A 142,288-nucleotide genomic window follows, 5' to 3' on the forward strand; every position below is an offset into this window, starting at 1 on the left:
CAGAACAACATATAAACCCTCCCCTTAGGAATCCACAGGGCGGTTCTCATTTTCTAAGGCCATCGATGCACACATTGGTACATATTCTCTCTGCACAATAAAGTTTTATTATTTGTATATTTGTCAATCTGTCTCCCTTTTTCTTTCACTGAGCATTACCCAGGACCAATCGAAATCCACAACATGGATTTTCATAGAAAGCAGTAGAACTCCTTAGCTGCATTAAAACAATCTTTTATTAAGGGTGGTGTAGCCTCTGCTCCTCAGATCAAGAGTCCTCAACTCAAGTAGAAATGCAAAATATGTATCTCCCACAAGGTAAGTGTGTCAAAATTAAAACCAAAGGCCCAAAGCCGGAGTCCATGGAAACTCCAATATTTGAGTCAGGCAGAAGAGCTGAGATGAAGAAAACCCAGAAAGAGGTCCTACATAGTCTAAGGAGAAAGCTTCAAAGAAGGAGTTCTTAATATTGTCGAGAAGTCATATAAGGTACGAATTGAAGAGCATCAGCCTTATTTGGCTATAGTACAAGCTAAAATGACTTTTCTAGGCCGGTCTGGGAGTGGTATAAAAGAAAGATAACAAAGGGGTAAACAGCACAGGGGCTGGCTGGTTAGCTCACTCAGTACAGCTGCAGTGTGGTGCTGATAATGGCAAGGTCAAGGATTCAGATCCCCGTACCATCTAGCCGCAAAAAAAAAAAGAGTATATGGGGAGGGGGGAGGGGGGAGGGGGGAGTGGAGGTGGCTGAGAGGAGACAGTTCTTTCCAGAAGCTCTGTTGACACAACTGGAAGATTATCTTGCTGTACTACTTTGTGGTATAATAAACTTTTCATGCATCCTTTGGGGAAGATTTAGTAGGGATTAATAAGTTTACTTACCCCTAAAATAGACCCAGGAAACTTAGCATATAAGGCGAAAAGGAACATAAGGTTAAGTCATTTAAAATTTTTAAGGATGAAATACATGTACTTATGAGTAGGATTATAAGATTTTCACAGTTGGCAAAACAAAAAAAAGTGTTATCACACTGTTAAGGTGCTGTTCAACATGATGCAGAGACTTAACATCTCCGGACAACAAAAATATTACCAATAACGTGACAACTGACCAGATACACAGCCCCAAACCTATTACTTAGTTGGGAAATTAGATAGTAAATAAGCCAAAATCCTCACTCAGGAAGGAAACTTAGGCTTCCTTAAGAGGAAATGTTTGCGGAAACCACAACTTTCAACAGAAGAATAATACTGTGATTTTAAAAACTGCATTGAATTGTTGTACTTTGAAATAATTTCGACCTTATTAAAGCAATACCATTATCCATATTAATATTTTTTCAAGTAACAAAAGGAATATTTTAACTTTTCTATTATTGCTTTCATCTAACCAATACTGTTTGGATAAAAAGACTACTAAGGGGTAACTAAAAAAATCTTAAAAAGTGACCAACGTTTTGAATCAATTTCAATTTAAATGTCAACTGCTAGTTATAAAAACGTGAAAGCAAACCCATAGGAAAATATTCATTATTTGAAGAAGAGCTGTCCTAAGATAATGCACACAAACCAACATAGTCTATTTAATAAAAATATTTAATGCTGCCAAAAAGTATAAAAATACAGTAGGAATGGCAGTACAATACAAAGTAGTTTCCTAATTTATTTCTTTTACATCTTTCTACATTTCATACACACATTAAAAAACACTTAACAATACATCATAAAGTGTCCTGCAAAGTCTTCTGCTGGTGGGTGCTCTTCATTCCCTGGATGTAAAGTTTACTCTGTAAACAGACAACAGTGAGGCAATCTACAGGTTTAGGAAGCCTCACGTTAGTTTCCGGAGTGGGCTTCAGTCTTGCTCTGCACATCAATGGTTCAAAATTTATAGCTGCAGAATATTCTCAAGTCATGAATATTTAGGTGTCTGTCAATCTTGGCCTAAAACATAAAATAAGAAGTCATCTATTCAATTCATATTTACCAAACACACAGACGTACACAGATATACACAAACAAAAAAGGACCAAGAATGAACTAAAAAGGCAACCAAAAATCACTCCAACATATCACATTCAACCACACTAAGTGCTTCAGTTATCTTAGTAAATAAAATTCCTGAAGTGCTTGATTTTCAAACAATTGGTGGTGTGCGGTAGACTCATGTTAAAGCACCATAGCTCACATTCTTCTTCAAAACTTACTATGAATTTTGTAGGTCACCTGTTTAACTCAAAAAATTACTTCTATGTGGGATACTGACAGATGGATGGGTTTTTAAAAAGTACCTGCACATCGCTTCTCGGCCTTTTGGCTAAGATCAAGTGTAAAAAGTACCTGCACAATCTAGCAGGTTTATACTGTATAAGCTAGACTTACCATACTTTGGAATTCAACGCAAAAGTCCAATCCAATTTGGACTTCCACTGCATAATACTGCTAAAAATATTATCAACATAATGTCTGAACATAAAGTTGGCTTATATTTTTAAATCACAGACTGTTAGCAGATGCTTTTTGTCCTAAAGTATAATACTAATGATTATAGCTACAGAACAGAAGTGATAGGATACTTAAGTTACTATTAATATAAAAGAAAACACAGACATAAAGTGACAGATTTAATGTATTTTAATGCCAACAAGTAAAAATAAATGAGAGTTTAAACAAGCAATAGACAGATGAAATGACTACCGCAAGGGCGGTTGACTTTTTGATGTTACTTCACGGTACTTGCAAATAACTGAACTTTTTGGGAGGTCAATGGTGTTTCCATCCTTTCCCCAATTCTTCTCACTACCACAAAAATAACCCAAACCTAAATACTTGTCATCACTGTATCTCCCTCTCCCTCTCTCTCTCTCTCTATATATAAAACAGGAAATATAAACCACATCCATACATCTGGCCAAGACATTATTTAGTCCAAAACTCCAACAGGATGAGAATTAGGCTTCTTCCTGCCTACTGGTTCCTTTCTCTAAAGGAAGGCATAAAATTGTATCAAGCACCTTGGTATTCTAAATAGTCCTTTATTTTTCTGATTTTCTAACACTGATGGAGAACTGTCAAGTCACCAAGAAAATATTTTCATTAGACGTCTGTGAGTTACAAAAACTACTGTGGATGCTCATTACAGGGATCTCCAGAAGCCTGAACCAAAGTGGCTGAAGTAAGGGAAGGTACTTCTTGATTCTGACTGCTGCAAAACATATAGTTATTTCCCACGCATTTGGAAGTCTGCTCTGCAAAACAAAGGAACTTAATTCAATCAATCAGAGTGAATGAAATAATGGTTTAGTTTAGAGAATATGCTGATGTTCCAGTATTTGCTTCAGTAGTAGTTCAAACCATTTCACAAAGCTTTTTGATTTGCTCCACTTAAAAAATAAAGAGGACTACTTTGGATTTTAGCAGGTGAAGAGTGGTTGTTTATTACGTTCCTATTTAAGTATTTGGTTTAAATACTCCATAAAAACAGAGTCAGTCAGTGTAACATAATGGAGAAAGTATAAGGTTTGGAGTTACTGGAATTCTACCAATTGGAGTTTGAATCTCCGTTCTGTCACGTGCTAGTTGTGTAACTGTGGGCAAGTTACTTATTCTTTGACTCAATTTTCTTATCTGAAAATAGAGATAATGCCATCTACCTAGATGAGATGTTATGTGGGTTAAATTTAGATTTTAAATTTAAACAGGTTAGCAGAATTGTAGATGTTCAACATACACTGTTCACCTTCCCCAGTAGTTTAAGATACATTTACCAAGAATGAACTGTTATTTATAACAACTTAAAGACAGTGTTTTCAAAAATTCACTTATTACTTCTTTGTTAACAGTGTATTATGGGCTGGGGTGAGAAAATAAGATGAAATCATTGGGAGGATTAACTGTTTTCAGATTACTTATTTGTAAGACTGAAAAGACAAATGGGCTTTACTTTAGAAAATTCTTTCTTTCTTTCTTTTTAAAAAGATGACCAGTAAGGGGATCTTAACCCTTGACTTGGTGATGTCAGCACCACGCTCACCCAGTGAGCTAACTGACCATCCCTATATGGGGGCCTTGGTGTTATCAGCACCCGTGGCCTTGGTGTTATCAGCACCGCACTCTCCCGACTGAGCCAGGGGCTGGCCCAGAAAATTCTAATATATTCACTTGAATTCATTTTTGCTATTTTCTTTAACAAGGCAAAAGTAAAATGGGTTCAAACCAATCAAATGGAGTTAGCCATGCTTGGTGCTTCCCTTGAGGGTGGTGGCCCTGGCAAACCCCAAACCATCTTTATGCTGGGACTGTGCAAGTGCTGCTACACGGGCCCAGCGTGCTCCGCCAGGCCAGCCCCACACCCAAGGGAACAGAAGACCAAACTGCACCAAAAGTAGTTTTTGCTACCAGATATTCACAAAAATATTCTACTAAAATGAAATCAAGGCTAACCACAAATTTCTGTAAGGTGAGCAAAGCACTACTTACCTAAGTTTCTGCTCCTGACTTCACCAAACTCAAAACTAGTTTTTTTCAACATAGTAATTTGAAATATCAACAGCATTATGTGTCAAAAATCTACACTGAATTCACGCAACAATAAAGAATAACTTGATGCATCTTAAAAAAGGTCTCTAAAAGAAAAAACTGTGTTCTCCTGGCAGCTCCCCCAGACATACTATGCAGCATAAATCAAACAGCACTGAAGTAGACTGTAAGTAACATCCTCACTAAATTCTGTAATTCTCCTATTCTACTCTAAATTAAAAAAATAATAATAAGGTTCAAAAGACTGAACTTTTCATTCTTCCAACAGACTGCTGAGACAATCAGGGCTCTTCAAAATGTGTTCACTGTCAGATTGTTACTGATAAAGACAAAGCCTTTTAAACCAAGTAAAAACTTCTCATACCAGTCACTGATCACACTTGGCAATGGCTCTGTACTGTGCATACAACTGCAGAAAAAAATCAGCAATGGCAGTGAGGAAAAATGCTCCCCAAAGGACAATGAATCTTTCTAGAATCCAGAAGCCAAAGGAGATAACCACTTCTCGGAAGAGTATTGAGATAAAGGACTTGTGCAGAAATGCTCAATACTGTTCTCGGAGCAATCTGAATATGTTAAATATTGAAAAAATTCCTCCTACTGAAGAAAAAAATAAGATAAACAAACTCATATCTTTTTCTTAGAAGTTTTTACTTTAGAATACTACCCAAAGAAGAGTGAAAAGGCTTAAATTCCTGAATCTGGCTGAACAATACAACGGCTGTATCAGGACCGGGCACACGGACGGATACAGCCAGTATGTGTGGATGCAGTATCTGAACTGGGGATTCCTCGGTAGAGCAGGGAGGAGGAGTTTACACAACCTGAATTGCTTTCCACCCAGGCATGTTACCATTTATACATACTCAATGAACAAGAGACAGCTGTTATTTCTAGTATATCCACTGTTGCAGGGGCTCTTTGGTGCTATTGTCCCATAAACACTGCTTTTAAGATAAGCATAAAGAAAAGTGAAATTAAATCCAAGCAAACTGGGGAAAAAGATGAATGAAAACGTCAACTCAAAGAGTAAATCATCCAAGGGCCGGCCCGTGGCTCACTTGGGAGAGTGTGGTGCTGATAACACCAAGGCTGCAGGTTCAGATCGCTGTATAGGGATGGCTGGTTAGCTCACTTGGGAGAGCGTGGTGCTGACAACACCAAGTCAAGGGTTAAGATCCCCTTACTGGTCTTCTAAGCAAAAAAAAAAAAAAAAAAAAAAAAGGAGTAAATCATCCAGGCAATACCCAAAACCTGTATTTTAAGTTATCAGAAGACAATTCTATTATGTGGGAAAATATTACAATTCTATTTTTCAAAATGTTATTTGTAAGATTCCATGCCCTAATCTAAATCAGTCAAAGCCAAGTAAGTGCTTCTTAAAAGTAAAAGAGACTTTAACATCTGTAGGTGTATGCATGAGAATGCAGAACAGGCACCTCTGCTACACACTTAGTTGCAAACTGTGGATGGATATGGCAAGTACACCCAGATGAAGGATAACCTCAGACACTCTCCCCGTGACTAGTACACAACAGACAGAGAAGTCTATGCCTAGCTACATATCCTTGACTCACTGAGAATTCATGTATGGACCTGCTAGAAGAAAAAAATAAACCAATGTTTACAGAAGGTTTGAACTCTGGCCTGAACACAGAAAGAATGGACTTAATGACATCTGGCTTATAAACAGACTAGATTTTTTAAAAATCTCTTTAACATTTGTTACCTGAAAGTAAAAATCAAGGCAGACTAGATTTTAGAATCTGTACTATAACCATGCAAGTAATCTGGAAATGTAGGTACTCATTAAAAAACATTTGTAATTCTATAAGGTTCTGGTCTGTCTTTATAAAATCTAGTCAGATATATTTTTTTGAGAGAGAAATGAGTTGCAGTCTTTCTTGGAGAATTATCTAATTCTAAAATATATTACAAATCTGAGACTTTCTCAATGATAGTACCATAAAAAGATGTAGAAATGTCAAGTCTCAGGCTGATTATGGCTGAAAAATAACAGCTACCTCATAAACTTGTTGTGAGGATTAAATAGGATATTATATGAAAAGTGCTTAGCAGTGCCTGGCACATAGTAAATGATCAATAAACGGAAGCCATCATCACTTTGAATTGATGCTGAAAGCAAAGGAACTGATATAAAAACTGGAGGACAGTTCCATGTAATTACTTTTAAAACCAATACATATTTTTTATTTACACCATCAATTTTAGTTCGGTTAAGACAAGGGGGACAAGCATAAGGGTACACAGAATGACTTAGAGTTACAACCCCTCCTCTGAGATGGCCGCAACACAGAGCTATTTTGAAAGAAAATAATTAAAAAGTTTTTTTTACTTCCTTTCTCTTTTCTTATTCAAATATTAAAACATAGTGAAATGGACCAAAAAGATAGAAGAGGAAAAGGACTGAGACATAGAAAACTTAGCAATATATAAAATCTCCTCTAAATATGAGAAACGGTCTTTATATTGTTCTTAAAGTTCTCTATGCACTTATTACACGCTATTTGTTTCAACCCTTTAAGAACACAGAATGGGTATTTTCATTTTATATATGAATTAAACATGGAGAATCATATTTTTACATTTTAGGTATGTGCAAGAATTGACAAAAATCAATAATAGGCTGACATAAAATAATATTTAGCTAAACTTGGAAAAGAATATATAACCAGTTGGTATAGCCAGAGAACATGGCATTAAACCAAAGACTGCTATCAGTTTATTAGCAGGGATAGATATGAATTAAAGATTTTTTCCTGAGAATAACAAAGCCTGCTTTTTCTTAAATTTTTTTCTTCCTCGACCTATTCAAAAGGCCAACAAGGGGCTGGCCAGTTAGCTCAGCTGGTTAGAGCACGGTGTTATAACACCAAGGACAAGGGTTCAAATCCCCAAACTGGCAAGCCACCAAAAACAAAACAAAAAGTCAATAGTACCTGATTAAAGTCAAACTACAGAACTTTTAAAATTGGTTAAAATTAGAAAATATTATGAAAACCTAAGGATACACAAGTTTTTCTTCAAATGTAGAACCCACGAAGGATTGCTAACTTTTCCTCTGGCTGTTAGCAGAGAAGGCAGGAGCTCCGTCCATCCATCTCTCTGACCAGCAAGCATCATCTAATAAAGGGTCAGGACGATGACCATGGGTGCCATAACACGCTGCCATGTGTGTTCAATAATTTGTACATAGCACCCACCAAAAATATTATTACTAGTAAAAACTTAACACTATGTAAAGCTTTCGCCGTCAACACCATCCTCCAGATCTTCTTGGAGGAAAATGACTAACCTTTGAAGTTCATCAATAAGTGTTCACTACATTGAATGTGATTTTAAAAACACATTACAATAAACACCAACCCAGAAGGACAAAGCAGACAAAAAGCAAAGCTGAAATGCTGAACCCAATGGAGAACATTCACCCAGCAAAGGCGTGATGTACATCCTCATCAGGATTTGTTTCCCATGAGATGTCTTTACCTTTTGGCATAAAGCAAGGCTATCTTCAACTGGAAATTTAGTAAGACCTACCCATATTTGACCTGCAGTGTAACATAGTGTATTTTAGCAAAGATAAACCAACGCAAATGGGAAAGAAATATTTTAAACCAGTGACGACTTAAAACACAAGGGTCTTAATGCCTGAACACAGGTTTAACACAGACAGACATAAGAAAATGTCCCTCTTACCTCCTTTCCATTTCAAAGTTACAGGACACAGTAATACTGAATTAGGACACAGGCACACATTATATAAATCTTATTTAATATATAGTACCACCTACATCCTGATTTCATACTTTCAGTATAATTTAACACATTCAAGAAGGTTACTCAAATCAATTCAAAATATCTATGTATACCAGTGGTTTTCAAACTTTTAAAATTAGAATTGCCCCTTTAAATAATTAAGCCTCGTGCAGAAATCTTGATGTGGTATATATAAAAAGAGACAAAGCAGAGATGCTGTGGTTGAAAGTACAAGTTGGTAGCTGGGAGTCCTTCCTGCCACCTTTTGGTGACCCTTCTGGAAATCCAACAAGCAGAGTTTGAAAACCAATGAAGTAATGTGTACTACCTATGCCTCCTAGCAATTAAATTTATAGTAACTATTTAAAGTTTAAGTCAAACAAGTTGAACACTGAATGGAATGTTGGGAACTGAAGAAAGCTAGCACTCAAATGAGCAGTTAAATTCATTAAACAATATGCTTTAAAAACACTCATTAAGAAGTTTAAGGGACAATATATTTGCACATCATTGTACTATTTATTGAAGTAGAAAGAATGTGAAAAAATTTTTACTTCAAAACTTCAGTCTAATAAACTGAAATCATGGATCATAAAATGCTACTTTTACTTTTACTTCCTAAATCATGGCTTATCCCAGTTATAAATTAGGGTAATTACATTGCAATTTTCATGAATAACAAACATAATACTGTGTATTAGTAATGGGTTTTACAGAAACCAATTTCTTTACAAAGTCTTGACCAACTGTTACCTGACTATCTCAGTAAGGAGAGTTTTCCATCAAAGGTATTTTTAGGAAAAAATTTTTGTTTCTTTGCTTTTCTTTTTTAAATGGGGAATACCGTAAAACATAAAAGAATGCAAATATATAGTAGAAATTGCTTATTTCAGAGTTCCAACTGCTCATGTCAAACTCTTTCAGAAAATGTATTCGGTACAATTGAATGAACATACAATTAATTTTTTTAATGTTAACAGATCTTTCAAATTGGGCTTTTAAAAAGTACACTTAACTACAAAAGTAAGATTAAATAGTTACTTATAAAATATATTTACCCTGAAATGGTTAAGAATATAAAGTGTTGATGCCCATGTCAATAGTACGTTTTACATTACACACATTATTTAAAGATCAGTTTCCTTCTATTAATAATGTAGGTAAAACCACAATATTTATTGCTTATATCAAGTGCAGGTTAAAATCCAGATAGCTTCCAAAAACAAATCCTTGCAATAAAGGATTTCCCAGTGTTGGTTGGTCAGGTGAAATACTACGTTAGACACGTATGAATACAGTTGCAAAATGTACCAGTTCTTAACAAACATGAATGTCTTTATTTTAGAAAGCCGTTTACAGTTTCGGTTTCAGAGGAACCTGCTGTGAAGAGTCCTGAGATGTTGGGCTTGTGATTATAAATACCACTTATATGGCTGATGTCTATTCTACTGCACCATTTTGGGGGGCATGAGGCATTTGCTGCTAACAGACAAACCCTTGTGATTAATGCAGCACTGTCAGCTACTACTGCAGAAGCTTGCTGGGCAAAACTAATTGTTTCTTTATAGGACACTTTGCTGAAAAAACAGTGTCCAGCCAAAAAAAGCTCCAACCAAAATGACTGACACAAACCCCAGCTTAGTGAGAATAGGTTGCCAATATAACCACCTTTTTCTTTTTCGTTCAGTCTCATTTAGCCTCTGTTTCATCTGCTGTACTTTCTGAGCCGTGGTAGCTTTTCTGTCTTCTCGGATACGTTTCCGTAGAATACTGTGAATAAATCAAAACAAATAAAAGTAAATGCGTGCACAGCGAGATTTACTTACTCTAACATTAAGGACCTAAGCTCACATAAAAACACACAGCTCCATATATTTTTCATCTCATTCAAACAATGGGAAAAAAAGGGGGGGAAAGCCTCAATATTCTAAATGGTCCAGAGATATGCTCTAATAATTCAGCAACAATTTCTGATATAGTTTTATATTCATAAATACTTTTAGTAGGACCTGAAAATGAGCAAGGTACTTTCTTTCTCAAAACATGAACTGGTGACTGTTAAGGCCCTTGATAAAAACTGTTCAATATTTCCACTAAAATTCTGTTGTGGGACTGCCTATTCCATTTGCCCGCACATATTTCTAGCACTCATTTTCCTGTTCAATACAGAATTTTTGATTAAATGGAAACTCTCTGACTTCCAAGACACTTGGTCCTAAGACTACATTAAGAAGAATGGCCAATGGCAACATGTAACTTACTATCTCTTCCCTTTAAAGAAGTCTGTATTAGCAAAAGCCTAACTCGTCTCCCTGCCTCCAAATTAAACATTATTGCCAGAGTAATTTTTCTAAAGAATACCTCTGAACATGTAGCTTGATTAAAAATCTTGAATGCCTCTTCAATGTCTATCACATTAACAGAAAACAAACATTTTTTTCTGGCCAAATGTTAAGCCTGAATTTAAAAATGAGAAATTATGATTACAGAAATCCAGATTGTGGGACACTCTAAAAGACAATTGGTCTAGAAGCTTCAAAAATACTAATGTTAAGCAAGGTGGGGAACAGTTCCAGATTATAGGAGACCAAAGAATTACATCAACCAAATACAATGCATGATCCATGATTAGTTCCTGAATTATTTATTAAACAGCTATAGACGATGGGATCTTGAAAACGTTTTAAAATCAGATTATAGTGACAGCCACACAAACTCTGTAGACATATTAAAATCCATTAAATTGTACACTTTAAAAGAGTTAACGTTATGGTATGTAAGTTATATCTCTATAAAGCTATTTTTTATTTATATTTATTTATTTAATTTAATTTAATTTTATCAGTATACAATGTACTTGATTTTCATGTTCCTTTACCGAATCCTTCCTCCCCACTCCCTCTATAAGGCTGTTTTCTTTTTTTTTCTTTTCTTTTTTTTTTTTTTTTTGTCTTTTTGTGACCGGCGTACCGGGCTCAGCCAGTGAGTGCACTGGCCATCCTTATATAGGATCCGAACCCGCGGCAGGAGCACTGCTGCGCTCCCAGCGCCGCACTCTCCCGAGTGCGCCACAGGGTCAGCCCTATAAGGCTGTTTTCTAAAAAAAGCTATAAGGCAGACTTTTTAGATAACTAGAGAAATTTGAATATGGACTATAAGAATATTTTATTTTTTCAATGTTATATTTCTTTGATACATCGGGACACTCAGATACTGTTCATGGGAATATAAAATGGTGCAGCTGCTGTAGAAAAATTGTTTGATAGTTCCTCAAAATGTTAAACATAGTTACCATATGACCCAGCAACTGAACTCCTAGGTAAATACTCAAGAGAAATGAAAACATATGTTCATGCAAAAACTTTTCAGTATTCTCTGCTTATGCCTAACTTTGTTCTTGCCAAAAGATATTTTGCTGTTCTCTAAATTTGTTCCCCACTAAAATAGAATCTTTCTATCTCTCTGGTCCTCTCATTTCAATTCTGTTCTTTAATTCTCATTCCCTATGGCATTTCTATTCTTATCTTACGAAATTTAATTTATAATTTACTAATAATTTGTTTTACCCTTATAATATATTAGAAACTTGAGGACTACATTTTGCTTATCTTTGTATGGCCTATCATGGTGATTTCTCATGGCTTTTTCACTTTCATCATATACACAGGTAATACTGTCTGATCTCTATCTGAATATTTTCTACAATGGATTGCAAAAATTATTACCCAAAATCCACTCTCTGAATTGAAAATTCACTATAACAAATATGCACATACCTACTAGTGACAATAGTTAAGTCGCAGAGGCAAGAGAAAACGCCAAAAACACCTCTTAAGCGCAGGTGGCCAACCACAGCTGCTGCCACGAAAGCAGCCACAGCCACCATGCAAGTGGCCCACCAGACACTCAACTGCACTGACACAAGGAGAGTCACCAGTGGAGACCAGAAAAAGAAGAGGACAGCTCTCTCCTTAAAGCCCACTCCAGGGTAAAAGAAGCAACTGCTCTACCAAATGAGCAGACATCAATGCAGTGATACTAGAAATATGAAAAATCCAAGAAAATATGACACCACCAAAAGAATACAGTGTTCTCAAATACCAGACCATATAGAGCAGGAATCCCTAAAATGACTAAAAAGGAATTCCAAGCAACCAAGCAACAATCTTAAGGAAACTTACTGAGATACAAGAAGACTCATACAACATAATGAAACGAGGAAAGAAAAAAAAAAAAAAATCTAGGTTATGAAGGAGACATTTTACAAAGAGATCAATACCTTAAAAAAGAATGAAGCAGAACTCATGGAACTGAAAGATTCACTCAGTGAAGTAAAAAAACCAACCAATAACTTAAGCAGCAGGCTAGAACAAGCAGAGGAGAGAATTTCTTTTTTTCTTTTTTTTTTTTTGTGACGGGCACTCAGCCAGTGAGTGCACCAGTCATTCCTATATAGGATCCGAACCCGCGGCGGGAGCGTTGCTGCGCTCCTAGCGCAGCACGCTACCGAGTGCGCCACGGGCTCGGCCCGAGAGAATTTCTTTTTTTTCTTTTTTCTTTTTTTTTTTTAGAGGAGAGAATTTCTTTTTTTTTTTTTTTGTCTTTTTTCGTGACCGGTACTCAGCCAGTGAGCGCACCGGCCATTCCTATATAGGATCCGAACCCGCGGCGGGAGCGTCGCCCCGCTCCCAGCGCCGCACTCTCCCGAGTGCGCCACGGGCTCGGCCCCTAGAGGAGAGAATTTCTGATCTCCAAGATAATCTTTTCAAAATAATCCAGGTGGACAAAAAAAAGGAAAAAAGAATTTTAAAAAATGAAGAAAATCTAAGAGAGCTAGCAGATATGCTTAAGTACACAAACATTAGAATCACAGATGTTCCAAAAGGGGAGGAGAAAGGAAAAGGCATGGAAAACCCATTCAACAAAATAATAATGGAAAACTTTCCAGGTATAGGGAGAGACTTGGATCTTCAGATCCAGGAGGCTCAAAGATCTCCAAACAGATTCAACCCAAAAAGATCCTCTCCAACACACACAGTCAAACTGGTAAAGCTCAAAGACAAAGAGAGAATCTTAAAAGAAGCAAGAGAAAAACATCAAGTCACCCATAGGGAGCCCCTATCAGATTCATAGCAGACTTCTCAACAGAAACTCTACAGGACAGAAGAAAATGGGATTATATATTCAGATTACTAAAAGGAAAAAACTGTCAGCTAAGAATACTATACCCAGCAAGGCTATCCTCAAGAAATGAGGGGAAAATACTGTTTTCCAGACAAACAAAAACTGCCACAGTTCGCTACAATATGACCAGCCCTACAAGAAATCCTCAAGGAAGTGCTGCATCTGGAATCTGAAAAATGATAATCACTACCATGAATACCCAAGAAAGAACAAAATCCACTGGTAGAACAAAAATGCAAACGAGAAAGAGAAAGAAACTAAATCTCGACACCACAAAAAAAATATGACAATGTAATAATGCCCCTGCTTTATTTCAAATTTCAGTCTTCTCTCTTTTCTTGGTCAATCTAGATAAAGGTTTGCAAAATTTGTTGATCTTTTTAAAGAATCAACTTTTGGCTTTGTTGATTTTCTCTATTGTTTTTTAATTCCTTATCATATATTTCTGTTGTAATCTTTGTTATTTCCTATTTATATTTGCTTTTGGTTTAGTTTGCTCTTCTTTTTCTATTAAGGTAGAAGTTTACATTACTGATTTGAGATTTTTCTTATTTTTAATACAGGTGTTTACAAGTATAATTTTTCCTCTAAGTACTGCATGAGCCCTGCATCCTATAAATTTTGATATGTTGTGCTTTGATTTTTATCTCAAAGTTCTAATTTCCCTGTGATATTTCTTTTTATCCATTGTTTATTTAGGAGAATGTTGTTTAATTTCCACATATTTGTGAATTTTCTAAATTTCCTTCTGTTATTGTTAGTTGGAGAACATATTTCTATGATCTTAGTCTTTTTGAAAGTATTTTTTTTTTTTGTCGTTTTCTTTTTTTTTTTTTTTTCGTGACCGGCACTCAGCCAGTGAGTGCACCAGTCAGTCCTATATAGGAGCCGAACCCGCGGCGGGAGCGTCACCGCGCTCCCAGCGCAGCACTCTACCAAGTGCGCCACGGGCTCGGCCCTTTTTTGAAAGTATTAAGACTTGTTTTATGGCCAAAAATAAAAATAAAACTTATTCCCTGATGGGGGAAAAAAAAAATACACACACACACACACATACACACATATGTATTTAACTTGTGTTCAAGTGCAGGCAAAACATGTACAAAATATATAAAAGTATGTATGTAACTTGTGTTCAAGTGCAGGCAAAACATGTACAAAATATATAAAAGTATATAGAGGGGGTTAGCCTTCCATGGGTCCCTGTAATCACATTTGCATTTGCCAGGAGTCTGGGTGCACCGTCAACAATGTTCCAATTTAGACAGAATTTTTAACATATTATTTCTCTCTCTCTTTTAACTTTCATTGTATTATAGAAGGCAATTATAATTTGTATCTAGTATTTTATAGTACTGTCATTTACCATGTAAATCCAATAATGAGTTCATTAAGTGTTACATGATATGATTAGCCCTTTAATGCTAATTAGGAGTTTAAAAGGGTGTTTATGATGTTTGGAGAAACTAGTTATGGTTTTTGGTTGGGCTGGGAACCCATAATTTTTCTCATTTAAAATAATGGAACAGAGGTGTTCTTACTGTCCCAAAATGCCCCATGCAATTCAGGCATGGACTATATACAATATCAAGGCATGCCTTTATTTAGTTTATGAACACAATTTCAGAGAAGGACTAACTATTCTCAATTTGTGATTAAAAAAAAAAAAAAAAAAAATCTTTTTTTTTTTTTTTTTATGTATTTAGGCCCAACCTGCCAAGTGGGAACTGCCCAGGTTTTTTCATACATTTATGCAATTTAGGCCATAAACTAACAGGGAGAGTGCCTCCTGTGAACTCTTGCCCACAAAAGATCATGTGGAATTCCTCACGTAGCACACAAAGCAGGCTACTGCCAATACATGCTTTGGCAGGCATACTTTACATATGTTCTCCATAGTATAAGTACACTACTGTTCTCCACTCTCAGTGATGTGGGTTCATGCATTGCATTATAATTGAGAACACTGGTGTTCAAACTCAGATTGTGTAACCTACACTAAGAAATACATTATCATCACAACACAGTGACCACACACACATATTTATATATGTACACAATAGCTATAAATATATAGAATTTATACATAATATTTACATGCAGGTTAAAATAATTACTATTTGTGATATACAGATAATTTCTATTTTACTCTATTCTGATTTCTTTTAAGAATGCTTTTTATATCCCCGTAAACTGATATCATGACCACGGGATTTGAACCTAAATTTGATAAACCCTGCTTTGGGGAATATTTAATGATGAAAATGAAGAAAAGAAAGCATTATTTCTTTGAAAGCTGAAATTCTTTTGACAACATTTTTATTTTATTAGGATATCTAATGCAAAGCTATTTATCAGTATTAAAACTTTTAAAGGCAATTTTATTTCATGTTCCTGGTCACCCTCTTTTACATTTCCATAACTTTGCCCTCACAATCAGCCCTCTCTGCTAGGAACCCTTACTTTTCTATTGGGACCCTCTCTCTGCTATCTAACATGCACCGATCTCATCTATCTCAAAGAAAAAAAGAGAAAGAAGAAAACGACAACAACATATGTTAACATGTGTGTTTGAACCCCCCCGCCACCAATAAAACAACCTTCTGCAATCACTGTAGAACTTCTGAGTAATTTTACTAATCTCCTTTGTGTTGCCAAACTTGGACACAAGGAGTGGTTTAATTCATTGAGACTGTTTTTAAAGATTAAAATCCAACACTTCTGAAATACTATGGACACCAACTCCGTCATCAAGCCTGTTTTTCATTTAATTCTGCACACAGTACTAGCCAAAAGTGGTGGGGGGAACCCAACAATACCAGGAATCTGAAAATCTTATTACTGAAAAAGATAAGATAATTTAAAACAATATAACTACCTGACTTAAAAGTGTTATAACTTAAAAAAATGATAAGCAAACAACTTTATACTTTTACTTGTAGCCTAAAACTACTGAAGCCATATATAAGGAGTAACATTGTTAAGTCATAATAAAATCTTTGAATATAATATATAACAACACAATGTATTATATATCATAGAATGTTAGCTTTTATGATATTTCAAGTATTTAGTTTTTATATTAGGAAAATACAGAAATGAAGTTACATGGGAGACCCTTGACTATGTTCGTGGTACATCCCAAGATCACAATCTAACAAATATGACCACAACATAAAATTTCCCACAATAAAAAGTATATTTGACAAAAAGAAAAGGAAAAAACAGTCATTCAGAGACACAGCAGAGAAGAAGAGTTCATTCACTTTGCTACATGACTCACCTCAGGAAGCCACTTCCTAACGGATGTGAGATAATTAGAGCCTTAGAAATGTAGTTTTTTAATTTAAACATCTGAATACTTTACATATTCATATGGATTCAAAACTCAAAAGGTATAAAGGACATTTTATGTAATTTTTTGGGAAAAAGACTTTTTTCTTCCTTCTATAATGGAATATTTAAATATTTTATAATTTTATTAAAGACATTATCAATTACATTATAACTATAGTACAAACACTCTATAACTGTACAAATGACAGGTATTCATACCCTTTGTTTTTGGTACCATACTACATATTTTAGCACCTAACTATATTAACTTTTGCACTCAATTAGTGTTGCTTTAAATGATTTTTCAACTGGTTTCTATTTGTAAGTATCGGCTTTTTAACAGGACTGAAAGTGCTCTGAGAACAGCTGTGTTATCATAGATTACCTAAATACCTCAGCTAATAAATAAGTAGTTATATTAATTCAATAAACAAAGGGCCTGTATTATTTTGCATCCATTGAATTTATTAAAATAAAAAAGCCTCATCTTTTTGAGAATGTGACTATAGAAAGCTTACCTGTCACTGTTCTCCTCCACAGTATCTTGCATTTTAGAGGAAAGTCCTGAACATCGGTCACCTGTCAATTTTTCTTCTTCTAGACCTATTCTGTTCCCATTGTATTTTTCAGTTATTATTTTGTTTGGTGAATGATCAAAAGCAGGAGATAAATCTTCCTTAGAAAGTTCTTTCCACCGTTTCTACATAGAGAAGAGAAAAGATAAACACAAACACTTAGGAAAATTTAGGTTTCATTAAATAAAAAATATTTATAAATTGAATGTCTATACTCCAGTTAAAGCCCTGTGATGTTAACAGATGAATGAAAAGAATCATTTTACCCTATGCACAGCACTATGCTCATTTTAAATTCAAAATTCAAAAATAATAAAGCATTTAATAATTATATATATCAGTATGTAGTTGAATACAGTAATCTTACTAAAATCTAGTGGACTTTTACCTATTTGAGACACCGTATACTAGGATCTCACTAAAATGTCACAGTAAGAAGATTTTAGCCAAGGTTAGATTTTGCTTGACTCCTAATCCAGTTGTAATTCATAGGTAGATAACACTGGAGTAGTGACCAAAATGGCACTTGAATGTGACCTGGTACATTCCTGCTTCCCGCCACTGTCCAGTTTAAGGAAGAACCAACAGGTTCTCATGATGCCAAAGGATTTTAATTTGGTCACCCTACCAGGTACACTGGCAGCTCTAAGTAGCTAATCAAGCACTGTGCTAGTGAAACGTCCTCTAGCGTGCCCAGACTTCAGAGTAGATGATGACAAGCAGGATTCAGACCAAGACGAAGAGAAATCTCAGTTCCTTCGTCTATGAAAGAGAATGCCATCACCTGCCTTGGGAGACTGTGGTGGTCATTAATGAGATGGCAGTGAAGAGCCTGCATCATGCCTAGCAAGTGTTAAGTGTCCTGTGCCCTCACTGCCACCACTCCTAGGGACATAGGTAGAGAAAGAAGAGCTGCAAAGTATATCTGGGCTGCTGGAGATTAAAGCAGTGACAACTGTACAGGCCAGTGACGGAAAGGCATGCGTAACTTGGGCACCACAATCACAGTCTCCCAAGTGCTTCAAGGGCTGGGAATATGACCACTATCTATCTCCCTGCCAGTAACGATAGTGGTTCAGGCAGCGGCAGTGGGAGCCAACAGTTTTGATTATTATGACTTTGACTTGGTCTGGACAAGGGCAGCTCCTTTTGAAGAACCTCTCATGGAAGCAAGGAGTCTTGGATCTAGCTAATAAGGAACATTCTACTTACTGCCTGAGGAGATTACTGATTTTGAACAGAGACGAAACACTGCAACTTATACTTAACCTTTGTGCAAAATAGTACTGTTAAAAGCAATGCTTGTATATTTAGAGCCCTGAAAAATCCATTCATACAGTGGATAAACTAGTTTCTAACTTGTCTCATTGCTATATAACAGAGAAATTAAAAAGAAAAAAGCATTTTACCACACTCTACCCTTACAAGATATAGCTATTTTACTCAGTTGCATAATTAATGTATCTCTTTCTTTTTTCTAACAGTTGATTTACAGAATGAAAAGGTGTGGGTGGAATTGAACAATTCTGAACCCTGATAGATCTCAATCCACGTCCAGGAAGAATATTGTGCCAACAGTGAAGAAACTGCCATATAAGGGAACATAAGAGTAAGATGTTTTCACTTTAGATGACTGTGTCAATTTTCTTTCTTCCCTTGTTCTAAATTTTTGTTTCTCAGTCCAAAGAGCATTTTTTGCAGGTGGGGACCTGGAGTAAATAAGACACTTATTAAGCACTTGCTATATACCCTCCGCTGTGTTATAATGCTTCAAATGTACTAGGTTTTAATCCTCACAGTAACCTTAGGAGACAGGCACTACTTTTACTACTATTACACCACTTTTTCAGATAACATGGGTCAAAAGAGTTTAGGCAGCTTGCCCAAGGCTATGCAGCTAATAAACAGTAGAGTGAGAATTTTAACCCAGTCTGGGCTGACTATACTGTGTGTCTCTGAAAAGCTCACCAATTTCGGACACTGGATAGCTTAAGAAAGCACCCCATAAAAATGTTAAATTGTCTCCAGAATTACTGTTGGTCAGTTTTAGAAGTTCTCATTCTTAACTGAGACCTAGTTACATAACTTGGCCGTATACTTGGACAACACTCAACAATGTCAATACACAAAACAATGACAAAAATCAAGGCTTACTTATACTACTTCCCAGAATATGCAACAGATTCCTTTTTTTTTTTTTTGTCCTTTTGTGACCGGTAAGGGGATCGCAACCCTTGGCGTGGTTTCGCCCGCACCGCGCTCTGCCAGTGAGTGCACCGGCCATTCCTATACAGGATCCGAACCCGTGGCGGGAGCGTCGCTGCGCTCCCAAGCGCTGCACTCTCCCGAGTGTGCCATGGGGCTGGCCCAGAATATGCAACAGATTCTAAATCTGTCAACAAGGAAAGCACTCAGCAGAGGAATCAGGGTTAGGGGCAGATACTTAATGCTAGTGAAAAATAACCCAACAATGTTATTTTGCCATGTCTTTGCAAGGCAAACTAACTCATCTTTGCCCTTCCTATGATTCCTGAGGCACCTGCTGATTGGTGCAGCCAAGGAATTACACCTTGCTAAACTGCAACTTCACCCGAGCTCTCATTCTGAGGCCTGGTACAATTTCATCTTTCTGACTCTATACTCATGTTGAGCCACACTCCCACATGCCACATGCTGCTAGGAGCAATGCTCCCCACACCATCTGGAACCCCAACCATATCCATTCCTCTCACTGAAGAAAGTACCTCAAAATGCAGTAAAGTGATGCAATTAAACTTAAAACCTGCTGTAGTTTGTTAACAGTTTATCATTTACATTTAATCTTTATTAGTAGTATCAAATTACCAGTTAGAGATCTTACATCAGTTGTGAAATGCCAAACTAGATTATTTACTCTGGGATGTTTACTGTCATCACTGATACTGGGAGTTTGCTCATAGGTATGTGGTAATATCAGCAACTACCTTATGTATTTATGCCTGACCTTGTGTCAAGAGGCAACAAGAATTATCTATATTTATCTAGGTAGGCTGAGGTCATTGAAAATTTTTTGTAAATGTATACATGCTATGATTATAATACTGATATATATACACACACACACACACACACACACAGATTTAAGATACAATTACTTTGGATGTATAACTGTACACAATAATGAAAACACCACTCACATTATATACGCCTAAAATAAGATTGAGGGTGAAAACAGATGTCCCTTTCAGGGAAAAGTACCACAGACGGAGAAGAATTATATGGGTTGAGTACTACTGAGCAGAAAGACAGCTTCCCTAAGAAAGGAGAGAAAATGGAACAATGCAAAATGTTGTTCAATTAAACCACAAAAGGCAGAAAAAGAGTAAAAGACAAAAACAGAAACACAGAAAAGGGCAAGAAAGAGAAAATAGTAACAAATATGGTAGGTATCAGTGCAACTTTATCAGTAACCATTTTGAATGCTGATGGTCTAAATGCACCAATTAAAAGACAGAGATTCTCAGAGTGGATCAAAAAACAAGACCTGACTATATATTGTCTATAAGAAACCCACTTTAAAAACACACATACAGATTAAAAGTAAATGGAGAAAAATATACCATGCTAACACTATCAAAAGATAGCATTAATAGCTATAATAATTTCAGAAAGAACAGACTTCAAACAGAAAAAGAAGAGCATTATATAATGACAAATGAATCAATTCCCCAAGAAGATATAACAATCCTTAACATGTAAGTGCCTACTAACAGAGCAGCAAACTACGTGAAGCAAACACTGATACAACTGCAAGGAGAGATAGGTGAAGCCACTTTCATAACTGGAGACTTCAACACCCCTCTATCAGAAATGGACAGATCCAAAAGGAAGAAATTTGGTAAGCATATAGTTGAACTCAACATCATCAATCAACTGGATCTAATTGACATCTATAGAAATTTCATCTAACAACACCAGAATACACATCTGCCCTCTGTAGTGAAAAAGATCCTCGGACTAAGTGAGTATACATATTCCAAAACTAAAGAAACAAAACTTTAAGTGGAGGGAAAGATATTATTTAAAGGATAACACATTTCTCCTACAATTACTCATCTAGTTAGAACCAGAAAATAAGCAATGAAAAGCAACAAGCAAGCTACCAAGGTGTGCGAAAAGTTTGACTCAACTATTTAACTCTCTCTTTAAGCTCCAGATTTAAGTTGGTGAAAGCTCAGTGAAATAAAGAGAAATTTTCCTAATCTTAAACATGTGAGATAACTTTTACTTCAACTAAATCACTGTTCACTGTCAAAATGATCCCAGCAAGGTTCCCGAAGCCTAGCTTATGAAGTTGGATTTAGTGTTTGGTGGGCTTAGTTTTCTCATACTGAGTATTCTGACACTGAGTAAACCAATGTTTCTCTTCATTAAAATTTTTCTTCAATGTTGTTTAAAGATCTGAAAAAAATCTTTAAAATAAAACTTTAAAATATTGTTGATAAGTAGAATAAAGTTTGACTTTAATAGTTAAATAATATTAATCAGAACAAAAATGTTAGCTATTAATAAATGGAATAGCTTAAGGATACAATTAATACATCTCTGAAATCCATACAACTCAACTACTTATATTTATTCCATTAAGACACTGATGGTCTGATATAAGTTATAAAAGAAGGCTCATTCTGAATATTCCTATATTGGCTAGTAATTACAGAAATTAAAGAGATACATATGAAAAACAAAACAGAGAGAGCCCATCTACTCATATTACCTATCTACTTATAGTATCTATTTATGTCCAAATACCATGTGCTAAGACCAGACAAGAAATGGGTGTCTGTTGTTATTTCCTTCTATTTTACATTTTACATAACACAGATTTCTGATAATCAGTGTTTAAACATAACTCCTGTGAACGTGCAATACAAACACCTTCATGAGAATAAAGCTATCAATCAGAAAAACACATCTTACTGGTATTTCTCATTATGTCTGCCATAAATACTCAAGTTGCTTATTGTTATAAAGCAAAATATTTTTTATATAAACTATTCTATAATCCTTTGTCAAGTTTTTAATGGGGCAAAAGTATCTAAATTTTCCAGTTTATTTTAATATTTAAATGCTTAAACCCCCCTTACAAGAACATTTCAGTTTCTTTAATGAAATCTTATTCCCACTAGGGCTTTCAAAGTAACACAAAGGATTTAACCTGAAGTTGAGTATATAAGAGAAAGTGAGTTTAAATTTTACAATTTTAAGACAGCTCGCTGGATTTACCACATTAATTCCAATATGCTTTTTGGAAGGAAGAACATATGGGATTAAGTGGAGTACAGTTATTTGATGCTAACTGTATTTAACGAACAGGCATTATTCTTCCCAAAGAAAAGTTTACCTGTATATTTGAATCTCCCTTTATATACTTTGCTCCTTCTATTATAGCCATATATGAGAATCTGAGTTGATCTGGTGTCTGAATAAGTCCCATTCGATATTTTCTCATATTCAATAACACTTGTTTAATGTTAATATCATCTCCTTTTTCCATCTGCAAGAATGGTAAAAACAAGTCAAGCCTTTTGTTGTCACAATACAGCAAACAGAAGCAAAGGGTATCATTGCTAAGATTTTTGCCATGCATTTGGTCCTCCTTAAGAACAATGATAATTTAACAATAATTTAATTAAAACTGTAGCTATAACTGATGTGTACACAACAACTATCCCAATACACCCACCTCTCCATACCTCCATTGTTCAAGTAATAAATGTAGTTTTGATTCTTTAGCTGATTCACAATTGACTACAAACTAATCATAGTAATCTCATTCATTTTGGCCAGTCATTGTGCAAAGGAAAGATTTATGACTAGTTTCAGCTAACATAAGAGTAAATCTGTTGGGATTATTATTATTTTCTTTTTTTAAAGGTCTTGGCATCAGTAAATCTTTTTGCCGTTCTGCCTTCTTCATGTCTGGACTACAGACAAGATGTAGAAAATGAAGTCAGAGAATTCTTAGATCCACAGTAGCACTGCAGAGCTACTACACCAGTTCTCAACTACTGATCTGGTGAACAGAAAGTACACCCCAGGTAAGAAAAAATGAATGCCCTAAAATGAGAAGAAAAGGCCTGGGCCTGTATCCAGAGTGGGGGTGGGAATGATTAGTGGAGAAAGAATACTGTCCTTGGGGGCACGAACAGGAATCTCAGGGAAATAAGAACAATGCAGGTACTAACATTTATCTAGTGCTTAGAGAAGACCAGGGACTCTTCTAAGTGTTCTAAGTGTACTAATTCATTGAATTCTCACAGCAACACTGTAAGGTAAGTACTACCATTATTCCTAGTTTTTAAATAAGGAAAAAGAGATGAAGTTCTTATCTGAGGAGAAAAGAATTCAATATTATATATGAATTTATATTTGAAAAAAAAGGGCAGGGTTAGGGGACCTATTATTTTTGTAATACAAAGCTATCAAGAAGAAAAAAGTTTTTTGGGGGACCTCTAGAATCATCTTGGACACATCCCTACCAGTCAAGAATAAGTGGCAGATGCAAGGGTAGAAATGAGATTTTCAGATTTTTCCAAAAGAAGGCAGATATTCCAGTTCTGGGATATGACATCAAAGCTTACTCCTGCCAGCAGAAACAATAAGAACATCAAAATGAGATCAGAAGCACTTACCAGAACAAGACACGTATCTACCAGAGAGAAGGTGCCAGACCGCCCAATGCCTGCACTACAGTGGATCACCGCAGGCCCGTGGTCAGGGTTCAAGGAGCCAGATTCTCTCACTTTAAACAAGAAATTGAGAAATGAAGCTGGTGATTCAGGGACTCCAAAATCTGGCCAGGTAGTATAATGAAAGTGAGATATTGTTCTGGTTTCACCATTCTAAAAAGTAAAAATCAAGGGAGGAGAAGTTAGTCCTAATTTTTTTCTTTTAAAAAACTACTTCAGAAAGATCATGTGTTTTGTGTGATGCTTTTAATCATTATGGACTGTTTTCACCATGAATTTTCCTCTTGGTTTTTGAAAGTCACATATACAAATTAGGGAAGATTTTCTTTAGGGGAATTTGCAATATATTAATGATAGCCAACACATTTAATACTTACTATTTTGGAGACCTGTTCTAAGCTCTTTACTTATTAATCCACACAACAATCCTATTAAAATCCTTTTCCAGATGAGAAAATGGAGGCAAAGGGTAAGTCATTTGCCCAATGTCATGTAGCTAGAAAATGGCAGGATGTGAAGCAGCAGTCTAGTGCAGGATTTGGGTTCTTAACTACTAACGTGTACCATACAACACACGTGTTACCAGTATTTTCTTTAATTCATGCATCGAGTGGACTCTTTTTTCTACTTTTAAAAACTTCTATCAGCGTAATTTTACATTCCTTAATGTTTCTCTTTTTAAGAATTCCAAACTTTTTTTTTAGAATATAATCTTCCCTTTATACAATATCTTTTAGATTCTGCTACACATATACATAGAGGAGCAAAGAATTAATTTAAAGAACAATACTTACATGTTTAATTGAAATTGCTCCTCTAATTGCAGCCTTTCCCCATGGTAATAATTTCCAGTCCTAAAGCTGTTTATGTTCCTTTGCTGATGTGCTAAAATGGTTTACCAACATGCTAAATGTTTCCTGTCTCTGAAGCCTGCCTGGCATTCACTATCACTTCCTGGATATTCCTGATCTTTATTTCTGACTAAACTCATTATGAAAATGTTCCCTAGCTTTTTGCCAATTGCCTCTTGCCCCAAGGAGCACTTCTCTGCTTTATACTCTTCATTTCTTTAAATGAAGCACTGGTATTCTAATATATCTTTTGCACAATTTTTCAGTTTTACTATAGAACTTTTTTGGAGAGAAGAGGAATAGAAGTGATATAAAAAAACTTTGATATGGTTAATGATTAACAGATAATTATTGTAACATCCTGCTCCCAATAAAAATTTTCAAAATTAGGAGTTAGCTTTCATTTTAAAAAAATTACTTCTATTTTTCAGTAGAAATTAAGGCTCCTAAGTCCTAGGCTTAGTAATATAAGGTGTAACATTGATAAAATGCAATGCAGAAATTAAATTTAAAATGTAACTATATACTTTTAGTGATCATATTTTTTAACAACCAGGTTTAATATTTCCAAATACATATGATACACAGGTTCTCAATATACTGAAGGCACTAGAAGATTTCTCCATTACTAATTCAATGATTTCTTAATTTCAAAACATTTCCTTTTAAGTTATAAATTAAATATACTACGTGAAAAAAGCCAGACTCCAGAGGATATATAGTATATGATTCCATTTATATGACATTCTAGAAAAGGCAAAATTATAGGAGGGGCTGGGGATGGGGGATAGGGTTGCCTATACACAGGCAGCACAGGAAAATTTTGGGGGGTGATAGAATGGTTCTGTAGGGGTGGCTATACAACTGAATGTACTGTCAGAAGTCAGACAACTTGTATGCCAGAAAGAGTCAGTCTTACTTTAGGTAAAAGTGGATTAAATTTCTTGTATTAGAAAGAGGAATTCAAAACATTCCAAATGTTTTGGAGGGCTAAACTGTAGTTTCCTTTTACAAAACTGTATGTAAGTGGACAGTTAACAAGGCAACACCCACAAGGGAATGAGCTAAAGAGGTTGGTCCTTGGTTAGCCCAGGGATACTGTTAATTCAGTCATGTTTTCTTTTAAACAAGGTGTTAAGATTCTAGTGGGTGTTTTTAATACTATTTTTTCCCTCACTGACCACTGTACTAGTATGGCCATCAGCCCCCATGCAGCGCTGACCAAGCACAAGCAGGGCTGAACTAAGTTCACGTGCGCCTAAGCCAGGTCCAGCGAGGTCCAGCATGGACCTGCTGCGTCCCCAGGACCCTGCTCGTGGACCTGGTACAAGGCTGAGCTCAGCAGGCTGTGGCCAGCATTCCTATGACGCTCCATTACTGCATCATGTCCTGGCTCAAAATGTATGGTTACCCCACAATCCCGGGCAACTGCTTGCTTTTTCTTTGCTTGTATGATTTTGACTCAAGACTAGTGGTCTCCTCATTTTTGTCAAATTAAGGTCATGCTGTCTGGATACTTGAAGCCAGTTCCCAGAAATGCTCATGATTATTTGTATAATATAGTTTTCCATACTAACAGATTTTTGAAAATCAGTGTTCTTCTTCCCTTACAGACTAAACTAAAGGAATTTTTGAGAAGTTAATTTTGTTTAATTTACGCTTACTGAAAAAAAAAGTCAAAAAGCACAGCTCACAAAATCATATAATTCAGCGTTACAAAGGACCACATGAAGGAATAAGACCCATATATGTTTACTACTCTGGGTTCACAGGCATGACTGGACCCCTTTCCCTGTCTTTAATGCTGGAAAAAGAATGAGAGGGGGGAAGAAAGGGTTTACAAAGACTAGATGGGTAAAACAAAATTCATCTTTATTCTAAACAAGCTCTACACGTAGACTTTACAATTTCTGACACATTATTTCAGAACTGTGGAAGCACCCTTTTCTTCTCTTCAGTTGCCAGGCCACACCAGTTTTCCTTCTCTGCTCCCCAATCAGTCCCTCCCATCCCTTTCCCTTGCTCCCCATGCCACCCAGGTTGCATCCACAATTACGTGGCTGTCACCATCTGTAGCCGTTCCACATATCTGACAAGTTTTCTTTGTAAAATTTTGCATTATGTATACCACATTTGGCAGAAAAATGTCAGTGGCCTGCTGTTCTTTTTAAAGCAAAATCCCATTTATATTTTTTGAAGGAGAATTCCAAATTTAAAGTCTCTGAATTATGTCAAACTTATTACATACAGAGGCCAGGAAGACAATCTCTAAGTTGAGTGGGTATAAGACAATGGAGAGCTGTTAGGCCTATGGTAATTTAAGTGTACGCCCTGTCTAAAGCCATCAAAATTCGAGTTAATAATTATTATAAATATACAATAAGATTATAAATTTTCTAAGTATTATAATAAATCTATATAGCTCTACGGCTCCAGACCCTGTTATTTTTGTACTTTTTTGCTGGACCTTGCTGGACCTGGCTTAGGCACACGTGGACTTAGTTCAGCCCTGCTGTGCTTGGTCAGCGCTGCATGGGGGCTGATGGCCATACTAGTACAGTGGTCAGTGAGGGAAAAAGTACAAAATGTGGCAGGTACCAACATTACGTTTCTAAAAGACTTCCACTAAGCTCCAGTTTTGTCAACTGTAAATAGGGTTAGTAGCAGTGCTTAATTTGTAAGGCTGTGGCGAGGAGTAAATGCCACAATGACTGTAAAGAGCCTGACATGCGCCTGCACATGGTAAATACTTAACAGATACTGGCGATGTCTAAGACAATTTTATTTACTAATGCCTTTATTGTAGCCCCTAAAAAGCTCCAATCAATTGTAAAACTTGCCAAATTTTCACCCTCTTCACTGAAGAGGCTCCTCTGTACCCAAAGAGCGACAAAGTTTGTCAATCCTATCTCGTAACCAGATGTCAAATCTATACCCTTACTGTCGCTGCCTTAGTTCAGTCTCTCATCAATATCTTCCAGGATCACTATACTGTCAATGATAAATCCTTATTGACTGCAACTCATCTTTCAAGATGAATAGAACTCAGCAGGCTAGAGGAGGGGCAGGGACAGAAGGCAGAGGTTTGCATTCTAAGCAAAGAAAGCAATATGAAAAGGCCCCTAGGAATTGACCCATTTGACAAGTCTAGGTCTTCCAGCATGAACAGATCCTGGGTGCCTGAAGGAGAGGAAGGTAAACAAGGAGGCAAGGACCAGGCCAGGCTGGGTCACAGACTTCTGCACTGGACACTAACTTTCTTTTTTAACTGATGGGAGGCACAGAAGATTTTTAGAGCACGGTGGAAGGATCACACCTGTGTTTTAGATCAATCTCAGATATAGTGGCTTAACAATGTACTTGGTGCAATGGCAGAGGGGAGAACAGAGGCAGAACATAAGGACCCTGCCCATGGGGAGTTAACAACCTTGTTATGGAGTCAAAATACATACATATATGAATACTGAACCAGCCAGTAAAAGGGTAAAATTTAAATTATGGAAAGAAGTGTAAGAAGAATCACAACTGTTAGGAATAAATGCATCATAGATATGTTACGAAAGACCTAAGTAAGAAATGGGCCACAAAGGGGTACTGAAGGACGTGTAGGGTATAAATAGAGAGGAGAGGAGGACATTTTAGGTGGGATAAACTACTTAAACTATTTTGAATCAAATCCCAGGTGAGCATCATAATTATTAGACACTCACCCTGTTTTGGGTAAATCTACAGGGAGAGGGAAATAGAACACACAGTCATTGTAACAGTGTTCCTGGAACTTGCTATACATAAAGCTGGCCAATAATATTATGGAAAATAGTGAAGGTCGACTAAAAAGAAAAACCTTAACGATAAACAAGTACTGCAGATGACCTTATATTTTAAAAGCCCCTCAAAACTTATCTCCATAGCTTGAGCTACAGGCCACTTTGAAAGCAGAGATGGAATCTCTTCACTCAGGGGCGAAAGTTCAAACTAAAAAGACACTGTGACGGCTCCTGGTATGCAGACTTGCTAGAGGTTGCTAAAAGAGCAGGGCATGTTTAGATGACAGCTTTGGTTCTGGACTTGTTAACAGATACAAGTAAGACAAATGGCAGAAGCAAAGTGGTTCTTTGCACCCCTGGCACCTAGACAAAGATCTGCAGATTGAGAATGACTCTCATTCCCCTACTTCATCATTCCCCCCCCCCCCTTATCTTCTTTCCCCCTCAACTTATTCTTTTCAATTGCCCTTGCTCCTTAGTCATTCCCAGTTATTACCATTACAAAGGAAACAGATAAGCATAATAAAAGCTAATAATTGTGGCTCCTGCAATGTCTCAGGCACTGCCATGATATTAACTTGCTTGATTCTTATAGCAACCCTATAAAGCAGATAAATTATTATCCTCATTTTATAAACGATAAAACTGAGGCACAGAAGTGAAGTAATGTGACCCAAGTCACTCAGCCAGGCGTGGCAGAGTCAGTATTTAAACTCAGGCAATCTGGTTCTAGAGTCTATGTACTTAACCAAGTGTAATTCTGCCTCCCATACTGAAATGCTGCTTTATTCTTCTAACATTTCTAGTTCTTACTAAAAATTATAAAGTAGAACATAAACAAATTGTTGCTATCTTGTTATGGTAGATTCTAAACCCAGGCCAGTAAGAAATCCAGCAGTCACTGTACCATGTAGTTGCTAGCAACTACAACATGGTGGTTAGCCAACTTACATGATGGCCTCAACCTCAGAAAGATGCTTCAGAATCAAGACTCTTCTCCTTTACAACAATTAGCATTTTTAAAAGGGCTTATCCCAATGTCAGAAGTTAGGAGACCTGGGTTTGAATTCAGTCTTTCACTTATTAGCTGAGTGATCTATGTCCAGGGGGAAAAAAAAATCCTATAACCCAAAGGATTTTAAGGTCATTATGTTTTTAAATATGAAATAGGAAGGAAATATTTACTCTATCCACACTAAAGGAAGACTGTGGGTCAAATAATATATATGTGAAAGTGCTTTGTAACCTGATAATAAAAAAATAGAATGACTTTTGTATTTTGTTTATTTCAGGTGTGATGGGTGACCATCCCGGCTCCACTTAGATATAAGAGCAATTTTACGTTTTGCTTTAGCTATAAGAGCCATTTTATGTATTGGCAGCATAACTCGTTTGAATTGGCTTTTGTAAACTATGTTTTTTTAAAGAAATAGACAACCCTTAACCTTTTTCTAATTGTTAAACCTGCCCCCTTCTGCCTGAGGAATTGTTTTAGAAATTTTACGCTTGACAGTCTCAATCGTGAACTCTGGCTTCTGTAACCTAGCTTGCTTGGTGCACCAGTGTGCTAATGAAAGATAACAGCAGCTTTGTGTCACCCTAAGGGCCAGATGTAAGTTTGGCTCCAGAACTGACCAATGAGCTATGTCACATAGCCAACCAATCCGAATTAACAAACTTGCATCCCTCATTTGCATAAGAGGGCCTGAGTGAGAACTTGATTGGTTTTGGCGGGAAGTTTTGGCTATATATGGCTGCTCATTTTCTTCATTCGGGGAGAAAGTAGCCTAATGCTGGTGCTCTCCTTGCTTGCAAGCAATAAAGAGCTATAACACCAAAAAGAGCTGTCAATTATTAAAAGAGCTACAAAACCAATGTTGGTCTTGGATTCCTCTGTGCAAGTGCCCCACTACACAGGTATAATCAATTCTCAATTAGGATTGTTTCAGAAACAGGGAAACACATCTATGCCCTTCATCTAAATACAATTTAATGCCATAAGCAGATGAGTTACCTGGGATAAATACCAAGAGAAGATGATTCAGAGAACTGTGAGAAGCTTGTGGAAATATAGTACTGTTTCTGGGAATGAACACTGTGCAATCCAGTATCAAATAGTTATATCTCAATGCAGTTTATGATATGTAAATGGAATAGTTGGTACAAAATAAATACAGTGATGGGAATTTATACATAAATCTAAGCATTATAATTCTTAATCTTGAGCGTTTTTAGGTGACCAAAGAGAACACATAAGCAGCTTATTTATGGATGTCACGGGAAGCAAGACAAAAGGAAAACCAGAACTTGGGCAATACACACATAGCACACACCTGTGCTTACTCTATGCTGTAAAAAAGAGGTGTTCCAGCAGATTAACCATGAAAGGTAATTCCACACATCTAAAAATTTCTTATACAGATCCCTTTTCTTTTCTATAAAGCTTTTCTGTTGTTGTTAGTGACCATGTGTTAATCATTTAATTCACTTAATGGTTAACTACAACAGTATTTTGCTTATAGACTAGATATATTTCTCAAGTCATTTTTGGCCAACCCCTTTCCTATTTTCTAGTTATCCTAGTTTCTATTAGCATAATCACTCTCATTTCATATTTTCAAGCTCATTCTAATCACAGCACAAAGAAGTCAAAAGAGATAAATGAGAAAATGGGGAAAACTGCCTTGAACCCTAGCTTGGGAAAAAGCAGGTTCACAACCCACCACATGTATGTGTCTCAACCAAGTACCAAGGAACGATTCATGTATTTCTGGAAAGAACTCAAGTAAATGTTCTTGAGACCACATGCTATACTTATTTAACCATTTTTTCCAACTCAATAAGGACAAGTTTCTGTGTGGTTAATCACCTGAGTTAATAGTTCAGGGAGTTATTTTTTCTTGACTATTTCACCACTCTCAACAACAATTACAAGGAGCTACTGTTTACTGGGTGTCTAATCTGCATCAGGGCTTTGCATACATGTCTTCATTTGACTTCCATGACAGCCCTGGAAGGGAGGTACAATAATCTCCATTGCACAGATGAGGAAGGGCTTAGGGAGGCCGAGGAAAAAGTCCAAAGTACACCTCCTATAAGGAGCACACCTGGAACACGAATCCAGGTCTGCCTGATTCTAAAGCCCTCTCCCTGTATTTTTAATTTTTAACTTTCAATCCTCAAATATCAACCTGAACTTTGAAATTCTTAATTTCTAGGGTTTCTTGAGAGTCCTCAGAGAGCCACAACATATACGAACACAATCTAAAAACAAACGGTTATGACTAGATACTTTTACAGATATCATCCAAATGTATGTGTAACACCACAACTTCATAACTAATAACAAAGAATAATTCTTCCAATCATTATATAAAGTACAAACTTTGGGGCAAGAGAAGTCTTACACTGATATTTTCTAATTGTAGTAGATGAACTGTATAATATGACTTCACATCTTCTGACATGAGCTTCACACTGAATCCTGTTTCTTTAAACAGCATCTCTCGGTCATCTGTTGGCCAGTACTGTGCACATTTAACCTAAATTTTAAAATATGTATATGAGTTTTTTTATTTTATAGACATTATGACACCAATAAAAAGTTGAAGAAGGAAAACAAACCACACATATATGCTATAGTTTTTTCAAATACCCAAACCTAAGAACAGTCATCACTATACTTGTTGTTTAATGTATTTTAATGATTGACATTTTATAAATTGACATTTGTAAAATGTTCCTATAACTTACAAACTAAAAAAGGTATGAGCAAATATATTCATAAAAAAATAAATTTGTCCTTTTTAAAAGCATGATAACCTATACTTTACCATCATATAGCATTCACTGTTTCTAAAAGTATCAAACTCTTGCAAAAATCTTTTCTCCAGAGTACTGAAAAGGCTTTATTTTACAGATATTTTCTACAAATACCCACAAATCTCCCACTAAATACTCCATCTCTAGAAATAATGCTGCATATTTACTTAATAAAAATAAATCAGGAGAGAGAATCAGAAGACAGGATCCCTTTACCTAGAGTTGTTACATTTGGCAGAACTAATACAGAATTCAAATTTGTGACAATAAAAGCATCTTCTCAAAAGCCAAATTATGAAGCCAACAGACTGAGGCAAGGTGAAATAAAGAGTTATTTCACTAGGATAAAATACCAGAACATCTTTTTTTAAATGGCCATCTTCCCTTTTCCAAATCACAAATAGGTATAAGTAAACAAGTAAAATGCCTCCAAAAGAAATGAATACCATTAGCTACTACCTCAAAAGGTGCTAAAAGACATTTTATAAATGATGTAAGATGTAAGAGTATAAAGTAAAAATCAGAACTCAGAAACAAGGTGACAAGAAACAGAAAAGAATGATAAATAATGGAACACATTTCAGAAATGAAGATTAAACAAGAAGGAAAAGAAAAGAGAATAAACACAACACATAATGCCCTAAGAAAAAGAGTAAAATTTTAAAGTAAAAAAGAAATAGAGGGAGAGAAATAAGATTAGAGGGAATGTGACAAATAGAAAAGATAGGCAAAGAAAATCCAACATATGTATAATAGGAGGACCCAAAGAACACTGAAGCAAGCAAGGGAACAGAAGAAATACTAACAAGTGTAACTCAATAAATATTCCTTCAAAAAAGAAAAAGCATTTGAAACTACATATTGAAAGAGCACACCATGAGCCTGGGAAAACTGGCCCAGTATAACCAATACTAAGACATATTTTGGTAATTAATGGTATCTAAAGTAAAAGAAAAAAAAAATCCTTTGGATAATATAGATAAAAAGAACAAGAGACTTATAAAGGAAATAAAATAAGATGTACATTTAACTTTGACAGTAATTTACAATGCCAGAAGGAAATGGAGAAATACATTTAAGTTGCTCAAAGAAAAGCAAATGTGAGCCAAGAATTCCATATCCTGCCCAACTGACTTTTAAGTATTAAGACAGCAGATAAACCATCACTGATGTGTAAGAAGTGAGAGACTAGAATGTCCAAGAGTTCTTCCTTAGGATCCACTAGAGAATAAATTTAGTCAGAACAACTGGAGAAACATGAGCGAAGACTGGTTATAAATTATAAATACATATTTACATGTAGAACTAAGATTTAAAAAGGGATGTAAGAAAGAGACTATAATATGTTATATCCTCTGACTATGGGTAAAGTATAACTAAAACAACAACAACAACAACAACAAAAAACCAGGAAGAGAATAGGAAAAACAGATTAAAAAATATAAACTATTTTCAGTAATTATTTTGGTGGTAAAGTTGATATCATTATTATGACTGTTTTGTTTATGATATGGGATAAAGTAAATGAGTCATTATAAGATATTCTACACCCCCGATGTCTTTGAGAATGAGGATTCTTAGTATTGAAAAAGACAAAAACAGATATTAGATAAAAGGGGTTAAACCAACCTCTGTAGTCCAAAATTTGAATTGAAAATATCACTCTGAACTCCTCAGAAACATTCTCTGAACACACGTACTCTGTCACTGAAAAGCCCTAAAAACAATGACCAACCCAGTAGCGATAAATATTAATAAATATTAATAGTAGCAATAAATATTAATAAATAAATACCCCTAATATATTGCTGTGATCTTGAAATACTATCACCCATTAAAAGAAACAAAGGCTCCTTAGAGAAATGGCTGGTTCCACATTGGGGCAGCAAGAGTTTAAGATCAGCCTGCATATGTAGTCATACCAATAGCAAGAAAGTTATGAAAGACCCTTACACTTGTGTTAAAAGGACTCAGGGCCAAACCTAAAGAGATTCCTGCAAGCCAATGTTAAGATATAATCTGACCACCAATACAGACAACAACTTAAAAGAAGAAATTAATCAAATATGCTTAAATCCATCATAATTCATCCCCTCCTAACACTCCCCACCAAAACAAAACAAAACAACAATAAAAAACCCTAATTGGTCATCTTTTGAGTACGCTGGGGAATCAGCTCTATTTTGAAAACTGCTTTTCCTCCAACATAAAAGTGGTCAACTAACTCGAATAGGAAGTTTCTTTTTAGCGAAGTATTTCAACAAAAATTGAATAAGGATGATAGAACTGAAATATCACCATTTGTAACCTTCAATGAATTAAGGAGCTAAGCATTTACTAATAATGGCTGCTAATATCTGAAAAAGAAAGATAATCAAACATTATGCTCTCTTAAATGAATAACATACCACCAACACCAAGGTTAAGGATTCAAATTCCCCTACTGGCCAGCCACCGGAAAACAAAACAAAACAAAAACCCCAAAATAATTAAACCTGAATCTTATTAAGCATCTAGACCCAACCACCATAAATATGATTCTGATTTGAAGATTCTAGTGGCAGTCTTATCCTATTAATACAGTAATTGTACTCCACAACGAGAGGGATGAAACGTACAAATCATCTGGTTTGAGATGCTGCTCAAACTGATAATGTCATCATCACTTAATTTTTAAAAGATATTGGAGACCATGAAAAGCCACTGTAAATGACTACGCTGACAGCTGGAAATTCCAGTATGTCAATGTTATGTCAGATTAGAAATATGTTAGAAAATTTTCACAGTCATTGAAAACCAGCAACTATGAACTTACAAAAAAGTAATAGTCAGGCATCTGAAGAAGTAGAACAATACAAGATCATGAAGCTGGAAGAGACATAGTTGATAATACTTTCCAATTTGCTTGTCGGACAGAAAAATCTAAAGCTACAGAAGTTATACCACTAATTAGCACTGTGCTTAGAGTGTAACTTAAAATTTCAATAAATTTATACTTGCCCATATTTATCATCTTATGACTTAAGAGTTAACTATAATTTATAAATATGGAAAAAAGACTATCGTTTAAAAATTTTTTGAAAATTTCCAATATTTTGATAATAATAAATTGCAAAGAGTCTTATAAAGCCTAGGGACTCCTAAGATCTATGTATCACTTACTAGTCAGTATTTGTTCTCTTATATTTATTGTCTTTGAGATTAATGGTCTGCAATTGTTCTATAAATATTTAAGGTAAAAAAGGAAAAGGATACATTAGCTTTTCTGGTCAGTAACACCCTGACCACTAGCCTTTGGGCAATTAAGGACCAACATTAACGAATGAATATCCTCCAAAATATGAAAACCTTTATAAGCTAATGACTATATTCTATACAATAAACTGTAAATATTAAATATTACTCACCGATTCTTTCTCCACGATTCGGTTTAGCATGACAACTGCTTTGGTCTTTTGCTGCCAAACCATGAGCCAGAAATGGCAGCACGTATTAGGAAGTGGGCCCTGTGAGAAAAGAGGAGAGTAGTTGAGGGAAGGGGATGGGAAAGAGCCAGGCTCCAGGCAAAGCCTCATCAAAGCTGCTCTGGGAAGCTGCAATATAATGGACTGGCTCTTAAGAAGTAAGCCAAGACTTTAAACCCACTTGAATTCAAAAATAGGTATGTACTCATTAGGATTTCTGGTTATGAATGATCAAAATTGACTCAGAAAAGGAATTGTTTAGGATATAAGGTGGCTTTCAGAGTTGAAGGCTAGAGAACCAGGCCTGGGTAGGAACCAAGAGTTAAAGCACAGGCAAGATTCTGGTCCAACAAGTCAGTCTGGGACGTGATACGGTCAATACAATCAGCCTGCTTTTGCTGGTACTGCCATACAAAGCTGGCTGTAGCATTCATGCATGACCTATAAGCAAACCAGAGTCAAAATCATGAGTGGGAGTATCTGACTGGTCAAGCTCTAGCTGCAAAAGAGGTAGGCAAAGGAAATTTCTGTCCCCTTCACCTTCTATGGCAGAAAGAAAGGCCCCGCGTCCTGTGGATCATGGAAGATTCACGGAAAAAGAGTAAGTCTGTGCCATCACTGGCCAGCCAGCCAATCCAAGTCAACTACGAAAAGATTTCCAGAAAAAATGGAAATCACAAAAGTACCTGAACCACTATGAAAGTCTTAATCTACGAAAGTGCAATATGTGTGGCCTCAATGGCAGAGTATCTGGCAGAGTTAAAAGGGGTAATAGTCCACATTACAATAATGCCATGGAGGTAAAAATGAAATCATATTACGTACTTCCAAGGACCTTCAAATTTTGCTTAATGATAGCATAGGGCAAAAGAAAAGAAAAATAACAGATGGAGAAGCCACCCCCAAATGCTAACTAAACTTAAATGAGTGATGGTTAAAATGAATGAAGTTTTACTGTATCTAAAGAAACACTGAACATGCATTCAACTCATAGAGCAGTGTGGGAGAATGTTGAGTTAGGGGCAGAGCCAGGAAGCTAAGGGCCAAGTCTGCCCAGAGCTTCAGCCCCAGCGTAACAAGGGGATTCAAGTGGTTCTAGACTGAAAGCATCTCCAAAGCACATGTACTCTTTGGTATGTAGCAGATGCTGAATAATATTACTGAAATGAATAAATTCTAAGGTTAACTTGTAAAAATGCTAGAAATCTATTGAGAATCCTGAGAAACTAACTGCAACCTAATGTCTGAGGATGCTGTTCTCCTTACTTAACACATGTATCTACTGCTTGATCTACTTCAAAACAAAACATAGTCTAAAGGTAAGAAGAACAGAGTGCCGCTTTCTTTAATCCAGAAAAAAACAGGATGTAGCAATTTGCCAATGAAGTTGCTCTTTAGTGTATGTATACATACCACCCCCAATTCCATTAGTGGTTCTAAGGACTAAATAGTAAGTAGAAAAACAATTGCTATAGTATAAAGAACACAGGTTTTTAAAACAGGGGGACAGGTATTCATCTCTTGGGTCTTCCCCTTACTTGTAACGCTACCAATTTTCTGCATCTGCAAAATGGACATAATATACCAAGGGGCTGATTTAAAGAAGAAAAAAAAAAAAAAAACTAATTCATAAAACTCAAAGGAAAAAGATGATTTAAATAATAAGCAGCAAAGAAGAATCAGAATAGCTAAGGTAATGAACATTTAGTATCTCTAGTTTTTTGTACTCTCTGAAATATTTTCTGTGTGCGTACTCTGTCCCAAACAATGCGCTAGGCACAAGGGCAAAGGCACGATGGAGATGTAGATTCAGCCCTGAGAGAGCTTGCAAAGGAGGTGAGAAGTACCCACATGAACAACTGAACACACCAAATGACATAACAGCAAAGGTAAGCCACCAGGTCTTGGGGAGCAGAAAGGACTAGGAAAGAAACTATAGCAGAACCTTAAAAGAGAGGACTGTCCTGATAACAGAGCGGGAATAGGATGGGAAGGACTTAGGATCCATTCCAGGCATTCCAAGCATAAGGCAAGCACATCAAAGTCTAGGGCATATTTGGGAAAAGACAAATTGATCAGTGAGGTGGAAGTAGGGTATACAATAGGAAACCACACCTGTAGACTGGTAGAAACTGGTGGCAAGGAGATACTTTAAAAAGCTGCTGCACAGTACTGGTGAAATTTAAGAGAGCTCTGGAAAAGGGCAGGGGCAGCAGAAGATCAGAAAGGATTTGGTAGATAACAAGGACAGCTTTAACCTGCAAGAAAAAAATTGAAAGGGAGCTGGCTTGGCCAAAAAAAAAAGAGGGGCTGGCTGGTTAGCTTGGATGGTGAGAACATGGTCCTGATAACTGAAAACACCAAGGTCCAGGGTTCTATCCCTGTACAGGCCAGGCACCAAAAAAAAAAAAAAGATATAAAATGTGCAGAATTTGAGATCTAGGAAAATATAACAGGGGGAATTCAGGAGAGAAGAAAAAGCTGGAGAACAGGCTTCTGAGTTCTCACACTCTAAACTTAGAGTGGGACTCTGTCATGACACACAAAAATGGTCCGACAGGGACGAGAGGTGAAGAACAATCACTAGGGCATTTAACCAGGCATTTTCCTTATTTTGACAGAATTTAAGGTGCTTTATAAAAGGATTACTATTACCATTATTACTACAAGTAATAAAAAGCAATAACAAATGACACAACAAATAACACATGAAGTGCCAGGCACTACAGGAGTTTCTCACAATATAACTTGATAAGAAAGAAAGAAAAGAAGGAAAGGGAAGGAAAGGGAAGGGGACGGAGGATAGGGGGGAAGGGGGACAGGAGGGAAGAAAAAAATATATACATACATAGGCTTGGGGAGTTAAGAAAATTGTCTAGGATCACAGAGCAATTATAAGGTAGTAAAAAAAGAATGATTAAGAGCAGGAACCACAGGCCTATGTGGCTTCAAATTTTGACTTCATCTTACTTGCTGCATGACCTTAGTAAAGTTATTTAACGTCTTTGGGTTTCATTAGATTCCTCGTGTATAAAACAAGGGTAATGGTATTTACCATGGAGGGTTGTCCTGAGGTTGAAATTATACAGTGCATGTAAAATAGAGAACAATATTACAAAATTGTTATCAGTTATTAATTTTACTTCTTATCAGAATGTACAGATCATAATGGCAGGGTTAAAGTTTGTTTTATTCCAACAATGCCCCACAAAATAGGTCTCAGTAAAGCTTTGCTGGATGAACAGCCAGTGAAGTGCTGGCACCAGTCTTGAGCACAGACACTGTGACAGCAGCGTCAACTCTCTCTGAGGTTAAAAAGGTTGAAAACCATGGTCCAGACAGCTGAAGTGTAGACTGAAGAGTGGGGGACAAGCTAAATTAGCATCTTAAGAAAGACCTATGTTTTTAAGGACTAAGAAGAGAAAGAAGAACCAGTAAGGATACTGAGGAAAAATGGTAGAGAGTAACAAAGGGTGTGGTAAGGGAGCTGGGGTGGCCGTTCTTTTCTATTTTTTAACATTATAATTGTTTCAAATAGAAAGTAAAATTTTAAACTCTAAATACTAGTTTTATTTAAAAACCTCACGAATTCGCAAAAGAAAAACTTCAAATATTATAGAAAGTCAGAAAATGGCAAATTAAAGTCTCTATTCCCAATCCCCAGAAATAAACACTACTATTGGTATATACATATGATTATTTAATCAGTCCCTTACAGATTTCAGTCCTATGCTGTTAAAATAAGGTTGCAATAAACACGCTCACATCTATATCTTTATCGTCTGTCTGTATTTCTCTAGGTAAGATTTTCTCGATCATGGTATTTGACCACTGAGTATTACACACTTTTAAATCTCTGCTGTTTTGACAGGTTGAAAAGTAGTAGCTGACTGTTAATTTAGATTTACTTCCCCTAATTACTAAATGAATGGAGTGGATTCCATATGTATATTGTCTACCTTTGTTTTGTTCTTTGAACTGTGAATTTATCTCCTTTGCCAGCTTCCCCATAAACTGTTACTCTTTTTCTTTTTCATTTACAGGAGCTGTTTTGTCCCAAGTAAAATGAAGCAATTGATTTTAGTTTCCTGTGAATTAGAAAGTCTAATAGCTCATAGTTACACTGATTTGAATATCTTTTACTATATTAAACTTTTTTCTCTTTCAAATAATAGGTCATTCTGATCCCAGTTAGGTTTCTAAAAATCTCAAATACTATGGTTTATCTTTAGAATATTTAAAAATCTTTAATTGGAGGAAATGATAATGCAGTTAATTAAGTCTCCATTATTTGATAAACAGAGAACAGCTGGTATGGATAAACAGAATGGAAGAAAAGCAGTGCTTGCACATGGGCGTGGCCAATATGCCAAGAAGCAATCAGGCAGAATGGAAGAAAAGCAGTGCTTGCACATGGGCGTGGCCAATATGCCAAGAAGCGATCAGGCAGAATGCCAAAAGGAGCCAGGCAAGCACTCGGCTTTCCTGGCCTGTCCTCTGTGGCGCCTGGTCTTAGCACCCTCACTGGACCCTGAAGATGGCCAGACACATCCAAGGAATGGCCACACTCTCTGAAAATATATACCAGACATGGGGGTAGAGAGCAGCTTTCCAGGGCCTCTGGTTACACTACAGGTATGTGAAGAGAAACAGAAGAAGCTAACAAAGTCTTAGCAAAAGCTTTGTGTCAGATATAAAAGACATAAAGGAAGGAAGATAATTTGCCTGAAAAGAACTGGCCTAAAGCATTTCATAAAAATTTTCCTTCACAGAACATATAACATTAAAAATAACTTTACTTTTACCTTAAATATTCAAAGCTTCAAAACTTTATAATGTGTATAATTCATTACATAACCAGAAAAAACTGAAATAGCATTTCATTTCCATAAAGTGAAAATATACTTTTAGCTATGTTTTAAAGTAGAACCACCACAAAAATTTCATTTTCAGGCAACTTCTTGATATCACACTACTTGCCTGTGTTAAGATGTAACTCCTCTGTGCCTCTTCTATGTCAACTAAGCTGGCATTAATATAATCATTTTCAGTATTTTGTAGTTTAACACGACTGTGATCATCTGAAAATAGAGAATGATAAACCATAACTGTCATTTCAAATTTGTCATTTTCCTTAACATTAATGTGCTAGGTATTTATAAAAGGATAGAAAAAACAAAACAAAGAAAAAATGACACCATAGGAGAGTTGAGACAAATCCTAAATTATTCCCTATTTTTTTTTAGTAAGAACAAAATGTAAAATCTTGTTGGTTACTGTGACACTGGAAGAGAAGTGCTTCTGTCTATAGTACATTAGTTGCTTTAACTTGACAAATCAACCAAAAAGTGAGACACAGTAAAACGAACAATGCACTTACCTTCCTGAAAGTAAAAGGATCATTTAGATTCTCAGTGCCTAAGAACTGACTAGTGTACCTACAAAAAGATAAATGGCCTCAAATGGATGAGGCTAGATTTCCAGGGAAACTGTATTTTCTTCATTTCTTAATAGATATGCTTTCAACTAGTGCTAAAAACTGCTTCAATATAGTTGGAATATTCTGACTGTATCCTTTAAAAGACGACTAAAGATGCTTCATTACTTAGACTGTGTTAACAGCTATTTTTTAAAAGTAAAAATCTCATAGATTTAGAATTTATGCTAATTTAAATATGTGAAATACAAAATTTGACCTTATATAGTTTAGATGGGAAAGGAACAGAAGCATGACTCAAGGAGGAAAAGCACATACAAACAACAGAATTAATATTAACTCAGAATCCTAAACATACAACTGCTGGAAGCATACAACTGAATTATAAATTGAAAACATGACATCTGATATTTAGCTCTAGAGAATACATTCTATTATATGCTGTTCCGTTCAAGGAAACCTATACTAAATATCCACTCTCTATCCACTTTTAAACTAAAAAACTGTTTATATTATCTCCATAGAAAAGAAAATGTTAAATGGCTTTAGTTTCACACATCAATTTATCTGAGATGTTTCTGCTGGACTGAACCCAAGACCTCTGTAAATATTACATGTCATTTGCCAACAGGAAAAACTAAGATCTTGTTATAGTAAATCACATATACCAGTGGTTCTCGGAAAGATGACGTCAGCAAGCACTTTTTTAACAGTCACTTTTTTTTTTTTTTTAAACAGTTTAATCACCCTTTAACTGTTATGTGAGACGGTAAAAAGGTCAGCTACCTAACTAACAAAATAAAGACCATATGTATACTTCCTAGATAACATACCAACAGAAAAATGCATGAACGTCACACAATCTCTAAAATTCAAGTTCCACCAAAATATCACACCAACGGAATGTATTTCCTCATGTTGTAATCACAGAAAGAACACAAACCCAAGGCCACTCATATCTATTGCACAACTGAAAACAGCCATTTGAGCAACGTGCACTAAAACCCATAAAGACCGGAAGGCGCATCTCACAGGCCCTGGGAATTCGTTATCCTACATGGTGCCCATGCCAGATCCTTGCACAGCTATGAAGGAAATAAGCCTGGAGAAAGACCTTCCAACAGTTTGGTTTTAAGAGTACAGTATTTGTTACTTGTTCTCAAGACTTTGAACTAAAAGAATTCACTGTTATTTTCTCTCAATCTTTAAAATCTACACCAGGTGTTACTCCAATATAAACACAGTAATCATAAGCCAGGATAAAAGCGCAGACCCACTCCTGGAGCCTTGGGGAACAGGGTATTATCTAAAAGGCACTTGGTGTCCTGCAGGTCCCAGCTCCAGGCAGGACTTTGTTTCCTATCTAACATTAATTTATACAGGGTAAGCAAAAGCAGAGGAACACTGTGAATTTTCTGAGGAAAATTATTTTTTAATTTTGCTAGCAGATAAAACTAAAAAGGCAAGGTAGTCCTTGGAAAATTCTACAGCTTCTTAGAACTGGCTACAAATGTTTAGTTGAACTTGTATTTTCTTCTCTAAACTGATTTAAAACAAAGCTCTCAAATATATACCTACCTCACGAGCTGTTTAATTCTCCTGTTTTATCAAAAATCTTAACAAAAATTAACATATATAACTTTTTGATTCAGAAGAGACTGTAGAGAAAAAAAACAAGAGTGTCTGTGTTAACTAAAACACATCACCTTAAAATAGCTATCTAAAAAGATAATATACACAGTTTGCTTAGTGAAACTATCTTATAACTTATATTCTTTAGCAAACACAGCAGAGGAGGACACAGCCTCTTCTCCAATCAAGAGTCCCTTAACGTGTGGTTATAGAGGCTGTGAGAACGACTGTCTCATGCCTCACTCCAGCACCTTCAGCCAGCCCAAACTCTGTCAACTGTCTATTCTGAACCAAACTTTTGACTTCTGAATTAGAAAAGAACAGAAAGTTACTTGCTTTCTCCTCTTTCACAGTTTATTCTCCCCAGGAACCTCTGACATGAGATTATGATTATCAAAATGTCAGTATCCCATAACCTTTGGGCTAGGTAAGTCCCAAAGCCCACAGTCCTTTGTCGTCATTTTAAGTCTATGGTTATCTCCTTCTTTCCTACCTTTTAAAGGATCCAGTACGGGGAGAAGAATAAAGGTAGTTCAAATTGTATTGCATGATATACCACAAAAGCAAACAAACCACACTTTCATAGGAAATCTTATTTCTCAACATCTAATGATAACAGTAGCAGAACTATAAAGAACATATTCTTTTTTCTAAATGGCATCATCTGCTCTTAATCCTTTTCACTGAGTGAATGAAGAAATGCAATACTGAAATAGAGCTGTGGTTTATAAGTTGGATAAAAATTAAACCAACTTCTGATGACGAGTCACTTCACCTCCCACCCACAAACAGTATGTTTTCTGAGAAATGACTTCATCTCTCAAGAAATGACTAGCTCTAGCTGTGGCCTGAGCTGACAATACAATTAACTTCCTCTTTCAGTAGTGTCATAATAAACTTTTTTTTTTAAAAAACCCCTACTTTACCTAATTCATCATTATTGTAAGGACATCTCATTTTAGAAAGTTTTCCAGGGCAAATAGGAAAGAGGGTTCACATTCATCATAACTATGCTCAACAGGTTACAACTAAGGCAGAGATCAAGAATACTTAACTTAAGGCCGAGCCCGTGGCGCACTCAGGAGAGTGCGGCACTGGGAGTGCAGCAACGCTCCCGCTGCGGGTTCGGATCCCATATAGGAATGGCCGGTGCACTCACTGGCTGAGTACCGGTCGCGAAAAAGACAAAAAAAATACTTAACTTATAAATTGAGCAAGGAGAAGACCAATTCTAATAGTACAGCATTAACAGTTGAATTTTCCCCTTAAATTCTCCTTTTCTCAATCAAGGGTAAATAGTAAGTTTTCCAATAGTAACGGCTATACTTATATGGTATTTCCCTGAAAAGAACTTAAAGCATTTTACAGACATCAAACTCTCTTCAACCTTAAAAGTAAAATAGTTGAGGAAGAAATATTATGAATTTTCTTTCATGAACTGAGCAATGAGCCAAAAGCGAAGCTAGAACTAAAACTGTGGTCACCATAAACTCTATTACATTAATGTAGAAGCATCACAAACTTTAGTATACATAGAGTATTAACATTTCAATTGCTTCCCCTGCAAAGAAACTGCTATTTGATGAATGGTTTCTCATTGGCCACATAACCAACTAGAACTACTGTAGAGGATAATTTAGTGCCGATGACGTGTTAAGTATTATATGACACATCTTATTGGATTATGTCTCTTGATCCTCACAACCCTATGAAGTGGACATTATCAGGCTCATTTTACTGAAGTTAAGTCATCAGTCTATGCTAACACACTCGAGAAGCACAAAGGGTGATTCAAACCTAGGTCGGTGCAATTTAAGAGACCGCATACTTTCCACACTACATTGTCTTTATCTGATGCATCCAAGTTGGTGTCTTTATTATCCTTTCCACATACCGTAAATTCTTCCTGGCATCACCTTTCAGACTGTTCTTCACCTCGGCTCTGATTTCTATCTCATCTCTCACAGAAACCCCACTTCCTTGAGGATGCAGCCTATGGTGTATCTTCTCCACACAGTCGCTCTGATGGAACCCCCTCCACCATGGTCTGTTCTGTTCTTTACACTGAATACCTTCAGAACCCATACACAATTTTTAGTCATATTTTAACATATTTTAAGAGTCAGGCAACAGGGACATAAAGCTATTATTTGTTTAAAGCTTTTTAAAAGGAAAAAAACCCAAAACTCTATTATGTAGTAACTCTGAGTATAATACTTTATTACATTATTGTTGGAAGAAGCTTGACCAAATTATGCCCAAGAAGGCCTAGTGAGATGAACAGGCTTTGCTACATAGGTGAGGAAGGAAAAGGGAAATTTCAGCAGAAGGAGTGCACATAAAGAGGAATAAAGGAAACAGCATATCATGAAGGAGTGGCAAATTTGGAAAGAATGAAGAGCTAGGTAAATGACAGACAGGTCCCGCAATATCTTGAGGGTAGACTCTGAAGGGCCTTGTAAGCTGTCTTACAGGCACGAGCAACCAACGGACCCCAATGAATTTCTTTAAAGGATAGGTACACACATTTGATTTCCAGGAAAGTAATTCCTAGTGTCACAGAGGGTGGACTGGAACAAAGAGGAAGACAATTCCATTCATTGATATACTGAGAGGTTAATCGAGAGGTGACGAGGCCTTAACCAAGTAGTGGCAGTAAAATGGAAAGAGTTACTCATCGAATATTTCCAAGGTGCCTTGCTAATAAAGTTTATGTTGTTTTGGAAACATCCAGTAGGTTCAACTACTTCCACACACTAGGTTGACTGTCTTGAAGTCTTCAATCTCTTTCAGTCCATCATGATTTCAAGTTCCCAAACTTGACAGGACAATGTTACTTATTAAATTCTGATTCCACGTATCTCCAATTGAAAAAGGCCTCTTTAGCCTGTCCCCAAGAGTCTCTGCAATCAAAAAGAATACTTGGGAAGTATCTTTACGAAATGAGTAAAGTTCATTAATGTAGTTTGGAAAATGGGCATCTTTCCTCTTTGATAGCCTGTATAAAATAAGACAAAAACTTCACTTTAAAATAACCAGTAAGCATCCATCATTTTCCCTGATACTCAGAATCTCTGCTTTTAGGAGAGGTAGAGCTTTTAAAGATTGAGAGTAGAGGGTAGTGGGGAAAAGAATGTTACTTTCCTTACATCCAAAAGTCTGTGAGACACCATACAAACACCTTCTATGTTCTAGGCACTTATGACCCATCCACACTCTCATGTACCTAACTTTTGCAGAAAGGGAGAGGGCGATAAGCAAAACAACTAAGTGTGTGTTGCGCAGTAATACATGCTGTGAGAAAGACCAGAGAGGGAACTAGCAATGCTGGGGAGAGGCGCAGGCTGCAATTCTCAACAGGCTGGCCAAGGTGGGCCTCATTGAGACAGTGACATTTAAGCAGAGACTTGGAGGGTGTCAGTCATAGGGATATTTTGGTTAAGAGTGTTCCCCGCACAGAGAAAAGCGAATGCCTAAGGTGGGGACATTCCTAGCATATCTGAGGGACACGTGGAATGTGGCTTTGAGCACTGAGGAGCAGTATGCGGTTTAGTTCAGAAAGTCCAGAAATCCTGGACTGATTTGTTCATCGAGGAAAAGGTCTCTACTTCCATTTTCCCATAGTGCCTACCTGTGCAGTGTTATAACAATTTAAGTTGGCAGGTTTTCAAACACTGTTTATATAATAATTGAGATGATTTTCACATTTCTAAATTGTTAAATGGTGGTAGATTTTTTTAGCATGACAAATCACTATTAACCCATTTTGAAACATAAGCAGGAAATTATTAACAATGTTAACTGATTTTCTCAAGAATAAACTAATTCAGCAAAAAAAAAAAAAAGCGCAGAAACTTCAGAACTTGTTAGTACAGGTATCTGGAATTTTGTGCTGTAGGTGAAAGAAAATGGGGGAGGAGAGATTAGAGGGGTCCAAAGATGTGGACTCTGATACCTGTTCAGGCTCTGCCAACCTACATGATTTTGGACACAACTGTGACTTACACAGAAAAGGGTAACCTTTTGAGAAACACTGCTGGTATCCGAGTTACTCAGACACTAGAACCCTATGATAACATCCTAGTCTTGAGTTTTCTGGGGTCTGTTTTCTTGTCTGTAAGATGGAACAGTTGTCTGGACCAGTCCTTCTTTATTATTTTCAGACCGATACTCCATAATACACTAAGAGAGTCAAGTACAAAATTCCTTGGTAATTCCTACTTCACCTTAAAATTTTACAGGAATTACAAAATTCTACTTCATCATCTATCTGTATTTAATACATAAACAACCATGCCCTTGCCCAATTCTGAGTATAGCTGATGGTCCTGAAGACGTGCCATGTCTCCTGTGACTCAGCACCTTCCCTGCTGCACACTTCCGCTCCTCCCTCCTGCCCCAGCAGAAGCGCTCTGGGGCAGAGCTGTGGCTTATGCTGGGGGCCTCAGTTACGAGGCTACCACTTGGCAAGGTTCTGATGCCCTCAGCCTACAGAGTGGTGGCAGCACCCAGGCTTTGGGCCATTAAAAGTCTTCTTCTTAAAGCTAGCTCTGTGCAGCCAGGGACCCTGCCATGTTCACCATGGAGTTCCACTCCCAGCACAGTGAGCTTCCCAGGACCCAGTTCAAGAAGGTCATCAAATTCAGAAGCATGAAACAACACTGGTACAATCCACAGACCTTATTCTGATTTTCCCAGTTTTACAGGCACTCACTTGTGTGTGTACAGTTCTATGTGATTTTATCATACGTAGATTCCTGCAGCCACTACCACAGTCAAGATGCAGAACTATTCCATCACCAGGAAGGTTTTCTGTGCTACCGGTTTATAGTCACACTCTTTCCCACCTTTATCCCTAACCCTTTAATCTGTTCTCCATCTCTAAAATTTTATTATTTCAAGAATGTTACATAAATGGAATCACACAGTAGGTAACCTTTTGATATTGGATTTTTTTTTCCCCTCAGCATAAGTCCTTTGAGATCCATCCAGCTTGTATATGTCAATAATTTGTTCCTTTTTATTGCTAAGTAGCATTCCACTGTATGAATATACCAGTTTGTTAATTACCTGCCCAATGAAGGATATTTGGGCTGTTTCCAATTTGGGGCTATTACAAACAAAGCTGCTATGATCATTCATATGTATACATTTTAGTGTAGACACAAGGTTGCAATTCTCTGGGATAAATGCCCAGGAGAGCAATTGCTATGTCAGAGAAGCTAAGTGTACATTTAGTTTTTTAAGAAACGGCCAATCTATTTTCCAGAGTGGCTATAACACATTACATTCCCACCAGCCATGTATGAAGGAAGGGTCTTCAAAAAGTTCACAGAAATATTTGCATGATCTTTTACCTCCATTTTTCTATGAACTTTTTGAAGTCCTCTCATATGAGACCTAGTTTCTCTATAAGAAAGAGGAAATTGTGGCCTCTTTATTTTAGCTGTTCTAGTAGGTGTGTAGTGATCTCTCACCACCATGGTTTTCCTTTGTGTTTTCCTAAAGGCTAATGATGATTTTCATGTGCTCATGTGCTTATCCGTCTTCTATGTTCGTATCTTTTGCCCACTTTCTAAATGGGCTGTTTCTTGGTGGTACTATACACATAAATGACTCCATCTTGAGCCCTTACCACTTGTTATGTCTTTTGTGAAAGCTTTACCCATAAAGTTATACAGTAACTAGGAGTAAGGTAGTTAAAACAATAGATAGGAACAACCTGCTGACTATAAAGAAGGAATTGATTAAATAACCAGTGTGGGGATAAGATGGCCTGGCCACCTGCATCAACATCTGAGTTAGTTACCTTAAGCTTGTTTAAGAACTGCTTATACAAACCTGAGCTCAGCCAGGAGATGGTATGGAGGAGCTCTGCATATGCCTCTGGGTTGCCGTCCACCCAACCCAGCACACTGTATGTTAGTTACTGTAATAAGACCACATGGAATGGTTTATCCCGTTGTTTGGTCTCAAGACAACATTCCAGTTTGGTGGACATTCTGTCTTTGCTTCATTTTCAGACATTCTTCCTTTTCACTCTTGAATTTTGAGAGTTCTATATATATTCCAGATATGAGTTCTTTGTCATACATGTGGTTTACAAATATTTTCTCCAGGGTTGGCTGGTTAGCTTAGTTGGTTAGAGCATGATGTTACAACACCAAGGTCACAAATATTTTCTCCTAATCTATACTCATCTTTTCATCTTCTTAACAGGGTTTTTTGCAGAACAAAAGTTTTTTATTTAGTCCAATTTATTGATTTTTTTTAATATTATGGGTATCATTTCTAAAAACTCTTCATATACCCTTAGAGCCTGAATTTTCTCCCATTTTGTACTAAAAGTGTTTAAGTTTATAATCCATCTTAACTTAACTTTTGGATAAGGTGTGAGGTTTAGCTTGAGATTCCTTTTTTTATGCCTGTGGATGCCTAATTGCTCCATCACTGACTGTTGAAAAGATTATCCTTCTTCCATTAAATTGCTTTGTACCTTTCTCAAAAATTGGTTCACCATATTTGTGAGTCTCTTTCTGGATTTTGTATTGTTTCCACTGATTTATGCATCTGTCCCTCTGCCAATACCACACTATCTGGATTACTGTAGTTATACAGTAAGTATTAAAATCAGGCAGAATGACTCCTCCGCTTTGTTTTTCTCTTTCAAAATCGTTTTAGCTATTTTACTTGTCTCTGCCTTTTCACATAAATTTTGGTACATAATTCATTAGTAAAGTAAATTCACAGAAAACCTCAGAATACTCCAATGTCATACGGGTGGTGAATAAACTACTTACATCCTTATATGAAGACTAAAGGACAAAACTAACAAGACAACAACAAATATAACAACCATATATGAGATTGGCAATACTGAAAGATGTACCTAGAAACAACAAATTGTCAAAAAGGTGGTGGTGGGGGGATGATACCAAAGTACAGAGTTGGCTTTAGTTTTTTTCTTTTTTGTTTTTTTTCTTTTTTATTAGATATGAAAGTTAAATTAGTCTAAAATTGTATTAGTCCGATTTTGTTGCTTAATAACAAAGTACACTGACCTGGGTGATTTATAAAGAAAATGAAATTTATTGCTTAGTTTCTGAGGTTGGGAAGTCCAAAGTCCATCTGATGGTGGCGACAGTGACCCAGGGGTCTCACATTGCAAGACGGTGGAAGCAGATAGAGCACGAGAGAGAACGACACTCTCCTCTTCTTTTAAAACCCTCAGAACCATGCCCCTGACCACCATTTTTAATTCATTCATTACTGCACAGGTCCTGCAACCCAATCACCTCTTCAAGGCCCCACCTTACAATTACCATAATAGGAGTTCCCACCCTGTTAACAGTCACAGTGGGGGCTATGTTTCTAATACATAAAACTTGGGGGATACAATTCAAGCTTCTTTGAGTTTTGCGGGGGCAATAATTCAATCCACTACAAAAATAATCTAAATATGTTTTTTGTAAACTTCACGGTAACCATAACACAAAAATGTGTGAGAGACATACTAAAAATAAATAGCAAGAAATCAAAATACACTGCTAGAAAAAAACCATTCATCACAAAGGAAAACAGTAAGATTGGAAAAAAGGATCAATAAAACAACTAGAAAAAAAGGAAAAAAATGACAGTAACAAGTCCCTGTATATCAATAATAACTCTAAATGTAAATGGATTAAATGCCCCCAATTAAAAGACACAGAAATGGCTCAATGGATTATAAAACAAGAACCAACAAAGAAGGAACTCACTTCACCTATAAAAACATACCAGCTGAAAGTGAAGGTACGGAAAAAGACATTTCATGCAAATGGGAACCAAAAAAGAACAGGAACAGTTATACTTATATCAGATAAAACAGACTTCAAGCCAAGGAAAGTTTAAAAAGATAAGGAAGGAGGGCCGACCCTGTGGCGCACTCGGGAGAGTGCGGCGCTGGGAGTGTAGCAGTGCTCCTGCCACGGGTTCGGATCCTATATAAGGATGGCCGGTGTGTTCACTGGCTGAGCGCAGTGCGGCCGGTCACAAAAATACAAAAAAAAAAAAAAAAAAAAAGATAAGGAAGGTCATTATATAATGATAAAGGGATCAATCCAACAAGAGGATATAGCAATCCTAAATATATACACACCCAAGACTGGAGCACCCAGTTATATAAAGCAAATACTGCTAGACCTAAAGGGAGAACTAGATTACAACATAATAGTGAGGGACTTTAATGCTCCACTTTTAGCAAAGGACAGATCGCACAGACAGAAAATTAACCAAGAAACATCAGAATAAATCTCTACTCTAGGCTGAGTGGACTTAGCAGAAATATACAGAACATTTCATCCATCAGCTGCAGATATATACATTCTTCTCAGCAGCACATGGAACATTCTCTACAACAGACCATATGTTAGTTCACAAAACAAGTCTCCACAAATTTTAAAAAGGTAAAATCATATCAACTACCTTGTCTGACCATAATGGAATAAAACTAGAAATCAACAACAAAAGGGACACTAGAAACCATAAAAACATTAGGCCGGCCCGTGGCTCACTCGGTAGAGTGCGGTGCTGATAACACCAAGGCCATGGGTTCGGATCCTATATAGGGATGGCCGGTTAGCTCACTGGCTGAGCGTGGTGCTGACAACACCAAGCCAAGGGTTGAGATCCCCTTACCAGTCATCTTAAAAAAAAAAAAAAAAAAAAAAAAAGAAACCATAAAAAACACATGGGAATTAATGAGCTCCAAAACAATGAATAGATCAAAGAAGAAATCAAAAAGGAAATTAATAATTTCCTGGAGACAAAGTTAAATGAAAACACAACATACCAGAAATGGGATATAGCAAAAGCACTTCTAAGAGGGAAATTTATAGCAATAAATGCCTGTATTAAAAAAGACGACTCCAAATAAACAACCTAAAACTACACTTCAAGGAGCTGGAAAAACAAGAACAAACCAAACCCAAAGTCAGTAGAAGGAGAGAAATAACAAAGATCAGAACAGAAATAAATGAATTGGAGATTTAAAAAATATATACATGAAAGATTGACAAAACAAAGAGTTGGTTTTTCAAAAAGACAAACCAAATTGATAACCTATTAGCTAGACTCATGAAGAAAAAAAGAGAGAAGACTCAAATAAATCAGAAATGAAAAAGGAGACATTACAACACATGCCACAGAAATACAAACGATTATGAGACTGCTAGGACCAATTATATGCAAATGAACTGGAAAACCTAGAAATAGATAAATTCCTGGCTGGACACATACAACTTACCAAGGTTGAACCACGCAGAACTACAAAACCTAAACAGACCAATAACAAGTAATGAGACTGAAGCAGTAATAAAAAGTCTCCCAACAAAGCAAACCCCAGGACCAAATGGCTTCACTGCCAAATTCTACCAAATATTTAGAGAAGAACTAACATAAATTCTTCTCAAACTTGCAAAAAATTGAGAGGAGGGAATACATCCAAACTCATTCTATAAGGCAAACATTCACCTTATACCAAAACCAGAAAAAGACACAACAAAAAAAGAAAACTACAGACCAATATCCCTAATGAACACAGATGTGAAGATTCTCAACAAAACACTAGCAAACAGAATCCAACAACACATTAAAAAGATCATTCACCACAACCAAGTGCAATTCATCCCAGGGATACAAGAACGGTTCAACATATGCAAATCAATAACCATGATACATCACATCAACAGAATGAAGGAAAAAACCATGTGATCATTTCAACAGACACAGAAAAAACATTTGATAAAATCCAACATCGCTTCATGATAAAAACATTCAGCAAACTAGGTATAGAAGAAATGTACCTCAACACAATAAAGGCCATCTACAACAAATTGACAGCTCATATCATACAGAATGGACAAAAATTGGAGGCTTTTCCACTAAGACCTGGAACAAGACAAGGATGCATACTGTCCCTATCAAAATATCAATGACATTTTTCAGAGAAACAGAAAAACAATCTTAAAATTTGTATGGAACCACAAATGACCCCGTATAGCTAAAGCAATCTTGAACAAAAAGAACAAAGTTTGAGGCACCACATTTCCTGACTTCAAAATATACTATAAAGCTATACTAACCAAAACAGCATGGTACTGCCATAAAAACAGACAACCAATGGAACATAATAGAGAGCCCCAAAATAAACCCACCCACTTGTAGCCAAATGATTTTCAACAAAGGTGCCAAGAATATACAGTAGGGAAAGGACAGCCTCTTCAATAAATGGTGCTGGGAAAACTGGATATCCACATGCAGAAGACTGAAACTGGACCCGTCTCTCACCACAGACAAAAATTAACTCAAAATGTATTAAAGAACTAAATTTAATACAGAACTGAAACTATGAAACTACTAGAAGAAAAAATACCAGAAAGGCAACACAAAATGGGAGTGGACAGTGTTTTTTTTAAGCAAGACAAAAAGGCACAGGCAACTAAAGCAAAAATACACAAATGGAACTACATCAAACAGGAAAGCTTCTGCACAGCAAAAGACACTATCAACAAAGTGAAAAGACAACCTACAGAATGGGAGAAAGTATTTGCACACTACACATCAGATGAGTGGCTAATATCCAGAATATATAAGGAACTCAAGTCAACAGCAAAAACAAATAAGCCAATTAAAAAATGGGCAAAGGACCTGAAAAGACATGTCCCAAAAGAAGACATACGAACAGCCAACAAGGACATTAAAAAATGCTCAAAATCACTAATCATCAGGGAAATGCAAATTGAAACCACAATGAGATATCATCTCACTCCACATTAGAATGGCTATTATCAACAAGACAGAAAATAACAAATGCTAGCGAGAATGCAGAGAAAAGGGAACCCTCCTACCTTGTTGGTGGGAGTTTAAATTGATACAGCCATTGTGGAAAACAGTATGGAGATTCCTCCATAAATTAAAAATAGACCCACCTTATGACCCAGCTATCCCAGTACCAGGTCTACACCCAAAGGAAATGAAATCAACATATCAAAAACACACCTGCAATCCCATATTCATTACAACACCATTCACAATAGTCTAGAGATGGAATCAACCTGAATGCCCACCAACAGATGAACAGATTTAAAAAACTGTGGTATATATACACAATGGAATACTATTCAGCTACAAAAATAAATGATATCCTATCATTTGCAGCACCATAGATGGAACTGGAAACCATCATATTAAGTGAAGTAAGTCAGGCACAGAAAGACAAATACCACATAATTTCACTCACATATGGAATCTTATAGAAAAAAAGAAAAAGTGCTTCTCATAGGAGTAGAGAGTACAGTAATGGTTACCAGAGGCCAGGATGGGATGGGGGTTGGGAGGAGGAAGTGGTGGACTAATAGGTACAAAACTATGCTTTCTATCCTAGGTGAATCATTGTACAGTACATGCCTGTATTGAAACACACTGTACCCCACAATTATGTGCAAGTAAATGTTAAAATAAAAATTTAAAAATCTTCCTGATATTTTGATAGAAATTGTGTTAAACCTATAGAACAATTTGGGGACAACTGACATCTTCACTATTTTGAGTCTTCCAATCCATAAACATGGTAGCGCTCTCTATTTACATCATCTTCTGATTTCTTTTACTAGTGTTTTGGTATTTTTAATATAAATGTCCTGTACATGTTTTGTTAGTTCCCAAAATATTCATTTTCTTATGGCAACTGTAAACAATATTGTTTTTAATCTTCATTTCCATGTGTCGATTGCTAATATACAGAAATACAATTGACATTTGTAGGCTGATCTTGAATCCAGCAACCTGGCTTTAACTCACTTATTAGTTCTAGGAGGTGTTTTTGTAGACTTTTTGGGATTTTCTATATAGTCTATCATGTCATCTGCAAATAGGAACAGTTTTATTTCTTCCTTTCCAATCTGTATGCCTTTTATTTCTTTTTCTTGCCTTGTGTGTTGGTTAGGCCTCAGTACCCCAAGTTAATACATTTTTTAAAAATTCCAAGAAAATCACAAAGAACATTCTTCCTGAATCATGTGGCAAGTTGTAAACATGATACCCTATTACATCTGAGTATTTTGTGTGTGTATTTTCTACAAAAAAATGACACAATCCTACTTACCTATAGCACAGCCATCAAAATCATAAAATTAACAGTGATACTTTACTAATCCAGACCCCATTCAAGTTTCACCAACTGTCCCAATAGTGTCCTTTAAACAAAAGAATCCAACCAGAATCACGTGTTGTGTTTAGATGTCACAGTTTGATGGAGTTTGGATGTGTTGTCCTCTCCAAAACTCATGTGGAAATTTGATCTCCAATGTGACAGTGTTGCAAACTGATTGAGTCATGGGGGCGGATCCCTCATGAATGGATTAATGCCCTCCCTGGGGAGGAGGGGTATTGAGTGAGTTCTTGCTCTATTAGTTCCCATGAGAGCTGATTGTTTGAAGGACCCTGCACCTCCTCTCTCTCTCTCTCTTGCTTCCTCTCGCCATGTGATCTGCTTGTACCCGCCACTGCCTGTCACTTTTCTGCCATGAGTAGAAGAAGCCTGAGGCCCACACAAGACACAGCTATCCCAGAATTGTAAGCCAAATAAACCTCTATTCTTTATAAACTATCCAATCTCAGGTATTTCTGTTATTGCAACACAAAAGGACTAAAACACAGTTCTTCAGTTCCCTTCATTTTGGAACCATTCCTCAGTTTTTCCTGATCATATTTAGCCTTTTGAAGACTCTTGCAAATCAGCTGTTTATTACAGAGTATCCCTACATTTGAGCTGTCTGTGCATTTTGGGCAGGTTCATCACAGAGTTATGCTCTTTGCTCACTGCATCCCATCAGGTGATTCAGGATCTCAATGTGAGGTGTCAAAATCAGTGATTATTGGTCATGATCACCTCTTTAAGGTTGGTGTCTGCCATACTTGTCCACTGTACAGTTATAATACCCCTCTTATAGCTAATAAATATTTTGCAGAAGGATACTTTAAGACTATGTAAATATCTTGTTCCTCATCAAATTTTCACCCATGAAGTTTAGTATCCATTTCAACATTTATTAGTTGTCATCCTATACGGAGGTAGGAATTTCCCTATTCCCCATCGATTTATTCATTTGTTTCTTAGATATCAGTATAGACTCCTGGATTCTTCTTTTATTTTGAAGCTCGAATTATCCCAGATCTGGCCAGTGGGCTTCAAGCTGGCTTCTGTGTCCTTCTGACATGTCCTCATCATTTTCTGAGCATGTCCTTACTTTCTGGCACTACAAGACATTCCAGTGTATTCTCATACTTTCCCTGCCCCAACCCTGGAATCATCCATTTCTCCAAGGAGCCTTGTCTCCTCTCAGTGGAGAATGAAATTTAGATATCAAAAGCTAAGCATGCCCAATGCTAACAGGCTGTCACTGCTCCCAAACTTCTCAGTGGACAAGGCCAGGATGAGTACACGTATGTATGTGCACATCTACATTCATATCTGTGTTCTGTATTCACTGAAAACCATGCATTTGCACACCAATACACTAATGCTAATCCAGCCTCACAGTGCTGACTCTGCACTTCCCCTGCTCTTCGCACACGGGCCTCCCTTCAAGGACATCACCACCCTTACTTACATGCCTTCCACATGTGGTCTCCCAATCCTGAGGCTTTTTAAATTGAATTGTTCAGGGAGAGAGAATAGGATGCTCGATAGTATTTTTAATATCCTCTTTACCATCTTACTATTCAGAGATAACAGAAACTACACACAATTTTTTTTGAATATTAGTAATGTCCTAACTGTAAAATTAAAGAAAAAAATGGAAAGTGATGTCCCCCTAGGGGTGGGTAAACACCCCTGTTGAGAATCACTGTTCTAGAAAATAAACACAAGTAACTAAAATTAGAAGGCAGCAAGATTAGTACCAGAATACATGGATAAAGTGCTACAGAATCAAAATATTAACTTCTAGAAGGCACACAGCGAGGACTTCTCAGAGTAGTGATTCCTAAAATATGTCTTAAAGACTGAATAGGACTTTACTGGACTGTCAGGCAGTCCAGTCAGAAAAAAGAGCTGCACCTGTTAAGGAAATCAATAGCATAAGAAGAAAGAAGAGAGAATGGAGGAAGAAGGGGAGAAAGAGACAAACCAGCAAGAAATGAAGCTTACAAGAGATATTTCAAAGTCATTTGATGCAACTCTCTATAATTCCTTCACAAATGTTCTCTAGCAGATCTTTGATTATGAGAAAGCCACACTCTGCATGAATACCTAAATAACGAGTGTACTAGTTCAGTAGGTTCATTTGTATGTTTAAACATCTTTTAAGAGTAAGAAAGATCCTGCTTATGCTGATCTAAAATTCACCAATGGTGTTATTCATTCATGAATCCTAGTTCTACATTTTGGGCTTAACACAGGATAACGAATTCCTTGTTCCCTATGAAAGTTCAAGTACTTGAAGTCAGCTATCATGCTGCTCCGTTTAGGTTTTATCTTTCCCTATCTAATTAATTCTAGCTTCTTCATTAAGAGTTCTAGTGCTTATTCCTTGGACCACTCCAGTACATCAATGGCCTATGAAAATAAATTATTAAAAGCACAAATAGCTTTGGTTCAGCCTTTAAGTAAAAGGTTAAAAACAAACAAAAAAAGTGATGACAGAACAAAGAATCAAGGTCCTAACAGTTAACGAGAAAACTTTTAAGTAGAAAAGCTGTTGACAATGGATTCTGAGATGTAAAGCACTAAACTGACATTTGGTCTTTATTTTTAACTTTAGATGGGATAACGAAAACTGCTAAATATTTCCATAATAGTTACCATGAAATTTAAATCTATACTTATTCTGATTACTACTATGTCTAAAGGTTTGTTTTAATAATCTGGTCTACTGTCTTACAATTGACACTATAAAAATAATTAATAACCCTTGATTTGCCTGTACATGGGGAAGTTATCTATGAAGAAAATCATACCATCTATGATTGTGGTGGTTTTAAAATATGTGCACAATTCTTTAAAACTTCTTCCATCAAACAGTAGAGTTTTAATCCACTCCTTCTGAATATGTATGTGGGGGGTTGAGGGAGGCTGGCCATTTAGCTCAGCTGGTTAGAGCGCAGCCTTGTAACACCAAGGTCAAGAGTTCAGATCGCCCCCCAAAAACCAAAAACAAACTGAATATGTATGGCCTTAGTGACTCACTCCTAGTGAATAGAATGTGGAAGTCATGTATTACTCTAAGGCTAGGTCAGAAAAGGCAATACGGCCTCTGTCTGGCTGTCTAAGAACACACGCTCTTGGAACTCAGCTGCCATGTTGTGAGATGTTCAAGTCATGCAGAGATGCCAAGTGTAGGTGTTCTGGCTGATAGCGCCGGTTGAGATCACAGCCAACCAATGAGTGAGGAAGACTTCAAAGTGACCACCACAGCCCCAGCCACTATCTGAACTACAACCGCACGAAAGATCCTGAACAAGAACCACCTATCCGAGTCCAGTCAAACCCCCAATTTATGACCATAATAAATGACTATTATTCAAAGCCCCTGTTTTTGCGGTGGCTTTTTATAACAGATAAAATAGCAGCTTACTTTCCTTCCAATCCTTACGCCTTTTATTTCTTATTCTTGCTTACTTTACTGGCTAGGACCAAAAGTATTATGTTAAGCAGAAGTGGTAATAGTCTCATCCTAATCTTGTTCTCAATTTTTTTTAACTGTTTTTATCATGTTATTGTATCTCTTAGACATCTTATTTTATTTTATTTATCTATTTTTTACAAGATGACCGGTAAGGGGATCTTAACCCTTGAGTTGGCGTTAGCAGCATCACACTCTCCCAAGTGAGCCACGGCCTGGCCCTTAGACATCTTATTTTAGGTTACAGAAATTCCCTTCTGTTTCTGGCTTGCTACAATGTTTTGTTCGTAAGCAAGAATTAACTTTAAATAATATTTCTTCAACTATCAAGATAATCATATGGCTTTTTCTCCTTTACTTTGTTACTGTGGTAAATTATTCATAAAATAAACTATTCATAAAATAAACTCAATTATGGACATGATGCATTATTCTTCTTATACAATGCTATATTTAAATTTGCTAATCTTTTGCTAGGGTTTTCACATCCATATTCTTGAGGAAGACAGGCTTGTAATTTTTATTCCTCTAACTGAATTTTTCTGGTTTTGGCTATCAAAGTTCCATAATGGACTCAAAAAAAATTAGTGTGTTCTCTCTTTTCTATTATCTGGGAGAATTTGTGTTATTATAAAACACACCTGTAAAACCAGTTTTCTTTGTGGAAAGATTTTTATTCATTAACTTCTTTAACTGTTATAGGACTCCTCAGACTCTCTACTTCTGCTTGAGTCAGTTGCGTAAGTTATACATTTTCTAGGATCTGTTCCATTTCTTCCAAATGACCACATTTACTGCCATAAAATTGTTTGCAGTATTAGATTCACTTTTTACTTCCTTTTACAACGATATTTATGTTCCCCTTTTTTCTCCTAATATTGTTTATGTGTGCTTTCTTCTTTCTCTTTTTGGTTTGATTTTTCTGGACCAATCTTGCTAGAGTTTATTAGTATTATCAAAGAACCAACATTTGGTTTTGTTGGTCCTTTATATTGTATCTTTGATTTCTAGTTCTGCTCATACATTTTTTTATTTCCTTTCTGTCATTTTTGTTTATCCCATTATTTCCACTCTGAACTAAGTTAGACAGTACATACATTTTCAACCTTCATTTTTAATATAAACATTTAATATATTTTCTTTGCAGTACTGTTTTTATGGCTTTACACAACTTTTGATAAGCAAAATGTTATGTATTGTTCAATTAAGTATTTTAAAATTTCCATTATGATTTCATCTTGACCCATGATCAATTTAGAAGTATTTAAATTTCCAAATTTATGGGAATTTTTATCTTTCTATTAATAATTTATAATTTAATTGCATTATAATCAGAGAATATGGACTGTAAGGTACCAATTCTTAAATTAAGATTTACCGTATAGCCTAGTGGATGGTCCACTTTCTTTAAATAGTCCATGTAAGTCCCAGAACATGCATTCTCTGATTATTGAATATAGGGTTCTATGTATTTTTTAAAATTATATTAAGCTTAGTAGTGTTGTCCAAATCTTCTATTTCTTTATAAATATTTTGTCTTATTAAGAAATCCATGAACATGGACTTGTCAATTTCTCCTTGTAATTCAATTCATCTCAGAGCTGATACAGACATTTGCATTCAAAGTAGCTAATATGTACAATTATTGTGTGTCAAAGATTTTAAACATTTAAAAAATTTCAAACAAACAAGATACAGAATCAACCTAAGCATCCATCAACAGATGAAGAGATAAGGAAAATGGTATATATGTACAATGGAATGCTTGCTATTCAGCCATAAAAAAAGAATGAAATCCTGTCATTCTCAGCAACATGGATGAGCTTGAAGGACTTTATGTTAAGTGACTAAACCAGGAACAGAAAGAAAAATTCCATATGTTCTCACTCACATGTGGGAGCTAAGAAAGGTGACTGCACAAAGAAGTAGAGAGTACTTCTATGTAGTGGCTATCAGAGGTTGGGAAGGGTGCAGGGAAGGGGGATAGTAAGAGGGTGGTTAACAGATAAAAAGTTACAGCTAGATAGGAGAAATAAGATCTAGTGTTCTATAGCACTGTGGGGTGATTATACTGTATACTTTCAATCCAGCTAAAAGAGAGAATTTTGAATGTTCCCAACACAAAGAGGTTATAAGTGTTTGAGGTGATGAATATGTTGATTAACCAGATTTGATTATTACACATTAAAAAGATGTATCGAAATATAACATAGTACCCCTGTAGTGGATTGAATTATGTCCCCACAAAACTCCCTGAAGCTTGAATTGTGTCCCCCAAGTTTTATGTATTAGAAACGTAGCCCCCACTGTGACTGTTAACAGGGTGGGAAATCCTATTATGGTAATTGAAAGGTGGAGCCTTGAAGGAGTGATTAGATTGTAGGACCTTGCAGTACTGAATGGATTAAAAATGGTGGTCAGGGGCATGGTTCTGAGGGCTTTAAAAGAAGAGGAGAGTCTGTCTTTCTCTCTCTCTCTGCTCTTTCTGCTTCCACCATCTTGCAATGTGAGACCCCTGGGTCACTGTTGCCTCCACCAGATGGACTTTGGATTTCTCAGCTTCAGAAACTGTAAGCAAATAAACGACATTTTCTTTATAAATCAGCCAGTTCTATATATTCTGTTATAGCAACACAAAGCGGACTAATACAACCCTATAAATACATATTTATTGTGTGTTAATAAAAATGTTTTTAAAAATTCAATGTAGCTATGCCATTTTCTGAGATCATGGTGGTGGTGGGGGGACGGGGGGCATGAAGCCTAGAAGTTTTCCTTAATTCTTCCCTACTCAGCAACTCATTAAAAAAGTATGCTTACTGAGAATCTTCTTGTTTTATAGCACCAATGAACTATAGACTACATAACCTGCCATACTATCAGAATCATAGGTCTCTATAATTTTCTTTAAAATCTGTTTCACATGGATGAGAACCTTGAGGCTATCATGTCAAATGAAATAAGCCAATCACAAAATGACAAATACTGCACAATTCCACTTATATATCTAATATCTAAAGTAATCAAATTCATAGAAACAAAGTAGAACGGTGGTTGTCAAGGGCTGGGAGAAGAAAAAAATGGGGAGTAGTTAGTTGTTCAGTTGTTCAAGTGGTATAGAGTAATGCAAGATGGAAAAGTACTAGAAATATGTCATACAACAACATGCATATAGTTAACAACACTGTAATGAGGGTAAATTTATGTTATATGGTTTTTTAACACACACACAAACTCTTCCATGGCTGGTGAAAAAAGGTAACGGTTCACTAAACAACTGCTGACACTTCCTTTGAGACCAAATAGTAGACTGGGATTTCTACTTGTACAGCAAATAGTAAGGAAGATTTCAAAATGCGGCAGTAGTCTCTAGTAGTATAAAGACATTTCTTCTCTCTTTTCAACCAGCCAAGTTCTTGCCCATCTCTTCCACACTGTCTCATAGTTAAATGAGACAACACAGGCATCTTTGGGTCATGGCAGTAACAGGAAGACTGTGGACTTCTTCAAATTCTTTCTATTTCAAAATATCCCCTTTTCCTTTATGTTTCTCATACTCAGACCTCTAAATGTAGTTTTTATATGAAACCAGTCTGAGAACTGGTGCCAAGATGGGCATGTAAGAATCATGAAAGGAGATTGTTTAGAATAACAGGCTATCAGACCTGCTAACTCCAAATCTAGAAAAGAAGGATCTGGAACCGTAAATGTTTTAAAAAATTATTTTCCTGCTTCCCTTTATCTACCTAGCTGGCTACTATTCATCCACTGAAAAGCCATCCCTGAGAGAGACGGGTCAAGATGGCAGAATAGAGAGTCCCCAGCATCACTCTTTCCCACAAATCAACGAATTTACAACTAATAAAAATATAACATCAGCCAAGCTGGGGCCACTGGAGCTCAGGTGAAGAGGAAGAGAGACCTGTGCAACTCATGAAGGCGGGAGAAACCACAAAGAGAGAGAAAAAACTGCTCTCAGCATTTTGGGCGGTGGCTGCTTTAATGCTGGAGCACATGGAACAGGAACCAGCAGAAGCCGCAGTTGTGCCCTTTAGATGGAATTACTTGGAGGTGGAAAGGGAGAAGAGGACTTTGATGGCCCCCAGGACAGCAAGACCACTAACAGGGTTCCCATGGATGCACGCAGGAGCGAGGAGCCAGAACAGCTGAAAAAGGGGAGCCACTCAGAGGCTGGTGAGTCAGCACAAGGGACCAGCGCATGTCCTGTCCCATGGGAAGTGTTTGGAGCACGGGCAGTGGGGGAGACAGGCCCACCAGAACACTGGGGCAAAGCAAGGAAAGCCAATCCACCCCCCAATCAGCACAAGACTACTCAGAGGAGACTGGTCGGGAATGCAGAATTGCATGGGGTGCAGTTCCATGAAAAAACTCAGGCCCAGATCAGAGTTTCTACACAACCCAGGCACACTGGATCTCTGGAGAGCCGGAAGTGCCTATAAGGTCAACCATTAAGACCTGAGCTGCACAAAAAGCCTTCTCTAGGGAAACAGCAGCAAAGCAGCAATTTAGGTAAACTACACAGCAGCTCAAGTACTGATTCCCACAGGAAGTTCCCCCAGGTTAGAAGCAAGCAAAGGACAAAAACTTAGTTCCAGCCCAGGCACACCACAAATGCTTTGGGGCCCTGAGGCATGGAGCCAGGGGCAGGACCCCTGCCTACAACCACTCACACCACCAGCCCCTTGGGGCCCCACCCAGGAACCTGAGGACTGGAGCCAAGGACCGGACCCCACTCTCACATACAGGCACACCACCAATTCCTAGGGGCCCGCCCAAGGACCCGGGGTTAGCAGCCAGGGACCGGACCCCCTTCCCACAACCAGGCACACCACGCAAGCACCTCAAGGCCTGCCCAGGGACCCAGGATAAGGAGTTGAGACTGGACCCACACTCCCACAACCAGGCACACCATGCCAGCACCTTGGAGCCCACCAGGAGACCCGGGGCATGGAGAAGGGGACTGGACCCCCCCCCCCCCGAACCAGGCTCACCACACCAGCACCTCAGGGCCTGCCCAGGGACCCAGAGAAGGAGTTGGGACTGGACCCACCCTCCCAAGAGGCATGCCAGGACAGCGCATCAGGGCCCGCTCAGGGGCCCAGGCAATGTAAAAGGGGACTGGACCCCCCTCCCACAACCAGGCACACCGCGTCAGTGCCTTGGGGCCCGCCAGGGGACCCAGGACATAGAGAAGGGGACTGGACCACCCTCCCACAACCAGACACCCTGCACCAGCGCCCGGGGCCTGTCCTGGAACCCAGGGCATGGAGAAGGGGACCAGACCCACCTCCCACAACCAGGCACACCGTGCCAGCACCTCAGGGCCCATGCTGAGACCCGGGGCATGGAGCCAGGGACCGGACCTCCCTCCCACAACCAGGCACACTGTGCCAGTTCCTCAGGGCCCACCCAAGGGCACAAGGCATGGAGAAGGGGACCGAACCTCCCTCCCTCAATCAGGCATACCTCTCCAGCACCTTGGGTCCTGCCCGGGGAACTGGGGAGTGGAGAAGGGGACCAGACCCCCCTTCCACAACCAAGCACACCACACCAGCACTTCGGAGCCTGTGCTGGGACCCGGGGCATGGAGAAGGGGACAGGACCCACCTTCCACAACCAGGAACCCCAGTCTAGCACCTTGGGGCCTGCCGTGGACCCGAGGCATGGAGAAGGTGACTGAAAACCCCTCCAACAACCAGGCACACTGCGCCAGTGCCTTGGGGTGTGCCTAGGGACACAAGGACTGGACCCCCCCCATCCCACAACTAGGCACACTGTGCCAGCACCTTGGGACCCACTCAGGGACCTGGGGCATGGAACTGGGGATCGGACACTCTCCACAACCAGGCACACTGCCAGCACCACGGAGCAGGCCAAAAAAATCTCCATGTGGGTGGCCCACCACAGCCACCATGATAACCATGGCTGCCATGAAGGTGGCTAGATGCCACAACCACCATGCAGGTGGTCCACCAGCCACTGGGGTGCACTGATACAAGGAGAATCACCAGCAGAGATAAAGAGAGGAGGACGATGTCTGTCTCTACAGAATCCATTTCATAGTGACGGAAGAGACATCTGCTCTATGATAGTATTGGGGGACCTGATCACACCTCTCAGCATTGGACAGATCACTTTGGCAGCAAATCAACAGAGTAACCATTATTCTTTCAGAAGGAGAGAAGAAATCTAGGGTGATTAGAGGTGGAGGGGAGAGGAAGAGGAATGGGGTGGGATTGGACAAGGGGTATAAAGAATAATTATAATTTGTAACAATATATATGCAAGTAATATTGATTTGATCAACATATCTCAATGTTGAACCCCCAAAATATGTATAATCAGTTTTGATTTGATAAAAAAATTTTTTAAATTTTAAAAATTAAAAAGCCACCCCTGACACCTTAGGCAGAGTTGAGCACCTCTCCTAAGGCCTACCAAATACACTGTAGTATCTCACGATATCTATAACACAATTATGTATTTACCTCCCTAACTATACTGTAAATTATTAGAGGACAGGGTGCATATATTCATCATTGTATTCTTAGCATATAACATAGTGTTAGACATTTTCAACAAATGTTTTTTGAACCAAACCAACAATTGTAAAGTATCTACTAGGTTAGAAACACATTTTAAGATGATATAATGACTATCAGTAAAGAAAGGTATATCAGCATCATCTCAGGAGCTTTTAAAAAAATACATGTTCCAGTCTGATGCATCTCAGTGATGAAAATCTCTCTGTGGTTCTGAGATTTCTCTGAAATAAGTATGTTTTTCAAATCAGATTTCAAACAAGGGTTGGCAGCTATATAAATAAAGAAGGTTTATGCAAAAACAAACAAACAAACAAACAAAAAACACATTGTTGGGCCCAGTGAAAGAGAACCAGCACCTCCATGACCTCCTGTATTGGATGAGAATACCACCATGGCTGGAAAGTGGTTGTTGAGTTGATATCTGTAGAAAGAGAACTCTGACTGAAGTGGGTCAGAGATAGGAGGGAAAGGATATTTTGAGAAGGGAATGACATATTTGAAGATGCTGAGGTGTTAAAAACCAGTCACACTGGGAGAACTCCAAGTGATTCAATTTTACTGAAATGAATATTTGTAAGAAAATGGCTAGAAAAAATCTAGAAAGGTGTGTAAAGAGTAAGAACCTGAAAGACCTAGTAGGACAATGCTAAAAAACTTTAACTTTTTCATAAAAACTGTGAAGCACTATTGGAGAAAGTAGTGGAAAATAGACTTCCTTTATATACAAAGATTACTCTGAACACTATGAGAATGGATTGAAGTGAGAAGAGAATGGACACAAGGGGACTAGCTTAGAGACTATTGAAATAAGCCAGGAAAAGAGTACTAAGAGCCTGAATCAAGCCAGTTCGAACAGAGAAGAAAACAGATTTGAAGAAAATAGATACATTATAGAAATGGAAATCATAATTAGTTACTAACTAGATGTGAGAGCTGAATAAGAAAGGTGTGTAAGCTCCTGGCTTTAGCAGATATGTGAATAGTGGTACCACTTATGATTATGGGGAATAAAGCAGAAAAAGCAGGTTTAGGGTTGGGACCAATGGACTGTTTTGAGAAAAACGCTAACTCAGTGTTGAAACATTCTGAGTTTGAGATGGCTGTAGGACATCCAGAGATGGAAGACTTGCATAAATGGGTTTGTAGCTGAGAGAGACCTAGACTGCAGATGAGATTTGGGGTCATAAGCACAGAAATGGTAATTTAACCCACAAAAGATGAAATCATTCAGACAAGTGTTAGTGAGGAGAGAGTCAGTGACACACCCTAAAGAAACAAAGGCAAACTGAAGAAGAGAATCCTGAAAAATGGGTGAGTGGCTAGAGAGGTAAGAGGGAAATCAGAAAAAATACGGTGTTAGAAAGGAAGGCATGGTCTACTGTCAAAAGCCACAGAGGGGTAAGAAAAGAAACCAACGGGAAGTCCCTCACTGCATTTGAAAACTAGAAAGCCAACAGTATTTTAGAATGAAAGTTTCAGTGGGGAGGCTGGGGTAGAAGCATGGGCTGAAGAATGAATGGGCTGAGGCAAGCATGGTGAGAGTCTGTGTGTGCATGTGCACACGTGCACGCATCTGTGTAGGTAATAAAGAAAGTGGGGGCTGGGGTGGAATATAAGGGTTGAGAATGGAGAGACTGGAGCACATTGATATAATAAGGGGGAAAAGTTTCTAGACATAAGGAAGCTGAAGACATAAGGAAGGAAGCGTTGGTGATGACAAAGAGTGAGGTCCACGAATAGGAAGGAGAGATAGCATACAAGGCACTCACTCAGGAGAGGAGAAGGGAAGGCTTTTCTCTTGGTACTTCAGGAAAGGATGATGCGACATCATGACATCTATGTGATCGTTTTCATCCATGGTTCCTGGCTCATGCTACTCTCTGACCTCCTGCTCTCCTTTCACCTGCTCCTTTTTCTTCCCAATGCAGCAAATGCTCTGATCTATTTTAGCTGATCATAAGTCATAAGACCCCCATTTCAGCAGGAGTTCTGCCACATGCCCAGGAGGAAGGAATGCTGCACAGAGAGGCCAAGAAGAATCTGAACAACTGGGCCTTGCTGGGTTTCCCCACTTCGTCTTAAATCATACCCTTTTTATCCAATCATATTTCTGCACAGTTGTCCATGCTTCAATCATGAATATGTAATGAAGCTTACAGAAAACCCCATAAAAGCACAGGGTTTGGAGAGCTTCTAGATAGCTGAACACATGGAAGATCCTGGAGGGTGGCTCCAAGGAAGGGCACACAGGCTCTGCACCCCCTCCACCATACCTTGTCCTACGCATCTCTTCACCTGTATCCTTTGTTAACATCCTTTATGATAAACCAGTAAACTTAAGTACATGCTCCTCTGAGTTCTATGAGCCAACTGAGCAAACTAATCGAACCCAAGGAAGGAGGTGTGGGAACCCTGATTCACTGGTCAGTAAGAAGTTCCAGAGGACTGGACTTCCAGCTGGCTTAAGAAGTGGGGGCAGTCTCAGGGAGCCTCACACTGTGGGACCTGACACATCTCCAAGTAGATAGTGGCATCAAATTGGAGGACTCCCCACTGGTGTCCGCTGAAGAACTGCTGGCTTGCTTGCTAGTGGAAAGAAATCCCCAAACATGTGGTCACAGAAATCAGTCTTCTAGGCTGATGATTGTGCTGTGAGACAGCAGAGGAAAAACACTCACTTTGGTTTTTTTCATATATATTCAGATGAGAACAAAGGGAAATAAGGCACCAGGTGGTACAATATGAACTTGAAGAGTTATTTCCTGATTTAAAAAATGTTTCTCTGTAGAATTGAAGGCAAGATGGTATTCTGAGAGTGTTGAAAGAGGCTGGCAGGGTCTGAGAGACAGTTTACTCACAGAAGAGTCAGAACATGGTGGTAATGAGGAAGGCATGCAGAAAGTCAGCAAGGCAACACCAGGCACAGTGCCACTGGAGCCCACCCAAGTCACATGCTCATCAGCCCAAAGGTCAGAGAAGATGAATGAATGACTGTTCCAAGGTTGGGGTTTCACAGGGTGGGTAGAATTAAAGGTCCATAGAAATTATTTTTAAAATGACAAAAGAACAAGAAAGTATTAATAGGTAGGTTAGGGAAGGAAGTCATACTACAATAAATAAAAAAGTCAAAGAACTAAAGATCCTGATGAAGTCAAAGAGCAGGTACACTGGGAGTAATGGTGAAAGAGGTGGAACAACAGAAAGTAGCTCTCAAGGGAGCAGAGTTCAAGATTTCAGGGGTGAAAGTGACTGAAGGTCAAAGTCATTAGCACTGAAGAGGTCTAGGAACTCTACATCTAGTGTATTAGTTCTTTTTTTTTTTTTTTTCCTATAGTTCTTTCACAGAGACTTGAAGTCATCCAGGATCAAAAATGTACTAGGGAGAGAAAGGTGGTGAGTGATTATGAAGTCAGAAGAGGACAGACAGATGCCAGAGTGGTATTGGGATGTATCCGAACAGCACAAGCCTTAGAAGAGATCATTTTCACTTGCAGGCTGAAGAGTATTTGCTTAGACTAGTAAATCCTGTGGTTACATGGAAGGCGAGAATGGGCAGCCTCCACCTGAGAGAGATCAAGAGAAGATGGTTTACTCAGGGAGGAGCAAGGCTTCAACTAAGGCAAAGTGGGGAAAGCATTCACTGCAGGCTTGCTCGCAGCGGAGTGCAGCTCCAGACGACACTGTGGAAGTGCTGGCAGGAAAGGCACCAAGTGGCAGGAGGGAAGCATGGAGCAGCCTCTTCTGACTTCTTCCTAATACAAGGCACTTCTCTAGGCTAACATTCTTCAGTGAGAAGGCATATAGGGAGAAGAGCCTAGCACCAACAACGATGGAGGGAGGGCTGACTTTAAACAGCCTTCAGCTGCAGTGTTCAACAGGCAGTTGGGGATTCTAAAGCTTAGGACACAAATCACAAGGGTTTTACTGACTCGTGTACTTGAGATAATTTAAGTTACAAATGCCTTACGTTAAAAAAAAAGTGTCTCAATTACAATTAAAAAGAATTCCTCCACTTAGATCAATTTGATAAAACTAATGAGGGAACTCAAATGTAGTTTAGCACATCCAATGACTATAATTACAACAAATACATAAAAATTAAAGACCACACTGGGTTTAGAGAAGGATGGAAGTGAGGCAGCTATGGCCACAGAAGGCGAGCACGAGTGATATTGTGATGGAACTGTTCCACTGGTCTGTATCCAGATTGTGGTGGAGATTACATGAATGTACATGTGATAAAATGGCAAGGAACTAAACATACCCACAAATAAGTGCATGTAAAACTGGTGAAACCTGGACTATATCAATGTCAGTTTCCTAGTTATGATACTGTACTCTACTTAAACAATACTTACCATTGGGAGAAACTAGGTGAGGGGTATATTACATTTCTCTGTATTATTTCTTATAACTGCATATAAATCTATAATTATCGAAATAGAAGTTTTAAAAATATTAAAGGCAACAAATCAAGGTGTATGAGTGGATAACACTGTGTCCAAAACTCATGGTAACACTAGAGAATTAGTCTCTCTAGCTCAGTGATTCTTGACCAGAGATTTGGAGGGGGCAAGGAGGCACCTGAGTGTTAGAATTACTGCCCACACTCCCATTCCCTGAATATACACCCATATGAGAGATGTTGACATGGTGAGCCACAGGTCTCAGAGGAAGTCTGTCATATCTTCAAGTGTGTTGCAACTGAAGAAAAATGGAAAACTACTCTTCTAGCTACTTATCTTCACAAATACTTCTAACTGGCAAGGAAAGAGGCATGTAAGAGAAACACTTAATAAATAAATAACAAACATGAAACATTTTAAGAAACTGCTTCTCACTGATTTGCCCATAATTAGCCAATACACTCTTCATGAAAATGTATTTGGTCAACATGAAGAAAAATATTCTGGGGCCAGCCTGTGGCTCACTTGCGAGAGTGCAGTGCTGATAAAACCAAGGCCATGGGCCGGCCCGTGGCTCACTCGGGAGAGTGCGGTGCTGATAACACCAAGGCCCCGGGTTCGGATCCCATATACGGATGGCCGGTTCGCTCACTGGCTGAGCGTGGTGCTGACAACACCAAGCCAAGGGTTAAGATCCCCTTACCGGTCATCTTAAAAAAAAAAAAAAAAAAAAAAAAAAAAAAAAAACCAAGGCCATGGGTTCAGATCCCTGTATAGGGATGGCCGGTTAGCTCACTTGGGAGAGTGTGGTGCTGACAATACCAAGTCAAGTGTTAAGATCCCCTTACTGGTCATCTTTAAAAAAAAGGGCCGAGCCCGTGGCGCACTTGGTAGAGTGCTGCGCTGGGAGCGCAGCGACGCTCCCGCCGCGGGTTCGGATCCTATATAGGACTGACCGGTTCACTCACTGGCTGGGTGCCGGTCACGAAAAAAACGACAAAAAAAAAAAAAAAAAAAAAAAAAAAAGAAAAAAGAAAAAAAATAAATTAAAAAAAAAAAAAAGAAAAGAAAAATATTCTGTTCATATAAACATAAAAATATGAATTTTTTTCCAGTAATTTACGAATTTTCAGTGGTATGTCTAGTCCCTAAACATCACACCTATAATCAAGGAATACAATGTATATAAAAGTATACCCTCTGTGGCCTGGAACAGAGTGAAATTACTCAGCCTATACAGGGTCTTTGGCACAGAAGTACCACACCCTAGTCAACTAGGGGAAAGAACGAGGAACAAACAGAAACCAGAATCTGATCAATTCAATTTTTTTTTATAGTCCATACTAACGAGTAGCCCTAAAGAGAAAATCTATGTTTAGCCCACTAAAATCAAACTTCAGGAAACATGTTGGAGTAGGAAGGCAGCCTAATTTAATATGCGAATGAGCTGTGTCAATCAGAACAAAAAATAAATCACTTCATCATGAACATGCTTAAAATCCCTAGTATTATAATTGTTTACAAATTTAATGTGTGTGTGTACACCACAATCTAAATGTCCAACCACAAGGAAATTGTTATGTAAAAGAACGGTCTATCCAAAACCACTGTTAAAGCCATTAAAAAATTGTTTATGATTTTTAAAAAGTTTACAATGTATAGCTAACTAGGAAAAAAGGTATATGTACAAGATTCTATTTTTGAATTTTAAAGAATATATATATGTATTTATCCAGAAAAAATACCCAAACATAAACCCAAAAGTTATTGTTTTTATATCATGAGGTTTTTTCTTTCACACTGTTCTATGTTTTATAAGTTTTCCACAGTGAATACATAATACTTTTGTAATGGGATTGCAGGGGGGAGGAGGACCGACCAAACTACACCAATAAATATTTTAAGCAAGATGTACAAAAGCCATGGAATAATATAAAGAGGAAATATATTATATATATAATACGACTACAACTATTTTAAGGATAAGAAAAATTAAACGTAAGAAAAGAAAAAATATTTGGTGGAAATAGGCCAAAATAATGGTGGCTATGTTTGAAGGATAAAATAACTATGGGTTATTATTTTTTCCTTCTACTATTCTATGCCTTGAAAATTTTCTTTAAAGAATTTATACTATGTAAATAGGAAAAAAATTTCTGTACTTACCAATCCTGATCCCAAACCCTCCCTTTCACAGCACCCTGCCTCCTAAAACAAACTAAAAAACACACATGCACACAAACCCACAAGTACTTACATGGGCTTACATCTCTGTATCTGTTTCGATTTCTGTTTTCTGGAAACTTGGCCACTCTATGAGGATAGTCATGGGACTCATTTCGAATTTCCTTAAAATAATAAAAATATATTTTAATAATCTCTCTTATATTTTAAACAGCAAAACATTTTCACAGCTGTTATAAAATACCATTTATTCAGTACTTATGATACACCAAATTCTGTGCAAAGTACACTGTCTACATCATCTTATTTAATCCTCACATTGTATTCCACTATGGAAGAAATTCTTTAAGGGATGACTGTACTAAGCACTCAGCTACTTGGTGTATCCGGTATGGCCAGGTTTGATAACATTATTCCAAGAATTCAGATAAAAACAGAAACATAACAAAAACAAAAACAACAAAAATGTGCCTTAACAGCAAAACTTAAATTGGGCTTTTGCTCATGCTACTACATATGAGAAAAAGCACTGTAATAGGCACCAGAATGTGGTGTTATTACAGCAAGGTCAAGCGTTCAGATCCCCTTACCAGTCTGCCACCAAAAAACAAAACAACAACAAAAAAAACCCAGTTACGTAGCAGATAGTTTTATAAATTAAGCATAAATAAGTTAGCCAATTCATTTCTTGATGAATGCCCTTACTCTCTTGCCTACCAACACCCCACGAGCCCTAGGACAGGTAATTTTCTTGTTCGTATCTTTATTACCCTTTGGGCCTAGTGCCAAAACTCTTCAGTGAACAGTCAAAATATTCTCTGTATATATTTTGTTAAACTTTCACCTAATTTCAAAGAACACAAGCTCAATTATTAGTTCCTAATAAGCTTTTTTTCTGGGGGAGAGGAGAGAAGAGACAAAATCTTATGAAACAAAAAATAGAGATTTCAGAATAATTTGGGGGTGTATATAGGATGTCTACACACTACAATTACACCATAAAACCAAGAAACATAAATTGAGGGTTAACCTGTTACAAGTTTCTAACCTGAATTTTTCTGGAAGTGAGTGAAATGGTCAGAATACTTTTGCAAGATAAAACACTATTAGCCTGGAAAACTAATTGACTTAATAGCATTTATTGATTTTTGCATTTATCAGTAACACCTGCTCTGTGCTAAAAAATAGGTACCAGCAACTGACGGATTGACTTAACTGTGGAAAATGGGTATATATTTTTAACAGAAGTATTAAAGAAGGGCTATAGTACTGGAGGGCGTCCTATCCCCCCCCACCAAAAGTCAATATTTTTCCTGTGCACTAGTAATGACCAGTAGATTTTTTAAAAAATCCCACTTACAATAGCAACACTATAAGATTCCTCTGAATAGCATACCTTTACGAAGAAAAGTACAAAATAAATTAAAATATCATGAATTACAACACAAATGGAGAGAATAAATGTGTAACTTTCCAGTAAGACCTGCTAACCCAAGGTTTCTCAACCTCAGCATTATTCATGTTTTGTGCTGGATAACTCTTTGTGGTGACCACTGTCTTGTACATTGCAGGATGTTTAGCAGCAGCATTCCAGCCTCTACCCATTGTATGTCAGAGGCACCCCTCCCCCCAGCTATGATAGCCAAAAATCTCCCCAGAACTACCAAATGTCCCTGAACAGCAAAACCTATCATAAACATACCCCTACCAGCACCTAGTTAAGAATCACAGTTCTAATCTAATGCCAAACCAAACCCTTTAATTAAAGCTGAATTTACTTATTTATCTTCAGCATGTTTGAGACCAAGCATCCCTGGCTGCTACAGGAGTACAGCAGACAGGTATAGTTAAGAAACTGCCTTATTTTGAGCAGGGGGAAACAACAACACAGCACTTAGTAGCCATATTTAAGTATGAATCCTGCTTTACAGCTAAATTTAAATGGCAAGGATCTTTGTTTTTAAGTATGATTTACCAAAACTTTTAAATACAATTTGTTTTTAATATGATTTTTAGTCAAAAAAGCAAGGAATAGCCGACCCCGTGGCGCACTTGGGAGAGTGCGGCGCTGGGAGCGCAGCAGTGCTCCCGCCGCGGGTTCGGATCCCATATAAGGATGGCCGTTGAGCTCGCGGTGCGGCCGGTCACAAAAAGATAAAAAAAAAAAAGCAAATAATAATTGAGTCACTAGTTATTTCTTTTCAGCCACAATAATCCTAAATATAGGTAACTCATGCACAAATATACCTTTCGGTTATTTATAACGTTGAAAGGCTAGATAGAAATAACCTAAATGTCCAATGACAGAGAAAAGATTGGTTGAATAAATCATGGTATATCCAACTGAATATTATGCAGTTATTTAGAAATAAGCCTTTATATCATGTTAGCAGTAGTATAATCTCACAAAGCCTCTTGGAAAGATAATATATGCATAAACAAATGAATAACAAATCAGTAAATAGAACAGAGCAATGATTTGCAATTTGGCAGAAAAATCCATTTAGCTCCTTAGCTGTTATTTAAAATTTATATACACATGTGGATTGCTGACTGCCCACCTCCTTTTCCAAAGAAGCCTTATTTTTGACACATTATGAAATGATCCACTCTAACCAACGGTCTTACAGCTTATCTCCAGGCCCAAAATTCTAACTTTAAATTCTGAACATCTCTACTTTCAACATATCTATTTTCTATTATTTTACCTCTGAATATTTTTATATACATAACATTCACTCCCTCTTGAAATTTGTTTTGATATATGGCTAAGTAAGGAGCTAAACTGACTCTACTATAGAAACGATTTGTGGGACTCAAATAACACTGGGCTGAAACACAAGGATGACTTTTTGTTGTTATTCATCCAACTACTCTTCATTTCATAAGCAATAACTGTGTCTAAATGGTACTATTTAAGAATTTATAGATTCTCAGAAGTCTCAAGACTTATGATTAAGAAATTTCAAAAATGTACTTCATATAAAGTCATCACCTTAATTTCAGTTTTTCATTGCAACAAACCAGTGAAATAACTCCTTCACGAAGGACACAGAACACAGAAGGTTTTCTTTAAGCAGACAGTCACAGAATCCTCAAAACAACTTGGTTATAGGATGGTCTTTAAAGAAACTGATCCAGGAAGGTCTATCTCATAAGTGTTGTTTCTTTCTCACTAGAAGGTGAAAGCATTAAAAAAAGTAATGCTCAGCTCAGTACCAAAGACATAAGCACGTCTCCCCTATGACCCAGCAATTACACTCCTGTGTACTTCCACCAAAAAAAAGAATGCACAAGTCCACCAAAAAAGACACATGTTTATATCAGATTTATTTATAATACCAAAACCTGAAGAAAAGAGAAACCCAAATGTGTATGAACATAGATAAATTGTATAAAAGTCACACAGTGAAATATTACACAGCAATGAAAAAGAAACAATCCAGGGCTGGCTGGTAGCTCTCTTGGGAGAGCATGGTACTGGTAACACCAAGGTAAGAGTTTGGAACCCTTACCAGCAAGCCAGCCCCCGCAAAAGTTAAAAAAAAAAAGAAAGAAAGAAAAAAGAACAATCCTACTGCTACATGCAGCCAGAGGGGTTTCACAGACACACTACAGAAGAAAAGAAGCCAGACACAAAAGAACACATTTGATATTTCTATTTATATGAACAAGCAGCAAAATTATTCAATAACAAAAGTCAAAATAGTGATTGCGTCTAGGGAAGGGCATGAGGGAGCCTTCTGTGGTGTGGGAAATGTTCATATTTTGTTTTGCGTGGTGATTACAAAGACACACACATTGCAAGAATTCATTGAGCTATATGATAATTTGTAAACTTTTCCTACATTATACCTCAAAAAAATAAAGATTAAAATCATGTAGCCATTTGGGAAAACAAATGCTAAACAAAGACTTACCATATGAACGAGATATTCTACTCCAAGGCACATACCCAAAAGAAATGAATACATATGTGCACACAAAAACTTGCACAAAATGTTCATAGCACTATTCATAACAGCAAAAAGTAAAAACAACTGAAATGTCCATCAATTGATGAATGAACAAAATGTGGTGTGTTTATACACACACACACACACACACACACACACACACACACACACACACACACACAATCTTATACATCTGTAAGAAGGAATGAAGAAATAATACATGCAACAACACAGATTAATAAGCTTGAAAACATTATGCCAAGTAAATGAATCCAGACGCAAAAGACCACATATTGTACAAGTCCATTCACGTAAAATTTCTTGAACAGGAAGATCCAGAGACAGAAAGTAGATGAGTGATTGTCTGGGGTGGGAGTGGAGGTGGGAATGGGGAATAACTATTAATGTGTACATGGTCATTTTCAGGAGTATTGAAAATTTTCTAAAATTAAGCTTTATTTGCACAACTGTGAATGCACTAAAAACCAATGAACTGTATCCTTTAAATTGGTAAATTTCAGGGTATGTAAAATATATCTCAAACAAATGAAAAAAAAATTAAGGTGTTGAAATGGATGCTTTGGTAAAACATCTAGCTTCTTCGTGTTAGGATGCTTTCTAGTCTGTGGTTTAATAAAAAATATTAAGATAATGTTTTAAAAAGCAAAACAGGTCATCATTCTACTGATTACAAAATAACGCTATCTTATGCTACCATCACACCAATATTATCAAATTCACTTCATGTGATGAAGACTTACAAACTTCAAAACTACATCAATATGCCCTTAAATGTAATAAATTTTCCATAACTCATTAATAGCTAGTATACCTTATCTATCCTTGATGTAGTAACATGTTTAAAACAAAACAGGAAAAATGTTTTTTAAATCGACACATTTTGTAAGATTAAGAGAATAAACCCTTAAATGCAAGACCAAGCAGTATATTTGATATGTATCTTCTAGAAACAGCTCTTATAATTAACTCCATTAATTTGAACTAAGTAAAGTCTGGTCTCAATTACCAACCTTTTGAATAAAAAAAACTTTAGTGTGCACATAGTTATTAGAGCTGAAATAAGCAAATATTTTCTGCCAAGTATCTTTATAAATGGTTTGTTACCTATTTTAAAACTTAAATTTTTATTATTTTTTTAATTGAATCATAATTGATTATACATATTCTTGGGGTTCAATGTGTACATATGTTGATCAATATTATTAGCACATATATTGTTACAAATTGTACTTATTCTTTATGCCCCTTGTCCAATCCCTCCCTATCCCCCTCTCCCTCCCTCCTCCCACCACTGATAACCCTAGATTTCTTCTCTCCCTCTGAAAGAGTAATGGTTACTCTGTTGATTTGTTGCCTAAATGATTTTTCCAATGATGAGAAGTGTGTTCAGGTCCCCCAGTATTATCATAGAGCAGATGCTTCTTCTGTCACTCTGGAATGGGCTTTGTGGAGACAGATATCCTCTTCTTTTCTTTGGTCTCTGCTGGTGACTCTCCTTGTATCAATGTGCTCCAGTGGCTGGTGGACCATCTGCATGGTGGTTGTGACGTCTAGCCACTTTTGCGGCAACTGTTGTTACTGTGGTGGCTGTGGTGGGCCACCCACATTGAGGTCATGTTTTTGGCATGCTCCTTGGTGCTGGTGGTATGCCTGGTTGCGGGGGCAGTCTGGTCCCCAGCTCAATGCCTCAGGACCCCAGACGGGTCCCAAGGCACTGGCGGTGTGCCTGGTTGTGGGGCGGGGAGGGGGTGGTGGTTCTGGTCCCCGGCTCGATGCCTCCGGTCCTAAATTTTTAGTTTAAAAGGGATGTGTCTATAAAAATCTCAATCTCTTAAGTGACTGAAAATTACCTCTACAATCTTTTTTTTTTTTTTTCGGCAGCTGGCTGGTATGGGGATCCAAACCCAGGACCTTGGTGTTATAAGGCTGTGCTCTAACCAGCTGAGCTAACCAGCCAGCCTCCTCTACTATCTTGTTAGCCTCAATGGGCTAAGATTTATTTCATCTAGCCTTATCGGATATTCTCTTAAAAGTAAAATTTACAGATAACTGATACCTTTTTTTCAGAGTGCAAAGTATTTAAATTTTGTTTGTTTTTTTGGTCTTTCTGTTTTTAGTGGATGGCCAGTACAGTTTATTCTTTTTTGTTGTTGTTGTTTTTTGCTAATTCTTAATAGAAATATTTCTATAATGCATTACATATTTGTCTTCTAAAACAAGAATATACTGAATATCGCTAATCTTTTCATGAGTTATCACACACATTAATTTACTGTGCTATAACACTAGTTTAGCCTCAGGGGATTGTCCAAGTAAACACAGCTCATTATCACTACACTACATGGCCACACAGTGATTTCCTTTTCAGTTTTTATACATGATTTGCTTAGATTAAAAAAAGTATTTTTACCTTTTAATAAATTAATATATATTCATTGTCAGAACTTAGGATTCTATAGATCAGCAAAAAAAATACCACACAATTCAGAGACATACTAAATTTTCTGGACTTTTTACATAATGAATGAGTCAATTTATATACATACTTCAATTTTTTTATAAACATGTAATTGTATAGGCATACTGTTTATATATCTACTTTAATCTCTTAAAATATCATGGATATCTTTTCCTGTCAATACATCCCCATCATCATTTTTCTCTTTTTTTTTTTTTTTTTGCCTTTTTGTGACCGGTAAGGGGATCACAACCCTTGGCCTGGTGTTGTCCGCACCGCGCTCAGCCAGCGAGCGCACCAGCCATCCCTATATAGGATCTGAACCCGCGGCGGAAGAGCCGCTGTGCTCCCAGCGCTGCACTCTCCCGAGTGAGCCACAGGGTCGGCCCCCCCATCATCATTTTTAACGACTACTGTCTGTTCCGGCAGCTATAACGAAATACTTATACTGGATAATTTATAAACAACAAATTTATTGCTCACAGTTCTGAAGGCTGGGAAGTCTAAGTTCAAGACACAAGCAGAATGGGTGTTTGGTGAGCGCTTACTCTCTGCCTCAAAGATGGAAGATTCTTTCTGTATCCTCATGTGGTAGAAGAAGCAGCAGGCTTCATCAAACCTCTTTTGAGGGCTTTTTTACAAATCCCTCATGACCTAATTACTGTCCAAAAGCCCTACCTCTTATTACTATCTCATTGGGATTTGGGTATCAACATATAAATTTTGTGTGGGCGGTGAAGACACAAGCATTCAGGCCATAGCAACTACAAAACGCAGAATCTTTTGTTATACGATATACCAGAATTTATTTTACCCAATCTCCTTGATAATTAGATTTCCAAAACTTCACAATTATTAAAAACAATGTGATTAATACCCTTAAATACTGTATATACTTTTCAAAGTATTTCTTGATAATCCTCTAAAAATGGAACTCCTGGATCAAGAGTGTATTGTGCAAAAAGAAAGGCTGAGAGTGCAGTTTTACCTCACTATAAACAATACCAGTACTAAAGTCCTATCTTTTTTTTCCTTCGAATGTTGTCTTGATTTTTCTGTCCTGCTTACTCTTTCAGATGAACCTTAAATTTAAACTTTCTTAAGGCTGACATTTTTAAAAAATTACATTATAGATATGTATCAACTTAGGGAGTACTGACATCTTTACAACACTGACTCTTCCGTTAGAAACTGAGTTTGCTTCTCCACTTAAGTCTTCCTTGTCACTTGTACAGTTTTATGATATTGTGAAATATGTATTTGGTCTTAGTCCCATCAACTGGCATACAACTCCTAAAATCCTTACAATCTTCAAAGTGATGTGGCTTTGTGTATGCTAATGAGTTGGCTGATGGCTGACAACCCCTACGTAGCTTCAGGGTTGGGGATGGTCACTGGAAAGACCACCAATGACCTCGTCTAATAAGCACCACAAGGAGGGTATGTTCACATAAAGGAAACAGAGGAGGGCTTATTTTTGCCTGAGGGAGGAGCACGCCCTGTAAACAAGTATAGAAAGAAGGGGCTATGCGGACAAAACAGCTTGTGCAGAGACACAGAGATGTGAAAGGACATAAAAAACAAAGAAATGAAAGAATGAATAACTGATATGTTGCAAGAACTACAAGCATCACAAGACTCATGACCTAATCACAAGGGAGGAAAATGCAAGAAGTGAAGATGAACAGGTGGAGAGAGAACAGATTGTGCAGATGATTGTTTACACTTCATTCACCCAATATAGATATGGAAATTCTGTGAACTGTAAAAAACAGTTTGTAAAGGGTGGGGGGATTATTCAACAAACAGTATGATATAAGCAAGTAGTTTTTTTAAAAAAATATTAACTGGTTAAGAAAACACAAGGATGCCTGATTTCACCACTTCTATTCAACATTTCAACACAGTACTGGAAATTCTAGCAAGAGCAATTAGGCAAGAAAAGAAATAGGCATCCAAATTGGAAAGGATGATGTTAAACTGCCTCTATTCACAAATGACATGATCTTATATGTAGAAAACCCTGAAGATTCCACACCAAAAAAACCCAAAAAACAAACTGTTAGAACTAATAAACAAATCCAGTGGAGTTGCAAGATACAAAGTCAACACACAAAAACAGTTGTACTTCTATAAACCGGCAATAAATAACCCGAAAAAGGAAATTAATAAAATAATCCTATTTACGATAGCATCAAAAAAGAATAAAATCCTTGGGAATAAATCAAGGAGACAAAAGATTTGTATACTGAGAACTACAAAACATTGCTGAAAGAAATTAAAGATGACCTGCATAAATGGAACAAGATCCCATGTTCATGGATTGGAAGACATATAGTTAAGATGGCTGTATTAGTCCGTTTTGTGTTGCTCTAAAAGAAATAACTGAGACTGGGTAATTTATAAACAACAGAGATTTATTTGGCTTACAATTCTGGGACAGCTGCGTCTTGCACAGGCCTCAGGCTGCTTCTGCTCATGGTGGAAAATGGCAGGCAGCTGGTGGGTACAAGCAGATCAGATGGTGAGAGGAAACGCAGATCAGATGGTGAGAGGAAATGAGAGGGTCTTTTAAACAACTAGCTCTCACAGGAACTAACAGAGCAAGAACTCACTCATTAATCCATTCATGAAGGATCCGCTCCCATGGCTCAAACAGCTTCCAGCACTGGCACATTGGGGATCAGATTTCCACATGAGTTTTGGTGAGGACAACACATCCAAACTCTATCAACAGCAATACTATCGAAAGCTAATTCATATTCATACTGATTCAGTGTGATCCCTATCAAAGTTTTAATGACCTTTTTTTGCAGAAACAGAAAGACCCACCCTAAATTTCATATGGCATTTCAAGGAAACTTGAACAGCCAATCAATCTTGGAAAAGAATAACAAAGTTGAAACACTCATGCCTCCTGATTTCCCAATTTTAAAACTTACTACAAAGCTACAGTAATCAAACCTGTGCTGAAATGGCATAAAGACATATAGATCAATGGGATCGAATAGAGATCAGATATAAACTCTCACATTTACAGTAAACTGACTTTCAACAATGGTACCAAGACCATTCAATTGGAAAAGGACGGTCTTTCCAACAAATGGTGTTGGGAAAACTGAATATCCACTTGCAAAAGAATGAAGTTGGACCCTTACCTTATACCATATACAAAAAATGAGCTGAAATTAGATCAAACACCTACATGTAAGAGCTAAAACAATAAAACTCTTAGAAGAAAACATAGGAATTGAAAACATTCATGAAGTTGGTTTTGGTAATGGTTTCTTAAATATAACACCAAAAGCACAGGCAACAAAAGAAAAATAGACAAATGAGATGTCATCAAAATTAAAAATGTTTAGTATGCATCAAATGACACTATCAAGAGAGTAAAAAGGGGTTGTCTTGTTACTTCACTTGGTTAGAGCATGGTGCTGATAACACCAAGCTCAAGGGTTCAGATAACTTACTGGCCAGCCAGCAAAAAAAAAAAAAAAAAAGAGAGTAAAAAGGATACCCACAGAATAGGAGAAAATATCTGCAGATCATATATTTGACAAGGGATTAATATCTAGAATAAAGAACTCCTGTAATTCAACACACACACACACACACAGACTATTAAAAAATGGGCAAAGAACTTTAACAGACATTTCTCTGAAGATGACATATAAATGGTCAATAAGTACATGAAAAGATCCTCAACCTCCTCAGTCATTAGGGAATTGCAAACCTAAACCACAATGAGCTACCACTTCATACCTACTAGTATGATTATAATCAAAAAAGTGGAAAATAACAGATGTTAGGATGTGAAGAAATCAGAATCCTCATACATTGTAGTAGGAATGTAAGATGGTGCAGCTGCTGTGGAAAACAGTTCAGTGGTTCCTCAAAAAGCTAAACATAGAATTACCACATTATCCAGCAATTCCACTTCTAGGTCTCTATCCACAAGAATTGAAAACAGGGACTCAAACAGAAACTTGTATGCCAATGTTCACTGCAGCATTTTTCACAATAGTCAAAGGATGGGAAGTACCAAAGGTCCATCAAAAGATTAATGAATAAACAAAATCTCTACATCCAGGCAATGGAATACTATTCTGCAATAAAAAGGAATGGGATTCTGACACATGCTATACCATGGATGAACCCTGAAATCATGCTAGGTTAAGTAAGCCAGACACACAAAGACAAATATTGTATCATTCCACTTCTATGATGTACCCAGAACAGACAAATTCATAGAAAACAGAGGTTGCCAGGGGGTGGAGGGAGACGGGAATGGGGAGTTATGGCTCAACGGGTTTCTGTTTGGGGGTGTGAAAGGGTTTTGAAAATAGACAGTGGTAATGGTTGCACAAGTTTGTAAGTGGAATCAATGACACTGATGTACACTTAAAAATGTTTAAGATAGCTTCTGTTATTTTACCACAGAAAATTTAATTGTGATGTCTACCTTATTCCTTATATCTTACATCAAAATAAAGTCCTGGTTAAGCAATGATCCAAACGCAAAAGAAATGAAACCATAAAATGGTATAAGAAAACACCGGAGAAAATCTTTTGTAATCACAGAAGGAAGAAGGCCTTTATAAGCCATGTCACAAAAACCTAGAAAAGAAAAAGCCAGTACGTTTGATTCCATAAAAATTTAAATTGGGTGCATGAAAAAAATACCATAAACAAGGTCAAAAGATAAGTTTTTAAAATATATGACAAAGGCTCAACTTCCTTAATATGTTAAGAGCTCCTACATATCAAAAAGAGAAAGGAAATACAAATGACTTTTGAAAACAAGCAAAGCTGTTCATGCTAATTCATAATAACAGAATTGTAAATTAGAACTACAATAAGACTTTTTTTTAGCTATCAGACAAAGATGAAAAAGTTTGATAAAACAGATGGGTAGGTAAAGGTATAGAGAAACAGGCACTTTCTTACGCTGTTAATGGGAGTGTACATTAATATAACTTCTTTGGAAGATTATTCATTGTAGCATTGTTTATAATATCTAAAGACTAGAAATGATCTACATGTCCATTATAAATGACTGGTTACATAATGAATACTATTCAACTGTTAAAAAAAGAATACATGGAGGGGCCAGCCTGTGGCTCACTCGGGAGAGTGTGGTGCTGATAACACCAAGGCCATGGGTCCAGATCCCATATAGAGATGGCTGGTTCGCTCACTTTGGAGAGCATGATGCTGACAACACCAAGTCAAGGGTTAAGATCCCCTTACTGGTCACCTTTATTAAAAAAAAAAAAAAAAAAAAAAAAAAAGAAGGAACACATGAGATCTATATGGAAGGATTTCTTTTGCACCTTGTTTTCACTTAATATATATTGAAAATGTTAGTATCTGTTTCATGAGGGTGGGACAGATGGATAGAGGAAGACTGGCTGGCTTATGTATGGACAGAATATCTCTGGGAAAATACATAAGAAACTGGTTACAGTGATCACCTACAGGAAGGAAAAGACTGGGGGAAGGGAAAAGTGACTTAACCTTTTGGTACTGTTTAATTTTTGTCATGTTCATGTAACGCTAACCAAATTATTTTATTTTAATTAATTAATTAATTAATCAATCAATTTAAATACGGGCTCTAAATTTACATCCTGGATTCCTATCTGGATCTGCTACTTAACTGTGGTATGAACTCAGAAAAGTTGAGTCTCAGTTTTCTCATTTGTAACTACCTCTCAGATAATCCACATAGAGTATACAGCGCATGCCTGATATACAGTAGGAGCTGTTAAGATGGGCTATTTTAGGGGCTGGCCGATTAGCTCAGTTGGTTAAAGTGCCACCCTGTAACACCAAGGTCAAGGAACGGGATCCCCAAACTGGCCAGACACCAAAAAACAAGCAAACAAACAAACAAAAAAATGATTTGCTACTGTATATGTATTCTTTAAAATCTCTTCTCAAAGAGCAGAGCCTCTCAAAGTGTAATGCAAAGAAAAACTTATTCCACCAGGGATCTTAGCTCCCCAACCAGTGACAGGCACATTAAGGGCCATAACCAAGCCTGAACATCTTAAAAGTTTTTCAAAGCATGCAAGATACTTCAGACTTCACTGCGTCCTTCCGCAATATCTTTATACAGAGTATATACACATTTGACTAATAAAAGAAAGTGAACACTTTCCATCATATAATTTAAGATTCACTTAGGGACCTCAAGTATAAAGAAATAAATTTAGGTGTGGTCTCCCATAAGTAGAAACTCATTACCAATTTGGGATTATCTTAAGGTACCACCTTTTTCTTATAAAATCAACAAGATTATTCTTCTCTGATTTCCTAAATTCTTATTTGCTGCTCCATCATAACTGTTCAAGGGAGAATATTCTACAGTGCAAGGATGTAAAGTTTTCTGTATGCTATATACGTAGAACAAAACTATGTACCAAGTACTAAAATATTATTTGATGTTATATAATAATTTCACTCTGACAATGACGATTACAGTAATTGAGATTTTTAAAAATAAAAATTTTAAGATTTGAAACAGGAGCCTATGATTTGTAGCTTCACTTGTTAAAATATAAATCAAAGCAGAAGCAGTTCCCACTGTTATGGAGCAACTACGATTTTCTAGAATTATCCAGTGCACCAGGTCCTTGACTGGGAACAAAGTGGTATAAGCTCTAGGAGCCATATAACTTTACCTCAATTCACCAAAGAATTCCTGGAAGCACTACAAAATGTAAAGAGGAATCAACAGCTTTCAGAGTATAAAACCGTTCAAATATAGTGAAAGAAGAAACCAAATGATTGGCAATGAGCATCTCTTTAGAAGAATAAAAGCAGTTTTCAAAAACATAAATGACCAGTGACATTTACCAAATCAAACTGATAGAACATAGAGCATATTAAACCAGACATACTGTTTTGAAAGGAATCAGAACAGCACATGAAAAAACACATGCATGAATCTATCACACTGAAAAAGACACCAGAAGGCTGGCTGCTTAGCTTAGTTGGTTAGAGCACAGCCTTGCAATGCCAAGATCTAAGGGTTCAGATCCCCATACCTGCTAGCTGCCAAAAAAAACCCCATCACCAAGGTCAAGGGTTCAGACCACCATACTGGTCAGTTGCCAAAAGAGAAAAAAAAAGACACCAGAAATCCATATATAAAAGGATCTAATCTTAAATCAGTTTCTTGACCAGGATGTCTTATTCTGGGGATCATCAACCCCAAAAGCCTTTAAGGGGTCTATGAACCACTGAAATCACATGCTGTATTTGTGGGGGGGTTTACATATGTATGTGGACATTTCTCTCACACACAGGTTTCATCTTAAAGGTGTCTACGATCTTTAAAGACAAAGAATTTCATTGTTAAATCAGAACAACTTCCTGAACCATTAGTACTACCATACCATAAGTAGAACATTAAATTAGCACTGCATTATGGGCCAGCCCGTGGCTCACTCGGGAGAGTGAGGTGCTGATAACACCAAGGCCACAGGTTCGGATCCTATATAGGGATGGCCGGCTGGCTCAATGGCTGAGCTTGGTGCTGACAACAACAAGCCAAGGGCTGAGATCCCCTTACCGGTTATCTTTTTCAAAATAAACAAATTAGCACTACATTAGAAAACATTTAAAATGGCACTATATTCATTTTTAATAGCTATTTCAGGCCACAGTCCTGCAAGGTAGAACATCATTCTAAGTAAGAATATAACAGAAAAGTTTAGTAATCTACTCAGAAGAGGAGAGTAAGAATTTATATTCTTTCAAATTAGCCTGCTGGGGCTGGTTGGTTACTCAGTTGGTTAGAGCACAGTGTTACAACACCAAGGTCAAGGGTTCAGATCCCCATACTGGACAGCCACTCCAAATAAAATAAGCCTGCTGAACTGTATCTCTTCCTCAGTTATCAACTGCTATGTTTTATACTTTATATGCTAAATTTACTTAGAATTTAGTATACGACTAACCACTATTATCCAAAGTAAGGTAGAGTATTATCTAAAGTTCTAATTTAGCAGTTAGTTTAAATATTCTCTGACTCTAACAGCTTTCTAACAAGAAATAGCGACTTCAATGGAGCATTAAGTAGAACGACAATGCAGAGAAGGAAGCAGACGAGGAACAGAACATAGAGCATGGAGAATCTGTGTAAGAATTTCCAGGGAAAACAAATCATACACATGTTTAAGAAAGTGAAGAGCACACTTATGTTAATTTTAGTCTTGCTTATTTAGACCTTATCTGTCCCTGTCTCTGGTTTATCCGGACTATTTTGAGAGCCAAAGGAAAGAAAGCAGGGAGAAGAGAGTGAGCAGAATAAGAGAAGAAAGATGAGGCAGGGTACAAAACAGCAGGAGACTGTGAAAGCTGTGAACCTTCTCCAAGTGGGAATCAGGAATTCTCTGAATAGCAAAGATCTGGGAGAAACCAAAAAGAGCTTTTAAGATTCTGGTTGAAGCCAAGAAATCGAACAAGAGGCAACTAGAAACGCTAGGGTCAAATGAAACTATCTGGATTTCCATAATTATAGGAATCAGTAATCTGCAGAATATACATCAAAGGCAAAACAATGTAATTTCCAGGTATATATTCTCCATTGGGGCACCCTTCCCGAGGCTGCTCTCCCTTCAAGCAGTGGTCCTTTCCTTTTCAGGAGTCACAGACAGATAAAGAATCTGAGAAAAGCTATGCAATCATCTAGAAACTAAATATCTGGTTACATACACATAAAATTTAGCATACACTTTCAGGAGGTTTGCAAACCCCTTTCAGACCTGATACATGGATCCCAGAAAGCATTTTAACGGCCTCAGGTCCCAAAATGATCCTACCTTTTAGAACCCATTCTACTCTCTTCTTGCCATCAGAAATTTAAATGATTCCCTCAGTGCCATTAATCTCAAGTAGATCATAAGAAGAAAGCAACATAGGTAGTTAACGTTGGCAAATTAGAGCAGTGCTGAAATGAGAATCGGAAGGACTGGATTTGGGTCCCAGTTGTGTCGCTAATGGATATTGTAACATTACGTAAATCACAACTTGTGTTGGACCAGTGTTTTCTCAGCTGTGAATGAGGGGTTTGGAATGAATAAACAAAGGGGCTGACATTTTAAAAGGAAAGCGGTATTCCTGCGTTTAGTGTATACTTACTGAGAGTCTAACGTGTTTCAGGAAAACAAGGCCAACCTCAAGGAGCTAGACAGACAAGTGAACAGTTATAAAACTATGTGACTCATACCTTAACGAAAGAAAATAAAGGGTTAAGGAATCAGAGGAGGAGGAGCACATATAACTTTGCCTAAGGAGATGAGAGTCTTTCTCAATTTTTCCCAGATAGGTAAGGAAAGTACAGAGTATATCCAACATGGGGGAAGACTCCAAGGTGTGAGAAAGCAGGCGATTTTCAAGGGAATTCAAGGAGTTTGTGCAACCATGTAAAAGCACTAAGCACTAATATTAGACAACAGACAGGAAAATGTGTTATCAGTAGGCAAGGGAAGTGTTTTAGAATAAGAAAGCTTTGATTCACCTGCCTAACTGGCTGCCCCACTGTAAGTAAAAGAAGAACCAAGCTCACTTGACACATGACTTAAAAATTAGCTGACTCACAAATAGTAAAAACTGCTCTCATCCTGACAATATTTGAACTGCAAATATCTAATAAAGAATAATTATCAGTCAGTTCCATGGTTTATAAACACTGATTAATCAACCAAATTGTTTCTGAGCCGTCATTTACTAGAAACATACCATTACTTAGCTTTTGCCATTTCCCCACAGTTTTACTCCATTCCCTGATAGGCTCACAAAACTCCATTCCTTTTCTCTGACCTTCTCATGCAGCAGCCTGATTCAGACAGCAATCAGCAGTGACCAAAGGGAAGGCAAAAAAGCAATCATGAACACTGTTTGAAAAGCCAGAATTAAGTTCAGACTATATCAATGTTATTAACTTGTCGATCAGACCAAATTAGACTTTTCCAGAAATCTCACTTCTGCCAATTGTGCCCTTTGAAGGTCAATTCTTCCACCTGTGTGCCCTTGATCTCACTGGTTCCTGCTTTCTGAGGTTTCTGGCTCCCCCAATCACCCCCTTTCTTTCTTTCTTTTTTTTTTTTTTATTACATAGATGACCGGTAAGGGGATCTTAATCTTTGGCTTGGTGTTATCAGCACCACACTCTCCCGAGTGAGCCACGGGCCAGCCCACCCCTTCTATTTCTTCACCCTCTACCTCTCTCTTTAGGCTCATCCACATAAACACATCAAGTTACCTTTTCTTCTCAGAAGTCATTCATTCAAGAAATATTTATCAAGTGCTTACTAAGTGCCTGGTAAAGAGCAAAGCACTGGCACTGTCTTCATGAAGCTCTGAATAAGTAGTGAAGAAGATGAACTTGGACTAATAGCATCTGGCCTGCTTTAACCCAAGAATTCAAGCCTAAGAAACCTCCTATTATCAAAAGTCATGTTTTAAAACCAACCATTTAGAGAGGGTAAAAGAAGTCAGGGGCCAGAGAGTTTCGGACTCAAAATACTAAATTCATTTTTCCTGCGAGAATTTCAATAACGTAGAAATGTTCTCATACCACTACGTAAGTTCAGCTTTTAGTTATATCTTGTTTTTGCTCAAGATCAAAGCCTTTCTTTCCCTAGCCCCATCAGCATCACCAAAAAAGCACAATGCAGGCTGGCCAGTTAGCTCAGCTGGTTAGAGTGTGGTGCTGACAACACCAAGGTCCAGGATTCCATCCCTGTACCAGCCAGATGCCAAAAACAAAATAAAAAAGCACAACTCTTCACAAACATTATCACAAACATCACCCATTGTGATAAAGCAAAAAGTCCACTCAAATACTTTTCTCCTACTCAGGCAGTGTTACTTTCAATAGCAATTTGCTTAATGCATACTGTGTTCCTGCTGCATTATGTACAATTCACTTATATGAAAGGGGAAGTCATGGAATGCCACAAGGAGTATGTAATAGGGGCTCATACCGGGCATGGGTAGTTGGGAAGGCCCCCAAGAAGTAAGACTTCAGGGACGAGTAGCGAGAGAGGAAAGAAAAGAGGGAAATGTTGTGCCAAAGCAGAGGAAACTACATTTACAAAGGCCCTAATGGGAGAATGGACAGGCACATTTCCAAGGAACAGAACACAGTGCAAAAGAGGGAGGAAAGTAATATGGGAAATGAAGTTAAAGAGGCAGAACACGTGGTCTTGTGAGCCGGAGGAAGAGGCTGAATTTTACATTGTGAGCAATGGGAAACGACTGAAGGGTTTAAGTACAAAAGTCACATAATCATGCTTAATTTTAGCCACCTTCCCCCACTCTTTCCCTTCAAATTGGGCTTCTTAAAAGAGCAGTCTACACTTGCTTGTTCACAGTCTTTCCACCTTCTCAACTCCAGGCATCTGTCTTTTGTAATCCACTGAAATTGCACTCTTTAAGGTGTCTGTTGATCTTCTAGCTGTTCAATTCAGTGGGCTCTTTCAGTCTTGATCTCACTTATCCCATCTGAAGCATGAGGCCCCAGTGACCCTCAATTCCCTCCCCCACCACTTTTTCCCCCACTTCTATGGCTACTCCTCTCTCTCTACCTACTCTCTTAAATTTTGTCTGTCAAGATTCTGTCCTTGGCCTTCAGCATTTCCAAACTCTTTATTGTCTTCCCTGGGTGATGTCATAGACGTCTTGTACCTCAAACACCACCTACGGTGCTCATGACTCCCAAACTTGTAGCTCAGACCTCTCTCCTGAACTCCAAATTTATACATTCAATAATTTCCATTTCAATATCTCACAGGTACCTCAAATGGAAGTTTCGAAACCAAACATATCTACCCCTTTAACATTTCGAATCTGTACCTCCCCTCTATCCCTCCTGCCCCTGCCTAAGTTCAGAAGCTCATCATTTCTCTTCGGGTTTTCACCAACAGACTAGCTCTCTGTGCTATCTGTCTGCACATAGCCTCATCTAACCCATTAATAGTCAGAATGATTTTGCTACAAAGTATGGCCATGATACCAGAAGACTTAAAGTTCCACAGTGAGTTTCTATTTATTAGCTCAAATTCCTTAGTTCAACCTTCTAGGCCCTGCATCATTCTCTGGCACCTCAACTTTACACCAGACTCAGTACCAGGCTGAACTGGTGGTAGTTCTCTCAGCATTCTATGCTCTGTGCCTTTGTGCACACTTCTTCCTTCCTTGGAACATTAATTCTCTCCCCCTCCCTTGTTCTCTTCACCTGGCCAACTTGGTCTTCAAGACAGGAAGGCCCTCCCTTCTTCAGGAAGCTTCACCAGAGCTTCCAGGTGCACCCCTTTTTGGGAAATACAGAGCTCCTATGTACTCATTCCCACAGCACCCTGTGCTTTACACTTATCCCTCTTAGCTTTTCATCTGCTTACCTATTTACGACTCCCCACTAGGCTGGATCCTTGAAAGCGGGCACTAGGTCTTCAAAGAGATATCCAAAGTACCTAACACTAGCACAAAACAGGCATGCTATGAGTAAACAAATGAAAATATGGAATTACAATGAGGCCCTGAAGAGAACAAGTTCTAGAACGTAAGCACCTCAAAAGCAGGAAACTTGTCAGAAGCATTCTCTGCAAAATCCCCAAGGCCCAGAGCAAAAGCTGGCACACTACTTCAGGTCAGTAAATATTTGGAGAATGGCTAAATGAATGTTCTGGAGTTACAGGAAAAGAGTCCAAACTAACTCCTCCTTACTTGCTTTCCATTTCCAACTTTCTTGGTTTGTGACCTACTCTTACTGTAACACCACTGTGCATGGCATGGTTTCTACTGTGCAAACTAATGCACTTACTCCATTAGGAAAAAATAATAATACCAGCAACAATCAAGCAAATAAACTACAAGATTCCTAGGTATAAGTCTATGGAGGGATTTCCTGAACTCTTTGAAACTGGATGTGAAATTTTTAGTGGACAGGTATGTGCATTTTTCTGGCAAAAGGAAATTCAATTTTCATTGAATGCTCAAGAATACGAGGGTACTTCCAAAAGTTTGTGGAAAAATGAAATTAAAAGATAATATTAATCTTTCCATGAACCTTTTCAAGACCCCTGTATTAATGATACCAAAAAAAAAAAAAAAAAACCCAACGAACTGCTAAATAAAATATTAAGCTGAATTTTAGCAGTCACCTCACTCTTCTCAAATGTCTTTCCATATATCATGTGTACCCTGGACACGGCAGCCTCTGCTAAAACAAATATACCTAGAGAAGATGAAGCTTGCAGACTATCACATAAAGATTCCTACCAGAATTTGCATTTAAGATTTTCTACAATTGGAAGAGTCCTCACCAGCATTCTCTAGAAGTTAGTGCCCTATTCTAACAAACTCTACTTATATGAAATAAGGTTTTTACTGTCATCTAATTAAAAGGGGTAGGGGAAAACCAAGGATCACCCAGATTTACAGGAAAGCCTTTTATTCTTTTTACTGTACAGAGTAAACCAAACATAAGGAGCAGCATTTAACTCACCAACCGCTAAATTCAATCTTGGGAATAACACGCTAATGAGTAAACAGTAGAGGATAAGCAATTGAATCATTTTAAAAGAGATAAAATAGTTGTTTGAATTAAAAGGTAAAAAATGTAGAAAAGCTAGTTACATGCTTTCATATTATAGATTTAAGTAAACTGAATAGGCAAGATTATTCCATGGTGAACAGTGGCGGTCTATGGGACGGTGGAGGAGGCACGACGGCAGGTTAGGGGTGACAGAAAGGTTATTTTGATTTCAGTGGTGCTTGCATGGGTGCATATACTTGTGAAACGCGTTCAAATGCATACATGACACCTGTGTCTCTTACCGTGCGGAAAGTATGCCACAGTAAAGAAAACTGTGAAGAGAACGATGCTCTAACATTGAGCTAATACGACCAAAGCAAGCCTCTTTTCGTTCTGGGAAAGCTTTGTGGAGGACGACCTACACGCTAGACAATGGACCCCCTGAGAAGAATCGAGATCGGCGACCCCGGGGCTCCCGCCGCCGCGACGGTTCGCCACTGCCATCGCCAGAGTCCCACAAGCTACCGCCAACCCCCCCCAGGCCCGGCGAGAAAGAGCGGCCTTCGCCGTCGGCAGCGGGCGCCCGCAGGCTCCAGGTGGGCGGCCTGCTCCGTCGGGTCCGCGCCAGCGCCCCGCCCGCCCTCCGCCTTCCAGCCCCCGGGCCCCGCACAGCCCGGGGACGCCGGCTGCCCGCTCGCTCGGCCACGCAACACACGACCAGCGACAGCGGTGTCCGCGAGCAGCAGCCACGTACAGGGGAGCGGGAGCAACCGTGAGCCCGCGGCCAGGGGTGCATGGCCCCATGCTGGTTCTCCCGGCGCCCCGGCGCCCAGCCGTCCCCGTTCTACACGGTCCGCCTCGGCGCCCCTTCCCGTGCAGTGTAACCGGGTAGCCCATCCACGCCCGCCCCCAGGCGCCGCTGCGGCACCGCCCCACCCCGAACTAAGTCTGCGCTTGCGCTAATGACAAGGCCTCGTATTTAAAGTCTTTTTTTTTTTTTTTAAACCCGGCAAGACAGCGGTCCGCGCAGGCGCGCCCCTGACGCGGCCCGCGCGCCACCACTTCCGCCCCGAGCGGGAGGCGGGGGAGGCGGGAGGGAGCCGGAGGGCGCGAGCCCGGGTCCTCGCAGGAGGATGGCGGTCCCGCGCAGGCCCGCGACTCACCAAGTACAGCGGCTGCCAGCGACACTGAGCATCCAACTCCTCGAACTCCCGCTCGACGGTGGCAGACATGGCAGCGGGAGGGAGCTGGCGTGAGCACAGCCTGCGCCTGCGGAGAGGGTCAGGCCCCGCACTATCCGGGGAGCGCGCCGGCGCTGCGGCGCATGCGCGCTCCGTGCCCCGCCCCGCCTCAACGCTGAGCCCGGCCGGCCTTGGGGAAAGTACCTGGAGCGTCGCACGTCAGCGCGCCGACTGGGCGCCGGAGCGCCGCGCTGGGTCTGGCGGCGGCGGGGCGTGGCGCGGCCCTGGGGGGCGTGGCCCGGAGGACGCCCAGGTGGGGAGGGGGCGGGGCCAAGGGACCACCTAGGTGCTGCAGTCACGGGGGGCTGGGCGGAAGGTGGCCGGCTCCTTTCGGACGCCCCCGGACTTGCCCAACGCGGAAAGTGGAGTAGCGCGAGGTTAGCTGGAGCGGGACCGGCCAAGAAAGTCTCGAGAAGTCAACAGCACGCTCCCCTACCCTTGCGTTCCCATTTCTCTTTTTCTCTTTAGTCGTCTTTTTAAAAAATGCGTTAATTGAGTCATATTTAAAGCTTCGTGTAGGTCAGTTTTGCAACTTGTGTTCAACTTCAGAACAAATTTCCCAGCCCTGATGTCACCTGTAGTTCTTGTGCCAAATCAAACCGCTACAGCAAAACGAAAGGCAACCTTCCTGGAATTTGGCAGATATATCTTAAGGTTCCACACCTTAAAAATTAGTGTTACCTGTAAAAAGAACAAATCGTTCACCAAACAAACGTGTTCGTTACAGAAATGTCTTCCTTCAGATTTAAGATATAGCAGTTCATTGTTAGTGAACTCATGTGTTTATCTTGCCAACCGAAATTGAGGCTGTGGAGGCAGCAATAACTTTGTAAAGTTTATTGGGAGCCAAATGTGAGGACCCTGGAAACACCATTCCACACAGAAGTGCTGGGAAGTTAATTACCAATAACAAAGGCTTCATAGGCAGAAAAGGCTGAAGAGGGCAGAAACAGAACAAAAAGCGGATTGGTCATTTCAAAGTTACTTTCCTTGTAAGGTGGGAACAGGGATACAGAACAATAGGAAAATAACTGATTAATTAACATTACAGTACTTCAGGCTATCACTTTTGTGTAAGGGTTAAAGTAGAGGGAACTTTATTATCATACCTCTTAAAGATTTAAACTGGCCTGTTTGGGAAATTGACTGTTATCTCTATCTCCTGGATCCTCCTAAGCTTAAATAAACCACAACTTGACTGGAATTTAACAAGAGTGTCTCCATTTTGACTTTTACTCTGGTCTCTTGGGGCCAAACATTTAACACTACTTATGTAGTGTAACTTAGGGACACATGAAAGCTCCTCCACAATCTCTAATCACAATCTAATTGTCCTGATTTCTAAAATTCTGTCGTTGAAACTGATTATTTAGCTTAAAAGTATGGTATCTCCCACTATACACTATGACTCATGGCATGAGATTGCTTTCCAACCTGTTCTATCAGCTCATTTGCCCATTTATTTATTTATTTTTTATTTTTATTTTTTTAAAAAAGATGACCGGTAAGGGGATCTCAACCCTTGGCTTGGTGTTGTCAGCACCACGCTCAGCCAGTGAGCAAACCGGCCATCCCTATATAGGATCTGAACCCGTGGCCTTGGTGTTATCAGCACCGCACTCTACCGAGTGAGCCATGGGCCGGCCTTCATTTGCCCATTTAAAATCAAGGTTGCCAAAAATACCAAGGTTGCCGATGGTGGGGGTGTTTCCCTGCAAAGAGTGGCATCATCTTGATCTCAAAGCAGCAATTCTTGTTACCAGGTATTCACCATTCCTTTGAAACTCGTCAACCTCACTGAGTAGGGGAGCTGTGCGTGCTCCTCTGATGTTTTTATCTTAGTTTGCTGAGTGCAGATAAGATTCTAGAGCAGTGGTTCTGACAACAGCATCATTTGCATCAACTGTGAGCTTGTTAGAAATGCAAATTAAAAGACAGCACCCCAACTTATTGAATCAGAATCTCTGGTGATGGGGACGAGGAAACTACTTAAATAAGCTCTCCTAGGGATTTTTTAAAAACTTTTTTATAATATACTATTTTTTAGATCAGTTTTTAGGTTTTCTGGGGATATTTATGCCTTTTAAAGTTTGAGAACTATTGCTCTAGAAGAATATGCATACAAGGCTGTACTAAAGCCTGGGATAAGAAGGAAACAACAGAGTAACTTGCTTCTAAATATCCTACTTACAGGATATCGGTTGTTCTCTCTGGCGTATGACCGCCAACCCAACTAGTTCCTCGCTTGCCATTTCCAAGGATTCTAGACCTAGACCTTTGCCACACTTGAAGTCAAGATCAGAAGTTCTCAGGGTTTTAAAGCATCAGGTTCCCTTTTTGCCTTCATGTTGTTCAAGTCCCCTTGATAGTAGCTATATTTTTATGTACCTACTTTTTGCATGTTTGAGGAAATTGTAAGAAAATCTAAGTGATTCATTTTCAGAAATGACTTACCTTAGTGTGTTTTATTGATATGGTAATTAGTTACTAGCCCCTTTTGTTTTCTTCATTTTCCCTGAGGGTCTCTGAACAGATAAGGCTCTCCTTGAAATGGTAATTAGTTGCTAGCTCCTTTTGTTTTCTTCATTCCCCGGTATTTCTCCCTTCACAGGGCTTAAGCAGGCCTTTTTTGCGGGCTTGTCCTGAGCCCCCACACAAAGGAATTCCTTGAAAGGGGGTAATAAATTTTAGGTGTGTTCGGGAAGATTGTGCATCCAGAAGTACTCAACCAATGAGGAAGTGACGGGAGGGACTTGCGCCATAGGGAATAGATTGCTCGATGTAACCGTTTAGTGTGTACTTGCCCTTCAGACACTCGAAACTTATAAGGCCATAATTAAAGCCTCACTTCGTTGTACCTTGTGTCTCTGTGTCCATCTTTTGACATTGGACAGGTGAGGGCATTTCTCAAAGAAATACATAATGAACAAAGTCTATTAATTTAGTAAACTTTTAAATGAAATTATATATTTTTAAAAAGCAGCTATGTGTATTTTTTGAATAATAGTGTATGTGTGTGTATATACACATATATATGAGATATTTATTCATTTTACAGATAGTGCTTGATGGATTGTATATTTGGATACATGGGAATGTCTTCAACTTACTGCTTGGTCTTTTCAGCTCCTGCAGCCCACAGGCTGGGAACCACTAATCCAGACCAAAGGAAATGAGGCATAGCAAGAGTGGGAGTCCCCTCTTTACCTGGAAGAAAGATCTGCCTTCTGAATTTCAGTTTCCTATCTAGGCAGCTCCTCTTCCCTAAATGATTAACATCAGGATCTTACACTCCTTTCAGGGAAAACTCTACTTAGTACCCATAGCCCCTGCTATGCTGTGAATGATGGTGTCTCCTCCAAAACTCATGTTGAAATGTAATCCCCATGGTGGTAGTATTAAGAGATGGGGCCTTCTGGCGAAGTGATTAAATTATGGGGGCTCTGCCCTTCTGAATCCATTAGTGTCTTATAAAAAGCTAGAGGGAACTAGCTTAGGCCCTTTTTGCCCTTCTATCCCTTCCGCCATGTGAGGACACCTTGATGGCACCATCTGCAAGGACTGGGCCTTCACCAGACGCCAAACCTGCCTTGGACTTACTAGCCTTCAGAACTGTGAGAAATAAATTTCTATTATTTATAAATTACCGGGTCTCAGGTATTTTGTTATAGGAGCACAAAGATAGTCCCAACAGTTAGAACTTCCAAGGGGCAAACATATACATGGGTACTTCAAAAATTTCATGGAAAGATTCATATTATCTTTTAATTCTTTTTCCATGAACTTTCTGAAGTATTCTCATATAACCCAAAAGCCTAATGTCTGCTTAAGAGATGCACATTTTCAGAGCTGGGCAGATACTTGTTTTACTGCATAGATTCCAGTGAGAATGGAACTCCAGTGAAGTACATATATTTTTTAAAATAAAACTTATTGAAATATACATATAGAAATGTACACAAATGACAAGAGTTTAACTCAGTGAGCTTTTTACAAAGTGAACACAGCCATATGTCAACACTTGGTCCAGAACAGGAACTTTAGCTGTACTCCAGAAAGCCCCTGGAACTCCTTCCTAGATACCACCCTCATCCTTGAGTAACCAGCTCCATGCTCTCTAACACAATGGATTCATTTTGCCTTTCTTGAACTTTAATTATACAGTATGTACTTTTTTGTGTCTAGCTTCTTTTGTTCAACATGTTTGTAAGATTCACCCATGTTGTTGCATGTAGAATAGTTTATTCTCATTGCTAAACAGTATATGATTGTTTGACTCTACCACAATTTATTTGTTCTAAATTTGGTTGTTTCCAGTTTGGGGGGTTATCATGAAGAGTACTGTTAAGAACATGCTTGTACTTGTCTTTTGGTGGACATATGCACTAATTTCTCTTGGGCATATATCTAGGAGTGGATTGTTGGATCATAGTGCACGTGTATGTTCGGCTTTACTATATGTTGCTGAACGGTTTTCTGAGTGACTGTGCCCCCCTTGAGATTGGACACAGGACAGTGATGGTCACTATCATCACTCCTATTCAACATTGTATAGCAACAAGTGAGGAAAACTAAGAAATAGTATAATGATTGGAAAGATGAAACAAAGTTGATACTATTATGGCCAATATATTGTACACATAGAAAATCCAAAGTAATCTACAGGTACACTATTAGATTAATAAGTGAATTTAGCAACATCACTGAGTCAATATAAGAAAAATAATTTGTATTTCTACATAGCAACAAATAGAAAATCAAAACATTTCAAAATAAAATTATTCAGAAAAATCTTTAACACAAGATTAGCAAGATCTCTAGGCTGAAAACCACAAGCTATTACTAAAGAGAAACTAAAGAAAAACTAATTAAATGGAAGGATATATGATGTTAATTGCTTGAAAACTTTAGTGTTGTAAAGTTACCGATACTTCTCAGAGTAATCTATGGATTCAATGCTATCTCAATCAAAATCCTACCAGATTTTTTTTGGTGGAAATCAACAAGCTGAAAAAAATATATACATACACACATATGTATTTTTGTGAGTTTTTTTTGTTTTGTTTTGTTTTTTTTGGTGGCTGGCCATATATCTAACATTTATATAAAAATTCAAAGGGCCAAGAAGAGCCAAAATAATCTTGAATAAGCAAAAGCTGGAGGTTTGATTCTACCAGATATTAAGACATTCTAAAGCTACAATAATTAAAACAGTGTGTTACTAGTGTGAAGATAAGCAAATAGAAGAATGTACTATTAGGACAGAGTCCAGAAACAAACTCTAGGACCAAGAGTAGCCAAGAAGAAGGACAGATCTGGAGGACTTTACCCTCCAGATCCCTTGACATCCCTGCAGCCATCCAGATCTGTTATATAGTATGGTATTGATTCAGGGATAGACAAACTGACCAGCAGAGCTAAACAGAAAGTCCAGAGACAAGCTCACACACGTACAGTCATCTGGTGTGTGTGTTTGTGTGTGTATTCCACAAGGGCTGATGCTGTGGTACAATAGGGAAATGATGGTGTCTTCAATAAACAGCGCCGGATTCAAAAGAGCATATCCCATGTATTTCCATATATATGAAGTTTGACAACAAGCAACATAATTGAGATTACCTCTGAGGGTTGTGGGGGTAGTGTGGGTATGTTGACTGGGAAGGCACATGGGGGAACCTTCTGGGGTCCTGGAGATATTCTCTATCTTGATCTGGGTGATGGGTACACTATTGCATGTAATATACACGTATTTGTGTGTGTGTGTGTTTACAAGTCATTGAGCTACACACTTAAGACTTTTTTGCACTTTGTGTTTACTAACCTCAACAATTTTTTTTCCTGGCAGCTGGCTGGTACAGGGATCCAAACCCTTGACCTTGGTGTTATCAGCACCATGCTGTAACCAAGTGAGTCAACCAGCCTGCTCTTAAAATTTTTTAATTTAAATAAATAAAAATAAATGGTGCTGTTTAATTTAGTAATGGAAACCACACACAGTATTTCACATGGTATTTAATAAGCTAATATCACCTAGTGAATATAGCAAAAGACGGTGTACAGCTTCCAGAACCATACACTGCACCTAGATTCTTTAAAATTGCCAGCTTCTATGGGCCGACCCCGAGGCTCTCTGTGGCTCACTAGGGAGAGTGCGGCGCAGGGAACGCAGCGGCGCCGGGAGCGCCGAGGCCGTGGGTTTGGACCCTATCTCGGGATGGCCGGTGCGCTCACTGGCTGAGCACAGTGCGAGTGACACCAAGCCAAGGGTCGCGATCCTCTTACCGGTCACAAAAAAAAAAAAAAAAAAAAAAAAGAAAGAAAAAAATTGCCAGCATCTGCAAAGTACAGATATGAACCACATGGGATTAAGATGGGGATTCACTCATTCCATATTTTGGAGCCATAAAATATATCCACTGCATAGTCTTGTACCAAATGCAACTAATGTACCTAATTAAAATGTTAATATTTACTCAACTTTATATACAGCATCCAAAAATGGCTATAGTAGAAAAAAAAATTGTCGTTTTACAAAAAACTTTCAAAAATAACTCCCTAACCCAACCACATAGCATATAATGTAGACTTTCAAATGAACTATCATGGTATCTGAGTATACTGGTTATCAATTTATTGCCTTTAAGCTCTGAAGTCTTCCTTTTTGCCTTCTCTGTGAGGATGGATCTGGGCCCTTTAAATATTTTTCTTTGCCACTTGACACGATGCTAAACTTTGTCAGTAGAGGGCAGTAGAGAGACGTTGCAGGAGAAAGGGGCCTGCTTTCTGGTTCCCCGTGCTTGCTTGGCAGGCTCCAGCAGCCAGCAGCCTCCCCCAGCATCTCACTCCCTGGGTGGTTTTGTAGCAGAGTACCTTCAGTGAGACATCTCCTCATAAACAGCTTTCCCATAAACCCCAGAGGGCAGTGTAGTCCCCCAAATTTGTCTGCCTGGAACCTGTGAATGTGACCTTCTATGGAAAAAGAGTATTTGCAGATGTAATTAAGGTAAGGATTTTGATATGAGAGCATCTTGAATTGTCAGGATGGGCCCTAAATCCAATGTCAAGTGTCCTTGTAAGAGAAGGGCAGAGAGATTTAAGACACAGGAAGAAGCCATGTGAAGATTGAGGCGGAGATTACGTGATGCAACCACATGAAACACCCGGAGCCACCACAAGCTGGAGGAGACAAGGAAGCATTCTCCCCTAAATGCTTCAGAATGAGCACATCCCTGCACACACCTTGATTTTGGTCTTCTGGCTCCCCAAACTGGGAAGGAACAAACTTCTGTCTTAAGCACCAAGTTTGTGGTGATTTGTTATGGCAGCCTACCGTGCAAGATCTCCAGTAAGTTCCACCAGTGCAGCACCACAGGGATTTCTCTGCATTCAGTTAGCGGGGCATGTCTTCCCCAAGGAGGTCTGGATCTCAGTCCTGCTGAGGGTGACAGTGGGAGGAGGAAAGGGATACCCTTCCCTGGACACTTTATCTCAGTTGGAGGAGTGATGACTTACTAGCCCTGTATCCTTTAGAGTTCTCTGTACTTTTTCCTAGAAAATCCCTCATTACTCCAACTCCTGTTATAGTTAATAATTATTTATATTAAATTTTCTCTGTTCAAATTATTGAGTGGTCTCTCTTCTAATTAGATCCAGACCAATAATGTGAGAAATAAGAAGACCAAAAAAATGATCTCTCTCTTTCTCTTTTTATACATATATATATATATATATATATATATTTTTTTTTTGGTGGCTGGCTGGCACAGGGATCTGAATCCTTGACTTTTGTGTTACAAGGCTGTACTCTAACCAACTGACCTGACAGCCAAAAATTATATATCTAAATTTAACTTCATGCATGAAGAAAAATTTATACTTCTTTATATTTTGATGTAAATATTTAATTACTGACTGAAGATATACCTATCTATAGAATTTACCTACCCTGCCTTATACACCTCTACCCTAATAAACAACCCTATCTAGAAGAGGGGAGAGGCAAGCATAGAATAAATAGTGTCAAGTCATCTGGATGTGCAAGTGGAAAAAATGAATCTTGACCCCTACCTCAGACTATTCACAATAAGCAGTTCTAATGGAATGGAGAGCTAAACATGAAAAGTAAAATAATAAAGCTTCTAGGAAAAAAAACAAACATGAGAATATTTTTATCACCTTTCTTAATGAGACACAAAAAACACTAAACAAAAGAATAAATTATAATTTTTCTTTTTTTTTTTTTTTTTTGGCAGCTGGATGGTGTGCTCTAACCAGCTGAGCTACCCAGCCAGCCTTGGAATAAATTATTAAATTAAGGACTTCTGTTCAGCAAACAACTGTTTTAAGATTGGAAAACAGAAAGCCATGGAGTAGGAAAACTTTTGCAATGGATACTTCCAAAAAAGGACTCAGGTCCAAAAATATATAAAGAATACCTACAAATAAGTATGAAAAATGAGCAAGAGATAGGCATTTCATAAAGAGGGTATTTAAATAGCTAGTAAATATGTGAACCTCAACCTCGTCAGTCACTAGGAAATGCAAATTAAAACTACTGAGAAAACACTTTGCTCCAACCAGAATGACAAGAACTTGGAGCACCTGCAGTTCTTATACCTGCTGGGTAAGTACCGTTTTCAGTGGGGGGAAGTAAAGTCCTAGCAAATCAAGCCATATTGAACCATTCCAGAGGATAAAGGGTGTTGGAAGAGAAGTTGCCAGAGAGGGACAAATATGTAATTTGCCACTTTGTCAAGATAAATATCACAGTTTTGCCTTAATCAGTCTTGGAAGGAAGAATAAATAATGGATAAAGGAAGACAAAAACCACGTGACTTTGGTCAGGATTCTAAAGTGATTAGTTTTTTAATACTTTATTATAACTACGTTTCCTTGTACATGTGTATTAGTCTGTTTCTGTTGCTTTTAACAGAATACCTAAAACTGGGTAATTTATAAAGAAACAGAATTTATTTCGTCCAGTTTTGGAGGCTGAGGAGTCTAAGGTCCAGGGGCACATCTGGTGAAGGCCTTCCTTCTGGTGGAGATCCTCTGCAGAGTCCCGTGGCAAGGTTGGGTGTCACACGGTGAGGGCTGAGCAAGAGCACACTCATGTGCTCTCCTTATAAAGCCATCAGTCCACACCAATGATAAACCATTAACCCATTAACCCATTGATGGATTAATCCATTCATGAGGGCAGGGCCCTCATGATCCAACCACATGAAGGCCCCACCACATGAGCTTTGGAGGGGACAAACATTAAGACAGGAGCAATGTGTTAGACAATTCTCAAGTCTCCTTAATTCTTGACATCTGGGACTTTTTACTTGTTTTGATAATTTTAAGTCTGCATCTATCAGTGTCCCAATAGGAAACAGTTGGTACACTCAAAAAGTGTAATTAAAGAGAGTTTAAGGACAGAACAATTAACAAAGTTGTGGACAAAATTAAAAGAAATCAGTAAAGCAGAGTGGATCACCCTGGGTTAGCAACAGTAGAGAAATTCTACCATCCATGGGTCTGAAGGTGCGAGGGATGGGAGCGGTTACCAAAACCCAGGGAGCAGGCAGGAGAGGGAGGCCAAACGGGCACTGTGGCTTTCTTTCAAGGAGCACAGTCACTCCTGTCCTGACTTCAGTAGGAATACATACTGTATTAATTTTCTACTGCTGTTTAACAAATTACCCCAAATTTCATGGCTTAGAACAATACAAATTTATTATCTTACAGTTCTGGAGGCCAGAAGACAGAAAATCGGTTTTCTGGGCTAAAATCAAGGTCCTGGCAGGGCTGCATTCCTTCTGGAGAATTCCATCCTTGCCTTTTCCAGGTTTTAGAGGCCACTCACGTTCCTTGATTTATGGTTCCTTTCAGAAATTACATCAGTCTGACCTCTGTCACTTCTCCTTTTGACTCTGACCTTTTGCCACCCTTTTCCATCTTTTAAGGACCCTTGTGATTACATTGGGCCCACTTGAATAATCTCTCCATCTTAAAATCTTTAATTTAACCGTATCTACAAAGTCCCTTTGCCATATCAGAAGACATATTCACAGGTGCCTGCCCTCTAGACTTTTCTAGGGTTGGTTTTTATAATCTACTGCTTCACTGGAGGACAAAGCACACAAGAAGGCCATAGCCAAGAGGTTTCCAGAGAAACAGCAGCAGAGTTACTGAATTAAGTAAACCAGAGTCTGCCCTTCTTCTGGATATCCAGTTAGGTGAGCTGAAACATTTCCTTCTTGTTTAAAACCAGTTTGATTCAGGTCTTCTGTTATGTGCAGCCTATGTTATCAAAGCATGCTGATTGATCCAGTGCTCCAACACCTACTTACAGTTCAAGATGTGAACGCTCACCTACCTAATCGTACTGTTACCAAGCAATGGGCTCACTGCCTGATGCACACAAAACGTCAAACCCTGTGATACTGGCTTTTGTGAGAAGAAGGGGCTTTATTGCACAGCCAACTAACAAGGAGACAGGAGGCTGTACTCAAACCTGTCTCCTCGGTTGAGAGTTGAGTTAAACTTTTATGGGTTGTAGAACAGGTTGGTATGCAGAAGCACTGGCAGGGCAGTGATTGGTTTTGATTGGTGAGTTTAAGGAAAATGAAAAATAGTTAGACTCCCTCAGCCATTCAGAAGCCTGCTGAGCGTGACCTAGCCTGTTTGATGTAAGTATGTTAACTGGGCACGTGTGCCCAGGTGTTCCTTGGCTATTGTCTGATGTAAATACACATGGGCACCCAGGTTCCTTGGTTATCTGACTTAAGTATAAAGGATAAATGGCTCTGATCCACAGGGCCCCAGGATGCCCTGGGAGGCCACCAGGGCAGCTGTGGCCACTGCAGGGCTGCTGCTACTTACCTGAGCTTGCGTCTGAATAAAGCATGTCAACCTTGCCAATAGCTCCCAGGATCTTTTCCAATTACCTAGCTCATGACCTGCATATGAGAGGCCTGTGACCCAGTCTGCATATGAGTTTTCTGTGACCCAGCCAGCATAAGAGGGGTCTGTGACCTAGTCTGTATAGGAGGGGTCTGTGACCCAGTCTGCACAGAACAGGTTTGAAGGGTCTGTGATCCAGCCCAACAGCGGGCTTCAGCACTAGAACAGTCTGGACAACAGACCTCTTACTTCTGAAAGAGCTCCAGAGTTTTCAGGTTCCATTGTCCTGGCCTCCTTGGTTCCATAGGGAAGATCATTGGTTACACACATTATTTGGAAGCCAAGGCTTTTTCTACTGTGCATGCCCATGTTTCATGACTTGCAAATTTGGCCATGGTTAAACAATAGACCTGGTTTGAATTGATTACGTGATTACACATACCCCACAAAGGAGAGGAAGTCAACTATGGTCTTGCACAAAATGGGGCTCCAGCTTCTAAGAAGGATAATAAAGTTATTCTGGGTAGAACTCACGTGGGGCAGACAGACTCTATGCATGCAGGATTACTTTGTGCTCTCTCTTCTCACCTTCCCTGTTACCATAGAACTTCAGGCAAGAGAAACAGTCAAGATAGAGATAATCTACACTTCCCAAGCAGCACTGCTGACTTCCTTCCCCGGGGAAGATGTGTTACCACTGAATGCAAGACACTAGACCTTCCAGCTTCCCCAGGGAGGCTGGGCATGGCCAGCTGTTGAGATATGAAGTCCTGGTGGGGTCTTTCTGTTGTGAGACAAGTCAGTGGTACATGGGAGGGGGCAGGTAGCAGAGGGAAAATGAACAGAAGGAGAAGCACAGTGGTGAGACAATTAGGGGATGAGAGAGAATGAGAAGTGGTTTTATGACCATGGAAACTTGAGAAGAAGGAGCAACTTCCACAGAGTTTCTGGGAATATTTCTGGGCTGTATGTTGCATACATGCCTGGAACAAGGCTTTAGGAAAACCTATAAGAAAGAACAAAAGTTCTTGAAGGTTTCTGTAGTTGGATTTTTGTTTCCTTTTGAATGAAACTTCAAACAGGTGTCCAGGAGCCCTGGCTTACAGTCAAGTAACATGAGGGCCCACAAAAATTAAATAACATTGAAGAAATCTATTAAAGCTCCTCAGATTCAATTTATCCAAATCTGAATTCAAGACCTTATGTTCTAAATCTGCTTCCTATCCTGCATTTTCTATTTCATTTAATGGGATCACTTATTCACCCAAGCCACAAACCTGGAAATTATCTTCAACGTCTCTCTATCCTTTATCTTCTGTTGATTCTTGACTTCTAAGAAATCTCTCAAATCTATGCTCTACTCTATCTCCTCCTGCTACTGCCCTAGTTTTGTTTAGTCTTTATTATCTTCCTGTCTATCTCTTGTTCTCTCCAACTGTTTGACAGTCCATTTGGTATCTCAAGTGCCAGTACAGTGCCCAGAATACAGCAGAGGCAAAATCAGTGTGATTGAAAGAACTGAATGAAACTTTGCTGGACATTTTGATTGTTTCCAATTTTCTTATTACATAAAAATGTTGTAATATATTTTTTGGATTTAATTCCTCTCTCCTTTTTAAGGATTACTTCCTTTGGGTAAATACCTGGAAGTGGAATTATTGGGCAAAAAGGTATCACTGTTATCTCTGGTTGGATTTTCCCAGAAGCAAACCCTGAGATGGAGATTCAAACAAAAGTATTTTATGTGGGAGGTGATGCCAGGAAACACCGGCAAAGGAGGGGGAAACCAATCCAGGGTTTATTAACAGCCAGTTACCGCTGTGGGCAAGTGGACCTCAGTCCCAATGGGGAATGCGGGAAGGCGGTATAGAACACACTGTCAGGCTGGTCAGTTGGCTCAGTTGGTTAGAGTGCAGCCTGATAACACCAAGGTCCTGGGTTCAGATCTCTGTACCATCCAGCCACCAGACAATTCTGAGATTAATTTCTACAGGTTCCTTGGATAAGTGCCAGTAGGGATGAGCACCATTTGTGCATAGTGATGGACACTGTGATGAGGCATCCTTACCTTAGCTTTTTCTCACCTGTTCATTCCCCCCATCCTGCACTGCTGCTCTGGAGAAGCACTTTCCCAAAGTAAGTACCTGCACGCAAGCCTTTGTCTCAGACTCTGCTTTCAGGGAACTCAAGCTAAGACACTTAGTCTCAGAAGTGGCCCTAGGAAGCAGACTCTCAGGATGAGATTCTGGAGCTGGGTCATACAGCAACAAGGAGCCCATTGCTGGAGGTAAGTGGCATGCAGTAACATCACACTTGCTGAGGAGCTCATCTGTGGTGGCTTGGGATGAGGTACAGGTGGAAGATGAAGTGTTGGGCTATGTGGAAGCTCTAGCACCTAACTGGTATTTTGTCATTGTTTTGGTTTTGTTTGTTTTTTCTGTTGTTTTTTGGCAGCTGGTCAATATGGGGATGACCTTGGTGTTATAACACCACACTCTAACTGGTATTGGGGCAAGGGTAATTATAGGGATTTTGGAGCTTGCTGGTCTTTGTCAAATGCTTTGGAAACCTTGGAAAAAAGTAAAACACAGGTTTCAGTCTACCGGCTGTCAACTTGAGGCAGGCTGAAGAAGAAAAAGGATCCTCATGACAGTATTCAAGGAGACACTCATCTCCTTAGCCGTGGAGTGTGCCAGATGAAAGTCAGGCACGAGACTGAAGTGTAGGGAAAACAGAGATGCAAAGGAGAATGAATGCACAGTCATCAAAGTTATTGACCTGAGGGCCGACCCCGAGGTGCACTCAGGAGAGTGTGGCGCTGGGAGAGCAGCAGCGCTCCCGCCATGGGTTCGGATCCTATATAGGGATGGCCAGTTTGCTCACTGGCTGAGCGCGGTGCGGCCGGTCACAAAAAAGACAAAAAAAAACCCATAAAATGAAAAGTTATTGACCTGAGAACCATCTGGGTGGACTTGGACTGGCCTGAGAATCTTGCAACAACTCCATGTTCTTTTGGACCCTCCAGGGCAGCAGATGCACACCCCTCATTCTTGCTAGATCCACTGAAGCCCACACCTTGAGAAGGTGTCTCAGATGATGCTATCCCAAGATCAACCCCTGCCACCACTTGTTACCTCCAGACTGAGAATCAAGGTCTACTCTCAGCACAGCTTGAGTGGAGAAAAGCAATCCACACTCCAGGAAGAAAACTTATACATCAAAGGACTTGTAAAACCTGGCTAATATGGACCAACAGGAAGGAGAGGAAAATGGGTGATTGTAAATGTTGAGGTGTTGAACCAAAGAAGAGGCAAATAAAAGGATGGGTGGAGGAGAATTTATTGATATAGGAATACACCATATTGACTTGGGAGTCCTAGTGTGAGCATCTGAATCCACGTCTTATTCACTGCTGGGATAGCTTCCAGAAGCTTGGACAGAATGATGACCTACAGTGAATGGGGTGGAGATGCTTGAATTTCCTTGGCAGGGTACTAGAAGAGCTCAGGGAGGTTAAAAGTTAGAAAGGACATACTATGTGGGATCAGAGAACCCACCTGATATGGATTGAATTGTGTCCCCCAAGTTTTATGAATTAGAAGCTTGATCCCCACTGTGACTGTTAAGAGGGTAGGAAATCCTATTATGGTATTCAAAAGGAGGGACCTTGAAGAGGTGATTAGGTTGTGAGTACCCTGCCTTAGTGAATGGTTTAATGGTGGTCATGGGTGTAGTTCTGAGGGCTTTACAAGAAGAAGACATGAGATGTTTTCTCTCTTGGCTCTGCCATTTTCGCAATGTGATGCCCTGAGTTGCAGAAATCACCAACAAGGCCTTCACCAGACGTGTTCCCTGGGCTTTGGACTTCCCAGTCTCCGAACTGTAAGACTACCACCTGGCTATGTTCTTTGGGAGAACTGAGAGGAGACTCCCTTCATGAAGCATGAAGACCACACTGGCAAGGGAGGCATGGGCAACTTTAAGAATCGTGGTCCTGGGCCGGCCCGTGGCTCACTCGGGAGAGTGCGGTGCTGATAACACCAAGGCCCCGGGTTCGGATCCCATATACGGATGGCTGGTTCGCTCACTGGCTGAGCGTGGTGCTGACAACACCAAGTCAAGGGTTAAGATCCCCTTACCGGTCATCTTTAAAAAAAAAAAAAATAAGAATCGTGGTCCTTTCTGGGCCAGAGCTGACCAGTTGGAGATGCTGCCAACGGGATGCCGAGTATCAGTGGGGATGATAGGATTCTGAATTAGCAGAGCAAAGATACAGCATAAGGGGAATGAAATTACTGTCACAGGCAGCAAGGCCAGAATGGCAATGAGGGTACCTCTACCTGCGAAGATCTGTGGTGGTGACTAAGATCACAGTACTCTTTCTAGGACTGAGATAGAAGGACAGCTAATTAAGATGTGGTTTGACTTGGATCACCTTCTTAAAAATCAAGTGCTGGAAAACTGAAGTTTTAAATTAGCCACTGCATTGGAAAATCACAGTCCTTCATCCAATTTCCAAAGCTAAGGCAATTCACAGACCTGAAGCACAGTGATTGAAGGGAAGGCTGCCAGTTCTCTGTGGCAAAGGACTCTGCAACACCACTAAAAGTATAAATGATAAATGTTACCCCAGTCCTTCCCCCAGTGGAACCTAAAGCCATTTAGCAGCATAATGGTGCCTAAGGAAAAGGACAGAAAATCTGAGTTGACACAGATACCACAGGACTTGAAACCCCATCATGTTCCTCCGATTGGAGTCAGGGCTTATGAAGAGCAGATGATAAGTGGAGTTCTGACCCGAGTTTACTCTGCAATGGGCCCATTGGGCCCACTGGACCCATGGACCTGCTCTGTGGTTATTTTCTTAGTTTCCACATATATAATTAGGTGATACACACACACAGTAGTTGGCAGAACCCTTACAATGATTTCTTGACTTGTAGAATAGGAGACATAGGGGAGAAATCCCTGAAACTGCCCCAACCCGGGCAAAATAAAGATCAGAAGCAACACTAGGAGCAATTGCAGAGATTAGCATCACCATAAAAAACTTTAAAGATGGATGGTGGTGCTCCCCATCAATTTACCTGAATGCCCTTATAAAAATCAGATGGATCATGGCAGGTAAGAGTGAACTACTGTAGACCTAACTAAATAGTAGCCCCGAACATTGGTGCCATGGCTGATGTGTTCTGGACTGAACTATCAACAGTTTCCAGAACTTGTTATGTGGTTATTGAACCTTTAGTGTTGTTCTCAGCATCCATCAATAAAGAGGGTGAAAGCAATTCGTTTTACTTGGAATGAACAGCAATACACATTCACTGTCTTGTCCCAGGGCTTCTACTTTCTGTCACAGATAGTCCTTTGGGATCTTGATCTTTTTGGCATCTGCGAATATCACACTGGCCCACTATTTGAAGATGTCATGTTAACTGGACCTGGTGAGCAGGAAGTAGCAAATACTCTGGCTGCCTTGGCAGGACACGTGCGTCAGAGTATAGGAGGTAAATCTCTGTGACTATTAAGAAGTGGAATATTAAGAAGTCCACCACTTGTTAAAGTTTCTTAAAGATACAGTGGTCTGGGACATGATGGAACACTCTAGAATAAAGGACACAGAATTACACCTTGCACCCCCTACTGCTAAGAAAGAGGTACAGCATTTGGTGTTCATCTTCAAATTTTGGAGGCATCATATACTGCACTTAGAAATTCTGCTTCAACCCGTTTATCAGATGACTTCCAATTCTGAGCGGAGCCCAGAGCAAGACAGAGTTTTGCACCAAATCCAAGTCATGGTGCCACCTTGGCCATATAATCCAGAAGATCCATTTATGTTAGCAGTAGCTATGATTAATAAAGATCTGGTTTGGAGTATCTGACAGACCCCAATAGGACAGTCATAGTGCAGACACCTAGGATTCTGTGAAAGAGTACTTGGCATTTGAAAATAGCTCCTATGATGCTCCTGGGCTCTACTAGAGACCGAACATGTGTATATGGGACCCAGAGTAACTAGGTGAACAGAACTGCCCACCATGAGCTGAATATTATCAGGTCTGTTGAATTATAAGGTCAAGAACTATATGCCATTACATGACGCAAAACGTACGTTGAAGATGAGGCCCAAGAGGTCCAGGAAGAAAGTAGGCACAGGTAAACTGCATACAATTTAGATCTCCAGCCAGCTCTCTCACATGGCCCACACTCTGGCCTCAGAAAGCACCACACATCCTTTCCCTGACAGGCTGGGTGATGTAGAGTTAATTTTCTGTGTCAACCTGACTGCACCATGGGTGCCTATATTAAATATTATTTCTGGGTATGTCTGTGAAGGTGTTTCTGAATGAGGTTAACATTTGCATTGGTGGACTCAGTAAAGTAAATCGCCCTCTCCAGTGTGGAGAGGCTAAGTAGAACAGAAAAGTGGAGGATGGGGAAATTTGCCCCTCTTTCTCCCTGTCTTACTGTTTGAGCTGAGACATTGGTCTTCTCCCACCTTTGGACTGGGATTTACACCAGTGGGTCCCCTTGTTCTCTGGCCTTTTAACTTGGACTGGAATTACTCCTGGATCTCCAGCTTGCAGATGGCACATCATGGTACATCATAGCTTACATAACCATATGAGCCAATTCCTCATCTCTCTCTCTTTCTATCCTATAGGTTCTCTTTCTCTGGAGAATCCTGACTAATATACTTGTTGCAGGCAGCCAACAGCAAACTCTGTGGTCAGAGCAGCTAACCAGTCAAAGACTCTGGCCCTTTATAGTTTCCGGGAAGAGTCACATGTCTCCCAAGCACTGGGAAACACATACCTCTGAGTATTTCTGTTGAAATGCCTTTCATAAGTATCTATTCTCACCTTCCCCATGGAGGAGGTTAGGCTCAAAAGATGTCTACGGCTCCTTCCAAAAATAACTTTCTGAGCTGGATGGTTAGTTCAGTTGGTTAAATGTGTTTGTGGGTTTTCGGGTGGGGGGGGGGTTAGTGGCTGGCCAGTATGGGGATCTGGCACTTTGACCTTGGTGCTATAACATCATGCTCTAACCAACTGAGCTAACCTGCCAGCCACCTCAGTGTTATAACACCAAGGTCATGGGTGTTTTCTTTTTCTCTTTTTTGGTATTTAAATTATTTTTTATTGTGGTAAAATACACATAACAGAATTTACTATTTTAATGTGTTCGTTTCAGTAGTGTTAAGTATATTCACAATGTTGCACAATCATTACCACTTTTATCAACCAAATCAAAAACTCCATAACCTATATTATTTCTAAATATAAACAATTACAACAGCTAATAAGTATTTTTAAAAAACTAAAACTGGAACCAATATTTTTAGGAATGCTAAAGGGTGGCAATCACCATTATACAATGCTTAGTAAAGAACAGCATCAGGCAAGGACACTGCTCTGTGCCACCTGCAAGACCCTGTGCCATCTGCCTGTCACTGACTGAGGTCTGAGCCCCTGGATGAATTCCCTGTCTTCCCCTGGCTGACTCCAGCTCCTCTTCAGGTCTGGGGTTAGACAGTTTTTCCTCTGGGAGGTCTTTCCTGTTCCTGAAGACCAAGTTAGCTTTCCTTCCTCTGTTTTTGAGAAACAGAAGTGCTGCCTTGTAGCATCTGTCACTCTGTCATGACATCCGGCTTGTTCCTCTCACCTGCAGGATTATTAGCTCCTTGAGGGCAGGGGTTGAGTGGAATCCACCTTTACATCTCCCAGCACTGAGTACATGCTTCATCAGTTTTTGCTGAATTTTACAGATCCTTGGCCCAAACAGGGTTTTGCAAAGGGTATCTCTGCTGGCAGAGGGCAGAATGAGTGTACTGAATGCGGGGAGATGCCAGCAGAAAATATTCACGACAACCGCCTACTGGAAATCTTGTTGCCTTATGCTGATTCTCATGAAAAGAATGTAGGCTCACTTAATTTTTTTTTTTTTTTTTTTTTTGTCTTTTTTGTGACCAGCCGCAGTGGGCGCACCAGGCCATCCCTATATAGGATCCGAACCTGCGGCGGGAGCACTGCTGCGCTCCCAGTGCTGCACTCTCCCGAGTGCGTCACGGGCTCGGCCCAGGCTCACTTAATTTTAATTAAAAAATACCGCAGCTGATCTTCAGGCTTCAGTTTTATTTTAATAGTTCCATTTAAATGTCCCATTATAATGTATTCATTCAATCTCCTATTGTTGGACATCTAGATGGTTTCCAGCTTCTCAGTATTATACATAACTGAGCATTTGTGTTCACTTGCCCAGTGTCCCTCTAGAGAAGCTGCACTGACCCCCTCCGTCAGCACTGTGCTGTGTGACTGGGCAAGAGAGCTCGGAAGTTGAAATCTGCGGTGAAAACCAGGACTGCCGCTGCCATGTGCGGTGTCGGGGACAAATGCGCACAACTCCTTCTAAAACAAATACGCACACAATTTGTTTTAAGAACGTATTACAGAATTCACGGGTCCATGCGAGGTGAGGCGAGGCATCAGTAACCACCGAGAACAATGGCGAGGGGACAGCTGCTCTTGTCTGTGTTTGCCGTCGGTCAGTGCACGCGGAGGTCCTCTGGGACGTCCATGCCCTCTGTGCTCTTCATTGTCAAGGCCACCGTTCCTGGCCACGGTCAGGTCCCCACGAGGAGAGGGGGCGGCGCTGCCACCACTCACGCGCCGTGGCTCGGCTCTCGGAACCTGTTTCCGCCGACACCGCGGGGCCCCTCCTGTCTCTGCAGCGCCGGGGACGTCCGTGACACCGCGGGGAACCTCCTGCCTCTGCAGCGCCGGGGACGTCCGTGACACCGCGGGCCCCTCCTGTCTCTGCAGCGCCGGGGACGTCCACGACACCGCGGGGAACCTCCTGCCTCTGCAGCGCCGGGGACGTCCGTGACACCGCGGGCCCCTCCTGTCTCTGCAGGGCCGGGGACGTCCACGCAGGGCCGGGCGCGGCGCCCTCCTCACCGGAGGCTGCGGCCCCTGCCCCTCCGCGGACGACGGAATGCAGGAAAATACAAAGCACGATTCGTTTTCCCGTCATGGTACAGCGGCCGCGTGCGGTTTCGTAACATGAAGGTAGCACAATCTTGCAACCGTGTCACTTCTTGAGCTCTGCAGTCGCAATTGCTGCAGTCTTAGGATGGGATCTCTTTCGGTACTGCCGCGCCCCTGCCCTCCACACTACCACCACAGGGGTGGGGCAGACAGGGAGCCCCGGGGCCGAGCAAGAAGCCCATCCTGAGGATGTGAGGCTGACCACGTGAACCAGGATACCATCACATCCACTGGAGGCAGGAGAGCACAATGGCAGATCCCGGTAGCATTGGGTGGTGAAGATCACGCAGGCCCTGGGAGGAGAGGGCACGCAGTCTGCAGAGGGGCTGAGATTACACTTTGGGTGTCAGGGCCAGAGTGTGAAGGGTAAAGGACACTGCTGTTCCCCCTCGCTCACCCCATCCTCAGGTGCAGTTGACTGCAACAGCATCCAACCCACATGAGCCTTACTGGTCCACACACGTGGACCAACTCAGGGCTCCGAACTTGTCATATGTCTGAGGTGATTGAGAGTCACCAAAAACAGTATGTTAGCCCCACCCTGGTGGCCCAGTCTCCCAAGATTCTGTGAGAGAAATGCATGCCAGTAAGCCATTGCAATCTACTCACTGCCCTCCTGGAAGTGCAGTGGCCATGCGACCCCAGAACTACCTCACAGTCAGAGTGTCCTCTGCCACCCCCTTCCCAACCCTCCACCTAGGGCCAGCTCTTCAGGATGGGAGCTGTACTGAGGGTAGGAAACAGAGGGCCTGAGTGTGCTCTCAAGGAGTGAAATGGGTCCTGAGAACCCTCAAGAACCCGTTGTGGGCCTGGGGTGCTCTCAGTTGGCCCGGCCACAGTGGGAGACGAGAAAACGCTGAGGAAGGCCAAGCAGAGTGGGCCTCTGTGGCACCGCTCCCAGGTCTAACAGCAGAGTTGTGATCACCACCCACCGCATACGGAGCGCTGACTTGTGCAGTGCAGGCGCCAAAAGTGAGCTGCTATTTTTATTACCACTGTTGGTGGCGGGTCCTATACCAGTAGGCAGCAAATGTGGAAAGTCTTACGCCTTCTAACCGGGGTACCCAGAGCTCGGTTTAGCCAGATTGTTTAGACAGTAATGATTTACAGCAGAAAGAAGGGGAGTATGGAAACACAGTTCTCATCAACTGCAAATAACTTTTAGTGCTTATTTTTTTTAGCAATATTCTGTCAGCTATAAATTTGCTACATAAGCTATTGGATCCTTTACTCTCCTTAGCTAAGCTCTGAGACTAACTTTTGTTAAAAGTGTTGTTGTAAGGAAGGCCAGTGTTTTCATAGGGTTTGCCAAAATAGATAGGAATGACTTTTTAAATAACATTTCCAGGAAATATGTAATGAGTTTTTTTAAACAAAGAATTCAGAATCTGGATTTGTGAAAAACACTGTATTGCTGTTCTCTACAACATTTTGGGGTATTTTTTACAGCAAAAGTAATGGTCTAATTAACAAAAATATGTAGTTTAAAGGATCGTCTGTGGGTTGTTGGAATTCTTTAAAACTAATTTTTGATCTTTTACAGGCTGGTCAGAAAGTTTCCTTACATTTTGAGAGTGAATAATAGTTGTTTCTTCATTACCCAAATTTTAAGCTTTAAGTCTTTAAGTATCCTGGGTTTTTAGACTCTAACATCAGCTTTCAAATGAAAACTTTATATAACTAGTTCCACTGTTCTAATTTTCTTCCAAAGAAAGAAAGAAAAGGAGGAGACAACAAGGAAAAAAGGAAAGACAGAGAGAGAAAGGAAGAGAAAGAAAATAGAAACATCTGGATTCATAGAAATGGGCCACCTACTAACCATATCCATTTGTGTCTGTGTGTTAAGGATGTTCCAAGTAGACAGTCCTTTCCACCTGGATTCTCCGTAGTGCCCCCTTGCAAGTACTGCTGCTGTGTTGTTTTCTGGTGTATACAGCGAGGTTGTTTGGGGGCAGGAATTGGTGAGAATTATTTTGGAAAACTGACTTCTCTCATTCAGACATAGCCTTTCTAAAGTAAAGGATTTTCAGAACATTTACTAGCAGCATAACATAGATGGTATCACAGAAGTGATTCCCGCACTGCTGAGCTCCTTAATTCTCAGGTTAAACACTGCTCTGATGTCAACAGCCCCATGGCCAGGAGGATTGCCAGAGCCATGTCACATTTACAAAGACTTCTCACCGCCCCAGGAATGCCACTTTTCACTGATATTAATTTCAAATAATAAGTTATTCCTTTTCATAATTGATACTTGATTTGAGATTTGAAATTTTAACTAAAACTTTGAAATTTGAATACATTTCAAATGATTATTCTCTTACTACACCAACATCATGTAGAGTTAGGGATATGAAAAGACATGAAGTTGTGGTTTTTGTATGTTTGCTACGCCTCATCCCAAGTAATACGTTACTGAAAAATATGGAAGAATCAAGAATATTGGTATTTGGTGGAAATGCACATTCCTTGCCTTCAGAAAGACAACTAAAAAGATAGCTAACGTCTATATTGCTGGTCCTAAGTTTCAACATCTTTTGGATATAAAATGGCAGTTTGTAGAAGACCTCTAATGTCCATTGCTGTAAAAACTCATTGCTTCACCGAAGGAGAGAAGAATTCATGTTTGGGCACAGGAGAGAACTTCGTGGCCAAGAAAGACCTTTGCCCCTAACACTCTTGTTTGCACTCCATTGTAACACTGCCTGGGGGTGGGTGAGTAGCTGGGCTTAGAAGGTATTCTGCCATTATAAGGTTGAAGAGTGCCAGTTTATTTTCAGTTAATCAACTTCCAGAGAGCAAGGTACTCACATCTCTATCAACCGTGAAACAGAAGTCACCGTTGCTGGGATTTTGAAGAGGAGTTAATGTGGGGACTGTTTTCAGAGCTGCGGGCAGGGTTCAGGATACCCACAAGGGATGTCGAGGCAGCAGGACCAGCAATAGCAGAAAGCCTGTGTTCCTGGAGCCTAGGGATTTGGCCCATCCCTGGCTACAGCTGACAAGGCTAGGGCTGACGCCTTTTACCCAGGAAGAGCCAACCCACAAGCTCATCTAAGCCAGACAGATACTCATTCTCAAGAAACTGAATTTAGCGACCAGAGATCCAGTCAGTCCCAAGTTGTTAGATCCTAGAGCTACAAGACCCTGGAGAGCTGCAGCCGGTCAGTAAGAGCCTTATGTAAGCAGAAAGTATGAGCAGCCCAGAAAAGTCTGGTCTGGGGAGACAAGAGAACAGATAGACAGTGTTACTGAACCCAAGTCCGGCTACCTGCCCCAAACAAAAAGAACCCTGGCTTGGCTCACCAAAATCTGTTACAGAACCCAGACCAGCTGCCTGCCCTGTACAAAAAGCAAATGACCCCAAAGTCAAGTGTTGGTGGAAGAGGAAGTCACCTTTTATAAAGGAATCCTGGTGACCTGAGGAGAGATGTCAGGTTAACCTATCTCTTCAGTAAATGTGAAGGAGCACGGCCAGACTAAAACCACCTCAAAGACTCAGATGTACTGAGGGGGGATCTAAAGAGGGAGACGAGGGAACAGAACAGGGGAAATGAAAAGCAGGAGGGAGAGGGATGTGAGACTTGGGGGCTCCGTGCAAGAAGCCAGGTGCAAAGTCTTGCCAAGGCTCTGGTTTCTGTTCCCGTCCTTGCTCTTATTTCAGGGTCCTGCTGGAGGGGAGGAATCATCATAGCTTTGGTGATGTCTTCCTTGGTTTCTCGGGGTCTGGATAGTAGGTAACTTGTGGCAAATCTGCAATTCCAGGCTGACTGGAAAACAACTTTACATTTATGTAAATACTGTCATTTTGCCCCATAATGAGGGTTCAAAATATCTAATAACTATGGGAAAAGAGGGAAGTCAGAGAAATGCATGCCAAGAAAAAAAGCATGTCCCCTTTTTTTTCGCTAAAGCCTATGCGGTTTTAGGTCCCAACGTGGCTTCAGTCCTGCTCACTCCAATGAAAGTAGAAATGAAAGACCATGAGATCCCAGAAACAGACAGAGAGAGAAAGATGGCCTCTTTGATTTCTTTTAATCCACACTGTGGCTCAGCTTAGTTCTCTTTGGTCCTTAGTTACCAGGGAGTTACAGCTCTTACATCCTTTGGTTATACTGGTTTAGAGCAACCAAAATTTTCCTGAGACACCATTAAATATTCAATAGTTTGTAGTGACTGCAATATATTCCATTTTATGAGTTAAAAGAACCATGGCTTATCTAATAATTCCCCCATTGTTTCCAATATTTTGCATTAGAAACATTCTTGTAATTAAATCACTGAGTACATCCATGACTTTTTTTAGACACGAATTCCAACAAGTGGAATTGATGGACTAAGCAGCACATATTTTAATGTGTGTTGCCTATGTCCTTTGGATTGACCAATTTACACTTGGACAAGCAGTGTATGGTGACCCCTGTCTCAACCTGTCTTCTAAATACTGTAATTCTTCTTATTTTCTTGTCCATGCTAATTTGTTAGGTTGAAAACAAGTACTTCATTGTTAATTTGTATTTCATTGATTGAACTTTTCCCCAGATGTTAGTGGGCGCTTACATTCATGTGTGTGTTTTTAGTTTATGACCTTTGCTTATTTTCTATTGCTGTGAGCAATTCTGTCTTATTGATTTGTAAGACAGTTTCAAATTAACCCATTTCTGTCATCGTGGTTTAAACATTTTTCAGGTTTATTGTTTGATTTTTAAATTTTGTGTTTTTGACACAGAGAAGTTTCAGGTTCCCCCCTTACTCTTTTTAAAATTAGGGAAACAATATCTGATCATTAAAAAACCAAAACAACAAAAAAATTAATAAAAAAGATGTGGAACTCCCCCACTTGTTCACCCCACAATCCCATACCCCAGAGGTGAATGCCACCAGCAGTCTAATGTACTTCATCTCACTGTTTTCCAGGCAAGTACAAACATGTACCTTTGAAGTTTTTAAAAACAAAAATGAGATCACATTGCTCTACAACTTATTTTTTTTTGTCCTAAAATACAGCATTGGAAACTTTCTATGTCAGTGATATACATCTACTTCTCTCCTCAAAATGCAGGATGTAAATACACCATGTGCTTACACAAGTAAAACCACTCCCCCACTGGTAAACATTTAGGGTTTTTGTTTTTGTTTTTTTTTTGGCAGCTGACCAGTCTGGGGATCTGAACCCTGGACCTTGGTATTACAACACTGCTCTAACCAACTGAGCTAACCAGCCAGCCCATTTAGGTCGTTTTTAATATTATAAACAATGCAGCAATAGTTATAATTATACAAATACCTTTGTATTATTATGCAAGTATTCCTGCAGAGTAAATTCCCAGAAGGAATTTCTGGATCAATTGGTAAATTTAAAATTTTGTTAGTTACTACTGTCCTTTAAAAACACTATACCAAATTACACTTTCTTCACCAACAGTGGATAAAAGAATCCATTTCCTTCAATGGATATTACCAATCTTGTTATTAATCTGGTAGGTAAAAGTAGTACCGACATGTTTTACTCTAAATATACTGATTTAGTGGGGAAAGCATATTTTCGCAATTTTAGTTGCCATTTGTATTTCATCTTTTCTGCTTGGTTGTTTGTCTTTTCCTTATTGATTTGTAAAATTATTCATATGTTATAGATACATAAGTTGCAAATATATTCTTAAAAATTGATGTTTAGTTTTAAATGTTTTTAGATGTTGGCTGAAGCTGCACAGATGTTTTAATAGTGTATGAAGCCCAGGATACCCATTTTTTCTTTTATGCCTTGCTGTCTTGATTAGAAAGGCTTTCCTCAGTAATTAGCAGTATTCACAAGAATAAAACATACAATATACTTTGAAACAAAGCATATTGGTTTTCAGGACTGGCCCGTGGCTCACTCAGGAGAGTGCGGTGCTGATAACACCAAGGCCACAGGTTCGGATTCCTATATGGGGATGGCCGGTTCGCTCACTTGGGAGAGCGTGGTGCTGACAACACCAAGTCAAGGGTTAAGATCCCCTTACCCGTCATCTTTTAAGAAAAAATAAAAAGTGTATTGGTTTTCTATCCAATACTCATTTCCCCTTTCTTTCATGGTAAGAGAAATCTGATTTTATTTATATATCCTCAGCTCAGAGGTAAATCCTGTTTATCCAAACCAGTCTTAATAATCCCACCTCCCTTTACAACAGGGCATCAGACCCTATTTTGGCCAGTGGAGAGGTGAGGGGAGGCCTGCTAAGGGGAACTTCTGGAAAAGGTTCTTTATTCTTAAGAAGGAGGCCCTGAAGAGATGGTCACTCTTCCTCTGTGGATGCTGTCATGTATGGATGTAGTGCCATCTGGTAATTTTGAAGAGAGCAAGTCTGAGGTCCAGTGTTTGTCCTCTGAGGCTGGCACAGTGGAGAGGAAGAAACCAGGCTCTCGCTAACATTGCTGAGTTTCTGGATTAACCAATTTGGCAGCCGTTACCTCCTGATTTTTCATTATGTGAAATACCACCATTTCATTTAATCTAAAACACCATTCATTATAAGATCCAACATTAATTTTTGCTCCAATAAGAAAAGAGAATGCTGTCAATTAAACCATGGCATACCATCAGGTGTAAGACTTGTCTTGATTTTAGGGATTTTAAAATGTAAACAAAAAAATCTAAATCTTAGAATCAGTGAAACGTGATCTTACTTTTCTTCACTGTTTAAGTCAAATGACTCAGGGATTTCTTTTACTTGCAGTTGTAAGCATCCCACCTAATACATCCAAACTTCTCCACCTCTGGGAATATACCTCACAGATGCACTAGTACATGTGTGAAGACATGACAAGAAAGCTCACTAAAACATCATTTGTTTGCAAACTATGGACAGAATCCCATGTCTATCAATAGGGAACAGGATGAGTAAATTATGGAAAAACATGCAATGGAATACTGAGCAGACATCAAAAAGAAAAGGAGAGCTGTGGGATATTGCTGTGAAACAATTTTCTAAGACATTGTGAAGTGAAAAGCAGCATACTTTGAGTGTATGGAGAATGTGTATGGTATGCCACGGTTTGTATGAACATGTATTTTTTGGACATGTCTATATATGCTTTTACATACATAAATATGTTTGTTATACATAATATACCTCTGTCCCAAATTGTACTCAAGAACTAGTAAACATGGTTGTCTCCCAGGAAAGGAACCTAGGAACTTGGAGATTAGGGAAGGAGACTTAACTTTTTATTACACACACCTCTTTGCTATTTGATTCTTAACATATGAGAATGTATTACTTATATAAAATTGCATACGTTACAGAGAAAAGCTCTTCGTCATGTCAAGATTACATAATATTCTTATTCTGTGATATCACACTCTCCTGGTTTTCTTCCAGTTTTAATACTACCCCTTTTCAATCTCTACATGCCCTCAGGGCTAGTTTTGGGCCCTCTTTGTTATCTCTGTCTCCTCTTAACTCCTTAGTGACTCATTTAAATGCCTGGCTTTTTGTACTATTTACATGCTACTGACACTCAAATTTCTGTCTCCTGCAACTGCCCTCTCCTCTGAACTCCAGACTCAAATATTCAACTGTGTAGTTGACATTTCCACAGGAATATTTAAAAGGCATCTCAAACTTAACATCTATATCAGATAGGATGCTTTTGGCCACATGTTATATAAGATCCAACTTAAACTCTGGTATTTACTGACTCAGTTAAAGTGAAAACGTACTGCGGTGGCTTGTGGGGCAGCAGGAGTAGTGCAGCGAGCTCCACAATGCCCAGCTCTGCCCTCCTGTGAGGTTGGCAGCATCCCCCAGCTGGATTTGAGGTGATTATCCTAACACCAGCCCCGCCTTCACATACTACAGTGTTCAGAGGAAGAGGAGACATAGCTTTTTGGTGGACCACTCTTAAAGAAGAAGAAACTTTGTTCTCATAAGCCCCCAGAGAACTTCTCCTCACTTGAAACCATTCCTGAACTTTCCTCTGGCCAAAGAAATGCTCTGTACAGATTGTCATAGGCTCCTAAATGATTCAACAACACAGAGAGATGCAATTACCCTTAGACCAAGTAGGCCAACTCTGAAGTCGAAGATGAAGTCAGCTTTTCCTGAATCATTTGGGGTATATGAGAAACTGGTAAGTACATGAAGGAAATCAGTGTTATTACGTAGGTGAAATGGATGCTGGCTAGGCAGTCAACAGTGTCCACGACAGTCCAAAAGAGAATTTTTTTTTTTTACTTCCCTCTCTCTAAACCTATTCCTTCTTCCACTCTTGGTAAATGGCACTGCCATCATCACGACTGTCCGGGACAAAACTCTAGAAGTTCTGTGTGATTCTTTGAGTTACCCACCCTTTCATCTACTGTGCTGTTACTGACATACTTTTTATTTCTATATATCTCATAAAACTTGTGATACTATTATTTTTTGCCTTATACAGTAAATTGACTTTAAGATTAAGAAAAGAGAAAAATATTTTCTGTTTACCCATTTCTTTACAATCTCTAGAACTCTTCAGTATTTGTGGAGATCTGGGTTTCCATCTGGTATAATTTTTCTCTAGCTTTTGTTTAACTGAAAATGTCTTTATTTTACTTTGTTTTTTGAATGATATTCTTCTTTTTTTTTTTTTTTTTAAAGATGACCGGTAAGGGGATCTTAACCCTTGACTTGGTGTTGTCAGCACCGCGCTCAGCCAGTGAGCTAACCAGACATCCCTATATGGGATCCGAACCCGTGGCCTTGGTGTTACCAGCACCGCACTCTCCCGAGTGAGCCACGGGCCGGCCCTGAATGATATTCTTATTGGCTATAGAATTATAAGTTGACAGTTTTTTCTTTCTGTACTTTAAAAATGACATCCCATTGTCTCTGGCTTGCATTATTTCTAATGAGAAGTTAGCTATTATTTTTATCATTGCTCTCTTGTGCAGTCTCTCTTTTCTCTGGGTACTTAAGAATCTTCCCTTTATCTTTGGCTTTCAGGGATTGGACTATAATGTGCCTAAGTGTAGCTTTACGTGTATTTTTTGTGCTGGGATTTGCTAACTTTTTTGAATCCATAGTTAATGTTTCTCATCAAACCTGGGAAATTAATGGTCATCATTTCTTCAAAAACTTTTCTGTGCTGTTCTTTTTCTCTCTCTTTCTGGGACACCTATTACATGTTTGTTGGACTGCTTGATATTATACCAGAGGTCACTGATGCTGTCTTTATTTATTTCTTTCAATTTTATTCTTTCTCTTGCTTCAGCCTGGATAATTTTTAATGAACTCTCTTCAAGTTCACTAAATCTTTCTTCTTTACCGTCCAATCTACAGTTAAACCTATCTGGTGAATTTTTAAATTGTTGTATTTTTTTTCAGTTCTAGAATTTCCATTTGATTTTTTTCCAGGGTTTTCATTTCTTTCTTGAAACATCCGTGTCTTCACCTGTATCTATTTTTTGTAAATCCTTTAACACATTTGTAATAGTTTTTTTAAGTTCTTGTTTGCAAATTCTAGTAACCAGTTGTATTTGTCCGTTTTCTGTCACTTGCAATAGAATACCTGAAACTGGGTAATTTATAAAGAAATGAAATTTGTTTCTGATAGTTTTGCAGCCTGGGAAGTCCGTGGTTCAGGGAACATATCTGGTGAGGGCCTTCTTGGTGGTGGCTCTCTGCAGGGTCCTGTAGCAATGTAGGTGTCACATGGTAAGAATGGCAGGAGTTCTTTAGCTTGCTCACTTGCTCTCCTTACATGACCACTAGTGCCACACCTGTGACAACCCACTGAACCGTTAACCCATTACTCCACGAATGGATTAATCCATTCATGAGGGCATGGTCATCATGATCCCCTCACCTCTTAAAGTTCTCACCTTTCAGCACTTCAAAATCTGATTTCCTACCCTCTTGACACTGTTATGGTGGGGATAAAGTTTCCAACACATAAACCTTTAGAGGACACATTTAACTCATAACAGCAGGCTTGTTCCTCCTGCGCATCTGCCAGCTAGGTGCCTGCCTCTAGATATGAAACCTGGTGCAACTCTCTGATCATTCGGTTTATGGAGGCTTCCTTCCACCACCATTCACTAGCCCCATAGAAAAGTCTTTTGTTCAGATTTTTTTGTTGTTACTATGAGGAGGAAGGATTTTCACGTCCTTCTACATTCTATCCGGAACCAGAGGTCATAACGTCTTAAATTTCCTTGATTCTTTTCTTTCCTTTACTCCTCATATCCAATTTCTCTGCAGGTTCTGGCAGCTACATCTACAACATAAATCCTGAATCCATGTGCTACTCTCTGTCTCCAGTGATTCTATCTTAGCAAGCAGCCTTTCTCACTTGGTCACTGAATCAGCCTACTAACTCATCTCCACGTTTGTATTTTTGATCCCTCTGTAATCCACTCTCCACAGAGAAGCCAGATGCTTATTTAAATGAGATAGCCCTTTTCAAAACCAGCTATAGTTTCTCCTTGCACCTTGACTAGAATCCAAATTCTGTATGGCAGCCCCCAGTGCCCTGCCTCGTGTGGCCCTGCCTCTTCCCTAGCCACATTTCATGGCACCCTACCTTCACCTGCACTGGTTTCTCATTCCACTCATGCACCAGGGTTTCACTGCACTCCCAACCTGCGGCCGTGGCATTGCTATTACTTGCTGGAGACTTATTCCAGATCGTCACAACATTTGGCCGTCATGTCTGTTCTCCACGGTTCCCCTGATCTTCTCTGTGTGAATGGTACCGAAACCTGCAAACACACTTGTGAGGTTCCCCGGCCCCCTAGCTTTGGGCTGGATCCAGCCAGTGAGAGAGTGGAAGTTCGCGGGGAGGGCGGCCTCCCCTCCCCTGCCTCGGGCTCTGCAGGAGGCCTCCCCAGTCCCCTCGCGGCCGCCTTCCGCTCGGGCTGGAGCCTGTCTGACCTTAGGGCTCTTCCAACACCCGTGTTAACGTAGCTCTATGGGATCTAATGGGTCTTTCCTGGTGGAACGTGGCCGATGCATCCGGCCACAGGTCAGCCTTGGGTTCTGAGCTCAGATAATGTCTAATGTCTCTTCGGAGGAATGTTCCCCCACTACCCTCTCAGCAGCAGTGTCCTGGTAGCTCTCCTCACATCAACTCCCTGACTCCATTGTCTGTCTTCTCCGGAGGAAATACGGCTGCAGAGAGCCCAGACCCCATCAGTCTTGTTCAGTGCGGCCTCCCCATGCCCAGATAGGTGTCTGGAACATAGTGACACCTCAATCAATATGTGGGGGGGAAATGCTAATTTTTTCTAGTATTTTTATGATTTTAAATTCATGTTAACATTTTAATCCATCTAAAATTTATTTTTGTGTAAGATGAGAAGTATATGTATAACTTCTTTGTTAAAATCCCCTGGCCTAAACCCATTTATTGAAAAATTATTCCTTCCATACTGGTTTGTATTAATCCCTTTTTTACATATCGAATCCTTACATATATCGTTCTTATATTTGTTACTGGACTTTCTGTTCTGTTAATTTTTCAACCCATGCAAGAAATGCACTATTTTAATTATAGTATCTTTTTAATACATTGTAGCAGCTGATGGATCAAATTCTTGGCTCAATATTATTTTTAAAAATTCTAGCTAATACACAAAATTTTTATTGATCTAGATGTAACTTAGAATAAATTTTAAAGATCCACCAAAAATCTTGCTGGTGTTTTGGCTTAAACTGTTTTAAATACATGGGTTAATTTGGGGGAAATTTGACTTTATAACATTTAATTTTCCCATAAGAAAAAATAGTGTTTCTTACCATTTGTTCAAATCATATGTGTCTAAGCAGTGCTTTAACAGAGTTTTAGAGCTCTCCTCTTATAAATCCTGCATTATTTTTCTTCTTAATAATAATAGCAAATACTTACTGAACTCTCACTATGTGTTAGAAACTGTTTTAAGTGCTTTAAATGTATTAACATAATTTAATCTATGCAACAATCCTATAGATAGGTACATCTATTAATATTATTCCTAAATAATTAATATTTTTGTTGCCACATTGAATGGGATGATTTCTCTTTGCATTTACTAACTGGGTAATGGTGATGTATATAAAAGCTATTGATTTTTGTAAATATTTTTTGTAACTGGAGCATGTTTCCTTTCTTTCCTCTTTTTTTAACAAGCTAAAGAAATTACCAGCTCAACAACCACTTAGGAATGCTGCTGTATGATAAATAACATATGATTATACATACCTAGATTTGCATAAGCTTCTTAAGTAGACTTTATATATTTGTCAAAAATCATGCTTAACAATAAGAATTTCTACCATCTAAGAAGATTTTACTAAGTGGCAAAACTATATTTGACACTTTACATATGTGATTTTGTTGGATCCTTGCCACAACATGCTGCAGTGAGAATTATTATACCCATTTTACAGATGAAATAACTGAGGCTCAAACAGAGTAAGTGCATAATTTCTCCGACATCACACATTTTTGCTCTGCCGCTTTAAATATAACTTGTAAATATATACTAACTGTTCTCATTTCCTTTTTTTCCTTCCAAAGAGCAAGAAGCACAGTCATTTAAAAAAAATATTAATTATGTAAGACTATAATTAGACTTTGATAGTCTAGGATAGAAAAAAGTGAGAAGGGTCCGAAGTGGGCTGAGCTTCTGCAGTGCTGTACTCACACGAGCTTGGTTTTACAGTGGTAGTCTTCCTCTGTGTAATTTCACTACAGTCTGAGACAGGGAGGTGTGATGTTGTCTGAAGGTTGCTTCTGACTCCATGATCCTATGAATGTCTTATTTGATTCTCAAAAAGCTCTCAGTATGATGAGAAAAAAATCAAAAGAAAATTATATGGATCACTCCCCAGGCCTGAAAGTATTTGCCTTTACTTCTAAAGTCTATTCTAAGCTGTAGTAAGTCTTTATTTCAAGCTGTCTCATAAAGTTTGCCTTTCTCCTTAATTTTATTTTTATTTTGCTAGCTACACTTGAATTAACTCACTAAACCCATGAGCAATGATACTATTATGTTTTTCCGTTCTCTTGAACTCGGTGCTCAGGCAGAAATTGTGACAATGTTGTGAGGTGGTACTGTTTCTGGTACATAAAGCTTTTGTGTTTCTTTCTCTCTCCTTCTAGTCCAACACTTTTAGAAATGCTGTCGTTTCTTTCTTGCTTATAATGGAATACTTAACTCCCATTTTTCATAGCATGTTATGTGTGTAATCAAATAAGGTGCCTTTTTTCCCTTCTGCTTGGAAATTATAACCATCCTTTCTTTAAGAAAACTATCTCACAGGGTAATCTTTATGATTTACACGTCTTTATGACAGTCTTAACTCAGAGTTGCACTTAAAATGAAACAGAGTTCACCAGTCATTTAACTTACTTGATTTTATGTTGACACACAGGACAGGTTGATGTTACTGAATTCAGGCAGGTCATTTTGTTGAATCAAAAGCCCGAATCTTACCAATGGTATTTCCAACCCACTTCTGTTGAGAGTTAGTTAATAACCTTAAGTATATACTCTTCGGTTAATAACCTTAGTATAATGTTTGTAAAATTTATTAGATTTAGGTAAATAAATTTAGCAGAATACTTTGGACTGGAAATCCACACACACACATACGCACTACTAATGCAGAGAAAGATGTGATGAACTGTGATTTGTAAAATGTTAAATTAAAGAACACTTATTTTATGAATTTAGCAGCTTTCAATAAAAGCTCCTGAGATCATTCAGACTCCTTCATAATGAAAGAGGTTTTGTGTCACTCATGCCCATTTGCAAGCTTTGTGCCAAACTAAACGTTAACAAGAACCATAAAGAAAAATTTCAACACCAAACTGCAAACTGTGCTCTGAAAATGCAAAACAGCAAAGGAAAAAGTCAAATGAAAACAAACAAGCCTAAAGCTCTGAGATGCCAGAATAAATCACAGGCTGTAGAAAAACACACTTTCCTTCCCGTGGTCTCAGTGTCATTCTTGGGGATGGTCATGAGCGTGAGGGTGTCTGGGCCCCACAGTGAGTTGCCACACAGGGTCTGAGCCGCACCATTCCAATCCTCTCTGTGCTGTACGACAGAGCATGCTGAGCACGGGCGGAGGATGCACGTCACCGTGCACCTTTCTATGTTGACTTTCCTCTCTGCATCGGCACCCACATCTCTCCCTGTTGGCTTCAGTGGTCTCTGTGTTGTCAGGGAAGATGACCCAAAGTAACTAATTTGTAACTTGATTTCTCCAAAGTCACACTTACAAGACACTTGATGCATAACAGGTTTATTATTTTCCAAACAGGTAGCACTGACTAGGAAAGGAGGGAAAGACTCCATTTGTACCATCAAGCTGCCCTTTTTAGAATAATCTTTTAATTATTATTATTTTTTTTTAAAGATGACTGGTAAGGGGATCTTAACCCTTGACTTGGTGTTATCAGCACCACACTCTCCCAAGTGAGTCACGGGCTGGCCCACGTTTTAAATATTTTTAATATCAAAATAGGCAGGTATTTATCAAAAAGCTTTCATAAACACATGAAATTCCACATTTTAGCTGTTTAAGAAAAAAATTTGTGGAACGTTTCCACAAACAATAAATATTTTGTTTTAATGAGTTGTTAATCAAGGGAATGAAGCTTGGAATTATACAGTTCAGGATCATATACAAAGATCTGTACTTAAAATAAATTCCTCTCAAATGAAAAACAGTATATGAATAAGCTTATTAAAGAAGTATCTATGGATCTATTTAAAAAACACATCTCTAGAAAAGTAATTTTTAAAAATTCTTACTAGGAATGACCAGTGCACTCACTGGCTGAGTGCCGGTCACGAAAAAACGACAAAAAAAATAAAATAAAAAAAAAAACTAAATAAAAATAAAAATTCTTACTCATTATTGCATTGTTTAAAGTAGAAAATGAATAGTAGCAATAAATGTCCATCAATATAAGATTGGTTAAAATGCCTGGTACATAGTAAATACTCACTGGGCTGGCCAGTTAGCTCAGTTGGTTAGAGCACAGCCTTGTAACAACAAGGTCAAGGTTTCAGTTCCCCATACCTGCCAGCTGCCCGGGGAAAAAAAAAGTACTTCTACTTGTTGTGGTACGTGGTAAATGCTCACTAAATGTTTATTGAATGAATGAATACTGTGGGATCTATTGCCTCCAAAGCTCACTTGCTTCCCACCTGTTTTCCAAGTCAGATCCTCCAGTCTCCTCCTGATTCTGTGAGACCTAATACCTCTCCAATAAATTTTGCCTTTAAGATTGCAACCAAAAAAACTGATGGATATATACATTAAATGTGGTTAAAAACTAATTCATTTCATACCAACTTCCATTCTAGAGCCAACAGTGTTATATTTCAGTTCCAGTATAATTATGAAGGGATATCTTTTGAATTAGTTTGGTTGTTAGCTGATGTACCTAATTCTACTTTAGCCCATACATGGTTTGGAAATAAAGTGATATCTCATCAGTTGACATGAATAACAGAATAGAGCACTGGTAATTAGGAAGACTTCTTGGAGATTATGGAGATTATGACAGAGAGATGTCCCCAAGTATTTACAAAATGAATAAAGTTACACCTGTTGCTTTGCCTTCCACAGATTTGTCACCCCTTTTCCCTGGGTGATGGAGCCACCAAAGATTACTCAAAGCCCATCTCTTCTGAGCAGTGAGATGCCCCCAAAGGGGTTAATCTCCCAGAACCCTCAAGAATGAGGCATTCCTTCCATTTGGGAAATTAACCACGAATTGGGGTTCTCTTCCTGCATTTATTCTCCAGACCAGGAAGTTACAGGAAGAGAACAAAGGTGGGGTTTTTGCTAAGTACAGTTTAACAAGTTTAACAATAGAAGCTGGTAACATGCAATTAAGTCGGTCCACTAACAAAAGCTTGATTTTAGCAAACATTCTCTTCTTACAGCAATTTCCCAGTATTTTTACATATCAATCAGTAACCTGTCTGTCTTTGAGCCAGCAACCTTGCTGTGTTACAATTCTTTATCTTACAACAGAGACTAGATAGCCTGGGGAAAATTTCCTGTCCTTTGCAAGGTCAATACTTCAAACTGCAAGGCTTTGGAAAACCAGGCCCTGTGAAGTACATTTGTTTTATGCATACTCTACATATACCAATGACAATTAAGGAGATGCACAGGGTGGTGATAGGCATATTGATTCAGTTGCTAGTGGGATCAGCCAAGTGGGACAATGAAGAAAGAATACAGAAGAAATGCAGGGTCCATGACAAGCTGATGAGAGTTCTTTACTACAGGGCTTAGAACATAACAGGTAGTAGGGAAACCCAGATGGTACTATTCAAAATACAGGAGAGAGAACTGGTAGGGGAAAGCAGTTATGTGCTGTCACATACTCCACAAATACTGTCATCTAAATAATCTATATTTATCTTCAAAGTAACCTTATGATGAAGCTATTATTATCTCCATTTTCAAAACCAAAACTCGGTCAAAGATATGCATTTGTCTTAGCTTGAAAGGCCCAGAAAGCAGAGCCTGAGGCGAAGACTAATGTGTCCTATTTTATTAGGGAGTGCAGTCCCAGGGCATTGGAGTGCATGCCAAGGGAACAAGAGAGGGAAGGAGCAAGAGACAGTTTGGGAGGATGGTTTTGAGTTGGCCAGAAGTATACCCCACAAGGCGTTAAGACCCCACACTCCTGGGCTGTGCACGCACGGGCATGAGAACACCAAATCTGCATATCCCACTCCTCACTGTCAGCTGAGAACCCCAGGCATGGGGGTGGGCAGAGGAGGAGTGTTGTCAGGTTGGGCCTGCATGAAGTCAGTTGGAGCCAGATACAAGCATGGGGAGATGACTGGAAGCGGTGCCAGGAGGCATCTGGCATGGTGCTGTTTAGTCGGGCCTTCTTTTTTTTTTTTCTTTTTTTGTGACCGGTAAGGGGATCGCAACCCTTGTCTTGGTGTCGCCCGCACCACGCTCAGCCAGTGAGCGCACCGGCCATCCCTATATAGGATCTGAACCCGGGCGGGAGCGCCGCTGCGCTCCCAGCACGGCACTCTCTTGAGTGAGCCACGGGGTCGGCCCTTAGCCGGGCCTTCTATTACAGTTGGGACGACAGCAAAGGAGGTAGTAGTCAAGTTAAATCCCAGACTGCAGATAGTCCAAGACCCTGGGAGAGTTATATAATCTAGGAGAATCCCAGGAATATTTTTGATATTATGTAGGACTGTCCACAGTCTTATAGTTTCAGTCTTACAGGCAGACACCATATAATTTGTTCACATATATGAATACAATTGAAAATTTTAGGATAAAAGAATATATGAGGCTGACTTTCATTCATTTATGATTTGAACAAATGCATTTGCATTTGCCAAAATATGTTAATCATATATTCTAACTGGACAAAATTCTGACCTAGGTACAGTGAGTCACAAAAAACCTTGCTAGTAATTGCCTTCATGTTGCCCAGAGATGGGAATGTTGATTCTGGGTGGGAGGTCCTCATTCCAAGCTTCTCACTCCCATCTTCCACCCATATTATAAATGGGGCTCCCAGATTAATTTAACATGAGAAATGGAATCAGTATAATGGTGGATGAATCACAAAAATATATGTAGACTGAGGCTTATTTTTAAATTTAATTTCATTTGTACTGCGGATTAGTCAATGAATATTGAGTTATTATTAGCCAGTTCTATAAGTTGCCTGGAAAACATCCATCACAAGGCATTGCAGCCCCTGACAGGCAGGAATAGGGGCTGTGCAGAAGAATCCATCGTGTCGTCCTCCAGAGTCACTGCAGAAAAATGACTGTATGGTAATGCATTGTAAAGGCCTGGACTCTACGAGGACCTTATAAATAACAATGTCAGCATATCCATTCATCACATGTAGTGGCTAATATGTATTTGTCATGCAACTTTCTAAGAATTAAAATTTATTCAGATAGAAAAATATCTGTCATTTATTCTTGTTGTAGTTCTAATTTATAATCTTGAAAATCAATAATCCAATTACTTGCCCTTCTTATCATCATCTAAATCACTATTAAATGAAACCAAATGATATGCTTCTCTTCATCTCTAAGTGGAAGTGCACATTCAACTAATTTTAAAACATTTTGCAAAGCAACATCACTTTTAGAAAACACTTAATAATTGCCCAGCAAATTACTCTTGTGACCCAGTGCTGTTCTTGTATTCAAGAGCATCTTGATGCAGGAAAACCTCAGGGACTGAACAAGCAGCATCCCCCCTGTTCTAAGAATGGACTAAAGGGAAAGAAGCCCAAATGCTTTAGTTTCTCTCCCAAGCTTTGACATTAAATTAGCTAAGTTTAGGAGTCCCGACTGTCCATCTGCAAGTGGCTTGGTTTGTTCCCATCTCTCTGTTGCCCTTGGGAGCTGAAGGCACCCTCCGTGGCAACGTGGACACAGACAACGACAGGCAGGTTGGGAGGTGGTGCACCCAGCCACAGGGAGGTCCTGGGTTTTGGCACTGTCTACAGGGGCTGGACTCAGCACGGCCCCTCCTAGTTCGGCACAGGAACAGCTTGCCCTTCTGCGTCCACAAACCCAGGGAGATACTCAAAACCCTGGAAGGGCCAGGGCAGCAAGGGCACTGACAAATCAACAGCTGCCCATCAGTAGGCCAAACTGGGACCTCTTCCTGGCTAATGGTCAGCCCTGCTTGGACCCCTAACCTGTCTCCTTAGCAGTCCATCCACCCTGGCCCCTTGATGGTGCTTCTGGGTGCCAGAGAGAAGCTAGAACACATAAGCAGCATTCTGGTCTGGACAAATGACAGGGTAGGAAGAGCCTCAAGGAAAATGGCAGGAGAAGGGAGAAGTGCCAAAAAAAGCAGAATGAAAAAGAGTTGGCAGACAGACACACAGCTATGGACACACTGACAAACGCAGGGCAGCCAGGCCTTCAGGGACTCCTGGGATGTGCTCCGGCTCTCAGACAGCTGCGAGTGGGTCTGACCCCAGCCGGCAGTGAGCAGTCAGGAGGGGCTGCTGTGCAAGCGTCTGCACTGGCACAGTCCCTGGAACAGGCGGAGTGGTAAAGAGGAGGCAACGCCCCCTTGGATGGTCCAAGGCTGTGCTTCTCATGCCCCACAAAGACCCTCTTCTGCAAGGGAGTGTCCTCTGGTGGCGGCGTGTCCCTGACAGTGTTTTGGAAATCCGGGACCTGCATGCCCAGCCGGGAGGATGCCATGTTGTTTCCTCCTTTGCATATTCTTCCTGGTGTGGACAAGCTTCTGTGTCCACTGCCTTCAGAGAAATTTTACGCCATTTCACTCTGTTCACATCTTGTCATTAATTGCTCCCTGTTGTGACACCAACACATACACTTAGCGAGATGGTAATCTACAGGCTGTAACAGTGTCTTGCTCCCAGGCTATGAAGGGCATTTTCTGTGTCATCTCTTCTTTCTTCCAAGACACAACTCCTGCAAGGAGTAAGGCTGACACTCAACCATTTCTGCAGTCATAACTCTTGAAGAATGTTAGGATAGGACATTTCCTGGTGCAAGGACCATTCTTCCACCTGATGCATTCTCCACCTGCATCACCCCTGGTTAGTCCTAGGAAAAGAAGAGCACATCTAAGGAAAAAAAAGCTGTGGCTTGGCTAATCAGTGGGACTTACCCTTGGATGGTGGGACCTGGTTCAAAGCCAACCTCTGAGTGACTTTTGTTCACAGGTTAGCAGTGTAGGAGTGACAACTACTGAAGAATAAGACCCAAGGGCTAGTTGATTCATTCAAATGGGTGGTGAACTGCCTAGCCACTCCGGGTACAGCCCAGGGGTCAGTATCAGCATCACCAGGAAGCTCATCAGAAATACAAGAAGTAGGCCTCCATCTCAGACCTACTGTGTGAAAATCTGCATTTTAACAAGGCCCCCAGGTGAGTCATTGATGCTCTTCGTAGTTTGAGAAGCTCTGGTGTGATGGGCAAAAGCACTGGAGTGGGAGTTGGAAGATTTGGCTTCTCGTGCCAGCTCTGAGTTTTACTAACCTTATGACCTCTCAGCCTCAGCTTCCTTATCTGCAAACTTCAGATGATCCTAATAATCTCTTCCATTCTTTCCTTACAAGATTATTATAAAGTAAATTAACCTAAAATAAATATATAAAACCATTCTGTAAACTACAAATCACTTTGATTAAAGCACAATGATAATAAGGCCATGTACGTTTAATGTGGATTCGATTCCTGTGTTGATGTCCCCTAGATCTGTGTGTTGCCTCAGGCTTAGACAGTTGTCTTGTAGACATGAACCTTGATTCCCAAAAAACCCAGGCAGGGAGGTCAACTGGTTTAGTATGTGATATACCTCATGCTAATTTCAGTCTCAAAATTTTGTATTTAGAATACCTTCAGTGCCAGACTTGGTGTCACTGTCAGCCAATGCTGCCCACCCTATGTCTCTGTCCACCACCCTCTTCCCTTTTTAATTGGAGACAATTTGACACACAAGGTATAAAAAAAATCAATCAATCAATCAGTCAATACCCAGTGGAGATATTTTCAAAGATTTCCTTATATATTTAATTAAGTTTTTTTTTTCTTTTCTGGTGGCTGGCTGGTTATGGGGATCCTTATATATCTAAAGCAGAACAAGCCCCTGCCCCCCAAGGCAAATATTGGTGACCTGAAAAATTAGCCTAAAATCGAAGATATTCTAAGTAAGTATGAGAGTTTTAAAATTGAAAACCTAATACCATCCCCCAAATTTCATAATCTGTGCATGCGGTGCCAGTTACCATAAACATAAAGCTTCTGCTTTATGATTTTCTTATGACTCTCTTTTAATAGTCCTATTATCAAATCCATTTAGAGATGAGAAAATGGAGGCACACAGATACTAAGTGACTTGCCTAAGGTCACACACTGGGCAAGTGTTGAAGCTGAGTCAAAACCCCACAGTCTGACCCCACAGCCGGCACGCCGGACCCCCCAGTGTTGTCCTCCCAGGGAAAGAAGGAAATAAACACAAGGCCAGTGGTCTCAACCTTGACTGCACACTGGAATCGCCTGGGGAGCTTTAAAAAAATACTAATGTCACACAGACTGGGAAAAGATATTCACAGTTCATCTGCATGACAAAAGTCTTATATTCAGAATATGTAAAGAATCCCAGCCTGGCCAGTTAACTCAGTTGTTTAGACTGTGGCACTGGTAACACCGATGTCAAGGGTTCAGATCCCCATACCAGCCAGCCACCAAAAAAAAAAAAAAAAAGAATCCCCACAAATGAACAATAAAAAGACAAACAACCCAGTGCTTAAAAATAGGCAAAAGACTTGAACAAATGCTTCACACAGAAGATATCTGAATAGCTGATAAGTACAGAAGATATCTGAATAGCTGATAAGCGCATGAAAAGATGCTCAACCTCACCTGAATCAGCAGACTGAAAGTAAAATGACACATGTTCCCTCACACCCACCGGGAGGGCAGACATTGAAAGACTGATAACACCACTGTTGGCAAAGATGTAGAGCAGCTGAGACTCTCACGTGTGGCTCTGGGGAGGAAGACAGCAGAACCATGGCACTGGAGAATCATGGCAGATTTGTATAACTGGACATTAATCTTCAACCTAGCAATTCCACTCCACCCTTAATGGAGAGAGAAATAAATGAATAGATTCCTTAAAAGTCCTTCTCCAAGAATGTGGATAGCAACATTGTCACAGTTGCCCAGGGTAACCAAAGAACCCCCCCACGGCAGTGCTGTATGCCCGTTTCTCACATTCACAGGTTCCATGGTCAGGAACTGAGAAGGGCACGTGGCTCAGCTCTCGTCTGCCACTTGATGACCACGGTCTGTCACAGCCACTCCCAGGTGGCTCGCTCACACGTCTGGCTTTTGGGCTGGGCTGGCTGAAGGATGGGCTCAGCCAGGACTGTCAACCAGGAGCCTCCTCAGCCTGGTGGTTGCATGACTCAGGGCTCTAAGGCAAGTATTCCTAGAGAAGCCTGGCTTTTTTATTTGCATGGCCTTTTATATTATAGCCTCAGAAGTAACACAGTGTCTGTCTTAGTCTGCTCCGGCTGCCACAACACAGTACACAGACTGGGTGGCCTAAACAGCAAACACTTATTTTCTCACAGTTCTAGAGGCTGGAGGTCTGCGATCAGGGTGCCGGCAGGGCCGAGTTCCAGGGAAGCCGCTCTCTTGACTTGCAGACGCCCACATTCCCACCCTGTGCTCGTGTGGCCTTTCCTCTGCACACACGCACGGTGGAGGGAAGAGAGTCTGGTGTCCTCTCTTCCTCTTATGAGGACACTGGCCCTATGACCTCATTTAACCTTAATCACTTCCCTAAAGGCCCATCTCAAGTACGGTCACATTGGGGACTAGGGCTTCAACATAAGAATTTGGGGAACACAACTCTGGCTATAACAATGTCACTTACTCTATTCTCAGTCATTGAAGCAATCACAAGCTGGCCTGTCTCCAGCGGGAGGAGATATAAAGACCATTTCTGATGAAAGAGTATCAAAGTTATTGTGGTCATGCTTTGAAATCACTATACAGCCTTATTTATAACAGCCAAAATCTGTAAACAACTTCAAAATCCATCAACATTAAAATGGATAAATAAATTGTGATATGTTCATATAATCAAATGCTACTCAGCAATGAAAAGGAATGCACAACCACATGGATGAATGTCAAAAACATTATTTTGAGCAAAAGAACCAGACCCATGAAAAAAGCCATGTGATTCCATTTATATGAAAGCTCATACTTGATGATAAACTTCAGAAAGCAGTTGCCCCTTGGAGGTTGGAATTCATTGCAGAAAGATATTATATAGCTTTCTATTGTAATGCAAATGTTCTGGATCTCATCTTGGATTGTGGTTACATGAGTGTATAAAATCGCCAAAACTCTTTGAACTAAACACCTAAGATACATACATTTTATTGTCATGGGGATTATTTCTCTATTTACAAAAACTAAATAATGATGCCTGGGTCCTACTCCCAGAGATTCTGATTCAATTAATCTGGGGGCAGATCCTGGGCAAGAGGAACTTCACAATGTCTCCACGTGATTCTGGTGTAACACGAAGCTGAGCACCCTGCAGCAGCCCACACAGGGTCCTCAGGTGGAGGGAGCCTATACAACAACCTTCGTCAGCACCCAGTGCCTGCTGGGTAACAGATGACCACAAACTTAACTTAAAACAACCCAAATTTATTCTTTTACAGTTCTGGAGATCAGAAGTTCAAAATCATTCTTAAGGTCTAAAACCAAGGTGTTGGCAAGGCTGTGTTCCTTCTGGAGGTTCCAGGACAATATCCATTCTGTCTTGGTTCATTCAAACTCCTGTAACAAAATACCATAGACTGGGTTGCTTATAAACAACAGAAATTTATTTCTCACAGTTCTGGAGGACGCAAAGTTCAAGATCAAGGCGAGTTTGGTGTCTGGTGAGGACCCATCTCCTCATTGTAACCTCACGTGGTGGAAGGGACTAGCTAGCTCTCTGCAGTGGGTCTCTTTTATGGGGCACTGATCCCAATCCTGAGGCTTCACTCTCATGACCTAATTATCTCCCCAAGGCCCCACCTCCTAATACTATCGCCTGGGGCGTTAGAATTGAACACATGAACTCAAGAGGACACAAACATTCAGACCACAGGGCTTCCCCAGCCTGTTCCAGCCTCCAGTGTCTGTCCACATTCCTTGGCTCATGGCCACACCACTCAGATGTCCGCTTCTCATCTCATCCCCTGCTCCTCTGACCCCTACCCTTCTAGAGTCCCCCTATGAGGATTATTATGTTACACTGGGCCCACCCAAACAAGCCAGGATCACCTCCCCATCTCAGAATCCTCACCTTAATCACATTTTGCCAGTTCCTTTACCATGTAATGTATCCTATTCACAGGTGGGGACATATTTGGGGCCATTATTTGGCCCACCACACTGTGCTATTCTAAATGTACTTTTTCAGATCCAGAGAGAGGAATAAATCCTCACCCAGAATGTTGGAACCCAAGGGGCTTAGAAAGTTTCCACAGCCATCTCAAGCTATTTCTTCAAAGTGACCTACAAAAAACTTTTCCATGTCTCCCTAGACTATAGGATTACACGTCAGCTGTCCCAAATAACCAGGCCCTGGGGTGGTGATCGCATTAAGTGAAACTCAATTTCCTTTCTCTGGTCCCAGGACAACAGCTCCATTACAGCGTGAGAATTTGAGAATAGTAAACGACATCTGTCACAAGGGGGATGGTAGCAGCAAGGAACACTTGCAGAGGCGCAGATTCTTGTCCTCCCTTGATATAAGCATTCAAAGTGGACACCAGCGCTCCTGAGAAAAACTTGTGGCAGGAGGACCCATCATGAGACACTTTCTCCCTTCTTCCCCTCTCTCCACATGCTTTTGAGAGCTCACTGTATGCCAGGCCAGGGACGCTTGGAAAAACATTGTCCTTCCTTCCCCACTCTCATTCTTCAGTTTCCGCCAGATGGACAGTCCTTCACTCAGTTATAGCTGCTGACACTGGTGTCCCTGCTATGGAATGCCACTTTTACTCCTGCTGACAGAGCAAAGCCCAAGATCTCCAGCCTGGCACTTGGAGTTCTGTCTCGTCTATGCAGCATTCTCCCCCAGGACTCACAGCTTGAATCTCACTCTCCAGCCAAACTAGTTAGCTAGGGTTACTTAACTGTTTTCTACTATGTTGATTAACTATACTAAATTTTTGACATAAGGCATCACAAAGTGTCCTTTCTGCAGGTTACAGATGAGGACACTGAAGATCTGGGGGTCGCTGCTCTGGGCCACCACACAACATAGCAGCTCGAGGACATCCACCTTGCACAGGACCTCATCTCTTATCCCACTCAAGGCTGCTTCCGTATACCTGGCCACGTCTGTCCACACCCAGGCACATCAAACTTTTCTCACCCAGACTCTTGCAATCAGTCCGTTCTGTTACCGAATGGTCTCTTCATCTCCAGTTGGATGACAAATTTCTGAAGGGTCGAATGTGTCATACCAGGAGAAGGTCGGACCCCTGGAAACCCACCCATTCAGGCCTGAACAGTCCCAGCATCTCGGTTAGGAAACTATTGAACTAGGCCGTTTTCGAGGTTCTTGCTACCAATAAAAGCCTGTTTTTCTTTAATGTTGTCCCTATTGTGTCCTTTTAATATATAATACACATTATAGTGGGAAGTAAAGATCCCAGGGAAGTAACCCAGGAAGGTCTGCCCTTCCCTCGTCCCCAGCCACAGAAGGTGTCCCAGGCCTGGCACACAGACCCTCTTTGGCAGTTCCACCCCAAAATGCCCTCTGACTCTTTCACAGGAAAGAGACTGAATCCTTCATCCCCACCCCAAATGTTGCTGCTTGTACACTAACACAGAGGCAGACTAGCAAGAGCTTCCGTCTAAACACTGGTGAGTGTTCTGGACATAGGCTCATATCTACCAAGCCTTAGCTGAATTCAGGTGGAAAGGTGGCCCTCCTGGGCTCCTGCCACCTCCCTCTGCCTTTCCAGCAACACTGCTGCCTCTGCTAGTGCCCTCACGCCACCTTCTCTCTCTTCGTTTCCTCACTCAGAAAGGGTAAACATGCCCAGGGCTGCTCCCAGTTTAGACAGGCTCTCCCTGCAGAGCTCAGGAATGAGAAGCAGAGGACGTCTGTGCAACAGCCTTCTCCAGCACCTGCTGTGGAGAGTCAAGAGCGAGAATGCCACTTCCCAGAGGTCCAGAGGGAACGCCACAAAACGCCACAGCTTGCAGCCTCCTGGCCCGCAGGACGAATGTTCATCTCAGAAGGCTTAGAGAGGCCATTCTGCGCCAACTTCTCTGTTCAAGATGCGCCTCTTTCTCTCCCACCAAACCTCCCAGTGGGAGAGGACAGCCCTCACCCTCCACACTCCTCCTGTTGAGAGATAAGTCTCCCTAGTGTATTCCATTTCTGCATGTCCTGCAAGCGAGGCACTGGCTTCCCCCTTGTTTTGGATTACTTTTTCTATAATGTTTGTATAGTGAACAGCCTTGGAGAACAAACCATACTCAGTGTCTTTCTACAAAGCAAATACAGTTTGCTTACACCTTTAGATGACAGAAATAGTACCTCCCTCCAGAGCAAAGAGGTAGGCAGGCTTACGATTCACCATCAAATATCCAGGGTTCCCAAGCTCAAAGATCCCCTGAATTGCAAACCACTGCATGAGCAGGTGTCATGTGGCCCCATCAGGTTGGGGCTCAGGAAAAAGGGGCAAGAAAATGTGGGTACTCTGGCTGCTGCTATTGTTGTGTATAATAACATAGTTTCTGCCAGGATCTGGGAGACGATGACAGCCTAACACATTAGCTGGCAAGTAGGGTGAAATCTCAGACACTTCAAGGTGGTCACCACACCTTAGCGCTGGACTCAGGGCAGATCAGCCTCCCTCCCCTGGCTTGCTTCTGTCAGGACCTCCTGCATCCTGAGCAGTCCAAGCTTATTGAATCGATTAGCTTCAGATTTAGAAATGTAAAGATTTCATTTCCAATGAAATCGACTGTCTGCTCTGTTACAGGCCACTGAAAATTTCAGACGTTGCTGACACCTAGGAATCTGTGATGACAGAGCACTTCAAAAGTTCTATATGAGTTATTTTAGTGCCACCTACTGGCTACTGTCTAATAAGGAACTCTAGACATGCATATGTCAGTTTTAACTACTGCAGACAGTGAGCAGTTGGATAGATGGACCTACAAAAAGTAGGGACGAATCTCACAAACACAATGTAGAGAAAGAGAAGCTAGGTAGGGAAAAGTATGTATCGTTTCATTTCATTTACAGTACAAAAACAAGGGAAACCAATTGTACCAGTCAGGGTTTTCCAGAGAAACAGAACTAATGGGAGATATACAGGTATAGATATATAAATATACAAAACAAAACCAAGGGAAACCAATTGTACCAGTCAGGGTTTTCCAGAGAAACAGAACTAATAGGAGATATACAGGTATAGATATATAAATATACTTTTAAGGGACTTATTTAAAGGAATTGGCTTATATGATTATGAGGGCTAGATCAGCAGAGCATAAAGTCACGGGACAGAAAGGAAAAATTTTGCTAGTGGGTCACTAGGGGTAACAGTGAGTGATACCATTCCCATTTCCACCCTTTGATTCCTGAACCTGTGTATCTTGGCCATGGGAGAAGCAGCACCATATATTGGACGCTGGTTCAGAGTATAGACAGCTTCTTGAAGAATCTTGTCCCAGCTCTGCAAGGTATTGCCAACCACCTGGCACTGTAAATGACTATTCAAAAGGCGATTCCCCAGTTCTATCAAGACTGCTGCTTCAAGACGATGGGAAACATGGTAAGACCAATGAATTCCATGAGCATGAACCCATTGCTGCTCATTTTTGGCTGTGAAGTGAGTTCCTTGGTCAGAAACAATGCTGTGTGGATACCATGACAGTGAATATGGCATTCTGAGGCCGGCCCGTGGCTCACTCGGTAGAGTGCGGTGCTGATAACACCAAGGCCACGGGTTCGGATTCTATATAGGGATGGCCAGTTTGCTCACTGGCTGAGCGTGGTGCTGACAACATCAAGCCAAGGGTTGAGATCCCCTTACCGGTCATCTTTAAAAAAAAAAAAATATATATATGGCATTCTGTAAGTGCACAGATGGTAGTTTTGGCAGAAGCACTGTGTGCAGGGAAGGCAAATCTATAAATCCAGAGTGAGTGTGTATTCCAGTAAGAACAAAATGCTGAGGTGAGTCCCCACCCTCAAGAGAGGCCCCAGCTGCCACCGATCCCCGGGACCAAGGCAGTGGAGCCACAGAGTTCCCGATGCCCTCCATGCTGGACCCCCAGGCCACTGCCAGGCGAGTCCCTGTCCCCGAGAGAGGCCCCAGCTGCCGAGCCCTGGGACTTGAGGCAGCAACAGGCAGCTGAGTGTCAACAAAACTCCCTGATATTGCTCCAGACACCAGGGTGGAACAAGTAGACTGTGATAGTCTTACCCACAATGACTAAACACCAATAGAGAGATACTAGAAATATGAAAAGCCAAGAAAGTACAACACTACCAAAGGAATATAATAACTCTCAAGTTCTAGATCCTATAGAACAGGAAGTCCTTGAAATGACTGACAAGGAATTTTGAGCAACAATCCTAAGAAAACTAAATGAGATACAGGAAGATTCAGTTAGACAACACAATGAAATGAAAAAAGTATACAGGACCCGAAAGAGGAAATGTACAAAGAAGTCGATGCTCTGAAAAAGAATGTAGCAGAGCTTGTGGAGATGAAGGATTCATTCAATGAAATAAAAAACAACAGAGAGTTTAACCAGCAGACTAGAATAAGCAGAAGAGAGAATTTCTGACCTTGAAGAGGCTTGTTCGAAATAACACAGGTGGACATAAAAAAAAAAAAAAAGAACTTAAAAACTTGAAGAAAATCTAAGACAGATAACAGACAACTTCAAGCACTTAAAAATAATTTTAAAACAATTTTTTATAAATTGATTGGACTTTTATAGATGGTGAGTACTTTCTCTGGAAGAGTGTCTTTCACCTTAAAAAAGTTATAGCTATTATGAGTTATCATACCTGCAACTCAGGGACTTGGTTCTCCAAAGAGGATTCTGCCTCTCCAAAGTAGCAATACAATCTTATTTTTAGTAAAAATAAAGCAAAGAAACAAACAGAAATCAAGTAAAGAAAATTTCGGAAAGGCCAGGTTATTTCTCCACCTCTCTTTGCAAGTTTCTATGTAATCCATCAGTGATAGCTGGGACTAACCGTTCTAAAATTTTTCTAGCCTGCTACTTTATCACGTCTTACATTCTTGGCATTCCTGGCCATAATCCAAAATGTAAGCCCTTTCTGCAGGCTCAGTTTTGAATTTTTTCCTGGACTGTCACTTCGCTAACCCAGTCTTCCACTGTTTCCCATCCTACCTCACGTTTTAACAATGCCCTCCGGAATGCCTTTCCCTGGTAAACAAAATCCCCTATATCGTTAACCTCTTTGAAGAACGTTCCTCCACTTCCTGATTTTGACTGAATCCTTGATCTGCGGACTCTTCACAGGCCTCCCTTCCCGGGGTTTTCTGCTCATTTCACTTATTTCTACAGTGGGACTCTGGCTCCAGGAGTCCAATTCACTTCAGTTCCTGCCCTCCCCCCCACGTAACCTGCTTCTCCACGGAGAACTT

General features: G+C 39.4%; 1 protein-coding gene and 1 non-coding gene across 3 annotated transcripts; both read right to left on the bottom strand.

Moving 5' to 3' along the window:
• Positions 1-1,638: 1,638 nt before the first annotated feature.
• On the bottom strand, positions 1,639-93,254 carry PTPN2 (protein tyrosine phosphatase non-receptor type 2). Of its 2 annotated transcripts, XM_063077119.1 has the most exons (10): positions 93,084-93,254; positions 72,007-72,097; positions 41,027-41,127; positions 35,990-36,088; positions 32,168-32,302; positions 24,086-24,295; positions 22,795-22,947; positions 17,355-17,536; positions 9,985-10,086; positions 1,639-1,944 (listed from the first exon to the last, which is right to left on the bottom strand). In XM_063077119.1, exons 1-10 carry the CDS (start codon positions 93,150-93,152, stop codon positions 1,923-1,925), a joined length of 1,164 nt encoding a protein of 387 aa, XP_062933189.1. In that variant the 5' UTR covers positions 93,153-93,254; the 3' UTR covers positions 1,639-1,922. The 2 variants fall into 2 exon arrangements, with proteins under 2 accessions (XP_062933189.1, XP_062933188.1); XM_063077118.1 differs by lacking the exon at positions 1,639-1,944 and having other exon boundaries at positions 9,500-10,086.
• Positions 73,727-73,859, bottom strand: LOC134362312 (small nucleolar RNA SNORA63). The gene has a single exon (XR_010021588.1). It is a non-coding gene; the product is annotated as a small nucleolar RNA SNORA63 (small nucleolar RNA).
• Positions 93,255-142,288: the final 49,034 nt, after the last annotated feature.

This window comes from Cynocephalus volans, chromosome 13 (genome assembly GCF_027409185.1).
Source record: "Cynocephalus volans isolate mCynVol1 chromosome 13, mCynVol1.pri, whole genome shotgun sequence".
Lineage (NCBI taxonomy): Eukaryota > Metazoa > Chordata > Mammalia > Dermoptera > Cynocephalidae > Cynocephalus > Cynocephalus volans.

What these genes read in the sequence shown, in the direction of transcription:
- PTPN2 (XM_063077118.1), bottom strand. Translation starts at nt 93,152, where the DNA reads ATGTCTGCCACCGTCGAGCGGGAGTTCGAGGAGTTGGATGCTCAGTGT. An exon ending in ATACAGAGATGTAAGCCCAT is followed by an intron (nt 41,128 to 72,006) that starts GTAAGTACTTGT and finishes CTCTATTTTCAG; the next exon opens with ATGATCACAGTCGTGTTAAA. An exon ending in TACAATTAGAAAATATCAGT is followed by an intron (nt 24,296 to 32,167) that starts GTAAGACTTCTC and finishes TTTACTTTTTAG; the next exon opens with AATGGTGAAACCAGAACAAT.